At 39.2% G+C, this 137,617-nt stretch overlaps 1 protein-coding gene, 1 long non-coding RNA gene and 2 pseudogenes across 2 annotated transcripts; 2 read left to right on the top strand and 2 right to left on the bottom strand.

The window, feature by feature from the left end:
- The first annotated feature begins 12,989 nt into the window (after nucleotides 1-12,989).
- Nucleotides 12,990-13,635, top strand: LOC102390552 (annotated as a pseudogene).
- Nucleotides 13,636-20,568: 6,933 nt separating this feature from the next.
- SERTM2 (serine rich and transmembrane domain containing 2) lies at nucleotides 20,569-29,680 on the top strand. Its single transcript, XM_025277378.2, has 3 exons — nucleotides 20,569-20,855; nucleotides 21,013-21,111; nucleotides 27,543-29,680. The coding sequence occupies exon 3, from the start codon at nucleotides 28,337-28,339 to the stop codon at nucleotides 28,607-28,609; it is 273 nt and encodes a 90-aa protein (XP_025133163.1). The 5' UTR covers nucleotides 20,569-20,855; nucleotides 21,013-21,111; nucleotides 27,543-28,336; the 3' UTR covers nucleotides 28,610-29,680.
- On the bottom strand, nucleotides 23,567-86,052 carry LOC123332028. Its single transcript, XR_006548869.1, has 3 exons — nucleotides 85,875-86,052; nucleotides 85,350-85,421; nucleotides 23,567-23,766 (listed from the first exon to the last, which is right to left on the bottom strand). It is a non-coding gene; the product is annotated as an uncharacterized LOC123332028 (long non-coding RNA).
- A 24,834-nt stretch (nucleotides 86,053-110,886) lies between these two features.
- Nucleotides 110,887-111,367, bottom strand: LOC102391563 (annotated as a pseudogene).
- Nucleotides 111,368-137,617: the final 26,250 nt, after the last annotated feature.

Here is a 137,617-nt window from a genome sequence, read left to right as displayed (position 1 = left end):
TATGCCAGCTTTTCAAAATGCTATGTACGTTGGTCATAACTTTTCTTCCAAGGAGTAAGTGTCTTTTAATTTCATGGCTGCAGTCACCATCTGCAGTGATTTTGGAGACCCCCCGAAAATTATCTGACACTGTTTCCACTGTTTCCCCATCTATTTCCCATGAAGTGATGGGACCTGATGCCATGATCTTCGTTTTCTGAATGTTGAGCTTTAAGCCAACTTTTTCACTCTCCTCTTTCACTTTCATCAAGAGGCTTTTTAGTTCCTCTTCACTTTCTGCCATAAGGGTGGTGCCATCTGCATATCTGAGGTTATTGATATTTCTCCCGGCAATCTTGATTCCAGCTTGTGTTTCTTCCAGCCCAGCGTTTCTCATGATGTACTCTGCATATAAGTTAAACAGGCAAGGTGACAATATACAGCCTTGACGTACTCCTTTTCCTATTTGGAACCAGTCTGTTGTTCCATGTCCAGTTCTAACTGTTGCTTCCTGACCGGCAGATAGGTTTCTAATGAAGCAGGTCACGTGGTCTGGTATTACCATGTCTTTCAGAATTTTCCACAGTTTATTGTGATCCACACAGTCAAAAGCTTTGGCACAGTCAATAAAGCAGAAATAGATGTTTTTCTGGAACTCTCTTGCTTTTTTGATGATCCATCAGATGTTGGCAATTTGATCTCTGGTTCCTCTGCCTTTTCTAAAACCGGCTTGAACATCTGGAAGTTCACGGTTCATATATTGCTGAAGCCTGGCTTGGAGAATTTTGAGCATTACTTTACTAGCATGTGAGATGAGTGCAATTGTGTGGTAGTTTGAGCATTCTTTGGCATTGCCTTTCTTTGGGATTCAAATTAAAACTGACCTTTTCCAGTCCTGTGGCCACGGCTGAGTTTTCCAAATTTGCTGGCATATTGAGTGCAGCACTTTCACAGCATCATCTTTCAGGATTTGAAATAGCTCAACTGGAATTCCATCACCTCCACTAGCTTTGTTCATAGTTATGCTTTCTAAGGCCCACTTGACTTCACATTCAAGGATGTCTGGCTCTAGGTGAGTGATCACACCATCGCGATTATCTTGGTCGTGAAGATCTTTTTTGTACTGTTCTTCTGTGTATTCTTGCCACCTCTTCTTAATATCTTCTGCTTCTGTTAAGTCCATACCATTTCTGTCCTTTATTGAGTCCATCTTTGCATTAAATGTTCCCTTGGTATCTCTAATTTTCTTGAAGAGATTTCTAGTATTCCCCATTCTGTTGTTTTCCTCTATTTCTTTGCATTGATCACTGAGGAAGGCTTTCTTATCTCTCCTTGCTATTCTTTGGAACTCTGCATTCAGATGCTTATATCTTTACTTTTCTCCTTTGCTTTTCACTTCTCTTCTTTTCACAGCTATTTGTAAGGCCTCCTCAGACAGCCATTTTGCTTTTTTGCATTTATTTTCCATGGGGATGGTCTTGATTCCTGTCTCCTGTACAAAGGCAGGAACCTCTGTCCATAGTTCATCAGGCACTCTATCAGATCTAGTCCCTTAAATCTATTTCTCACTTCCACTGTATAATCATAAGGGATTTGATTTAGGTCATACCCTAACGGTCTAGTGGTTTTCCTCTCTTTCTTCAATTTAAGTCTGAATTTGGCAATAAGGAGTTCATGATTTGAGCTACAGTCAGCTCCCAGTCTTGTTTTTGCTGACTGTACAGAGCTTCTCCATCTTTGGCTGCAAAGAATATAATCAGTCTGATTATGGTGTCAACCATCTGGTGATGTCCATGTGTAGAGTCTTCTCTTGTGTTGTTGGAAGAGGGTGTTTGCTATGACCAGTGCATTCTCTTGGCAAAACTCTATTAGCCTTTGCCCTGCTTCATTCCATACTCCAAGACCAAATTTGCCTGTTACTCCAGGTGTTTCTTGACTTCCTACTTTTGCATTCCAGTCCCCTATAATGAAAAGGACATCTTTTTTGGGTGTTAGTTCTAAAAGGTCTTGTAGGTCTTCATAGAGCCGTTCAAATTCAGTTTCTTCAGCATTACTGGTTGGGGCATAGACTTGGATTACTGTGATACTGAATGGTTTGCCTTGGAAATGAACAGAGATCATTCGGTCGTTTTTGAGATTGCATCCAAGTACTGCATTTCAGACTCTTTTGTTGACCATGATGGCTACTCCATTTCTTCTAAGGGATTCCTGCCCACAGTAGTAGATATAATGGTCATCTGAGTTAAATTCACCCATTCCAGTCCATTTTAGCTCGCTGATTCCTAGAATGTCAATGTTCACTCTTGCCATCTCCTGTTTGACCACTTCCAATTTGCCTTGATTCATGGACCTGACATTCCAGGTTTCTATGCAATCTTGCTCTTTACAGCATTGGACCTTGCTTCTATCACCAGTCACATCCACAACTGGGTATTGTTTTTGCTTTGGCTCCATCCCTTCATTCTTTTTGGAGTTATTTCTCCACTGATCTCCAATAGCATATTGGGCATCTACCGACCCAGAGAGTTCCCCTTTCAGTATCTTATCATTTTGCCTTTTCATGCTATGCATGGGGTTCTCAAGGCAAGAATACTCAAGTGGTTTGCCATTCCCTTCTCCAGTGGACCACATTCTTTCAGACCTCTCCACCATGACCCATCCGTCTTGGGTGGCCCCACATGGCATGGCTTAGTTTCATCGAATTAGACAAGGCTGTGGTCCATGTGATCAGATTGGCTAGTTTTCCGTGATTGTGGTTTCGGTGTGTCTGTCTTCTGATGCCCTCTCGCAACACCTACCGTCTTACTTGGGTTTCTCTTAACTTGGACGTGGGTTATCTCTTCACGGCTGCTCCAGGAAAGAGCAGCCGCTGCTCCTTACCTTGGACAAGGGTTATCTCCTCACGGCCACCCCTCCTGACCTTGAATGTGGAGTAGCTCCTCTTGGCCCTCCTGTGCCCGAGCAGCCGCTGCTCCTTGGACGTGGGGTTGCTCCTCTCGGCTGCCTCCCCTGACCTTGGACGTGGGGTAGCTCCTCTCGGCCGCCACCCCTGACCTTGGACGTGGGGTAGCTCCTCTCAGCTGCTCCTGTGCTGACGCAGCCTGGCACTCTCAGTCGCTGCCCCTGACCTTGATCAAGGGGTAGCTTCTCTCGGTCATGCTTCTGCGCGGTCCGTTGCAGCCGGTTTACCCAAGGCATATTTTTTACAGTAAGCAAACAATTAAAAAAAATAACAAATGTTCATCAGTAGAGTAATAGTTGAGTAAATTAAGGGATGTCATTTTGTAGAGTATTACTTAGTTATTGAAAAGAATGAGGCAAATCTCATGTATTGAACAGAAAATATTACTGCAAAGAATCGTTAAATCCAAAATCAAAGTATACAATAAAATGTCCAGTATAATACCATTTTTGTTATAGTTTCTTTTTTAAAAAAGGCAATGAAAGTAGAAAAGTGACATGATCAGATTTGCCTATTAAATCTAATCCTAAATGTGAAAATAACTTGGCATTTAAAAATCCAGTTTTGTATTGGATAACACAGGGGTGATCCACACATTTGGAAAGATCATTAGAGCAATTATTAATAGTTATTATTCCTCAGGCCTATGAATTTTGAAAAATGTATCCTAAATTCATGAAAAAAAAATAGAGTAATCTAGAATAACTTGGGATTCCCTTGTGGATCAGTTGGTAAAGAATCTGCCTACAATGCAGGAAACCTGCATTCAGTTCCTGGGTCAGGAAGATCCCCTGGAGAAGGAAATAGCAATCCACTCCAGTATTCTTGCCTGAGAAATTCCATGGACAGAGGAAACTGGCGGGCTACAGTCCATGGGTGTCACAAGACTTGGACACGATTGAGTGACTAAACCACCACCATAATAACTTACAATTACAGTGTCATACCAGAAAAGAGGAATGTTCAAAAAAATGAATAGAAAAACAAAAGAATAATAGAATGAAAGCAAACAGGCATGATTCTCAATTTTTAAGTTAAGTGGCCTAAAAAAAAATCCAAATGCAATTGCTAGTGATGGAAGCAGAGAGAAGGAGTAAAAACTTGTAAGATAATGCTTAGCTAGGAAATAAAAATGTTTAATAAATAAAGTTTAGAGCTGTTTGAGTTTCATGATAGTGCAGATCTTTGATATGAACAGATTCACTATATGACATATATAAAAATAAATAAAACTGGTTTGAAAATTTTTTAGTAAGTAGATACAGTCACTGCAAAATTGTGTTTTGTGAGTGAAATATGTTATAGAGGTATGCAATACTTTGGGGAGTTGTCAGTGTCTCAGGACTTCTTTCTTTTACATGCCAAAGGTCATCTATATACAGAAGGAAATAAGAATAAAAATTAACTATGGTACACCAAATGGGTAATGATGATTTTTATTGATTAATATGAATACAAAATATTTTAACTTTTTCTTAATGCTCTTCTGTTTTCCAACTGTATCTACAAATGAAATGTAGTCCTTTTATAATCAGAAACAACAACAAAAAAATTAGTTATTAGCTTCTATGCATCACTGGGGGGCTTTCCTCATAGCTCAGTCAGTAAAGAATCTGTCTGCAATGCAGGAAACTGAGGTTCCATTCCTAGGTAGGGAAGATCCCCTGGAGAGGAAATGGCAACCCACTCCAGTATTCTTGCCTGGAGAATCCCATTAACAGAGGAGCCTGGCAGGTTATAGTCCATGGGGTCGCAAGAGTCAGACACGACCTAGCGACTAGATCACCATCCATCACTGGAAAAGGATTTCTACCGTGTGGAAAAGGATTGTGTCAATGCAATGTTGGTGAGAGTGTAATGTAGAGGAACAAAACTTGCCACCCTAAAATGCTCTTCAGGCTGTAGATTATTTCAAGCTGAAAACGAGCAGGGCCCAAAAGACTCAGGAAGAACCTTAGACATTCCTCGTAACTGCGTAAAGAATGTAGAGAAAGCCAATTCCAAGAAGTGAGATATTATTAATACCATAGATAATTACAGTAAAACCACATGGGTTAGACAGGGAGGAACTTAGAAAAGTCTGTTAAAATTCCTATCTGGGTCTCATTGTTTTTGTTGTTGTTGTTCAATCGACTCTTTGTGACCATTGTTTCTGTGATGGAGTAGCTATCATAGTCAACAAGAGAGTCTGAAATGCAGTACTTGGATGCAATCTCAAAAATGACAGAATGATCTCTGCTCGTTTTCAAGGCAAACCATTCAATATCACTATAATCCAAATCTATGCCCTGACCAGAAATGCTGAAGAAGTTGAAGTTGAACGGTTCTATGAAGACCTGCAAGACCTTCTAGAACTAACACCCAAAAAAGATGTCCTTTTCATTATAGGGGACTGGAATGCAAAAGTAGGAAGTCAAGAAATACCTGGAGTAACAGGCAAATTTGGCCTTGGAGTACAGAATGAAGCAGGGCGAAGGCTAATAGAGTTTTGCTAAGAGAACACGATGGTCATTGTTTCTGTAAGGCCCAGCAAACATTTGTTTACCAAACATTTTCTTTTTAATTTCCATGTCAATTGCCTTACTCCCCCTTGAAGTCTTAAACCACTACCCCCAACATCCTCTTTTGTTTTTAGCTGAAAATGGTATAAAGGTGAGGGTTTCAGCCTTTTTGGCAAGTTACTCAGTTCTCCTGGGTCTCTTCCATCTATACATGTTATTAAACTTTTGTTCAATTTTCTCCTGTTGATCTGTCTCATGTCAATTTAATTCCTAGACCAGCTAGAAGAACCTTGAAATGTAGAGGAATTTTTTTTTCCTTCTTGACAGTAAATAGGTGACCCCTTTTTAGAAGGCATTTAGCTGTATCAATAAAATGTTTTAGCTTGAAAATCTTCAATCCAGCAATTTCACTTTTCTGTGTGGATATCTGTATATATAAGGACAATTATTGTAGCGTTATAATAGCAGAACTTTGAACAAACCATATTCATCAATGGGTTATTGGTTAAATGTAAGCTATGTATCATTGGAAGGACTGATGCTGAAGCTAAAACTCTACTTTGGACACCTGATGCAGAGAGCCAACTCATTAGAAAAGACCCTGATGCTGGGAAGATTGAGGGCAAAAGAAGGCGGCGATAGAGAATGAGATAGTTGGAGTCCATCACTACTGATCACCAACTCAATGGACTTGAGTTTGAGCAAACTCTGGGAGATAGTGAAGGACAGAGAAGCCTGGTGTGCTTCAGTCCATGGGGTCACAAAGAGCCAGACACAACTTAGTGACTGAACAACACCAACAACAATATACTAAGGAATAAAGGGAAGACAATTAAAAGAACAGGTAAATAATGACATGGAAGGCTGTCCATAGTATGTGGTTGAATGAAAACGAATTGCAGAATAATGTATTTGTAACCTTATTCCTTATATGTGTACATGTACACAAACATACACAAACATATTTGCATGAGCATAGAAAAAGTCTTGCCTGGAGAATCCCAGGGACGGGGGAGTCTGGTAGGTTGCCGTTGATGGGGTTGCAGAGTCGGACACGACTGAAGTGACTTAGCAGCAGCAGCAGGAGCAGCAGCAGCAGCAGAAGAAAAAGTCTAGAGATATAGAAATGAAACTGTTCTGTTAAAACAGTGGTTACTTCTGTAAAGGTTAGGGGAAGGGTGGAGAGAGGCTTTCACTTTATATATTTATATATTGCTTAAGATTTTCTTTTTTAGTCATAAACATGTAAAATCTTGTTAAAAAAGGAGTTTTATCCTGAAAAAGAAATCATTACACATGTGCACGTGCACACACACACACACATACACACAATCAGAAAACTCTTTCACATTAAAGTGTTAGAAGTTGATTGGAACCATAAAATCTGACCTGAGGAATCAGATGCAATTTAGCTGAGGGTCTCCAGAAATGCAAAATCCTACCACCAAGGAATGAATGAATGACTGAATGGCATTTTAGATTTGGCACAGTAGAAAAAAGAGGTGAATAGTTTTGGGTGAACTGAGGGCAGAGAGTGTTCCTAGTGTTTCCACATTATATCACAACACATGAAAGACAACAAACATATTCTCTCAAAGGGTTTAGGGAATCATAGGCTATATTATATAATTTATTTTCAGGGCTAGTTCCAGGAAACCACTCTAAAGTCTTATGTACTGATTCCAGCCAGGTCTCTAAAGTACTTCCAGGATGACCAGTAAAGTCTAATAACATGGCTAAATTTTCAATTGAATTGAACCTAAATATTTGAATAGATAGCCCTATAACAACATGGTTTTCAATATGTACATTCTTCATGGAACATTATGCTGTGAGTTCCTATTAATTAAATTTAACCTAGACAACACTTATCAGCACACCACCTTCACTCTCCGCTACCAAAAAAGAGAAAAGAGAAAAGAAAAAAAGATGGCTGCAATTTGCTCAGACATCCTGGTTTTGTTGAAATGATTTTAAATCCTTTGTTTCTTAATCGATACTTTCCCCATAGTAATTAAAGTATGGCAATAAATAAGGATGAAGCCTTTTATATTACTTGACAATGACAGGGTCAGGCTCTCAGTCTCAAATTCATCAGCTTGAGATGAGAAGCAGCAGCACAACGGGGGAAACCCATCTGTCTTTATTAAGACTTGGCACCAATAGAGAAAAGCTCATTTAGTAAATGGCAGTTCCCATTCTGCAAAGCGACAGAAAATTTACTGCACTGTCAGCAGGAAAAAAATAATCCACTCAGAGAAAGTTGTTATATTCAGTTCATTCACTCAGTCGTGTCTGAGTCTTTGCGACCCCATGGACTGCAGCACTCCAGGTTTCCCTGTCCATGACCAACTCCTGGAGTTTACTCAAACTCATGTCCATTGAGTCGGTGATGCCATCCAACCATCTCATCCTCTGTCGTCCCCTTCTCCTCCCACCTTCAATCTTTCTCAGCATCAGGGTCTTTTCCAATGAGACAGTTCTTCACATCAGGTGGCCAAAGTATTGGAGTTTCAGCCTCAGCATCAGTCTTTCCGATGAATATTCAGGACTGATTTCCTTTAGGATGCACTAGTTGGATCTCCTTGCAGTCCAAGGGACTCTTAAGAGTCTTCTCCAACACCACAGTTCAAAAGCATCAATTTCTTTGGCCCTCAGCTTTCTTTATAGTCCAACTCTCACATCCATACATGACTACTAGAAAAACCATAGATTTGACTAGGCAGACCTTTGTTGGCAAAGTAATGTCTCTGCTTTTGAATATGCTGTCTAGGTTGGTCATAACGTTTCTTCCAAGGAGCAAGCAAACGTCTTTTAACTTCATGGCTGCAGTCACCATCTGCAGTGTTTTTGGAGCCCAAGAAAATAAAGTCTCTCACTGTGCTCATTGTTTCCCTATCTATTTGCCATGAAGTGATGGGACCAGATGTCTTGATCTTCGTTTTCTGAATGTTGAGTTTTAAGCCAACTTTTTCACTCCCTTTTTCACTTTCATCAAGAGGCTCTGTAGTTCTTCTTCACTTTCTGCCATAAGGGTGGCGTCATCTGCATATCTGAGGTTACTGATATTTCTCCAGGCAATCTTGATTCCAACTTGTGCTTCTTCCAGCCCAGCATTTCTCATGATGTACTCTGCATATAAGTTAAATAAGCAGGGTGACAATATACAGCCTTGACATATTCCTTTCCCAATTTGGAACCAGTCTGTTGTTATATTAGAGAGATTTAAAGAGAAAGCATTTTACTGATATTACAGAGGATAAAAATTTCTACCTAATAATACATAGCAAAGTATAAAAAATGAGTAAATAAAAAGTTAGGTCATTGTTCATAGTGCCTTTCCCTTCCCTAACACACTTACCTTCTAGACCTATTCCTATCTTTTCCATCATTTATGGCTAGAAATAAACCCCAGATCTACCCAAAGCCCTTCCTAATTTCAATCCAAACTAATTTCATCTTCCTGCCACCAGATTCTTTTAATGGGCATAATTTAGCACACTAAATTTACTATGTATTTTCATTCTCTAATTATTCAAGTACTGGTTTGCTCTGCCCAACTAGGTTTCAAGTTCCTTGTGGAATGTTTAAGACACCTTATCACTTGGCAGGGTGCTAGGCAAATAATAAGTGTTCAACAAATGCTTGATAATGAAATTTTTTCTGCTCTAAATCTCATTATCCATGATGACCATCTTCATTGGACAAGAAACCGGGAAAAAAAAAAACCCAATGGCTCAATTTCTTAAATAATTCAAAAGTATTTACCAAAGTAATACACACCCAAGGTTGAAACATAATAGAATAAAGGAGGGCTTACAGTGCAAAGCAACAGATATCTGTTCCACCACACCACATCTCATATTTATGTACACCCCCCCCAGGACAGCCCCCTCTATTTGTTTGGCTGTTTCTTCTTGTAGTTACCTCCTATAATTCTAAAAGATACATGCACCCCAGTGTTCACTGCAGCACTGTTCACAGCCAAGTCATGGAAGCAATCTAAATGTCCATTGATTTTTTTTTAATGAATAAAGAAGATGTAGTATACATTTACAATGGAATATTACTCAGCCATAAAAAGAATGAATTAATGCCTTTTTCAGGAACATGGATGGACCTAGAGATTATCATACTAAGTGAAGTAAGTGAGACAGAGAAAAACAAGTATCATATAATGTTGCTTATATGTGAAATCTAAAAAAAAAAGAAAGATACAAATGAATGTATATACAAAACAGAAATAGATGAAAACAGACTTATGGTTATCAAAAGGGAAAGGGGTGGGGACAGGATAATATTAGGAGGTTAACAATATACACACTACTATATATAAAGTAGATAACCGATAAGGACCTACTGTATAGCACAGGGAACTAAACTCAGTATTTTGTAATAATCTATATGGGAAAAGAGGCTTCCCTCATAGCTCTGTCAGTAAAGAATCTGCCTGCAATGCAGGAGACCCTGGTTCGATTCCTGGGTCAGGAAGATCCCCTGGAGAAGGAAATGGCAACCAGTATTCTTGCCTGGAGAATCCCATGGACAGAGGGGCCTGGCAGGCTACAGTCCATGGAGTCACAAGAGTTGGACACGACTTAGTGACTAAACAACCAACCATACGGGAAAAGAATCTGAAAAAGAATATATATACATAACTGAATCACTGTGCTATACACCTGAAAGTAACATGACATTGTAAATCAACTAGACTTTAATTCAAATAAAGAACACCAAGGTCAGTATCATTCTCATTTCTTTGTAGGTTACTATTTTCTCTCTGGAAGCTTTGAGGATATCTTTATACTTTTTACTCTGATATTTCATAAGAATATACTCTGAAAATGTCTTTGATAATTCTCTCTACTTTGTTCTCTCTTGAATTACTATTAGTCAAATGTTGAATCTCCCTAATTTTCCTTCTGTATATCATGTTATTTTCTATCTCATTTTCCTTCTTTTAGTCTTTCTGTGATTTCTTTTATATTTCCTCAACTCTTCCAACTTCCCTTGAATTACATCTCAATAATCATATTTTTTAATTTAATTTTTTTGTTTGACCTCTTATTATTTATTTTCAGATATCCTATTCCTGTTATATAAATGCAATGTTTCCTTGAATCTCTCTGAGTTTACTAATTAGGGTGTTTTGCCTCTCTTCTCTTTTTTGTCTCTCAAGAGCCCTTGATTTTTGTTTTCTATCTGTACATCATTCTTTCATGTTGAAAGTTTTCCTTAAATATTTGGTGATCATTGATTCTTTTGTTCACATGGAAGAATTAGACAGTAAAAAAAAGTGTTTGGGAACTTCATATACATGAATAGGGAGCTAGTCATTTTGTTGTTGGATTTTCTAAATGCAAAAAAATGTGGAGGCCTTTTCTCTTGGGCCCCTCAATCTCTTTAAAGAATAATGTCAATTTTTGGAGCTCATGGAGGATATTTCCGACTACAAGGTATTCTCTCTACCAGACTGGGTGGGGAGTGGGTAATGGAGGAATCTATAAAAATGACTTATTTAAAAAATCTATAATAATTTATCCCTTCCCCCACCCTTATGCCTTACATCTCACTCATTCTTTTTTTTCAAATGTAGCATTTATGCAGAGAAGGGTGACTTTCTCTTTCACTGTATCACCCCTATGCAAGTATTGTAAACTGTAGCTTCTTCTATACTACTTTGTCAGTTCCTACCTCCATCTGCTTTCCAGCTTTTATCCAAGTTTCATCCACTAATGGCTCCTTTTCCATTCTCTTCAACATCATGAATTTATATCTTTTGCATTCTTTTGCTATCTTGAGATGAAGAGGTAATATATGTATGTAATCAATCTGCTGTCTTTAATTTATTGAATTGCATAAATCTGTTTTTTGTTTTGTTTCTTTTTGGCCATGCCGCACAGCTTGCAGGATCTTAGGCCCCCATCCAGGGATTGAACCTGGACCCTTGGCAGTGAAAGTGCCAAGTTTTGACCACTGGACCACCAGAGATCTCCCTATAAACCTGTTTTGATTTAAGTTTGAGCTCTCGCTTTGCTATTTACTTTATTTCTTCTGGAAGTATCATATATATTGCTGTGATGACATTCAGTTGATTTAGTAATAAAAGCCCATTTTATAGGATACTGAAACACTAGAACAGTGAACTTCAATATAGTCCCTTTTTAAGCAGAATTTTATTTTTCAGCTTTGTTAAGATGTAAATAACATATACCTTTCATATATCACAGGCTTTGCATGGTGAAGGGGCTTGAGTAACTCAAAGAACCTATGCCATGCAGGGCCACCCACGATGTGCTAATGGGTCATAATGAAGACTTCTGAGGAGGCTTTACAAATAACTGATGAAAGAAGAGAAATGAAAGGCAAGGGAGAAAAGCAAAGATATACCCAACTGAAAGCAGAGTTCCAAATAATAGCAATGAGATATAAGAAGGCCTTCTTAAGTGAACAATGCAAAGACATAGAGGAAATTAATAAAATGGGAAAGACTAGAGATCTCTTCAAGAAAACTGGAGATATCAAGGGAATATTTCATGTAAGGATGGGTACAATAAAGGACAGAAATGGTAAGGACCAAACAGAAGCAGAAGAGATTAAGAAGTTTTAAGAATATACAGAAGAACTATACAAAAAAGGTCTTAATGACTTGGATAACCACAATGGTGTGGTCACTCACATAGAGCCAGATATCCTGGAAAGTGAGGTCAATGGGTCTTAGGAAGCATTACTAAGGACAAAGCTAATGGAGATGATGGAATTCCAGTTGAGCTATTTCAAATCCTAAAAGATGATGCTGTTAAAGTGCTGCACTCAATATGTCAGCAAATTTGGAAAACTCAGCAGTGGCCACAGGACTGGAAAAAGTCAGTCTTCACTCCAATTCCAAAGAAAGGCAATACCAAAGAATGCTCAAACTACTGTACAATCGTACTCATTTCACATGATAGCAAAGTAATACTCAAAATCCTTCAAGCTATTCTTCAACAGTTATGTGAACCAAGAACTTCTAGATGTACAATTTGGATTTCGAAGAGGCAGAGGAACCAGAGACCAAATTGCCAACATTTGTTGGATCTTGGAGAAAGTAAGGGAATTCCAGGAAAACATCTACTTCTGCTTCATTGACAATGCTAAAGTCTTTATGTGAATCACAACAAACTGTGGAAAATTCTTAAAGTGATGGGAGACCCCTTACCTGTCTCCTGAGAAAATTGTATGTGGGTCAAGAAATAACAGTTAGAACTGGACATGGAACCACTGGTTCAAAATTGGGAAAGGAGTATGACAAGGCTATATATTGCTACCCTGCTTATTTAACTTATATGCAGAGTACATCAGGGGAAAGGCCGGACCGGATGAATCACAAGCAGAAATCAAGATTCCTGGGAGAAATATCGACAAGCTCAGATATGCAGATGATACCACTCTCATGGCAGGAAGTGAAGAGGAACTAAAGAGCCTCTTAATGAAAATGAAAAAGGAGAGTGAAAAAGCTGGCTTAGCAGTCAGACAAGTGCAGAGACATTTCTGGAAGTAACATCGCAATGACTGGCCAAGGAGAACTTCAAGTTCAGTTCAAACTTGTTTTGGTTGGTGAAGGTGTTACTGGAAAAACTACATTTGTGAAACATCATCTGACTGGTGAATTAGAGAAGTATGTAGCTACCTTGGGTGTTGAGGTCCATCCTCTTGTGTTCCATACCAACAGAGGACCGATTAAGTTCAATGTATGGGATACAACTGGTCAGGAGAAATTTGGTGGACTGAGAGATGGCTATTACATACAAGCTCGGTGTGTCATTATAATGTTTGCTGTAACATCGAGGGTTGCTTACAAGAATGTGTCTAATTGGTATAGAGATCTGGTACGAGTGTGTGAGAACATCCTGATTGTGCTGTGTGGCAACAAAGTGTGTATTATGGACAGAAAGGTTAAGGCAAAGTCAATTGTCTTCGCCGAAAGAAGAATCTTCAGTACTATGACATTTCTGCCAAAAGTAACTACAGCTTTGAAAAGCCCTTCCTCTGGCTTGCTAGGAAACTGATCGGAGACCATTACCTGGAGTTTGTCACCATGCCTGCTCTTGCCCTGCCAAAGTGGTCATGGACCCAGCCTTGGCAGCACAGTACAAGCACGATTTACAGGTTGCTCAGACAACTGCTCTCCCGGATGAAGATGATGACCTGTGAGAAAGTGAAGCTGGGGCCCAGCATCAGAAGTCCAGTTTTATTCGCAACTGTTCTGTGATGTCAGTGGTGCAGTGTGTTTGCCACTTTATTACATAGCTAAACAGAACATGTGCTTAATCTTTGGATGCTGAAGGAGATGGATGGGCTTTGGAATGAATGTGGCAGTTTAAAAAAAAAACCTTCATTTTTTTGGACCTGGATATTTAGGTGTTTTGGAACACAGTTGTTTCCTCCTTGCGTTTCAAATATAAGACTGCTATAGTCACATGACAATATTGAGAGGTGGAATCTTGTTTGTTACTGTCATTCCCATTCTTTTTTGTTTAGAATCAGAATAAAGTTGTATTTCAAATATCTAAAAAAAAAAAAAAAAAAAAAAAAAGCTGGCGTAAAACTCAACATTCAAAAAATTAAGACCATAACATTCAGTCCCATCTCTTCATGGCAAATAGATGGGGAAAAAGTGGAAGCAGGGACAGATTTGCTTTTCTTGGGCTTTTCTTGGACTGCAAAAAGATCAAAACATTCAATCCTAAAGGAAATCAGCCCTTAATGTTCATTGGAAGGATTGATGCTGATGCTCCAGTACTTTGGCCACAATGCAAAGAGCCTACTCATTGAAAAAAATTCTGATGCTGGGAAAGATTGAGGGCAGGAGAAGGGGAGCAACAGAGGATGAGATAGATAGCAGCACCACTTGAACAAACTCCAGGGGATAATAGGGAAGCCCAGTGGGGAAGCCTGGTGTGCTACAGTCCATGAGGTTGCAAAGAGTTAGACATGATTTAGCGACTGAACAACAACAAACTGATACATAACATGTGAAGTTTAAGGTGTACAATGTGAAATACATGTGTGTGTGTGTGTGTGTTAGTCTCTCAGTTGTGTCCGACTCTTTGTGACTCCATGGACTGTAGCCTGCCAGGCTCTTCTGTCCATGGAATTCTCCAGGCAAGAATACAGGAGTGGGTAGCAATTTTCTTCTCCAGGGGATCTTCTAGGGATAGAACTCAGGTCTCTTGCATTGTAGGCAGATTCTTTACCATCTGAGCCACCAGGGAAGCCCCAATGTGTGTGTGTGTGTGTGTGTGTGTGTGTGTGTGTGTGTATAAGCACCAATATATCATTCAAAAAACAAAGATCATGACATCTGCTCCTATCACTTCATGGCAAATAGATGGGGGAAAACTGGAAACAGTCTCAGATTTTATTTTCTTGGGCTCCAAAATCAATGCAGATGGTGACTGCTGCCATGAAATTAAAAGACACTTGCTCCTTGGAAGCAAAGCTATGACAAACCTAGAGAGTGTGTTAAAGAGCAGAGATATTACTTTGCTGACAAAGGTCTGTATAGTCAAAGCTTTGGTTTTCTCAGTAGTCATGTATGGCTGTGGGAGCTGGACCCTAAAGAAGGCTGAGCACTGAAGAATTGTTTCTTTCAAACTGTGGTTTTGGAGAGGACTCTTGAGAGTCCCTTGGACTGCAAGGAGATTAAACCAGTCAATCCTAAAGGAAATCAACCCTGAATATTCACTGGAAGGACTGGTGCTGAAGCTGAAGCTCCAACACTTTGGCCATGATGCAAGGAGCCAATTCATTGGAAAAGACCCTGATGCTGGGAAAGATTGAGGGCAAGAGGAGGAGTCAACAAAGGATGAGATGGTTGGATGGCATCACTGACTCCAAGGACATGAGTTTGAGCAAAGTCAGGGAGACAGTGAGTACAGGGAAGCCTGGCGTGCTGTAGTTCATGGGGTCACAAAGAGTTGGACATGACTTAGCAACTGAAAAACAACAGCCATATAAGTTTATAAATAAATATACATATATATATATATACACACACACACACACACACACATATATATATATATATATATATATATATATGTTTAAGGTGTACCATAAGAGTATGATGTGAAATATACATGCATGGCAGACTTTAAGGTGAGCGTTTCCAAGGGGTAGCTGCTACATGGCTAACCTAGCTTTCCAAACCATGGGGAAAATAAAAATCCACCAAATAATCAATTTAAAACATTGACAGATTTAATCTGTACTTAGTAAACTCATTTGGCCAAGGTCATCAATATGAGTGATGAAACTAGGAGCAGTACTTGGACCAATCACCATATGTAATCCAAGTCAGAGAGTACTATTATCTCATTATAAATCTATAACAAGAAGGTAAGAGGCTGGTGGGCCGAGCCGGCTTTGGGCTCAGGTGGCAGGCGGATCCCTCAGCTGAAGGCGGGGTGCTGGGAGGTGGCACGTCCCTGAGCTTCCTGGTTCTGGTGACAGGCTGCACATCCGTGGGCAGAATGCCAGAGGCCGAGATCTACAAAATCACCGCCACCGACTTTTACCCTCTCCAGGAAGAGGCCAAGGAGGAGGACCGCCTCGCAGCCTTGCGGTTAAAAAAATTAAAAAAAAAAAAAAAAAAGAAGGTAAGAAATTACATTATCATAGTGCTAGAGCTTAGCTACCGAGGCTGCTGAGGCTGGGGGTGGGGGGAATCCTTCTTGTAAAAAAAGAAATAAGCAAGCTCTGAATTTTAGTAGCTTGAGCTAGGTTTTACTGGGTTAAAGGGTTATTTTTAAAAGGGAGAATTAGAATTCTAATCATGACAATCCAACATTATTGATTCACTTTCTTATTTTTAAGGTCTTGCAAGCCCTTCTAGAACTTTGACATTTTTACCCCCAGGGGAATCAGAAGTGAGCCAGAAAGAGCTGCTGATTTGCAGAAAGTAAGAAGTGGATCTTAGATAGAAACAGCTTTAGTACCAGGGCAGAAGTATGATACAGTGGTTAGGAGCATAGGTTTAGACTCAGGCACACCTGGGTTAAGATTTTAAGCTCCATCACTTACTAGTTGTGTGATATTGAACAAAGTATTTAACCTCTGTAAAATTCAGTTTTCCCTTCTGTAGTTTCTAAAGTGAACTAAGCTCTGTCAAGCTTTGGTGCCTCTGGATAGGCAACACCCTCTGCCTTGAATAACACTCACCTTCTCTAATCCTGACCAATTCTTACTCATCCTTCAGATCTTTAATCCATATTGCCACTTCCAGGAAGTCGCAATTCTCTAGAGTTAGGTAATGCTCTCCTGTATCTCCTCCCCAAGGATCCTAAATACAACTTCAAACATAAGAAATGTATGATAATTGGTGGTTTTAAAAAATTTGTTTCTTCCACACATTAGGAGCCAGCAAACAAGGGCCTGTGGGCTAAATCTGACCTGTGACCTCTTTTTAGCTCCCAAGAATGGTTCTGCATTTTTATAGAATTGATTTTTAAAAAAAGAAGAATATGCAAATAGAGATCTTAAGTGTCCCTCAAAACCTAAAATATTTACTATCTGGCCCTTTATGGAAAAAGTTCAGCATTTGCTGACCCCTGCCATAGATCATAAACAATTTGAGGGTAAGGACTATTTTTCATTTCATAGTATGTCCTGTTCTTAGCACAATGCCTCACACATAGGCATTCAGATATTCACTGAATGAAGGAATGAATTAATGTTTATAACCAGCATTTTTTAAAGCATAATTAATGATAGAATCAAAACACAACTTTATTTTGTCTCCCAATGTCCAATAAAATATACTCCTTTGGTATAAAATTTCTCTGACCTTTGATGGAAACTTGGACAAGGCCTATGACTTTTCTGTTCATTCCTTCAAGAATAAACAGTCCTAAAATCACTCGAAATCACAAAACACAGTCTTGATTCAGTAATCAGGACATATTCAGTCTAAGATATTAATCAAATTCTTCAAGTTTTACTAAGAAATAAGGTCTGCCCTCCCACCCCACACTGAGGCCTATAGGTGTTGGCCATCTGCCTTTGGTGAAGAGGGGGATGATAGCTTTTCTTCTTTCTCTCCCCACTTGCCAGCTCTGATTTGGACCCTCACCAAGGTAGAAGCAGGAAGAAGGACAAGAGGTAAAGGGATTGGTCATTTCTTCTTTGGTAGTAGAAATGGCTTCCTACTCTCTAGGTCTCTGGATCTTCTTTGGGTTCTTCAAATGTCCTCATGACTGAGAATCACTCAGCGATACTATTTGGGAGACCTGGGTTTATAATTTATATCCAGGTTGGTAGTTTACAGCTCTTCCCTCCACCCCTAGGAATCCAACAGTTATCTCCAGCCTTTTTTTTTTTTTTTTCTTTTGCTGGGTTCTCTATATCTAGGTGGTTCTAATAGATTGTGTCCAGTGTGACCCCACATTTGTTCTCCCTATCTCTAGCATGGCACCCTTTTGATTGATTCCCAGGAAATCCTCAAACATCCCTTGCCTGATAAATTCTTGGAATGCTGGCCAGTCCCAACACAGTCAACCCTATCCTCCTGCCAATGACCATGTTTGCTTTCTCAGAATATGCAGCTCCAATTCTCGGCCTGTACTGCAGAGAACATATGTCAAGCTCTCTGAGTGGTCTGGAGAAATCCCTCTCCCTACTGTTGAGGTGAAGGAGGTAATATCTCCACCATTCCAGCATTCCTGTAGAAGGTGGAGTGGAGTCTTAGCCTGCCAACAGATCTCTTCAGAGACGTGTTTTCACAAGTTTTCCCCCCACTCTCCTCCACAATGAGACTTCTTTTAATTTCTTGGACTCTGTTCTGGAACATTTCCTTTGTAAATTCTATATATCATGATCTGGCTTTGGAATTTCCCATCTATTGTAGGCCATCTATGTCTTTCTGGAAATTTAAATTTTAATATCATGTTACCTAAGCCTTTCTTTTTTTCCTAATTAGGTAGGAAACATTAGACTATCTCTAATGATCTCCAGTTATATTCAAGTAACTTCATTCTTTATTGAGCATCTACCATGTAGTTTTAGAGATGTTTTCTCTTCTAATACTCATGAAGAGAGTTTTTCCCTTCCTTTAAAATAATAAAACTAAGAAATTAATTGACTATCTCAAGGTAACCCAGAAAATATAGATTAAAGGTGAGGCTGAAACCTAGGTCTATCTGACTTCAAAATCCATCGTCATTTCATTACAACATGATCTTCAAACTTGTTCACCAAATTATTCCAAATGGCAGAACAGAATGAACGTGTATCCCTGGAGAAGTCTGGCTAGCCCAGTGAAGCCCCACTGCAAGTGCAATATTTCTCTGAAGTCTCATGCTTGGTAAAAAAAGTGTATACAACATTTGGATTTTATTCCACAATATGGTTTCATCGTTATATAAACTATCTTGAAAATTATCACTCAAATTGCCTTTGTTCTTCCTATCTGAAATTTCAAGTAAAATTGATCCTCTCGAAAAATGCCTCGTGTTTACTCTGTAGTTTCATGAATCTTGAGCATACTACTCCAGTTTTCCATATTCCAGTTTTCCTACTCCACAAGGTATTAGACTATGCTGGTGATTTCAAGGAGTCTTAACCCATTGTAAGTGCTAGAATGAGGGAAATGAAAAGATAAAAGATGCAAGACTTGTTAAAGAGAATTTGGGGAAAAGGAAAAAGCACTGCAATAATTTCTTAAAAATTGGTATTATACATTATTATGCTATTATTATTATGAAATTGAAAGTGTTAGTTGCTCAGTCTTGTCCATCTCTTTGCAACCCCATGGACTGTAACCTGCCAGACTCTTATGTCCATGGAATTTTTCAGGGAAGAATACTGGAGAGGGTAGCTATTCCCTTCACCAGGGGATCTTCCAGACCTGGGGATCAAACCTGGGTCTCCTGCATTGCAGGCAGATTCTTTACTGTCTGAGCCACCAAGGAAGTCCCCATTATTATTATATACTACTATTATTGTTAATTCCATAATAAAAATTGTTGATGACCATGAGTTTTTGGATGAACAAAGCACTAATATTGCTATAATATTAGAAAAGTGACATGAGGACATTCAGCTGTTCTTAACCTGGAGGCCATGGAGCACAGAAATTATAGGCCTATTTCTAAGAAAGTGGACAATCCATAGCTTTAATTAAGTTCTCAAAGCAGTCAAACACCCACCAAAGGTTCAGAACTACTGCTACAGAGAAAAGAGCAGAGACTTTGGGATAGCGCTCCTTGTTTTCAAATACTGGCTCCAGGCTTATTAAACTATGTGATATACTTCATCTCTAAGCCTTGGTTTTCTTATTTGTAAAAGGAGAATAATAATATCCAAACCACAGAGTTGTTGCAAGGATTAAATGAAATTCTCTACATTAAATGCTTGATATGGAGTAAGCACTCAAGAAATGTTAATCTCCTTCCTCTTGCCACAATATATAAAACATGTGCATGCGTGCTAAATGGCTTCAGTCGTGTCTTACTCTGTGCAACCCTATTGACTGTAGCCTGCTAGGCTTCTCTGTCTATGGGATTCTTGAGGCAACATTACTGGAGTGGGTTGCCATGCCCCCCTCCAAGGGAGCTTCCCAACCCAGGGATCGAACCCATATCTCTTATGTCTCCTGCATTGGCAGGCTGTTTCTTTATCACTAGTGCCACCTGGGAAGTCCCATATAAAACACAGTAATGGCACTTAAACTACAGTTGGATGAATCACTTATAATGGCACATATACCCAGGATAAATATGCCTTATTTAAAGATATTCTACTTAAAGCTTAGACCCCCCCCCATTAGAAACTCAGATCTAGATTCCAAGACTGATGTTAAATCTCCACAAAAACTTCAAAATAAAAGAATTCAGTTGGTGCCTAAAAAAAAAAAAAAAGTTTCCCAAACCTGGGGAAATATATATGCACGCATACTGTTTATAAAGATGGAATTATTTAAATATCACTACATCCTGGCATGTTTGGTTTCAATTCTACACATATATTAATTACTATAAAACCTAAGATGAAAAAAGTCTTGAATTGAGCAGGAGATTTGATTTCCTTAAATGTCCCATGAAAAGGCTTTTACAAAAACAGGGAGTCTTCGCTAATTCTACAGATTCATGAAGAAACCTCGAAGGGGTTAAAGTGGAAGGCTTAGTCAAACTTTGCTTCTGAGCTTCTCTTATCTCCTCCCTCTGAGGCTCCCAGCCGCTAAGGCAAAGCAGAGCTGATTCACTACCTTTCCCGCACTCTCCAAACTGTTGCCTGCAAAAGAGGAACTGGGGACTTAACTATTCAGGCTGCTTCCATTCAAGTGTTCCGGATGGTACATACACATCCAAAGGGACAATTCTCTTGGCTGTTCGGGGTTTACAAGGAGCAGGCATCTGAAACTGCGCTCTGAAGCTGTAAGTGGCAACCGGCGTTTTAAGTCACTAATAGAGGGTGCTTTTCTCTTTTGCGCTGGGAAGATCTGACTCTTCAGGAGGATGAAAGAGAAAGCGTGTTTTGCATGAACATAGTCCTGTTTCTCTGGCAAAACAAGGCTTTCTTTCTATTTTACAGATATTCCAGAGATGTTCCTGAACAACTTGCCCGTCGGTGTAAGCTTCAAAAGGGATCCTTAAAAGGCCAGCCCCATTCATCCCATGAGCCACGAGAGAGGTAAGAGAGACTTGGAAATATGATGATATTATTTATGGTGAAAATGCGGTTATTTATCGGCAGGTGTGACAAACCGGCACTGTCTGCCTCGGAAGATAACAGCAGCTCTCTCTTGAAACGCTTATTACTTAATGGCTTCAGCGATTGAAGAAGCGCTTGTGGCTGGAATTGTTTTTTCACAGGCTCCTGTGGAACCAGATTCTCTAACAGTTCCCACCCCCTTAGTTTTTCTCCCCGACACCAGGCAGGTAAATGCGAACAGAATGCGTTAATTCCTGAAAGCTATTGCAAGAGCCAAAACTCCCTTCTGAGTTGTTTCACTGATCATTTTCCTTAGCTATGTGGTGAGATTTCAGCTCTGAAATTCTATAAGCAGGTGTCATTTGGAAAAATATAGAATTGCCAATTATTTCAGAACTTTATCACATTAAAGAAAAGCAAAAGGAACTATGGGGAGCTCCTTGAGGACCAAAACAGGGATGAGGTTACACATCTCTATATCCCCAGCACTTCATAGGGGGCCTGGTACTTGGTTTGCACTCAAAGGTTTGCTGAATGTGTCAGTCTGAATATATACAGAACTTTGTTTCTCTTATTAGAAATAAGTTTCACCCTAGGAATTCCTCTCCATGTTGATGGATGGGCAAAGCTTCACATTCCCTTCTCGTTTTAAGGAGCAAAATTCATGGTCTGGGTATGTATGTTATTTTGCTTTTGTGAGGTTTGCTTTTGTGTGCTGATGTTGAACATAATCGGAGACTTGGCATTTCAATGTTCATACCAAAATCATGATTTTTTTTTTTTGCCAAGAATTTTATGTACCAAGTTAATGACAAAACATACAATCAGAAAATCAGAGGTACATTCACATTGCTTGTAGGTGTTTTGATTTACATTAGAAGTAAACCAGATGTCCAGGCTAATGTTGGACATTGGCCAGTTATTAAGTTAATCTCTTTCCATTTTCCCTTCCCCCAATCTCCCCTCCCACTTTCCTTCCTTCCTCTCTTTTCCAATGTTTTCCTCCTACCCTATCTTCATCTGTGCCTCTTAACCACTCATTTTCTCCCACCTCTTATCAGCACTTCCCACACCTTCTCACATTTTTCCTTCTTTCTTCCCCCCTTTCCTCCATCTCCCTTCTTTTCCTAATGCCTTTCCCATTTTCCTATTCCTCACTCTCCTTATCCCTCATCAGCTTTCCATTACTTTTACAAAGACTAGAGACTGATTTTCATTTCATTATCTTTCCATAAAAAAATGTAGGATACTATAATCTTACAAAGGTCTTTCCAAAATAACCAGGTTTTTTAGAATTAATAGAATTTTGGCTTCTTTTGAAATTGCATGGTTGTTTTTCTTTCCAAATGGTCCATACCTTTTAATAGAGTAATCACATTGTCTGTGCAACTCATCAATAGTTAGCTAAGAGAGCTATGGTGATCCTGTTTGGAAAGCTTTTATGAGAAGTTGTCACAGATATAGGAACAGATTAAGAAAGAGGATCCCCTTCACCCATATCTAACTTTTCATCTACTCATTTCAAAATCCTTCAGATTTAAGGAATTGAACTGATAGACCTCTCTGAATTGAATAGGATGTTTGGTGTTCTGCAGACACAGAGGTTTTAAGAAATATATGGTTAGTTTTCAAAACCCTCAAATGAAATGTTTAAAGAAGTTGACAAACTGTATATGAGAGTATTGTTATCTACAGATTCTTCAAGCTTCATAGAATTCTAATAAATATTTCATAAATAGTTAGATTTAAGGAAAATTCAGGGTTGATTGTCTTAAAGGCAGTATTATTAATTGTTAATGAAAAGCATCTATAGACACAACTGAACTGTCTAAAACTTCAGGCCATAAACCCACTCCATGTAGTTTTCCTCTAAAATCATGGAACTGAAATAATTCAAGAGCAAAGTTTCTAACAAAGTGGTTATTCCTTTTTTTTTTTTCTTGGTTGTGGCACACAGCTTGCAGGATCTTAGTTCCCTGTCCAGGGATTGAACCCAGCTCCACAGCAGTGAAAGTGCCAAGTCCTAACCACTAGACTGCCAGGGAACTCCCCCAAAATGATTATTCCTTAATTCTAGGTTATACTCAGAAATTTAAGTCTTCTTTGCACAGTAAGAGATAGAAGAGTTGGGGAGGGAAATAAAAAGGGAGTTTCAGGCACTTCCCCAACCTTCATTATGTATTGAAACAGATAACACCGTGCTTCTCTCCAGATTTTCAGTGTTAAGTGCATTTCTTCAGTCATATCCATGCATTTATTCAGTAATTATTGAGCAGCTATTGTAAGCATGGTTACATAAGGGACTACGTGCATGCATGTATGCTCAGTCAAGTCTGACTCTTTATGACCCCATGGACTGCAGCCTGCCAGGCTCCTCTGTTCATGGAATTTTCCAGGCAAGAATACTGGAATGGGTTGCTATTTTCTCCTCTGGGGGACCTTTCTGACCCAGGGATTGAACCTGTGTCTCCTGCATTGGCAGGCGGATTCTTTTGCCACTGAGCCACATGGGAAGTGAATGTAAGATTGAAAAAGATCATCAAGGAGTTTATAAATTACAACTTGAGAAAAAACACAGAAAATAGATACTTACAATATTAGGTGAATGTAACTTCTCTAGGAGGGATGGAGAGCCTGTGGAAATTAGGATTTGATAAGAAATCAAGGTCAGTTTCATAAGCTGAACTATGAAGAATTGTACCATTTCCCTAAGCAGATATATACAAAGATAGAAGGAACAGATCAAACAAAAACATGAAGGCAGGGAAATAGGTGTCAGTGAGCATTACAGCTTGATTAGAAAGTAGGGTAGTGGAAGGAATTAAAGTCAGCCAGGACCAGGGCATGGACAGCCTTGAATGCCAAGCTAAGGAGAATGGAATAAAGTTAAAAGGTAATATGTGGACTACCAAATATTTATTCCTTTTTCATCCTATAAGAATAGTTATAAATAAATCATATAGTGATGCAATGTAGAGTAAAAAGCACAAAACAAAGAAGACATATAGCTTGACACTTTTTTTTTATAAAGTTAAAAACAAAAATAAAAAACATAGTGTTTAGACATGGGGTGTATGTGTAAATAAAAGCAAGGTAATGATTAACAAAATTCAGAATATTGAATTTGATAGGGAGGAGCATAGGTAGGCATCATGTAAATTATTATTCTCAATCTTACAGTCAGTAGGTTCTTGTTCACAGGTGTTTGTTCATGGGTGTTACTAAGTAAACAAATAAAGAGAACTTGGAGGCACCCATGACGACAGTGTGCCTAACCAGGGAGTCTGACTTATCCAAATATGTGTACTTGGAGGTCCATGGGAGACTAAAAAGACAGTATACTACTATTGAGACTTTCCCCACTTGGACGGCACTCACAGTGAGTGTTGATTTTCCTACTACTTGTGTTCTGGAGGCCAGGTGAAAAAAGTATGCCTCCATGTGGGCTGCTGGGGACTGTCACAGTCCTGACTCTCGGGCGCTCCATTCTATTTGTAGAGTGGTGCTTCTCAGCCCTGGCTGCATATCAAAACCACATGTGGATCTTTAAGTACTACAGCTGTTTGGGCCTCCCCCCACACAAACCTTCTGCATCAGAACCTCTGAGGGAAGGCCCCAGATAGACATATTTTCAAAAAGTTTAGTAAGTGACCCTAAGGGCAGCAGGGACTGGAAACCATTCCTTGCAGAGTGTACTTAGAAACCTTGAATGGGTAGCTTGTCACAAATATAGATTTCAGGGTCCTATCCAGAGAGACTCTGATCTAGAGAGCAAGGGGAAAGGCCTAGAAATCTGCATTTGTAAGACAAATCTTCCAGGTGATTCTGATGAAGGAACCTCCTTCAGAAACACTGCCCCAAAGGTTCCAAAATCCTAGGGCCTCAGGGGGATCACTCTGTGTATTTGTTCGTTTCCTAGGGCTGCTATAAACAAAGTACTACAAACTAGGTGGCTGAAAACAGAAATTTATTCTCTTAGGTCTGAAGGCTAGAAGTCTGAAATCAAGGCATCAACAGGGCCATGCTTTCTCTGCACTCTGTAGAGTAAAATTCTCCCCTGACTCTTCTGGCTTCTGGTGTTTACTGGCAATCCTTGGCCCTCCCTGGTTTGTAGGTGCATCACTCCAGTCTCTGCCTCTGTGTTCCCCCTGTATACCTCTGCTTTCTCTTCTTATGAGGACACCAGTCATATTGGATTTAGGGCCAACCTAATGACCTCATTTGAACTTGACTACATCTATAAAGACCCCCCCCCCTTTTTTTTTTTTTTACAAATAAGGTCACATTTGCAGGTACTGGGTGTTAGGATTTCAACGTGACTTTTTTGGGGACACAATTCCTTCTGTGACACTCTTTTAAATATTTTTTAAAAGTAGGGTTCCTAAACAACCAACAGAACAGTTTAGCTTTGTTCTTTAGCTGGGATATCTAGATAGAAAAACTGATAGTTAACTCTCAAAGCTTGATATGCAAAGGATCACCTGAAAATCTTGTGCTTAGAATACGTATTCCTGGGCCTTGATCCAAAATATTAGAACTCAAAAGGCCTGGTGAAGGGCCTAGGAGTCTACATTTTAAGTAACGTAGGAGGTTCATGCATCACATTCTTGAGAAAAACTGAATTTAGGAGAATAAGAAAGGTCGAGAATCCAGTGGTCTGGGGAGAAAGAGCTCCCAAGAACAGACCTTGAAGTCTGCATTTGTAACAAGCTACTCAGATGAACCACTGGCTTTGGGGCTGGTGTTTTTAGGGAACAAAAGGATACCTATGTAATTACCTTTTCTACTTGTTAGTGAATCAGAAATCAAAATAGATGTACCTTTAAGTATTGCAAAAACTGTTTCCTAGCCTATAGCTCCAAAGACAGTAGAAAGATACCCTGTCCCTTTGCTCTTGTTTCTGTGAACCAGGTGGTTCTGCACAGGTGCTAGAGGCCATAGGTATGTAGGCTAAGAATCATGCAGATTACAGAAAGTACAGTACCATGAGCTAGTAAATATAAACTTTAAGCTGAAGTGCTCCTAGGATGAGGGAAAAATCAAGATTATAGGAAGAGTAATGTGATTGTTGGAGCTATTTCTATTAACGCTCCTTGGGCATGTTAACAAGTGACAGAACTGGGCTACCTTGTCAGCTCTCTGCCACTATTGCACATGGAAGCTTAACGGGTGATGGTAGTTTATGTTTTGTATTTTTCTTTTTAGTCACCTATATTCAAAATTCATGTTGGGAAAAACAAGCTAAATTATTTTGGAAGCCTTCAACAGCAAATAGTTGACCCTATTTACACACTGGAATGTTTTTGCCAATAAAGACAACAGTCCATCTTTACCATTAATGAAAGATGAAGTTACTTGCTCAGAACAAACACACCCTTTCAATTACTTCTGATCTACAAATACTGGGGGGCGGGGGTGTATTCTTACCCCACAGTCCTAAATGAGAGACAGAGAACACATAAACAAAATTGGAGGAAGCCTGCATTCCTAAAAATTCCATAATTTGTTAAAGTGACCCATGGCACTGGGACCTGGGGTTTGAAAAACAAATCCTTAGATTTAGATCTTCATTTCAGTGCTAGGCTTTCTTGGTTAAACTAGAGCAGTGGTTTTCAGTCCTGGCTGTAGTTTAGAGCCATTTGGGGAACTTTTTAACAATACCAGTGCTTGGACCCCACCTAAGACCAATAAAATCTGATTCTCTAGAGTGGTGAGCAGGCCCAACTGTGGAGATTATGATTCAGAAAGTCTAGATTGGGACCCAGGGTCTATATTTTAATAAGTACTTCAGACTTTTATGACCAGTTAGTTTAGAAAACACTGTCCTACTCTAGCCAAGTTATTAGCTGCTGTCCTCTGACTGTAATTTTTCTTTTTTATTTTATTTTATTTTATTTTTAAACTTTACATAATTGTATTAGTTTTGCCAAATATCAAAATGAATCCGCCACAGGTATACATGTGTTCCCCATCCTGAACCCTCCTCCCTCCTCCCTCCCCATTCGATCCCTCTGGGTCGTCCCAGTGCACCAGCCCCAAGCATCCAGTATCGTGCATCGAACCTGGACTGGCAACTCGTTTCATACATGATATTTTACATGTTTCAATGCCATTCTCCCAAATCTTCCCACCCTCTCCCTCTCCCACAGAGTCCATAAGACTGTTCTATACATCAGTGTCTCTTTTGCTGTCTCGTACACAGGGTTATTGTTACCATCTTTAACCTTGTAACAGGTATACCACTTAGAAAAAAAAGCATTCAAAATGATAAAAACTCAGGATACCATTTTAAAACAAAATTTCCCATCTAAAACCATTTTGCAATATATCAGTTAATTTTTATTTCAGAAGAAATCACCATCTCTCTTTCTTAGATACCCAAATCTTTTATTTTTGTTTTTGATTTTCAGGAAAATAAATCTGTTGAGGAGTTTGAAGAGTCACATCTTCTGAGCCTAGACCTACTGCTGTCAGCATCTCTGAGCCCTCCTCCATCTGAGAATTACCAGGTCTGACAACACTTTCCCTCCAGCCTACAGTGAGGGATGTCAACAAAACTGTAGACAAGTTACATTCTCTAGACTTCCAACCCTCAAGCTGTGGCAGTCGGGAAGACACCTTACAAGCTCCATCCTTATGGGGGATTCAGAAAGACAAGAAGGGCAAAAACTCAGATATGCTGAGCTGGAAATATACAAAAGCTTTTAGAAAATCTCCCCACAGAAGAATCCAATTAAATTCACATAATTAATGCACACATTAGATAAGCCATAGATAAAATAGAATGCTTTCTCCCTCCACCAAAAGATAGAAAAAGTCTGATTTAATACTCAGACATGCTTGTTCTCATTCCAGTATTATAAAGCAGTTTTGCCATATTTATTTTAATCAGTATAGGAGTAGGACTGTGGAAAATAAAATATTTTATTTGTATTTTAAGAAAGTGGTTAAGAAGTTCTGATAAAAAAAACTATTTGGGAGAGGGATGCTGTGCTGGAAAATAGAGATAGTGTGGCAACTGCCAAATTAGAATATCATTTTCTTGCTTATGCAATATTGACTTGGCTCTGGTTGTGATTGCTTTGATTGTGTATGAGATTGTTAGAACACCTCCAGCATATTCAGAGACAGTCTAAGTGACTGTGGAATGCCTCAAGGGCAATAGAAATCAACTAGAAATAGGTACTAACTCAAGTCTTGAGTGATGACGGAGGTGCATTTCAAGTACCATGGAAATCTCACTGGACGGGCCCATTTTCCCACCCTGGCAACAGAGGTTGACACTACTTCAGATAAGTATTCCAACCTGTATATGTATGTGGGCTTATTCCTGAGCCTCTTGGCCATTCTCCTCATCCTGCTCTTCACGATGCTCCTTCGACTCAAACATGTCATCTCACCCATCACCTCCGAGAGCACAGAAAGTGTTCCTCAATTCACAGATGTAGAGATGCAGAGTCGGATTCCTACTCCTTAAAGCCAGGATGAAAGTGAGCTTTACTGGATCTCAGTGAACCCTTGTATGTTGATGTCCAGGAAAGCTGACTTCATTACATGTAGCTTCCTGTGTAAGGAATCAACAAGTTGTTCACTTAACAAGTTGTTCCTCCTTTCCTTGTGTTATTCTTTATCTTGACTCTGCTTATGGGATATCTAAGAGGTCTGACTCCTTCCTTGCCAGGAATATAGGAAATGGCAGCTGCTTAGGAAGGTAGGTTTCCATGGTAGCCAAAGAGAGGCTGGGCCTTGAGCAACCCTCAGATCACAGAAATTCATATGCAGCTGTTGTTTAAAAAACAAACAAACACAACCCTGGAAACTCCAAGAAAAAGGAAAATTTGCCTTTGAAAGGATTGATTGTTCAAAAAGGTTACCCCAAGAAAGGAACAAGTTTTAACTTAGCAGTTAGGCCCAAAAGAATCACCTCTGGTTACATGAACTTGACTCATGTTGGAGGTTAATGGAAGGGACCACAAACCCTTTCCCAAAAGAGCAGTGATTTTATCAACTATGGCCATCAGGTTTGTCCCAAATGAAAGCAGAGTCTTTAAAGACACTGTTTCAATTTTAAAAGCAATTTTGCAAAAGTAAGTTTCTAGTGAACAAACTCATCTAGAGAGGGAAAATGTGCATTTTATATCTGTGTTATTACTATTACTGGACTTTTAAAAACTCAGATAGTGGTAGATATATTACAAAAATCTGGAACAATGAGCTTCCCTCAAACCAAGGGAAAATTAAGTCAAAATATGCTTATGATAATGAACATTATATGATATGTGCACCTTCTTTGCCCTTTTCTCCTTCCCCATCACACTCCATGATTGAGTTGCACTCAAATTTAAGCTTTGTTTAAAGATGGCCTTGGCAAAGAAGACTCAACTGTGCTTTAAAGCAGAAATGAAATAGTCTTGGTATTCTGTTGTTGAATGATTGTGGCTTTGGACAAAACACTCAAGCCTGGGGTATCAGGTTTTTCTTTCTGAAAAATGATCTGAGAGCTATTCAGTCATCACTGGACTCCTCTTAGATCTGAGTGTAAGAAAAACAGAGACAAAAGACTAAATAATACCCTCCAACAAATCTTTATTGAGATCAGTGTCCTCAAATGTCACATTTGTCTTTCCCAGAAAATGTTCCTCCTTTCCTGATCCCTGCCAAAAGATGAAGTGTTACACTTATTACCTATAAAATAAATATATTTTGAAAAATTGCATTCTCATAAACAGCCCTAGTGTGCCAGTAGTGGGAGACAATTTGATTTTTTAATAATTTACTTATTACAAATTAGAAATTAGAAGGCTGGTCATACTCTTGCCGCCAAAGAACTAAAATACGCATGTTAATTTCTACCTGCTTTCAAAAAAATCAGTTCTCGCTTACACCTAAAATATGGTCATCAAATTTCCACCAGGTGCTCACTTGGGAATTGTGACAGTGAGAGAGAAGTGGAATGGATGTTAGGTTAATGGCACCTCTACCAGACATGCTCTCGAGTTTGTTACCAATTTAGATTGGCTCCTTTACTTTGATCTAAATCTAGCATGATGGTGAAATTCCCAAGTGCTTTCTACTTTTATACACAGTCATTTGCCAATACTCCCCTCTCCAAGGGGCTACAAAGTATGAAATCCCCACATGCAGAGCTAAACTTAGCAGCAAGCCTGCCTCTGGCACACCTGTTACAATAGCGCACCATAAGAGATGGCAGCTGCATTCTGTACCATTTGGAAAAGATGAGCAGGTAGGCTAAGAATCAGATAGGGCATGCGCTTCCCCTTTTGGCATTGTCATTTCCAAATTGCAAAGTGATTCATATTATTTCATTTGGGGGTTTAAATTGTCTTTAGTCACACCCAGACCCTATGTACCCTTTAAAATGATAGTTTTTGGCAGCCATACATGGACTTCATCAAAGGATGCCAATATACCCCAGAACTTTTTAAGGACACACATCTCTCCTCATTCCAGGCTCTGCCTTTTGTGCTCACAGTATTTGAATGCACTTTACAGTTAAGAAGTCAGTGATTGGATAAATGAAGGAACTGATTACATTTTCAACAGCAGTGAATAGCAAGATACCCAATGCCTTGTTGCTGAATCTGGTGAAGAGACAAACTGCAAATCTAGTCCCTGCCCATCTGATCTCCCCAACCCAGATTTCAGGAGTTTAAAACTGCTCCTTAATCACTGACTTGGATGAAGATTCCTAATTTATGATTAGGTTACTCACCTGGAAAACAATCAACCTCTTTTATCACAACCACCCCATGGGATCCAGATCTTCAATGAGCATTAACCAAAGTACATGGCATGGATTGCACTAAAATAGCAGCATAACCCCTCACAATTTCCAGTGATAACATAAATGGAGATGTATGTATGCAGATGTGTCATTATGGTGACATACCTGGTATTTAGTCTTTGGAAAAACAAACTGAATGTTTTCATCATAGCAAACCGTCTGTAAAGAAAACAACTTTTCCATTTATATTCATTTTTATTGTATCCCCCAATGTATTAATTAACATATATTACTGCTCAAAGAGGCAGCTAGAGCAGTCAACGGGCATAATTTGAATTTATCCATCTATGCAAAGTGCCGACTAGGCAATTCCCTCCCTCACCCCCACTCTCCAAAAAATTGCATGTTAGCCTAAATGTATATAAACAGATAGGTTATTTATATATAGATGTACTTTGTTTTAAGGTAAAAGAATGAGTATTCACTTTTTATTACACTGAATCACATGAAATTGGCATTTATGTAAATAAACAATGCTGAAATATCAGCAATTTCATATAATTCAACAAAACAAAAGGACTCACTACTTGAATTATTGAAATAGTAAACTCTCCTAATAGGTTTAACATAACTCAATTTCTAAAAGTGTACTTTGCATACATTTCAGAATCATGTGTTGTATAAAACAAGGTTTATCGTAAAAGGTTTGTGTATTATGTATTATGTACTAGGCAGGAAATATTAAGGTAAATCAAGTAAAGACAGGTTCATTCAGCCTAACATTTCCATCTATGCCAAATCTGAAGCTTTGAACTCATAAATGAGTTTGACCGCTGCAGACCCCATCATGCTTACTAAGTAGGTAAAACAGGTTCATTTAATGCAATGATGTAGTTATATTTAGTAATACATCTTATTCACCTCCATTTGTATAAAAGAAGCACTTTTTAAACAAAATGAGTTGTATGGAAGAAAAATTGGATTTTTTTAGTTTAAAACCATTAATATTTGAAATAGGCTTATATTGTATATGTGAAATATAATATTTGCATGTCATTTTTATTCCCTGCAAAATAAGTTCTGTTTGGCTTACTGATAACAAACATCTATTGTCTGAACAATATAAAGAGTATTAGTCTCCCAATATAAACTGTAACAATTACAAATTTGTGGTATTTACAATTTTGAAGTGTCATTATTTTTTCTTATTCGCCAACCATCCAATTTTTATCTTCTCCCTACTTGCAACCTTATTGGTGTGTTTATTTCTTTAGTAGTGAGATGTGAAAAATAGGTAATGACTACCAGGTGCCAGTGAAAGTGACTTGAGGGGAGAGTGAAATAAGATATTTCAAGCAGCAATATCATGCAACATTCCCCACATTGTGGGATATTTTTATTGATATATCTTCCATTTCCTACTTTGTTTCTCAGAGCAATCCTGTGAGTAATGAGTGGAGGTATTATGAAGTCTGTTTTACAAAAGAGGACATGCGCACAGAGAGATTGGTGAGACATTCTTGGTTACACAGAGGCCAAGTCAAGAGTACACTGCCGAAAAAAAAAGTATACTGCTAATCTTTGGACTCCTAGTTAGTTTAATACTCAACTCAAAAAAGTGTCTTACTTTCTAGGCACTGAATAGATATTTCAAAGCTATTCATTCTATTACACTCCAAGTTCTACAGAAAATTACAGAGCTCTATAAGTGATTATGTACTCCCCGTGCCCAAATTCAGAACAAAGAAACAGAATTTTGCTATCTCATAAATCATTTTATAGCTGCAGCAACACGTATTTAACAGGCAGTAGAGAAGTTTATACAAAGTCAAACCCTGCAGTTCTACTTTACAGGGAAGAAGTAGAAATATAGATGCATTATCTACCCACAATGCAAATCTTATTCCTCTGATCATTTGACTTAATGTTCACAGTCAATGCAGGCTCTTCATATACATGACTATGATCTTTCCCTTCCTAGAAATGAGAACAACTCCTCTTAGGAAAAATAATGTTCTTATAAAATTGTATAGTGTTTAAGTGTATGCAGCTATTTCATTTGTGCTCTTTAATAAATGTGGTGGCATTAAAAGGGAGAGAATTACTGTGGAAGTTCCTCTAGCCATAAAGAATAAATTGTACTTATAGAAAAAAAAAGACCAAAATGTGGAACATATGTAGAGTGGGAAAAGAAAATGCACATAATAAATATAGGCAAGGAGGTTTTGAAAAATAATTTGAGTAGTTCCAGGAATTTCAATTTATTTTTCACATCAAATATCTATTGATTAAATCATATACACACCCGGTGGAGAATGAGAGAGACAGATTATACAACATTCTAAGCTAGGGGATCTGAAGTTTGTAATCATAAAGTTTACAATCTGACAAGGATGATAAATACCTAAATTCATTCATCCATTCAACATTTATTCAGCACCTATTGTATGTGCTAGCAGTGAAAACTAGGTAGGCCCTGGTGCAAGTTGCAGCCTACTGGGATGGACATCTTGGATCAGATAATTACAACACTGCTGTGTTATAACGGAGAAGTATAGTGTGCTTGGATACATACAAAGTGAAGGGCATGCTGCCTAGCCTGGCCTAGAGTGTCAAGGAAACTTTACTGAGATGATATCTAAGCTAAAATCTAATGGGTGAGTAATAGCAAACATTCCATAGAGAGAACAGTGTGTGCAAAGATTCTGAGGTCAAATAAACTTGGCATGCTTGAAGAAGCACAGTAAGTGAGGAGAAGTCTCCAGAAGGCTGGGAAGGTTGATAAGGACAAGAACATGCAAGGCCTTGTGAGCAATGTTGTGGATTTTTAACTTTATTTTAAGCACAGAGAAGATGAAAACTCTGATAGCAGTGTGGAAGATGGATTAAAGAGGTGCAAGAGTGGACACAGGGAGACCAGTTAAAAGGTTATGGCAGTGGTTCAGGAGAAAGATGATAATATTCTAGACTTACCACCATCCCATGGTAGTAGGAAAGAAAATAAAGGAAAGCAAATAACTTTAGATAAATATAGGCGATAAAGGGCTTCCCAGGTAATGCTAGTGGTAAAGAACCTGCTTGCCAATGTAGGAGACATAAGAAACACAAGTTCCATCCCTGGGTCAGGAAGATCCCTGGGAGGAGGGAATGGCAACCCACTCCAGTATTTTTGCCTAGAGAATCTCATGGACAGAGGAGCCTGGCTGGCTATGGTCCATAGAGCCACAGAGTCAGACACCACTGAAGCAACTTAGCTTGCAGGTAAACATAGCAGGTAAAGTTAGCATTACTGGATGACTCGGATCAGTGGAATAAGTAAGAAGGGAGAATCTAATATGATTTACTGGATTCTGGTTTGAACAAAGGTCTAGTGGCTCTATTCATGGAGACAAAGAACACTGGAGGAAAATCAGATCAAGGGGGACATGAATTTTGTTTCGGATATGTTTAGATTAATTTGCCTTTGAGCCATCCAAGTGCAGATGTTGAATAGGCAATTGAATATACAGGTCTGGGGCTCACAAGAGAGGTCAGGGTTGGAGACATAAATTTAAGAGGTGTTAATGGAAGAGATTGCCCAGGGAGGGGTTGTAGAATAGACTGAATAAAGGGACGACCCAGAGGGATGGAATGGGGAGGGAGGAGGGAGGGGGGTTCAGGATGGGGAACACATGTATACCTGTGGCGGATTCATTTTGATATTTGGCAAAACTAATACAGTTATGTAAAGTTTAAAAATAAAATAAAATTAAAAAAAAAAAAGAATGACTATAATGTATTATAGAATACACCCAAGTATTTCTCCCTGTTTGGGGAGGGTCAGTCATTTGTCAATCAGGTTAGGAAAGATTAGGTTTAATGGTCCTCAAACTGAGGCAGATTGCCTGGAAATACTTGGTAGCAGGAGAAGAGTGAGTCAGAGACAAAGTCCTCTTGGGAGAGGGAAGACTCCAACCAGAGGAGACCAAATACAAACATTAAGTAAAAAGGTTAGTAGTAGTACCATAAATAAGAGGAAATTCAGTTCAGTTCAATTCAGTCGCTCAGTTGTGTCCTACTCTTTGCGACCCCATGAATCGCAGCACGCCAGGCTTCCCTGTCCATCACCAACTCCTGGAGTTCACTGAGACTCACGTCCATCGAGTCAGTGATGCCATCCAGCCATCTCATCCTCTGTCGTCCCCTTCTCCTCCTGCCCCCAATCCCTCCCAGCATCAGAGTCTTTTCCAATGAGTCAACTCTTCGCATGAGGTGGCCAAAGTACTGGAGTTTCAGCTTTAGCATCATTCCTTCCAAAGAAATCCCAGGGCTGATCTCCTTCAGAATGGACTGGTTGGATCTCCTTGCAGTCCAAGGGACTCTCAAGCGTCTTCTCCAACGCCAAAGTTCAAAAACATCAATTCTTCAGCACTCAGTTTTCTTTACAGACCAACTCTCACATCCATACATGACCACAGGAAAAACCATAGCCTTGACTAGATGGACCTTTGTTGGCAAAGTAATGTCTCTGCTTTTCAATATGCTATCTAGGTTGGTCATAACTTTTCTTCCAAGGAGTAAGCATCTTTTAATTTTGTGGCTGCAGTCATAATCTGCAGTGATTTTGGAGCCCAAAAAAATAAAGTCTGACACTGTTTCCACTGTTTCCCCATCTATTTCCCATGAAGTGGTGGGACCAGATGCCATGATCTTTGTTTTCTGAATGTTGAGCTTTAAGCCAACTTTTTCACTCTCCTCTTTCACCTTCATCAAGAGGCTTTTTAGTTCCTCTTCACTTTCTGCCATAAGGGTGGTGTCATCTGCATATCTGAGGTTATTGATATTTCTCCCGGCAATCTTGATTCCAGCTTGTGCTTTTTTCAGCCCAGTGTTTCTCATGATGTACTCTGCATATAAATTAAATAAGCAGGGTGACAATATACAGCCTTGACGTACTCCTTTTCCTATTTGGAACCAGTCTGTTGTTCCATGTCCAGTTCTAACTGTTGCTTCCTGACCTGCATACAGATTTCTCAAGAGGCAGGTCAGGTGGTCTGGTATTCCCATCTCTTTCAGAATTTTCCACAGTTTATTGTCATCCACACAGTCAAAGGCGTTGGCATAGTCAATAAAGCAGAAATAAATGTTTTTCTGGAACTCTCTTGCTTTTTCCATGATCCAGCGGATGTTGGCAATTTAGTCTCTGTTCCTCTGCCTTTTCTAAAACCAGCTTGAACATCTGGAAGTTCACGGTTCACATATTGCTGAAGCCTGGCTTGGAGAAATTTGACCATTAGTTTACTAGTGTGTGAGATGAGTGCAATTGTGCAGTAGTTTGAGCATTCTTTGGCATTGCCTTTCTTTGGGATTGGAATGAAAACTGACTTTTTCCAGTCCTGTGCCCGCTGCTGAGTTTTCCAAATTTGCTGGCATATTGAGTACAGCACTTTCACAGCATCATCTTTCAGGATTTGGAATAGCTCAACTGGAATTCCATCACCTCCACTAGCTTTGTTCGTAGTCATGCTTTCTTTTTTTTTTTTTTAATTTAATTTTATTTTATTTTTAAACTTTACATAATTGTATTAGTTTTGCCAAATATCAAAATGAATCCACCACAGGTATACATGTGTTCCCCATCCTGAACCCTCCTCTCTCCTCCCTCCCCATTCCATCCCTCTGGGTCATCCCAGTGCACCAGCCCCAAGCATCCAGTATCATGCTTTCTAAGGCCCACTTGACTTCACATTCCAGGATGTCTGGCTCTAGGTCACTGATCACACCATTGTGATTATCTGGGTCCTGAAGCTCTTTTTTGTACAGTTCTTCTGTGTATTCTTGCCACCTCTTCTTAATATCTTCTGCTTCTGTTAGGTCCATACCATTTCTGTCCTTTATCGAGCCCATCTTTGCATGAAATGTTCCCTTGGTATCTCTAATTTTCTTGAAGAGATCTCTAGTCTTTCCCATTCTGTTGTTTTCCTCTATTTCTTTGCATTGATCACTGAGGAAGGCTTTTTTATCTCTTCTTGCTATTCTTTGGAACTCTGCATTCAGATGCGTATATCTTTCCTTTTCTCCTTTGCTTTTCGCTTCCCTTCTTTTCACAGCTATTTGTGTGGCCTCCCCAGACAGCCATTTTGCTTTTTTGCATTTCTTTTCCATGGGGATGGTCTTAATCCCTGTCTCCTGTACAATGTCAGGAACCTCCGTCCATAGTTCATCAGGCACTCTATCTATCAGATCTAGGTCCTTAAATCTATTTCTCACTTCCACTGTATAATCATAAGGGATTTGATTCAGGTCATACCTGAACAGTCTAGTGGTTTTCCTCACTTTCTTCAATTTAAGTCTGAATTTGGCAATAAACAGTTCATGATCTGAGCCACAGTCAGCTTCTGGTCTTGTTTTTTGCTGACTGTATAGAGCTTCTCCATCTTTGGCTGCAAAGAATATAATCAATCTGATTTCAGCGTTGACCGTCTGGTGGTGTCCATGTGTAGAGTCTTCTCTTGTGTTGTTGGAAGAGGGTCTTTGCTATGACCAGTGCATTTTCTTGGTAAAACTCTATTCTTTGCCCTGCTTCATTCCGTATTCCAAGGCCAAATTTGCCTGTTACTCCAGGTGTTTCTTGACTTCCTACTTTTGCATTCCAGTCCCCTATAATGAAAAGGACATCTTTTTTTGGGTGTTAGTTCTAAAAGGTCTTGTAGGTCTTCATAGAACCATTCAACTTCAGCTTCTTCAGCATTACTGGTTGGGGCATAGACTTGGATTACTGTGATATTGAATGGTTTGCCTTGGAGATTAACAGAGATCATTCTGTCATTTTTGAGACTGCATCCAAGTACTGCATTTCGAACTCTTTTGTTGACCATGATGGCTACTCCATTTCTTCTGAGGGATTCCTGTCCGCAGTAGTAGATATAATGGTCATCTAAGTTAAATTCACCCATTCCAGTCCATTTTAGTTTGCCGATTCCTAGAATGTTGATGTTCACTCTTGCCATCTCTTATTTGACCACTTCCAATTTGCCTTGATTCATGGACCTGACATTCCAGGTTCCTATGCAATATTGTTCTTTATAGCATCAGACCTTGCTTCTATCCCCAGTCACATCCACAACTGGGTATTGTTTTTGCTTTGGCTCCATCCCTTCATTCTTTATGGAGTTATTTCTCCACTGATCTCCAGTAGCATATTGGGCACCTACTGACCTGGGGAGTTTCTCTTTCAGTATCCTATCATTTTGCCTTTTCATACTGTTCATGGGGTTCTCGAGGCAAGAATACTGAAGTGGTTTGCCATTTCCTTCTCCAGTGGACCACATTCTGTCAGACCTCTCCACCATGACCAGCCCGTCTTGGGTTGCCCCACGGGCATGGCTTAGTTTCATTGAGTTAGACAAGGCTGTGGTCCTAGTGTGATTAGATTGACTAGTTTTCTCTGAGTATGTTTTCAGTGTGTCTGCCCTCTGATGCCCTCTTGCAACACCTACCGTATTACTTGGGTTTCTCTTACCTTGTATGTGGGGTATCTATTCACGGCTGCTCCAGCAAAGCACAGCTGCTGCTCCTTACCTTGGATGAGGGGTATCTCCTCACCACCGCCCCTTCTGACCTTGAATGTGGAACAGCTCCTCCTAAGCGGAAATTAGGGCTAATAATTTGAAGCCAGAAGCCAATGAAGCAGTGTTTGTACAGGACAAATAGGGTCCTAAGTGTTTGCAAGGAACAAAGTTGGATTGTCAAACATAGGTATGTGATTGTATTGATCATGCTCCTGGCAGGAAACAGATGGCATTCTCATAAAGGATGAGTAAAGAAATTCTAAAGAAGGGACCATCTACTAAGTGGTGGGTAGGATTAAGGGATTCAAAGAGACAGCAAAGCACCCATGGACTAGCAGCTGCAGGAAGCTACAACCAGTCTTAGGCTTGAACAGGTAAGTGGAGGGAACTGTTTTTAGACTCTGACATGTCCTGTAGTCATGAGAAAGAAAGTAACAATATATGACCTTAGCTAAATAAGCAAAACTGTAGGGGGATAGAGGATTAAATTCTCCAAAAACTTTCTCCTTCACCTTCATCTGCTAGTGCAGACTGAATCCACCTGGAAATGAGAGGACAAGCAAGCCAGGGGATGCAATTTGTAGAGGCCAGCTTCTAGAGCAAAGAGCAGGGTGGAGAACACATGTGAGAATGGATCTGGACAAGGCTATATAGCACAGAAGTAAGTAGGCAAGATGGCTTGGCTTAAAGATCCATCTTGAGGTTTACTGAATACTATTTTACCATAGAAAAGATAGAACATACTACAGATTTTCAAAGGAGGTATATCATTCAGAGACCAATCAGAAAAAAACAGAACCACTTTAGCTATTTCAAATAGAGGACATTTAATACAAGGACTTGATAATGCATGTGATAGAAGACAAATGGGGATAGTGAGACAACCCCAAGATCAGCAGAAGCAGAAAGCTATCACCAAACCTAGGGAAACGATGGGAGGAGGTAACGTTACCAGAAACAAGAAGTAGGACCCTCCTTTGCAGGGGCCTGCCAGCAGGATATGAGACCACAGTCAGGGTGGAATCTGGGACCTAAACAGAAAGGGTTCTTTGGCAGGAGCTACAACCATGGAGAAGAAAGATGTAGAGCATGCTGTGATTGCGTAATAATATCTTTTGTGGTGAAGAGGGTAATGGAGGCATACTTGCCACATATCTTTCATTATGGACCTAGATATATTTCCTTATATCATGACTGTGTAGCATGAAGATGTAAAGTGTTAATGTAAGATTTAGCTGGGGGCAGAATTTCTCTCAAAAAGGAAACTGTCTTTATCTGGCAAGATACTCTAAGAGTGCACCTTATTGTGGAAATATAATCCTCGGGGCATAGCTGATTCGGGCTGGAAGCAAGAAAAACATGGATAAACTGTAACATAAGAAAAGAACATATATTTGAAGGGCTGTTGGGTATGAACTACAGATGAGAGGTAAAGAATACAAAGTAGACAGAGGACCTAGCAACATGGCAGGAGGTAACAACAAGCAGAAGAGATAACCAGTCAAGATTCTTCCCTCAGAAGAACTTTGAAGAACAGCAATAGTTAATGTTCTAGACAATCCATGTAGTCTAAACATATTGATACTTTGGTAAGGGAAGAGGTTGTGATGGTATCTTGCATGGTGATATGGTACAGAAAAGGGACTATACACATAGAAGGCAAGAATATTGTTGGTTAAAACAGGAACTTGGATCTGAAGGTAAGTAGAAACATATGGCTTTCCTTCACCCCAAACTTTAAATACTGCAACTCATTAGATGCCTGGAGACTCACTAATTACATGTCTAAATGAAACCCTTCAAAATTTAACACTTCAAGCTAACACTTCAAGTATCCAGTACTTATTCATCAGTCTAATATATTTGTAGGTGATGCTGAAATCTATCTTATTCTAACACTATTTATTCTCCAGAGTTCTGACTTGTGCATATAGAATATTCTAGAGAATAAGAGATACTGATTTCTAACTTTTGAAGAATTTCCACATTGGAGGGATGGGAAAAATTTGCTTAGTTTGAAAAGACAGAACTCAGACCAACAAATAGAATTTAAAAGGAGTAAGGTTTATAGGAAAATAACTTTGGCTCACTGTGTTTGTAGTAACAGAGTCTCCAAAACAGAACAGCTTTTCTTGTAGAATATGGTTGAACCAGTTCAAGCAGAGGCTGATGACCATATCAGAGATAATGATAATATTAATAATAATAGCATATTTTGAAGACATTATGCTATGTGTTAAACTCTCTAATTTTTTAAATGCATTTTTATTTAAGCTTAAAATTCTACAAAAAAAAGTATTATTACTATCCTCACTTTGCCTACAAGAATATTAAAAGGTTAAATAACTTGCCCCAGGTCACACAGCTAATAAATGACAGAGAAATGAGATTCTAAACCACAGCCACTGACTCCAGAACCGATATGCTACCATTATGCTATGCTGCTGTGCTGTGCTCAATTGTGTCCAGCTCTACGACTCCATGGACTGTAGCCCTCCAGGCTTCTCTGTCCATGGAATTTTTCAAGCAAGAAAACTAGAATGGGTTGCCATTTCCTCCCCCTAGGGGTTCTTCCTGACCCAGGAATTAAACCCGCATCTCTTGCATCTCCTGCATTGGCAAGCAGATTTTTAACCACTGCACCACCTGGGAAGCCCCGCATTATGCTATACTGCCTACGTAATGCTACAGAAGTGTCTATATGGTGCCTAGGAAGATGACCTGAGGAACTTCTAATTTTAAGATTGTATATGTGTATGTGAATAAATATGTATATACAATATATGATCTGTGTGTATATATGCATCTTCATACATATAAAAAAAGAGAAACTCTTTAATCCATGGAAAAGATGAGTAAAAGATGGCCCTCTCAATAGAAAAAATCAACATAAATTGAAATTGATACAAACCGAGAGGTGGTTTATAAAATTTTGGTTGACAAGACATGGGAAGTGAACAAGTCCTATGAATTTGACAAGGTTGATAACTTGTTATGACTGGAATGTAGTGAAACATCAACCACCTCAATCACAATGTAACTGGACCATTTGTGATGTTAAATTAGAAAAAAAGAGACCTACCTGGCATCTAAAAAAATGCAGACAAAGAGTTGGTCTTTGTTTATGAAGCAACAGTGCTATTTTTAGGCATTATTAACTATTTTAAGCCTACAGAAAAATGCAAGGAAATGTTAGGAAAGATAAATTATTTTACCTGTGAACCTATTATCAAGCTTTGATGAATCTTAACATATTGCTTCAGATTTTTAAAGAGAAATAAAATATTACAGGCAGAGTTGAAGCCCCTGTGTACTTCTCCTTGATGCTATTCCTCTTGTTCAGTAACTAAGTCATGTCTAACACTTTGTGACTCCATGAACTGCAGCAAAACAGGCTTCCCTGTCATTCACTATCCCTCAGAGTGTGCTTAAATTCATGTCCATTGAGTCAGTGATGCCATCCAACCATCTCATCCTCTGTCGTCCCCTTCTCCTCCTGCCTTAATCTTTTCCAGCATCAGGGTCTTTTCTAAAGAGTTGGCTCTTCACCTCAGGTGGCCAAAATATCAGAGCTTCAGTTTCAACATCAGTCCTTCCAATGAATATTCAGGGTTGATTTCCTTTAGGATTGATTAGTTTAATCTCCTTGCTGTCCAAGGGACTCTCAAGAGTCTTCCCAACACCATGGTTCAAAAGTATCAATTCTTCAATGCAATGCCTTCTTTATGGCCCAACACTCACATCTGTACATGACTACTGGAAAAACCATAACTTTGACTCTGTGAAACTTTGTCTGCAAAGTAATGTCTCTGCTTTTTAATACACTGTCTAGGTTTGTCACAGCTTTTCTTCCAAGGAGCAAGCGTCTTAATTTCATGGCTGCAGTCACCATCCACATTGATTGTGGAGCCAAAGAAAAGAAAATCTGTCCCTGCTTCCACTTTTCCCCCCATCTACATGCCATGAAGAGATGGGCTGGATGTTGTGATCTTAATTTTTTGAATTTTGAGCTTTAAGCCAGCTTTTTCACTCTCCTCTTTTACCTTCATCAAGAGACTCTTTAGTTCATCTTCACTTACTGCCATTAGAGTGGTATCATGTGTATATCTGAGGTTGTTGATATTTCTCCCAGCAATCTTTATTCCAGCTTGTGATTCATCCAGCATGGCATTTCTCATGATGTGCTCTATGTATAAGTTAAATAAACAAGGTGACAATATGCAGCCTTGATATACTCCTTTCCCAATTTTGAACCAGTCCATCACTGTATGTCCGTTTCTAACTGTTGCTTCTTGATCTCCATAAAGATTTCTCAGGAGGCAGGTAAGGTGTTCTGGTATTCCCATCTCTTTAAGAATTTTCCACAGTTTGTTGTGATCCATACAGTCAAAAGCTTTGGCATAGTCAACAAAGCAGAAGTAGATGATTTTCTGGAACTCTCTTGCTTTTTCGATGATCCAACGGATGTTGGCAATTTGATCTCTGGTTCCTCTGCCTTTTCTAAATCCAGCCTGAACATCTGGAAGTTCTCCGTATATGTACTGTTGAAGCCTAGCTTGCAGTACTTAAAAGGCTGAAAATAATGAAATGTCGAGGGATCATATTTGAAATATTCAAATGTTAAAAACTATACAATACAAGCTTGAGAGTTTCCTATGCTGGTTGGCAGGCAACATTTCCTATTTTCTGATGGTGTGATTTTCTTTTATTAGTTCAGAGGCCAAAAAGCACAAGCCTCTGAAATCAGTAAGAAACCTTTTTAAAGGTACATGCAAACTTCAGACTAATTGACAGTTAACGTCTAGTAGAAGATGTAGCAACCAAGCTATAGACAGTTACTTTAAAATTTAGAGAATAATGACCTATAGATTACAATCAAGTTTTAAATTTATTATCTAATAATATCTAATATTATTCAGAATGGTTCTGCTCTGTGGTCAGAGTGGGCATTTCCTGGAAACTTACAAGAAGAAATGTAGAATCTCAGACTCCAACCCAGACCTACTCTAGCAACCTGCACTTTAACAATATCCCCAAGTGATTCACTTGCACATTCAGTTTGAAAAACATTCATATATTACAATATTCTAGAATGAAAAAGACTAAAATAATATAATGGAGAGATTAGGCCATGGTCAGATTAACTGCAACTTTGACTATCATTGGCACTGATCATCTGTCTCTAAAAGGAGAAAAAAGAGCTAAACTGAGATGTAAAATAGAATACCATCCTCTACTATCACTTGTAATCAATGATAGGATGCACCACCATTTCCTTAAGTAGACCTATACTTGTGAAACATTAACACCCCCATGGTAGGAATTCCATTGTGGTCTAGTGGTTAAGACTCTGTGTTTCTACTGCAGGGGGGTATGAGTTTGATCCCTGGTTAGGGAACTAAAATCCTGTATGACACACGATGTAGTCAAGTAATAATTACAAAATTTAAAATTAGAAAATGAAAAGCAGACTACAAAATTAAAAAAAACAAACAAACATAGTATTGACGAGCCCATGACTTGATAAAATATGTTTGGCACATTACTCTCAAGTCAGAGCTTTCTAAAGTTGTTCTTAGTGTACTGGGGGATTTGGGGGAGGAAGGAGAAATGCAGAGGGGAGAGATTAAGGCTAGACAGGGAAATGGTAGGCAACCCCATCCTTGAAGGCTGAGTGGGTTGTGGGGACCTAGTATTTCCATTCCCTGGTTCAGAATATGCATTACAAGCTCTTTTAATCAAAGACTTATAGATTTACATCATAGTTTCTTTCAGATTTGGGGAGTATCATTTATTTTAGACCCTTTCAGCTAACAGAACAAAGAAATATATGTATGTATACTCAGGTACCATCTATTTACTTGTTCAAGTATACATGTGTAACAGTATTAGGATTGTTAACCTATACCCCTATGAGAAAGAACACTATCAACTAGATTACAGTGCCTTTTTCTTTTGCTTTCAGTCTTGCAAACTCTATTCATTTCCAAAGTTACTTAAGTTGGGGATCTTAGTGAGGTGGTTTCATACATTTGTAATAAAATTAGGTTGTTTAGTCAAATTCTGCATTCCGTTCTTGATGTCAAAATGTTTTTTTTTTTTAATATGCATACATTGATTCACTTTTTGTGCTTTTGACAAATACATAGTGTCATGTATTTACCATAATATCATACACAATAACATCACTGCCCTAAATAACCCTCTATGCCTGGACAAAGAAATGGCAACCCATTCCACTATTCTTCCCTGGGAAATCCCAGGGACAGAGGAGCCTGGTAGGCTACAGTCCATGGGGTCTCAAAGAGTCAGACGTAACTTAGTGACTGAGCACAATCATTTTTTTCTAATATCTAATGAAGTTTTAAAAATTAATTTATTTATTTTAATTGGAGGATAATTTCTTTACAATATTGTGTTGGTTTTTGCCATACATCGACATGAATCACCCACAGGTGCACATGTGTCCCCCCATACTGATCCCCCTCCCACCTCCCTCCCCTGGGTTGTCCCAGAGCACAAACTTTGAGTGCCCTGCCTCACGCATCAAACTTGCACTGGACATCTGTTTTACACATGGTAATATACATATTTCAATGCTTTTCTCTCAAATCATCCCATCCTTGTCTTCTCCCACATAGTCCAAAAGTCTGCTCTTTACATCTGTGTGTCTTTTGCTGCCATGCATGTAGGATCATCATTACTGTCTTTCTGAATTCCATATATATGTGTTAATATACTGTAGTGGTGTTTCTCTTTCTGACTTACTTTACTCTGTATAATAGGCTCCAGTTTCATCCACCTCTTTAGAAATGACTCAAATATGTTCTTTTTTTTTTAATAGCTGAGCAATATTCCATGTACCACAACTCTCTTATCCATTCCTTTGAACACAGTCATTTTTAGGAACAGTGTAGGCCACACACAATACATCAGTGGCTCCTAGTTTGTAGCCTCTGGTTTAATATCTTTCTTTCCCACTTGGCTGTCTGCTCCACAGGGGCACAAGCCCACAGGTCTGCTGTGCTCACTTAGTGTCTGGATTCAACAAATGGAAAAATAAAAATTGAAGATGGACCCACCCTCCAAGCAGAGCACCAGGTTCAGAAAGAATACACTGGCAAGGAGATGGCATTCTGTCACTCCGGGACTCTTTTTTGATTGCCCGTTGTAAATGTCGCCATGTCCCTTGAAGCCCTACTCCCAGTTGACCCCTGCAGGCTTCCTTACCCTCTGCCCTGAAGTCATCGCAATGGCCACATGGTTTCTGGTGGGGGCGGGGCCCGCTGCGACATCACCAAGGGCCCAGCCTTGCCTGGTCCTCAGTCTCCAGGTGCCAGCGCAGACCAGTGCACCAGGAGCCATTTCCTCTCAGCTCACCATATGGTCCCTCAAATGGTTCCTGTGCTTTTCCATGGGTGTTACTTGTGTCTACACCTTAATGTTTACTTCTCTTGAGAGAAAGCCGAAGAACTCCAGGGGAAGGTGCTCTGAGGAGAGCACTTTCTAATTTGGCAGAATCTACCAGAGCATGCCCAAGACTGTCTTGCGATCACGTTGTTCTGGCTTTTCTTCATTGTGCTGATGTACATAACACTGAAGTTGGCAGGAGCATGTGGCGAGAGTAATGTTCAGACTCCTTCTGCCCATCCAGGAAGTTCATTAGGGTCTCCAGGAAAAAGGAAAAGGCTCCTCCAACAAAGACTGTATGTTAGATACCTTAACCCTGCTCAAGATGGACCTTGTGAAACTTGTGTCCAGTGTACAGAATCTGAAACTCGCCATGGCAACCGACGGTAACTTCAACCCTCCCAATGTTGAGGTTGAGGTTCCTGCGGATGCACACAATAACATTGCAGTATATGAGCTCTCGGGCAACAAAGACTCTGATTGAGTGGATTTCTGTGTCAAAGTAGAGGAGAAATAGTTGAGTGTTGACAAACTCTATCCAAACTAATAAAACTATTCTGAAGCAAAAGAAAAAGCCTCTGATATTTTTTATTAGCTCTAAGTTTTACCTTTTCCAAAATGTAGTATAATTGGTATCATGCAGTATATAACCTTTTCCAGACTAGCTTATTTTACTTAATAACATTGATTCAGGTTTCATCCATTTCTTTTTGTGATTTGATAGCTCATATCTTTTTATTCTTGAATAATATTGGTATGTTGATGTACCATAGTTTGTTTATCCATTCATCTATTAAAGGACACTTTGGTTGCTTCTAGTTTGTGTGTGTGTGTGGGTGTGTGTGTGAGAGAGAGAGAGAGAGAGAGAGAATGAATCAAGCTATTATAAAGTTCATGTGCATGTTTTTGTGTGTGCAGTTCAATTCAGTCACTCAGGACTTTCCTACTCTTTGCGACCCCATGAATTGCAGCACGCCAGGCCTCCCTGTCCATTACCAACTCCTGGAGTTCACTCAGACTCATGTCCATCGAGTCAGTGATGCCATCCAGCCATCTCATCCTCTGTCGTCCCCTTCTCCTCCTGCCCCCAATCCCTCCCAGCATCAGAGTCTTTTCCAATGAGTCAACTCCTCGCATGAGGTGGCCAAAGTACTGGAGTTTCAGGCTCAGCATCATTCCCTCCAAAGAAATCCCAGGGCTGATCTCCTTCAGAATGGACTGGTTGGATCTCCTTGCAGTCCAAGGGATTCTCAAGAGTCTTCTCCAACACCACAGTTCAAAAGCATCAATTCTTCGGCGCTCAGCCTTCTTCACAGTCCAACTCTCACATCCATACATGACCACTGGAAAAACAATAGCCTTGACTAGACGGACATTTGTTGGCAAAGTAATGTCTCTGCTTTTCAATATGCTATCTAGGTTGATCATAACTTTCCTTCCAAGGAGTAAGCGTCTTTTAATTTCATGGTTGCAATCACCATCTGCAGTGATTTTGGAGCCCCAAAAAATAAAGTCTGACACTGTTTCCACTGTTTCCCCATCTATTTCCCATGAAGTGATGGGACCAGATGCTATGATCTTCATTTTCTGAATGTTGAGCTTTAAGCCAACTTTTTCACTCTCCACTTTCACTTTCATCAAGAGGCTTTTTAGTTCCTCTTCACTTTCTACCATAAGGGTGGTGTCTTCTGCATAGCTCAGGTAATTGATATTTCTCCCGGCAATCTTGATTCCAGCTTGTGCTTCTTCCAGCCCAGCGTTTCTCATGATGTACTCTGCATATAAGTTAAATAAGCAGGGTGACAATATACAGCCTTGACGTACTCCTTTTCCTATTTGGAACCAGTCTGTTGTTCCATGTCCAGTTCTAACTGTTGCTTCCTGACCTGCATATAGGTTTCTCAAGAGGCAGGTCAGGTGGTCTGGTATTCCCATCTCTTTCAGAATTTCCCACAGTTTATTGTGATCCACACAGTCAAAGGCTTTGGCATAGTCAATAAAGCAGAGTTTTCCAAATTTGCTGGCATATTGAGTGCAGGCCTTTAACAGCATCATCTTTCAGGATTTGAAATAGCTCAACTGGAATTCCATCACCTCCACTAGCTTTGTTCGTAGTGATGCTTTCTAAGGCCCACTTGACTTCACATTCCAGGATATCTGGCTGTAGGTGAGTGATCACACCATCGTGATTATCTAGGTCCTGAAGCTCTTTTTTGTACAGTTCTTCTGTGTATTCTTGCCATCTCTTCTTAATATCTTCTGCTTTTGTTAGGTCCATACCTTTTCTGTCCTTTATCGAGCCCATCTTTGCATGAAATGTTCCCTTGGTATCTCTGATTTTCTTGAAGAGATCCCTAGTCTTTGCCATTCTGTTGTTTTCCTCTATTTCTTTTCATTGATCGCTGAGGAAGGCTTTCTTATCTCTTCTTGCTATTCTTTGAGGTGGCAATTAGCTATCAAATAATTTGGTTGACTATCTAGGAGCATAATTGCTAGGTCATATGGTATGACAATGTTTAGCTATGTTAAGAGATTGCTTCCAAAGTGAGTACCATTTTGCATTCCCACTAACAATGAATGAGAATTTCTATTGCTCCTCATCTTTACCAGTAATTGGTTTTGTCAGATTTTTGTATTTGACCATTCCTGTGAGTGTGTAGTGGTATCTCATTGTTTTAATTTCACAGGTCTACTCTAAAAAGTTATCTTATTTCCATATTTCCATTGTGTTTTATTACCATAAATTCTTCAGGCATTTTATCTTTAATCTGAGGTTTAAATCTTCTGCTCAGGAAAACTTCTGCTGCTGTTTATATCATCAGTTATTACATTGGTTAATTAGTCCTCTAATAATTTTTTTTGAAAGACTGATAACTTGAAATCATGTATATTGGAAAAAATTATCTTTAATTGAACAACACTGACCACATTTTCTTTTCCTGAGTATTGCTCTGTCCATAAATGTTTAGTGCCTCCACACAAAAGTTTAAGTTCAGCATGAACTTCTCCCATTTTTTTCTCGTTTGTTCTGATTTTCTTATATACTTACTAGATGTTAACCAAATCTGTATTAGTATGAGTCACAGTTGCAGCTGTACATTTACCCTGAAGTTTTATTACAAGCATATATGTATTTTATCAGAATCTTGACTTTATTATGTGTCTTCATATGGTTTTAAAAGCCTATATGCTCATTATTCAAGTCTTTAATAGTCTGTGCCTTTTCTCTATTGAGATTCAAATGAGTCTATTTATATAATGTTAGAAACAGAGAACAACATAAAATATGTTGATACAGTTATTGAGGAAAAGATATTTTAAAAAGAACAGTAACTAAACTATTTGCTGTTTTTTTTTTGCAAAATTAACTTTCTCTCAGTGTATTTTATAATTATGAAAGTCCAAATGTTCTTGCATATAGTCTATAAACAGAGAAGATAAATTAGCAAGCACCTCAATTGAATATATATTTATTGAAAATCTAATGTTCAGTTTTAACTATTTTAACTTACAGTCTTGTTATAGTTTAGTTATCAACATTCTTGTTTTTCTGTCAGTAAAGAGCATGTGCTAATGCTCTTGGGAGGAAGACTATTTTAATCAATATTTTTCCTATGGTTTTGATTTTCAAGAGAACAGAAATCTTAAACAACACACTTGTTTTTGAGTGTCTGGTACTGTGCCTAATGAATATTTTTCTAATTAATATGTTATCATTGGTAAAATGTACTTTCTGTTTACTTCCAACACTGATTTAAAATGACTTATGATAAAAGATATATTAAATTAAATATGTTTGAATTGACATGTACATACTGCTATATTTAAAATGAAGACCAACAAGGACCTACTGTATAGCACAGGGACCTCTGCTGAATACTCTGTAATAACCTAAATGGGAAAATAATTTGAAAAAGAATAGATATACGTGTAACTGAATCACTTTGCTGTACACCTGAAGCTAACACATTGTTAACCAATTATACTCCAATATAAAATAAAAAAGTTAAAAAAGAAAATAAACTTTCACAGAAGAGAAAGATAACAATATAAGCTAAACAACATTGAGAATGAGGCAAAATATTATTGTGCTTCACAGTACACTAGCTTTATCAATATAAATAGTAGTCACTGTTTGAAATGGAAGGAAATTAACTCAGCACTGCTCTTTCATATGAAGGCATATAAATACAGATACAGATACAAACATATAATGGTATTTCTATCCATCATTCATCTCCTTTTATGTCGTTCCATTATAATATAATCTGTGTTTGTTATCTCTCTATTAATATAATGGTATCATTCACTTTCATATATCAGATTTTGTTAAGCATCTGTGTCAGAGTGTTTTAGGCACTGGAGATACAATGGTAAAAAAAAAAAATCCTTGTCCTCATTGAATTTATATTTTATTCCCAAGTTAGGTAGAGATATTTAATAAGCAAAGAAGTCAAATATATCATACAATCACTAAGGACTATGGAGAAAAAACAGGCAGAGAGAGAAAGAACTCAATTAACTAAAGACACATGGAATCAGAAAGAACACACTTGTTCTCTGTTTTTCATTTTTGTCACTAATATAAGAAATCTGAGACCCTGTGGAACTGACACTGAGAAAGTTATGCCCTGAATTATATCTTGTTATTAGTCAATGCAGTGTTTAAAGTAGACATGGTGACTTTTTTAGCCACATACTCAAAATACGCAGATGACACCACCCTTATGGCGGAAAGTGAAGAGGAACTAAAAAGCCTCTTGATGAAAGTGGAAGTGGAGAGTGAAAAAGTTGGCTTAAAGCTCAACATTCAGAAAACGAAGATCATGACATCCAGTCCCATAACTTCATGGGAAATAGATGGGGAAACAGTGGAAACAGTGTCAGACTTTATTTTTCTGAGCTCCAAAATCACTACAGATGGTGATTGCAGCCATGAAATTAAAAGACGCTTACTCCTTGGAAGGAAAGTTATGACCAACCTAGATAGCATATTCAAAAGCAGAGATGTTACTTTCCCAACAAAGGTCCGTCTAGTCAAGGCTATGGTTTTTCCAATGGTTATGTATGGATGTGAGAGTTGGACTGTGAAGAAAGCTGAGTGCCAAAGAATTGATGCTTTTGAACTGTGGTGTTGGAGAAGACTCTTAAGAGTCCCTTGGACTGCAAAGAGTTCCAACCAGTCCATTCTGAAGGAGAACAGCCCTGGGATTTCTTTGGAAGGAATGATGCTAAAGCTGAAACTCCAGTACTTTGGCCACCTCATGCGGAGAGTTGACTCATTGGAAAAGACTCTGATGCTGGGAGGGATTGGGGGCAGGAGGAGAAGGGGACGACAGAGGATGAGATGGCTAGATGGCATCACTGACTCGATGGACGTGAGTCTGAGTGAACTCCAGGAGTTGGTGATGGACAGGGAGGCCTAGCATGCTGCGATTCATGGGGTCGCAAAGAGTCGGACATGACTGAGCGACTGATCTCTCCCTCCCAAAATATACATGCTTTTATTTATTTTAAGTGCAATCTTCTTTTTTAAAGTTGAAGTACAGTCCATGGGGTTGCAAAGAGTCTGACATGACTGAGCACAGCATGTAGTTGGTTTACAATGTTTCTTTTTTTTTTTTTTTTTTGCTTTTTAAACTTTTTATATGCAATCTTAGCCATGTTATTGAAGACAGATTTCTTTTGCCCTGATGGCTATCTCTTGGTAGAATCTTAATAAGTTTGAGATTAGAAACACTTTTCTGAGATGCATGTGTCTTAGTTCTTTGGGGTATTTCTTATTGGATCTTTTAAATTATAGAAAAAAAGCACAGTAATCTTTGAAAATGCCAATATATCTTATTCAGGATTAACTCTGGAACTTCACAAAAGAAGCCTATTTTCCCACTTTTAATTTTGCATGCCATAAAGCTCATATCATTAGTCATTTCTCTGCATTATATCCTTGCAATTCTTAACTGAACTGAGCCTATGAATTTGGTAATTTTCTAGTAGAAAATAATATCCTAAGGGAATAAGACACCAAGAAAATGTGGGGTTGGAGATAGTTTTGAGTATAGGTATAGGCCTAGGATTCAAGATGTTCCACAGTATTTCAAAAACATGTGGGAGATACCAGTTTTGGAAGGACAAGCCTTGTATACTTCTTAAGTTTGTCTAGTGATTGCTCATTTCTTGCTATGCAGTGAAAGTGTCAATCATTCAGTTGTGTCTGACTCTTTGTGACCCCATAGACTGTAGCTCACCAGGCTCCTCTGTCCATGGAATTCTCCAGGCAAGAATACTGGAGTGGGTTGCCATTTCCTTCTCCAGGGGATCTTTCTGACCCAGGGATTGAACATGGCTCTCCCACATTGCAGGCAGACTTTTTACTGACTGAACCGCCAGGGAAGCCTTTGCTATGTAGAAGACCCATTAAAACTTCATCCTTAAAAAAAAAAAAGATTAGAAAAAGCTCATTTCTTCAGTCTCCAGAATGTGAGACTTTAAAAACATAACCTTTAAAGATTAGCTCCATTATTCACACTGAAACGCTTATTGAAGACCAACTTTCACTCACTACAGCATTGTATGATATAAACATTTGACTTGAGAGTTAAGAGATACATAAAGTGTGCTTATCTTATCATTCCTTAATATTTTACCATTGTGTTATTTTGAAAAATTTGCAAGAACAAATTTGAAACAAAATCATATAAGAAAATAAGAATGTGGGAGCAGGGGGGAGACTTCCCTGGTGGTCCAATGGCCAAGACTCCACGCTCCCAAAGCCTGGGTTCAAACCCTGGTCCAGGAACTAGATCCCAGATGTCTCAACTTAGAGTTCGAATGTCAAAACTAAAAGATGCCACAACTAAGACCTGGCACAGCCAAATAAATATTTTAAAAAGAAAATAGAATGGGGCTTTAGGTAGTTATTTAAGTAAAATGAAGAGCTGTCACAGTCCAGTAAAGTAGTTGTTTAATTTAAAAAAAAAAGTGCACAAATGAAAGGAATGCCATAGTCAAACATCACTATGGTATCTATGTACTGGGAGATATGGCAGAAGTTGCCAAGTTTAAATCAATTCTTCTCCATTTACTAGTCTATTTATAAAAATAATTCCATTTTAAAAATAATTGTACACATTTAACCCTTCCCCCTTTTCTGTGATTTTAATCCTAGATGACATATGGAAGGAAATCTTACTATTTTTCTTGGTACCATTTTTTCTTGTTTCATTATTTGTTTTGGTAATAACTTGTCTACTTTTGTATAAGTAAAGAAATTTACTGAAAATGGTAAGTTGTATAACATTACCATGTTTAGTCTGAGGTAGTAGATTAAAAATATTTTGCGTTTAGAACTGATGGACCTACATTTTATAACTTAGCCTGTACACTGTGAGTGTACAATGATGCTGTGTAGACTATGGTGATGTCTTCAGAATGGGACAGTAATTTAAAAAATTAACCCTAAAAATCTACATTTTGGGGTGGACTTACTTTTGATGCTTTTGAACTGTGGTGTTGGAGAAGACTCTTGAGAGTCCCTTGGGCTGCAAGGAGATCCAACCAGTCCATTCTGAAGGACATCAGCCCTGGGTTTTCTTTGGAAGGAATGATGCTAAAGCTGAAACTCCAGTACTTTGGCTACCTCATGCGAAGAGTTGACTCATTGGTGGTGAGTCACTGATGCTGGGAGGGATTGGGGGCAGGAGGAGAAGGGGACGACAGGGGATGAAATGGCTGGATGGCATCACTGACTTGATGGACGTGAGTCTGAGTGAACTTGGGAGTTGGTGATGGACAGGGAGGCCTGGCGTGCTGCAATTCATGGGGTGGCAAAGAGTCGGACACGACTGAGACTGATCTGATCTGATCTACTTTTGATGAAATATAAGAATAATCCTTTTGATATGAAACACTACCTTTAAATTAGGGAAAAACATGAGAATTACAAGAGAAAAGCAGGATGGGGAAAAGGAAAGATTGACTTAAAATGGACACAGACTGATATATATTGCTAGTGTGCCACAGGCGAAACATCACAAAAATTTAAAAACTTGGTGCATAACCTCCAAGAGCTCACACTCCAATTTTGTATAGTAGAGTCTATACAAAAAACAACCCGCATTATGAGCTGATTTTAGCTGATTGCTATTTGAGTTATACACATAATGCTATAGAATTTCAGAAGATAGAGGAATCACTGTATCTTTGGTGAGCTTTAAGAAGGAAATGTGACTTAGAGAAAAAATACCATAATGCCAAGTTTTTTAAAGATAAAGAGAAAAGTGAATGTGTATGAAATGTTTTGCTTTATTTCTCTGCTGAATGCTTTTTTGTCTTTTTCACTGAGTTATTAATCTAAGTGAAAGAGTTTGTGTTATTAATGACTATTAGTAATGGAGCTGTTTCTTAATTTCAGGTTTTTCATACAAAAAACAAAGCCCTCTCTAATCAAGATTCACTCTGTTGACCCAATAAATCATAGTCTTATGGCAAAATGTTAGATATGAGTCCTATCAAACTGAATTTTTTCCTAAACGTTGAATAAATTTTATTTTGAGAACATTGTTGTCTTCAAATAGGCATTCGATTATTAAAATCCTCAACTAGTAGGAAATTTTCTGGATTTTATTAACAGATCTTTTTTTTCTTATTAAAAAACAAAGTTCAGAGACTTCCCTGGCAGTCCAATGGTTATGACTCTGCTCTTCCACTGTGGGGTTGGATCCCTGGTCAGGGAACTAAGGTCCCTCATGCTGGGCAGTGAAGTCAAAAAGAAAAACAAAATTCAACCAATTAAATCGATGATCTAATTGGCTTTATTAGGTGATTCATGAATCAGACTGCATCCCACCTAACAACTAGCAGAGGGCTCTGAGGGGTTGAACAAAATAGGTTTTTATAGAAAGAAGGATAGGACAAGGACACTATTAGCAAAAGAAAAAAAAGATTATTTTTAGGCCAAGATATCTACTTTTTTGAGGGGGGTAAGGGTGCCGGGGTCCAGCCCCGGCTGAGCCAGGGTATTCGAAGGAGAGACGGCTAGGCGAGGGTCAGGGAATAACTGCTTAATTACACTTTAATTAAGGATACAAAGAGTAATAGAATAAGGATAGCTCAGTGAGGAAATTCAGTGGAGAAAAGCGGCTGAAATAAGGATAGCTCAGTAGGAAAATTCAGTGGAGAAAAGAAGCTGAGTGGCTTGGTTTGCGCGGAAAATCAATATAACCCGTGACACCAGGTTAGCTCTGACCACGGAGGCCGCAGGCGCCCTCTCGAATAGCGGAAGGTGCCCCGCCTTAGACACCTTCTCGAGTGGGTCTTAGAAGCCCAGGCAAATAAATGGTCGCAGAGGACATCCGCGCTCCAGATGGACGCTCAGCTGGAATTTGGGAGAGAGAGTGACATGGGGAGACCAAGTTTCAGTGAACAAGGCCCGCACTTTATTTTCCAAAGTAGTTTTTATACCTAAAGTTGTGCATAGAGGATAATGGGGGAAGGGGTGGAGTCATGCAAGGACAGCAGTTCCTGGTCCTAATCGAAGCCAGGCTTTCAAACTTATCATATGCAAAAGTTCAGGTGATTGACATCATCTTCTTGCCCGGAGGCCTGTTAACATTTTAAGAAACTTATTTTTCTCTAAAGGTGATTATTTCAAAGTCAGGCGCCAGCCTTCCAAAAAGCATTGGACAAAGCTGCATTTTACATTTCTATACACCCATTATATCAATCAATACACTGCCAAAGACACAGTAGGTAAGGAGTATGGAGACTTAGCAGCAAACATTGGCCCAACAAGTGAAAAACCCTTCACCAATACAATTTTTAATCAATCTTTTAACTACTCAAAGGAATCTGTGTTTAGGCAGTTTAGAACATCTCCTGCCTCTCACAGTTGGGAGGCTCTGAACAATCACATGTGGCCGGAAAAACCCATTCAGGCAGGCTAGAGGATTTCCAAAGGAGTTTGTAGGTTGAAACACTGTCACATCCAAGAATTATTAACTGGAGCTGTAAGCTAACTCTTTTTTCAGAGAGAGGTAGTGGGAGACAGCCCCCCGTAAAGTCAGAGGTGTAGGTGAAAGCACAAAGCAGAAAGTAGGCAGACTCTGGTTTTGGGGGTAGATGCTCGAGAATTTCCAGGGGGACTCCTGAGGCTCGATCCCGCCTTTGCGTATGCCGAGCCTCCTTCCTCATGACCTTTGTCATGGGCGGAGTTCCTCACGCTGGCTCTCGGTAGTGATAGAATTCCAGTTGAGCTATTCCAGATCCTGAAAGATGATGCTGTGGAAAGTGCTGCACTCAATATTCAATATGCACTCAATATGCAATATGCCGGCTCCCGGCATAAGGGAAAGGAAGGAGTTTTATCATGCAGATTGCCTCTTCTTCCTCTGAGGGGATATAGAGGGCCCATGTGGCAGGTGACCTCATTGGTGCCGACAAAAAAATCCCAGACTGGTTGATTAAGATTACATTTCTGGTAAAGGTTCAGTTCAGTTCAGTTCAGTCACTCAGTCATGTCCAACTCTTTGCCACCCCATGAATTGCAGCACGCCAGGCCTCCCTGTCCATCACCAACACCCGGAGTTCACTCAGACTCATGTCCATCGAGTCAGTGATGCCATCCAGCCATCTCATCCTCTGTCGTCCCCTTCTCCTCCTACCCCCAATCCCTCCCAGCATCAGAGTCTTTTCCAATGAGTCAACTCTTCGCATGAGGTGGCCAAAGTCCTGGAGTTTCAGCTTTAGCATCATTCCTTCCAAAGAAATCCCAGGGCTGATCTTCAGAATGGACTGGTTGCATCTCTTTGCAGTCCAAGGGACTAACAGGAGTCTTCTCCAACATCACAGTTCAAAAGCATCAATTCTTCGGCACTCAGCCTTCTTCACAGTCCAACTCTCACATCCATACATGACCACAGGAAAAACCATAGCCTTGACAGGATGGACCTTTGTTGGCAACATAATGTCTCTGCTTTTGAATATGCTATCTAGGTTGGTCATAACTTTCCTTCCAAGGAGTAAGAGTCTTTTAATTTCATGGCTGCAGTCACCATCTGCAGTGATTCTGGAGCTCAAAAAAATAAAGTCTGACACTGTTTCCACTGTTTCCCCATCTATTTCCCATGAAGTGATGGGACTGGATGCCGTGATCTTAGTTTTCTGAATGTTGAGCTTTAAGCCAACTTTTTCACTCTCCTCTTTCACTTTCATCAAGAGGCTTTTTAGTTCCTCTTCACTTTCTGCCATAAGTGTGGTGTCATCTGCATATCTGAGGTTATTGATATTTCTCCCAGCAATCTTGATTCCAGCTTGTGCTTCTTCCAGCCCAGCGTTTCTCATGATGTACTCTGCATATAAATTCAATAAGCAGGGTGACAATATATAGCCTTGACGTACTCCTTTTCCTATTTGGAAGTAGTCTGTTGTTCCATGTCCAGTTCTAACTGTTGCTTCCTGACCTGCATACAGATTTCTCAAGAGGCAGGTCAGGTGGTCTGGTATTCCCATCTCTTTCAGAATTTTCCAGTTTATTGTGATCCACACAGTCAAAGGCTTTGGCATAGTCAATAAAGCAGAAATAGATGTTTTTCTGGAACTCTCTTCCTTTTTCCATGATCCAGCGGATGTTGGAAATTTGGTCTCTATTCCTCTGCCTTTTCTAAAACCAGCTTGAACATCAGGAAGTTCACGGTTCACATATTGCTGAAGCCTGGCTTGGAGAATTTTGAGCATTACTTTACTAGCATGTGAGATTAGTGCAATTGTGCAGTAGTTTGAGCCTTCTTTGGCATTGCCTTTCTTTGGGATTGGAAGGAAAACTGACCTTTTCCAGTCCTGTGGCCACTGCTGAGCTTTCCAAATTTGCTGGCATATTGAGTGCAGCACTTTCACAGCATCATCTTTCAGGATTTGGAATAGCTCAACTGGAATTCCATCACCTCCACTAGCTTTGTTCATAGTGATGCTTTCTAAGGCCCACTTGACTTCACATTCCAGGATGTCTGGCTCTAGGTGAGTGATCATATCATCGTGATTATCTGGGTCATGAAGATCTTTTTTGTACATTCTTCTGTGTATTCTTGCCACCTCTTCTTAATATCTTCTGCTTCTGTTAGGTCCATACCATTTCTGTCCTTTATCGAGCCCATCTTTGCATGAAATGTTCCCTTGGTATCTCTAATTTTCTTGAAGAGATCTCTAGTCTTTCCCGTTCTTTTGTTTTCCTCTATTTCTTTGCATTGATCGCTGAGGAAGGCTTTCTTATCTCTTCTTGCTATTCTTTGGAACTCTGCATTCAGATGCTTATATCTTTCCTTTTCTCCTTTGCTTTTTGCTTCTCTTCTTTTCACAGCTATTAGTAAGGCCTCCCCAGACAGCCACTTTGCTTTTTTGCATTTCTTTTCCATGGGGATGGTCTTGATCCCTGTCTCCTGTACAATGTCACGAACCTCAGTCCATAGTTCATCAGGCACTGCAATTAGGTTAGTTGTTAAATTTACATTTGGTATCATGGGCATTAGCACAAGTTGTGCCATTTTAGTCCTGTGGTTTTCTCTTTAACATTCCTCAATCCAAGATGAGAGTGCTACATACAGAAAACTCAAGGGATAGGTCAGAGTCTAATCTGTGATGTAGTCATAAAACAATGTGGTTTTGAGAGTGGCACTGAGTCATAGAGATAGTCTCAAATCTGGAAGATGAGATTCTAGTTTTTTTTTTAATTGCATCTGGGATGAAAGTATTCACCACGAATGAGGTTGTGTGGCTTTAAAAGAAGCTGTGGGGAGGATTAGTAAGAAACAAAAAGTTTTAAATACATTCATAGTCTAAATGTGTGTTTCCCATTTCATGAAATGGTGGGAAGCATGCAGTGCTTCAGTTCAGTTCAGTTCAGTTGTTCAGTCATGTCTGGCTATGACCTTATGGATTGCAACATGCCAGGCTTCCCTGTCCATCACCAACTCCCGGAGCTTGCTCAAATTCATGTCCATTGAGTCGGTGATGACATCCAACCATCTCATCCTCTGTTGTCCCCTTCTCCGCCTGCCTTCAACCTTTCCCAGAATCAGGGTCTTTTCTAATGAGTCGGCTCTTTTACATATTTTCTTTCTTTTTTTGGATAAATGTCTATTCAAGTCCTTTGCCTTAATCAGATATTGACTTGTACTTGATGACACTTTTAAACTGCTGAATCAATCAACTCTGACGCTTGCTCTGTATACTCCCAGTTATGTAATCCACTAAACTACCTGCGGTAGATAGAATATGGTCCTTAAAAGATATGCATGTTAGAATCCCTGAAATCTATGAATATGTTATCTCAGGTACTTTGCAGATGTGATTAGGTTCAGTTCAGTTCAGTCACTCAGTCATGTCTGACCCTTTGCAACCCCATGAACTGCAACACATCAGGCTTCCCTGTCCATCACCAACTCCGCTATCCAACCATCTTATCCTCTGTTGTCCCTTCTCTTCCTGCCTTCAATCTTTTCCAGCATCAGGGTCTTTTCCAATGAGTCAGTTCTTTGCATCAGGTGACCAAAGTATTGGAGCTTTAGCTTCAGCATCCAGTAAATCAGCTTCAGTCCTTCCAATGAATATTCAGGACTGATTTCGTTTAGGATTGACTAGTTTGATCTCCTTGCTGTACAAGGGACTCTCAAGAGTATTCTCCAGCACCATAGGGTTAACTGCCAGATAGACAGATATGATGCCAGGAGATGAGCACCCCAGGTTAGAAGGTGTCCAATATGCTACTGGGGAAGCCCTGTGCATGCTCAGTCATTTCCAACTCTTTGCGACCTTATGGATTGTAGGCTGCCAGGCTCCTCTGTCCATGGGATTTTCCAGGCAAGAATACTGGAGTGGGTTGCCATTTCCTTCTCCAGGGGATCTTTCTAATCCAGGGATCAAACCTGCATCTCCTGTGGCTTCTGCCTTAGCAGGCAGATTCTTTACCACTGAGCCACCTGGGAAGCCCAAGTAGCCAGGGTTAACTACTGAAAACCAAAACCATCAACCTCTACTCTCAGTTGGGACACTAAGGACAGAAATTACCTACCCTTCCCCACATATACATCGCTCTCTACATTAACAAGCGTACTATTCCAGGAGATTTTTACCCATGCAAATGGCTTAATTCTTCATTATAATAATTTCCCGAAATATTCATCAACTTTTCAATGGAAAGTATCAACAGTTTTTGTCCTAAGACTCTGAATATCTCTCCTCAAAACTCTCCCATTACTGTTTTCACCAGTACTGGACAGTTATAGAATGATCCTTATCCAGTTGTAAACAAGTGCCCACATTAGAAGACCCATTTTTAACCAAAGTTTCAATTCACAATAAATTCTGACTTTGCCCTCTCCCTGTGAAATAATACCAAAGCTTTGGGGAGGTGGTTTTCTACCTTTCCAGACTAAGTAAGCAAATAAACTCAAGTTATCATTATAATATATGTATCAATACTGCTATGTAACATCGTTTTGTAGTGCATGCTTTTAAATTTAATATGAATTTAAATATATCATAAATGTACATATCTGCTGAAAACTTGTTATGATGGTGGTATGTACTAGGTTTGTGATATTTAACATTAATTTTCACTGTTGCATTCCATTGCATAAATACACAGAAATTGTTTTATCCACTTTTCTGGATGAATGTTTTGTCTGATATTAACAGAGCTATACTAACCTTCTTTTGGTTAGTATTTACCAGATATTTATTTTTTCCATTTTTTTACTTAAAGCAATATGTTCTTATATTTTAGATATTTGTCTTATAAGTACAATATTAGTTGGGTTTCACATTTTTATTGAATTTAAAATCTGTATGTTTTAAGTGGTATGTTCAGCCCATTTATATTTATTGGAATTACCAATATATTTGGACTTATTATAATTTTATTTTGTTATTTCACTTGGTTTTTGTTTGCTGTTTTTTTCCTTTCCTATATTTCACTCAGTCGCTTAAAATTTTAATTTATTTTTATTCCCTCTACTGATGTGGAAATTAGGTATTCTACTTCTATTCTTTTAGTGATTAACCTTAAAATATTAACAAATCTTATAATCCTTAATGTAAAGAATAAAGCTCATCAGCAGGTCTAGTCTCCTCTCTCATAATACAAGGACTGAATGGTAGAATCCCTTACATGCAATTTCTTTCTCTCATTCTCTATATTACTCTTGTTGAGCATTTTATTTTCCTTTTGTTTTATTTTTAATTTAATTTTTTATTAAAATGATGCATGAACTAATCTTAAAATTCTTAAAACATCATGCTGACTGAAAAAGTCTTAGACAAAGAAAAATTATTTTGTGATGACATTTATATTAAATTCTAGAACTCACTGTCCAACATGGTAGTTAATAGCTACAAATGGCTGTTGAGCACTTAATATAAGATTAGTCCAAATTGTGATGTACTATAAGTGTAAATTGCACACTAGATTTCAAAGACATAACATGAAAAGATTTAATATATCTCACCCATAATTTTTATACTGATTAGGGTGTAGATTGACTAGAATGTCAGGAAGAAATTTCCTGTGGTGATAACTATATTTTATAACTTGATGGAAGTTAGTATTACACAGGTTACTAATTTGTCAAAATTAAAAATATTAAACTGTAATTATTCATATGCATGCTGAAGTATTTAGGGTGAACTATATTGATATTTTCAATTTATTTTGAAATGTATCAAAAATTAAGATGGTTTTATGGGTGAATAAAGGGCTGAATAAATACATAGTTGTATGATAAAGCAACTATTGTAAACTGTTAATTGTAGAATCTAGGGGGTGGATATACATACAATTGTACACGAAATAATGCTTTCATTTTTTGTATGTTTGCAAATGTCCATTATAAAATGATGAATGAAATCATCCATATAGATAATTTTAAAAGTTAAATACATGAAACAATGGTTTTAAAGGCACTGGCCATCAGGCAACGAAGGACACTAATTTGTTGATGTGAGAAATAAATAAGGTGACCCCTATGATTGCTCTACCTATTTTCCAGGTCATGACATAAGGAGGAGTTACTGAGGTAAAGACTAGTGAATTCTGTCGATGTTATGGAGATAAGAGTCTGGGGAGATCAATGCAGCTAGAGTTTATGAGAAAGAAACAGAATACTAGAGAACTAAAGAGATCTCCCTCAAGTATTCAGCAGAATAACTATTGTGCACCTATGTGAAAAATATACCTGAGGCCAGAGAAAGAACAAGAAGGGACTAGATTAGAATAAATGACACCCAACACAGAGGGCCAGAAATAGTGCCTATTCCCACCAGTCAGACTGGGAAAACTCACAATTCACAGGATGTTGGAGGGTACCCAGGAAGGTCTGGCCTCAGTTATGGGAAAAATTAGCCATAGACTGAGCTCTCTGTTCAACTTATGTAAACCATAAAAATAAGACCTGAAAGGATTAAACTATTTCCAGGTAACTTAACTGCACCTAAGAACAAAGCAAACAGAGATTTGTAGGAATACAAGTATATCCAGCACCTGACAAGTTAAAATGTATAATGTCTGGCATCTGATCAAAGGTATATAAGGAAAGAGAGGTACACAAACTTATAATGAAGAGGAAAAACATCAATCAAAATAGACCCCAAACTGACAGAGATATTAGAATTAGCAGATAAGGACATTAAAATAGTTATTTTAACTGTATTCCACATGTCAATAAGCTAAGTAGACATATGAAGAAGACCCAAATTGAACTTCTAGAGATAAAAACTACAGTTTCTGAGAGGAAAATTCACTGAGTGGAATTAAGGCAGACTAGTCACTACAGAAGATAAGTGAACTTGAATGTGTAGCAATAGGAAAACTATACAAAATGAAGCATATGGAGAAAAAAGAATGATAAAAAAATGAAAGAGCACTACTGAACTATATAACAACTATGAATGACTTCATATATGAGCAATTGGAATACTGGGGAGTGTTGGGGACAGGAAAAACATTTTAAGAAGTTGGAAGAAGTTTTCCAACATTAGTGAAAAATATAAATTCACAGGTCCAAAAACTCAATGAATCCCAAATATAAATATGAAGAAAATTATAGTGAGACACATCATAATGAAATTGCTCAAAACCAATGATAAGGAGAAAATCTTAAAAGGAAACAGATCTGTTATACATAGCAGAATGAAAATAATGACACCATTGCCAGAAACAATGCTATGGAAAAGAGCTGAGACCTTTAAAGTGTGTGTGTGCATGTGTGTTAGTCGCTCAGTCATGTCTGGATCTTTGCAGCCATAAGGCCTGTAGCCTGCTAGGCTCCTCTGTCCGTGGAATTCTCCAGGCAAGAGTACTGCAGTGGTTACCATTCCCTTCTCCAGGGGATCTTCCCATCCCAGGGATCGAACCCAGGTCTCCTGAATTGTAGGTGGATCCTTTACCATCTGAGCCACTAAGGAAGCTCCTTTAAAGTACTGAGAGGGGGGAAAAAAAACCCTTTCAAACCAAACAGAATTCTATATATGGCAATATATATTTCCAAAAAATCAAGTCATTTTCAAACATATAAACATTTAAAGACGTCATCACTAGCAGACTTGCACTACTATTTCTGGAGAATCCCATGGACAGAGGAGCCCAGTGTGCTACACTCCATAGGGTTGCAAAGAATTGGACATGACTGAAATGACTTACACACATGCACATTGGGTTTTCTACATAGACAATCATGTTGCCTGAAAATATAGTTTTATTTCTTCCTTTCCAATTGGGATGCCTTTTATGTTTTTATTTTATCTTGTCTGATTGCACTGATTAGAATGTTGCCTAGAAGTGGCAGGGTAGACATTTCTGCCTTGTTCCTGATCTTAGGAGTGAATCATTCAGTCTTTTACCATTAAATACTAGGTTAGCAGTAGATATTTTGTAGATAACCTTTATCAGTTTAAGAAAGTTCCCTTCTATTCCTAGTTTGTTGAATGCTTTTATCATAAAAAACTATTGGGTTTTGTCAAATCCTTTTTCTGTGTCTATTGAAATGATTGTATTTTTTCACTTTTTTGGTTTGTTATTATGAAACAGGGACTGGTTTTGAACGTTAATCTAACCTTGCATTCCTGTGATAAAAACCCACTTAGTCATGATGTGTTTTATTTCTCTATATTGCTAGGTTCAATTTACTAAAGTTTTGTTATGAATTTTTGCATGTATTTTCATGAGTGTTAGCCTATAGTTTTCTTCTCTTGTAATATTTTTGTGTGATTTTGGTATTAGGGCAATGATGCCCTTGTAGCATGAATTGGGAAGCATTCTCTTAAATTTTTGGAAAGATTTTATATAAAGTTATTATCATTAATTTTTTTAAAGGTGTGGTACATGTGTGCATGAGTGCTCAGTCATGTCCAACTCTTTGCTACCCCATGGACTGTAGCCTGCCAGGCTCCTCTGTCCATGGGATTCTCCAGGCAAGAATACTGGGGTGGGTTGTCATTTCTTCCTCCAGAGTTTAAAGGTGTGGTAGAATTCACCAGTGAAGCCATATGGGCCTGGGAGTTTCTTTGTAGGAAGGTTTTAAATTATACTTTCAATTTCATATATGTCTCACTCTTCAGTTTATCTGTTTCTCCTTGAGTGAACTTCAGTAATTTGTGTCTTTCAAGGATTTGTCCTTCACCTAATTCATCAAATTTGTGGGAATAGTTGCTCAAGTTATTCCTTCATTATTCATTTATATCTGTATAATCTATCATGATGTCACTTCTCTTGTTTTAGATATTTTTAATTTTGATCTTATTTCTTTTTTATTCATTAATCTGGCTAGTGATTTACTAATTTTTTTGATCCTTTCACAGAACCATATTTTTAGGTTTATTTCATTGATTTTTCTGTTATTATTCTGTTTTTTAATGTCATGGATTTCTGCTTTGACCTTTATTATTTCCTTTCTTCTGCTTACTTTAGGTTTAATTTCTTCATCTTTCTTTTTTAAGTTTCTCAAGGTGGAATAATGTGTTATTACTCTGAGATCACTTTTCTTTTCTATATAGCCATCTTGTGTTATAAATTTACCCATAAGTACAGCTTTAGTAGCATCCTACCATTTTTAATGTGTTGTGCTTAAATTTTCATTTAGTTAAAATTACTTCTAATTTTCCTTTTGATCTCTTGCTTGATACATACATATCTAAAAGTGTTGCTTCATTTGCAAATACTGTGGAAAATTCAAAAGATCATTTTGTTATTGATTCCTAAAATTTCATTGTGGTCAAAAGACAAACTTTTCTTGAATTGAATCTCAAATTTATTGAGACTTGTTTTATGTCCCAGACTATGGTCTATCTTGGTAAATACGCCCTGAGTACTTGAGAAAAAACTACACTCTGATGCTGTTGGGTGCATGCATGTATGCTAAGTTACTTCAGTCATGTCCAACTCTGCAACCCCTTGGACTGTAACCCACAAGGTTCCTCTGTCCATGGGATTCTCCAGGTGAGAATATTGGAGTGGGTTACCATTTCCTTCTCCAGGGGATCTTCCCAACCTAGGGATCAAACCCATGTCTCTTGCATCTCCTGCATTGGCAGGCAGGTTCTGAACCACTAGCGCCACCTGGGAAGCCCCATTGTTTGGTGATGTGTTCTGTAAAGGTCAATGAGGTCAAGTTGGTGGTAGTATTTGAGTCTACTAAATATATGCTAATTTTCTACCCATTTATTTTATTCATTTTTTAGAGAGGGATATAGAGGTTCCTAGATTATAGCTGTGGGTTTGTCTGTTTTTCCTTGCAGTTCTATCAAGTTTTGCCTCATAAACTTTGAAGTCCTGTTATTTGATGCATAAACAATTTAGGATTGTTATGTCTTCTTGTTTAATTGATCTCATTATCATTATTAAATAAATTACTTTATCTCTGGTAATATTTTGCTCTGAAATCAACTTTGTCTGATAGTCATTTAACCACTCCAGCTTTCTTTTGATTAGTGTTAGCATGCTATATCTTTTTCTATTCTTTTATTTTAAACCTATTTGTGCCTTTAAAGGATATTCCTCTATTGTATGGCACATGGAACTCTGCTCAATGTTATGTGCCAGTCTGGATGGGAGGGGGGTTTGGGGGAGAATGGATACATGTATATGTATGGCTGAGTCCTTCTGATGTTCACCTAAAACTATCACAACATTGTTAATCAGCTATAAAGTGAAAGTCGCTCAGTCATGTCCAACTCTTTGCGACCCCATGGACTATACAGTCCATGGAATTCTCCAGGCCAGAATACTGGAGTGGGTAGCCTTTCCCTTCTCCAGGGGATCTTCCCAACCCAGGGATCGAACCCAGGTCTCTCAAATTGCAGGCGGATTCTTTACCAGCTGAACCACCAGGGAAGCCCCAAATACAAAAAAAAAAATAATAATAATAATAATAAAATTAAAGTTTGGGGTAAAAAGTGTGCTTCCTGTAGGCAGAATATAGTTGTGTCTTAACTTTTATCCCATATGACAATCATTGCCTTTTAATTTGGATGTTTTAACCATTTGCTTTAGGTTTGAGTATATCATAAAATTATTTGTTTCTATTTGTTGCATCTTTTTTGTTCACTCTTCTCTCTTTCTGCCTTCTTTTGGATTAATGAAGTATTTTTTATGATCCCATTTTATCTCATTTGTTGACTTGTTAGCTATAACATTTTGTTTTGTTATTTTAGTGATTGCTTTAAGGTTTTTTTGTATGCACATTTAACTTGTTACAGTATAGCTTTAAGTGATATTACTCCACTTCACATACAGTAAAAGAAACTTACAATTACATATTTTCATTTCTCCCCTCACAACCTTCATGCTATTGTTGTCATATTTTTTTAGTTTTGTATATGGTCTAAATCACACAATACATTGGTTTTTTTTTGTTGTTGTTGTTGTTGTTGTTTAAACAATTTTTTAAAGAAACTGAAATAAAAAGTCTTGTATGGTTACCAATTCCAGTGTTCTTCTTGCTTTTTGTTTAAATCAATACTTCCATCTGGTATCTGCCTGAAGAATATCCTTTAGTAAAATAGGGATAATTTTAGGATAAAACTAATGCTTCCTTATAGTATAAACTCCTTGTAGCATTTTATAATCTTTTTCATTTGCTAGTAGGAATTTGGGCTTCCCACATGGCTCAGTGATAAAGAACCCACCTGCTAATGCAAGAGATGTAAGAGACACAGGTTCAATCTTTTAGTTGGGAAAATCCCCTGGAGAAGGGCATGGCAACCCACTCCATTTAGGTTTGAATGTCTCCACTTATTTTTAATCAGAATTTTTCATTTTGTTTGATCATTTATTAAACTGTATATGTGCTACTACTATCAGAGTGGGTTGGCAGGAACACCGGAATGGGTTGCCATTTCCTTATCCAGGGGATCTTCCCAATCCAGGGATCAAACCTGATATGTCTCCTGCACTGGTAGGCAGGTTCTTTACCACTAGCGCCACCTGGGAAGCCCATAGAAATAGTAGTGATGTCACAAACTCAGTATTGTGACACAATTTTGAGGTAGAAAACATGAACATGTACATAATAAAGAAAAAGTCTTGTCTCCATTCAAATACATATGATAATTAAAAAAACATATGAAATGTTTTAAAAGCAAATTTTAAATATGCTGATGACTATTTCTTTAAAACTTAATGGAAGTAAACTGTTTCTCATGACAGTTATGCTCATTCATATTGGATTTATGTATATAATCAATCAAAAACAAAGTAGTTACCCAATAATGACTAATATAATAATGATGAGATTCTGAAACAGGCAATTGGATATGCATCACTTGCTTTTCACATGTGAATTCCATTACTAACAGAGCATTACTGTTCCCTTGTATTTCTATATAACACTGTAGCTAATAGGAGTATCATGATAGAATAAGGAGAGAAAAGGTCTTTATGTTGCATTTGCAAGTTTATAAGAAGCAAAAAAAATTTAGATTTAAATCACAGCAGAAGCTCTTCCTTACCTGGGCACTTAACAAATAGTTTAGAATGAGAATGCAACTAACAGATTTGTATCTAATCTGCAATTCAGCTGTAAATTCTCTTGTGGGCATTGGTCTCCTTTTCTTCAGGAGCAAAATGTATAAAGCATTTTTTTTCAACTTTAGATTCAAATCAATGTAAATAGCTGAATTCTTTCAGACTTAAAGCATCTAGCTTTTGCCTAGAATGACTAATGCCTGAGCATTTGCCTAGAATGACTACATCTATAAACAAGTCAATTTATCTCTTGAAGAAAATGTAGACTTTCCAAGTGTTCTGCATTTCTTTTACTTACGTATCAAGAGGGTAGGGAAAGGAACAGAACAGAGACCTCTAAATTAGAAACTGCCTGCTGGCCTACCATCAGAACCACTTTTTCCCCCAATTTAGTTAGCAGAATAAATAAGAAATATTCACTTAGGTCTGTGCTGGGTATACAATCCTCTAATAAGCATAGTGGAAGGAAAACTTGATAAGGTTCCATCCTTATCCTCAAGTAACATATATATGTTATCTGGATAAGTAGACATGATTTAATGAAGGAGCATAGGGCATCCATAAAGGCTTTCTTCATCTTATTAATGGCATCACCATTTGCTCAGGAGAGACTTTGATGATACCATATTCTTGATTGCTTGTCCACTTCTACATCCAACTCATCAATGAATCCTGTTCACTCTGTCTTCCAAACATGTCCAGAATCCATTACTTCTTACCACCTCCATAGCTACTATCCTGGTTCAGACCAGTGTCATCTGTAGGGGAGGAAAAAATTGTCCTCTATCCTCTTAGAGTGTCCAGCTGGGCCTAAGAATTAAACTGACATAAAACAGATTAACAGAAGAAAAGTATACAAGTTTTAACTTTTTTTTAACATGTACTTGGGAGTCTTCATGAGAAAAATGAAGACCCAAAGAAGCAATTAGAGTTGAACACTTATTTGCTGAACTAGAGGAACTTTTCAGGTGGCGCTAGCTATAAAGAACCCGCCTGCCAATGTGGGAGATGTAAGTGACATGGGTTTGATCCCTGGATTGGGAAGATCCCTTGGAGGAGGGGATGGCAACCCACTCCAGTATTCTTGCCTAGAGAATCCCATGGAGAGAGGAGCCTGGCAGGTTACAGTCCATAGTGTTGCAAAGAGTCGGACATGACTGAAGCGACTTAGCATGCACATACTGAATTGGACAAAGGGTAGTAAATTGTGAAAATGTGACAAGGCAAAGGGGCTTGGGCCATGGTATTTAATTGGGTGGAGAAGTGACTAGGAAGATAAACATTAGTTTAACAAGGTTTGTTTATACAGATTTCTCTTAGCCTCAACTTCCAATCCTTGGAGATAGAATGTCTCTTCCTTTCTGGCATAGGGAGGACACTGTCAGGGAGGAAGAAAATTTCCTCTCTCCTTCTAGGGTTTTTCTGCCTGCTCTAAGAATTAAATTAACATGAACAGATTGGGACTTCCTGGGGTTCCAGTGGTTAGGACTCTCTACTTCCACTGCAGGGGGCCCTGGTCTCGGAACAGATACCATACCACATGAACTGTGGCACACTCTCTCCCCAATAAAACAAAGAAAAACATGAAACAGATTAACATGATAAAATCAACAAAATTTATAACATGTATACATGGGATAGACCTAGATTTTGGACACAGTGTGAATGCTGCTCACTAGGCCCTAATAAATTCTACCCACCACACCTAGCCCATACTCTTTGTAGATATCTCTGGTGACAACTCTATTCCAGGTCCTTTAAATTCTTTTAGGCAGTTAGGGAGGTGGTAACAAGAAAAACTTTCTGAGTCTTATATTTCTTAAAGATAATCAGCTAAGTTAATCCTCATACCAAAGAGACATATTTTGGGGTGGCAAAATTTGTTCCCCTACACCATTGCTTCCCTGGTAGCTCACCTGATGAAGAATCCACCTGCAATGCAGGAGACCCCTGTTTGATTCCTGGGTCGGGAAGATCCCCTGGAGAAGGGATAGGCTGCCACTCCAGTATTCTTGGACTTCCCTGGTGGCTCAGATGGTAAAGAATTCATCTGCAATGTGGGAGACCTGGTTGATCCTTGGGTTGGGAAGATCCCCTGGAGGAGGGCCTGGCAACCCATTCCAGTATTCTTGCCTGTAGAATCCTCATGGACAGACGAGCCTGTCAGGCTACAGTCCATGGGGTCACAATGAGTCGGACATGACTGAGTGACTAAGCACAGCACACATCATTGCTTACATGGAAATTTCATCTCTTTTTAAAAGAAAGGAAAAAGGTCAGTCAGAGTGTCCTTCTAACATCTGTTGTTTTTCAAGTGCCTTTAACTCAAAGTAGGTGATATGCTAGAGTGGTATATTTTTTGAGGCATGCTCTGAACTCCTTCACTTCTCTCACTTAAACTATGGCAATAGCCTCCTTGGTGGCCTCTCTGCTTCTACTCTTGTCTGTCTAATCCTTTTTACAGCCAAAGCAACCTTTTAAAACTATAAATCAGCTCACCTCACTCCCTTGTTGAGAATACTCTAAAGGGTTCCTATCACAATGGAGTCAAATCAAATTCATCACCATGGATTTCAAGGCTCTACCAGACCTATTCCCCACCAGTCTGTCTAACTTCATCTCCTAACACTTTATGCTCCTTCCCTCCACACCAACCACACTACCCTTTCTGGAGTTTTTCAAATGCCATGCTTGAGAGACTGAATATGCAAACAGATATTGGCCAGACAAAATATAAAAATAGAACTCTGACCCACAATTGGTAGAAAGCACTCAAGAAACCAACTTACTTTCTACAAGTCTGACTGGTAGGAAGTCAGACTACTATCTCTAGTAACCAGCCCAGCAAACCAAACAATTCTCCATGTTATCATCAGCCCAAAACATCCAGGACTTGATTAATAATTGACAGCTCCCCTAATTTTTGTCCCAGCTTCCAACTTAGGAGCAACCAAACAAAGCCAAATATGCATCAATCACATAGGATTCCCTGCTTCTAGTTAGCCTGCCGACAGTTTCTCCATGCCAACAGCCTCCAGTCAAGGCATACCTGAAGCTATCCTTTTTTTTTTCATGATAAAGTGTCCCTCCTCACCTTCCTAAGGAAATGAAGACCCCAAAGAAACAGTTAAACCTGAGTATTTTTATGCTAGGTTTGATGAAGAATGGAAAGTCCCAGAAAATGTGGTAGAACAAAAGGGTATGAGCTAAAGATATGTGTCTGTTTAGCTCCTCAGTCATGTCCAATTCTTTGCAACCCCATGGACTGTGGCCCACCAGGCTCCTCTGTCCATGGGATTTTTTTCAGGCAAGGATACTGGAGTGGGTTGCCATTTCCTCCTCCAGGGGATCGTTCTGACCCATGGATTGAAGCCATGTCTCCTGCATTTCCTGCACTGGCAGATGGAGTCTTTACCACTAAGCCACCTGGGGTGCCCCTATGAGCTAAAGATAGTAAACAGAAGACTTAGGAAGGCTTTGGAGAAGGCAATGGCACCCCACTCCAGTACTCTTGCCTGGAAAATCCCGTGGATGGAGGAGCCTGGAAGGCTGCAATCCATGGGGTCGCTGAGGGTCGGACACGACTGAGCGACTTCACTTTCACTTTTCACTTTCATGCATTGGAGAAGGAAATGGCAACCCACTCCAGTGTTCTTACCTGGAGAATCCCAGGGACGGGGAAGCCTGGTGGGCTGCCGTCTATGGGGTTGCACAGAGTCGGACACGACTGAAGTGACTTAGCACTAGGAAGGCTTGTTCAGTCAAGTTCCATCTATCTCCAGAGATAAGGATACTCCTTTCCTTTAGGCATAAGGTGGGCGTGAGGATCTTATGATCTGCTTCAGGGAAAGCTCAGAGAGTCCTTCCTGTACCTACCATTTCTTAAATTCCTTCAGCTCAAAATTTTCAATATGCCAGGGCACCATATTCTGGTGGTAATGTGTTCTGAAACCAGTCATTAGAAATTGTTAAGAATTTCTCCCACTACTTTATATTCAGACTAATCTCAAATGACCACTCTGTTCTCATATTTTCCCAGATAAGACCCATCTTCATCCTTCTTTATGACTCCCATATGCCTCACATAACTCCCTTGTTTACCTGCCTCTATAAAATCTCAAACTCCCTTCCTTTTCTTTGAGATATTCATCATTAATGAGCACTTGCCCTATTGGAATAGTCTGAATAAAATAATTTCTTTAATTGTCTGGTGTATTTTGTCTTTCATTGCTTACATCTGGAACTCTGGAACTCCTTTCTTATCTGTACCCTACCTACCCACCCACCACCACACACATACATACTCTAATAAGAAAGAATTCTGTTCTATAAGCCAAATAGGTCAGCTAAACCTTCCATCAGAACATTTGCTTTTGAGTGAAACTTCCATGCAAGGTGCCTATTAAAGTCCTGAAAAAGTTGGAACACTGATTTTTCCCAAGCTTATCATAACAGAGTATAAGACTTTTTTGCCCTTGGAGCTTCCCTGGTGGCTCAGGTGGTAAAGAATCTGCCTGCAATGCAGAAGACCCAGCTTCAATCCCTGGGTTAGAAAGATCCCCTGGAGAAGGAAATGGCAACCCACTCCAGTATTGTTGTCTGGAGAGTCCCATGGACGGAGGAGCCTGGCAGGCTACAGTCCATGGGGTCACAAAGAGTCAGACACAACTGAGCAACTTTCAATCACTAATAAATGTATGTACAGGGTAATTCAGTTTAAGATCTCTATTCATTGTAAAATGCCATGCAGTAGCAAAGTTGTGCATTTGAAGACCTATAGTCTTCAACTTATAGATATTCAAACCTAACACATATGAAGGCCCAAATTGGTTTAAGTCAGATTACACCAAAGATATGATAATAAATGGAATTAAATTGTTCAAAATTCACTATTAATTTAATGTACAAACATCTTTTAATTCCTTTCTTATTTTCATTTTATTGTCCTTTTTCTATGAGGCCATCTACAAAATAGCTTTCTGCCCATGTTAACATGAGTTTACTTTTCCACTACCTTTATCAGCACAATTTTACTATTCTAGGAAATTCTTTCCCAGAAAGATAAAAGTTGCAAATAAACTTATTTTAAATTCCAGGAACTTCCTGAAAGAACAATGGAGAGAGTCCTGAAGATCCATTGGTGGACTGCTGGGTCCACACATCTTAAACTATTGTATCATAATCTTTACCCAATCATATCCAAGCCCCTGGAGACATGGTCCACTGGAAATGGAATGGCAAACCACTTCAGTATTCTTTCCTTGAGGACCCCATGAACAGTATGAAAAGGCAAAAAAACAGGATACTGAAAGATGAACTCCCCAGGTTGGTAGGTGCCCAATATGCTACTGGAGAAGAGTGGAGAAATAAGCGCAAAAAGAACGAAGAGGCTGAGCTAAAGTGAAAACAACCCCCAGTTGTGGATGTGTCTGGTGATTGAAGTTAAGTCTGATGCTATAAAGAACAATATTGCATAGGAACCTGGAATGTTAGGTCCATTAAACAAGGTAAATTGGAAGTGGTCAAACAGGAGATGGCAAGAGTGAACATCAACATTTTAGCAATCAGTGAACTAAAATGAATTGGAATGGGCGAATTTAGCTCAGATGACCATTTTATCTACTACTGTGGGCAAGAATTCCTTAGAAGAAATGGAGTAGCCATCCTAGTCAACAAAAGAGTCCGAAATGCAGTACTTGGGTGCAATCTCAAAAATGATAGAATGATCTCTGTTCATTTCCAAGGCAAACCAATCACTATAACAGTAATTGAAGTCTATGCCCCAACCAGTAATTCCGAAGAAGCTGAAGTTGAATGGTTCTATGAAGACATACAAGACCTTCTAGATCTAGCACCAGAAAAAGATGTCCTTTTAATTATAGGGAACTGGAATGCAAAAGTAAGAAGTCAAGAGATACCTGGAGTAACAGGTACATTTGGCCTTGGAGTACAAAATGAACCAGGGCAAAGGCTAACAGAGTTTAGCCAAGAGGGTTCACTGGTCATAGCAAACACCCTCTTCCAACAACACAAGAGATGACACTACACATGGACATCATCAGATGGTCAATACTGAAATCAGATTGATTATATTCTTTGCAGCCAAAGATGGAGAAGCTCTATGCAGTCAGCAAAAAAAAAAAAAAAAAAAAAAAAAAAGACTAAGAGCTGACTGTGGCTCAGATCATGAACTCCTTATTGTAAAATTCACACTTAAATTGAAGAAAGTAGGGAAAGCCACTAGACCATTCAGGTATGACCTAAATCAAATCCATTATGATTATACAGTGGAAGTGACAAATAGATTCAAGGGATTAGATCTGATAGACAGACTACCTAAGGAACTATGGACAGAGGTTCATAACATCGTACAGGAGGCAGTGATCAAAATCATCCCCAAGGAGAAGAAATGCAAAAAGGCAAAATGGTTGTCTGAGGAGGCTTTACAAATAGCTGAGAAAAGAAGAGAAGCAAAAAGTAAAGGATAAAATGAATGATATATCCATCTGAATGCAGAGTTCCAAAGAATGGCAAGGAGAGGTAAAAAAGCATTCCTCAGTGATCAGTGCAAAGAAATAGAGGAAAACAAAAGAATGGGAAAGACTAGAGAGTTCTTCAAGAAAATTAGAGATACCATGGGAACATTTCATGCAAAGTTGGGCACAATAAAGAACAGAACTGGCATGGAACTAACAGAAGCAGAAGAGATTAAGAAGAAGTGGCAAGAAAACACAGAAGAACTATACAAAAAAGATCTTAATGACCCAGATAACCATGATGGTGTGATCACTCACCTAGAACCAGACATACAGGAGTGCAAAGTCAAGTGGGCCTTAGGAAGCATTACTACAAACAAAGCTAGTGGAGGTGATGGAATTCCAGCTGAGCTATTTCAAATCCTAAAAGATGATGCTGTGAAAGTGCTGCACTCAATATCCCAGCAAATTTGGAAAACTCATCAGTGTCCACAGGACGAGAAAAGGTCAGTCTTCATTTCAATCCCCAAAAAAAGGCAATGCGAAAGAATGTTCAAACTACTGCACAATGGAACTCATCTCACAGGCTAGCAAAGTAATGCTCAAAATTCTCCATGCCAGGTTTCAAAAATATGTATACCAAGAACGTCCAGATGTTCAAGCTGGATTTAGAAAAGGCAAAGGAGTCAGAGATCAAATTGTCAACATTCACTGAATCATAGAAAAGCAAGAGAATTCCAGAAAAACATCTGCTTCTGCTTCACTGACTATGCTGAAGCCTTTGACTATGGATCACAACAAACTGTGGAAAATTCTGAAAGAGATGGGAATACCAGACCACCTGACCTGCCTCTTGAGAAACCTGTATGCAGGTCAGGAAGCAACAGTTAGAACTGGACATGGAACAACAGAGTGGTTTCAAATAGGAAAAGGAATACATTAAGGCTGTATAGCTGTATATTGTCACCCTGCTTATTTAACTTATATGCAGAGTACATCATGAGAAACGTTGGGCTGGAAGAAGCACAGCTGGAATCAAGATTGCCGGGAGAAATATCAATAACCTCAGATATGCAGATGACACCACCTTTATGGCAGAAAGTGAAGAGGAACTACAAAGCCTCTTGATGAAAGTGAAAGAGGAGAGTGAAAAAGTTGGCTTAAAGCTCAACATTCAGAAAACGAAGATCATGGCATCTGGTCCCATCACTTCATGGGAAATAGATGGGGAAACAGTGGAAACAGTGTCAGACTTTATTTTTGGGGGCTCCAAAATCACTGCAGATGGTGATTGCAGCCATGAAATTAAAAGACGCTTACTCCTTGGAAGAAAACTTATGACCAACCTAGATAGCATATTGAAAAGCAGAAACATTACTTTGCCAACAAAGGTCTGTCTAGTCAAGGCTATGGTTTTTCCTGTGGTCATGTATGGATGTGAGAGTTGGACTGTGAAGAAGGCTGAGCGCCGAAGAATTGATGCTTTTGAACTGTGGTGTTGGAGAAGACTCTTGAGAGTGCCTTGGACTGCAAGGAGATCCAACCAGTCCATTCTGAAGATCAGCCCTGGGATTTCTTTGGAAGGAATGATGCTAAAGCTGAAACTCCAGGACTTTGGCCACCTCATGCGAAGAGTTGACTCATTGGAAAAGACTCTGATGCTGGGAGGGATTGGGGGTAGGAGGAGAAGGGGACAACAGAGGATGAGATGGCTGGATGGCATCACTGACTCAATGGACATGAGTTTGAGTGAACTCCGGGAGTTGGTGATGGACAGGGAGGCCTGGTGTGCTGCGATTCATGGGGTCGCAAAGAGTCAAACATGACTGAGCGACTAAATCGAACTGAACTGATAGTCTGTATTAGGTAACTAGAAATTCTCAAAACCAAAGGCTGGACACTGGACCTGATTTAGTTCTGAGTCCTGGGATTGCTAATGGTGGGCTTCCGAGTGGCTCAGTGGTAAAGAATCTGCCTGCAATGCAGGAGATATCGGTTTCATCCATAGGTCAAGAAGATCCCCTAGAGAAGGAAATGGCAACCCATTCCAGTTCTTGCCTGGGAAATCCCAGGAACAGAGGAGCCTGGTGGGCTACAGTTCATGGGGTGGCAAAGAGTTGGACATGACTTAGTGATTAACAACAACTCTTAATGGTAAAGGAAACAGCCTTCTCTAGACTTTTTTTTTTTTTTTGCCCTACTCATATAAGACTGAGGTGTGTATCCAAAATATTTTAGCCAACCACATATTCTGAACACCTTTAATGTCAACAATGAAAACTCATTTCTAAAGTTCATTATGCTAATTAACAATCCACAAATTCCACCAATAAAAACCAGTTTCCAATGTTCACAATGTGATTAAAGTACATGATATTGCTATAGATAATGTAGCTATAAATAAAGAAAACACCTGTAGTAGCCACTTTATGGATAGATGCCTCCTAATTAAAATAATGGTTGGCTCTCTGGTATGTGAACTCCTAAGTATGAAACCAAGCAGGATCCTGTGGAGCCCTCTAGGGTACAAGAGCCTTTCCATAGCCTCCATTTTTGTTTGTTGGAAAAATGCTTTCAGCATTCTAGACCTTCACTGAGTTCCAAAGGGCAGATTCAGTTACTAATAGGAGTGAGGAAATGCAGAATAAAGGAAAGACAGCCAATAAACAATAGTGCAGCAATGGATCAGGGTCCTTGTTCCTTGTCAAGGAATAGATTAATGCATAACAATCTGGTACATATCTCTGAGTCCTTCTACAGGAACTAAGGGCCCTCAGCCAAGTGGAAGACAGTAACTTCAGGCTTATAAAAACTCTTCCCCAAAAACCATCAGGGAGCTGGAGGTCTTTTGAGCACAGGTGCCCATTCTCCTTGCACAGCCCTTGCAATAAACCTTTCTCTGCTCCAAACTCTGACATTTCAGTTTGTTTGGCCTCATTGTGTATTGGTCACACAAACTTGGGTGACAAGTAGAATACTATTCAAACCTGGGTTGTAACTTCAAGTAATGCAGAAGCACAGTGTCATATTTTCTATGCTAAAATGTTTTAAATGATAAATAACCTAACACTTCTGCTCTTATTTCTGGCTGTAATTACCCAGTTGGCTCAGTGGTAAAGAATCTGCCTGCCAATGCAGGAGATTCAGTAAATGCGAGTTCCATCCCTGGGTCAGGAAGATCCCATGGAGGAGGAAATGGCAACCCACTCCAGTATTCCTGCCTGGAAATTCCATGGACAGAGAAGTCTGGTGAGCTACAGTCCATGGGGTCACAAAGAGTTGAACACGACTGAGAACTCATGCAATTAGCCTTTTAGTCTTCCCAGGTCATGTCAGAAAATATTTTCATAAAGTCTTTCTATAAAGCCCCAATGAGCTTCCATAGAACTTAGAACTACTCTTAGATACTCACCTTATACTCTTATAGTCCTTTTCCTCACACTGATTCTCAGAGGCAATAAAGTATAGCATGAGCTCTGGAGTCAAGCATCACTATGAACAAAGCTAGTGGAGGTGATGGAATTCCAGTTGAGCTATTTCAAATCCTAAAAGATGATGCTGTGAAAGTGCTGCACTCAATATGTCAGCAAATTTGGAAACTCAGCAGTGGCCACAGGACGGGAAAAGGTCAGTTTTCATTCCAAACCCAAAGAAAGGCAATGCCAAAGAATGCTCAAACGACCACACAATTGCGCTCATTTCACACACTAGTAAAGAAATGCTCAAAATTCTCCAAGCTAGGCTTCAGCAATATGTAAAACATAAGCTTCCAGATGTTCAAGCTGGTTTTAGAAAAGACAGAGGAACCAGAGATCAAATTGCCAACATGTGCTGGATCACCGAAAAAGCAAGAGAGTTCCAGAAAAATATCTATTTCTGCTTTATTGACTATGCCAAAGCCTTTGACCGTGTGGATCACAATAAACTGTGGAAAATTCTGAAAGAGATGGGAATTCCAGACCACCTGACCTGCCTCTTGAGAAACCTGTATGCAGGTCAGGAAGCAACCGTTAGAACTGGACATGGAAAAACAGACTGGTTCTAAATCGGGAAAGGAGTACGTCAAGGCTGTATATTGTCACCCAGCTTATTAAACTTATATGCAGGGTACATCATGAGAAACGCTGGGCTGGAAGAACCACAAGCTGGAATCAAGATTGCCGGGAGAAATATCAACAACCCCAGATATGCAGATGATACCACCCTTATGGCAGAAAGAGAAGAACTAAAAAGCCTCTTGATGAAGGTGAAAGAGGAGAGTGAAAAAGTTGGCTTAAAGCTCAACATTCAGAAAACTAAGATCATGGCATCTAGTCCCGTCACTTCATGGGAAATAGATGGGGAAACAGTGGAAACAGTGTCAGACTTTATTTTGGGGGCTCCAAAATCACTGCAGATAGTGATTGCAGCCATGAAATTAGAAGATGCTTACTCCTTGGAAGGAAAGTTATGACCAACCTAGACAGCATATTAAAAAGCAGAGACATTACTTTGTCAACAAAGGTCCATCTAGTCAAGGCTATGGTATTTCTAGTAGTCATGTATGGATGTGAGAGTTGGACTATAAAGAAAGCTGAGCACCAAAGAATTGATGCTTTTGAAATGTGGTGTTGGAGAAGACTCTTTTTTTTTATTATTATTATTTTATTTTATTTTTAAACTTTACATAATTGTATTAGTTTTGCCAAATATCAAAATGAATCCATCACAGGTATACATGTGTTCCCCATCCTGAACCCTCCTCCCTCCTCCCTCCCCATACCATCCCTCTGGGTCATCCCAGTGCACCAGCCCCAAGCATCCAGTCCCTATCCTAAAGATCAGTCCTGGGTGTTTATTGGAAGGATTGATGTTGAAGCTGAAAACTCCTATACTTTGGCCACCTGATGCTAAGAGTTGACTCATCTGAAAAGACCCAGATGCTGGGAAAGATTGAGGGCAGGAGGGAAAGGGGACGACTGAGGATGAGATGGTTGGATGGCATCACTGACTCAATGGACATGGGTTTGGGTGGACTCTGGGAGTTGGTAATGGACAGAGAGGCCTTGCGTGATATGGTTCATGGGGTTGCAAAGAGTCAGACACGACTGAGCGACTGAACTGAACTGGAGTCAAGGTGCCAGAATTTGAATCCTGACCCCACCTGGGACTTTGGCAAGACCTACAATTGCTTAGCACTCTTTGCAATTTCCTCATTTGCAATTTCCTCATTTGTAAAATGGCAATGTTGCAAATTAATTGTAATATACATTTGCTATACTGACTGAGAATATTCAAGTTTGCCATAGGAAACAAGAAAATAAGTGGGAGAGATACAATTCATACATTTGTTAAGCAGAGACAGATTAGTAACCCATGAGACATTTTTGACATATGTGTGCGGAACATAAATCAGAAGGGACGAAAAAAACAGGTAGGCACTAAATATTCTTGAGGCACAGGGGGCACCTAATATCCATGATACAAGAACTATACATCAGGCCCCTGAGGGGTTCACTAAATATTCATGGTACACTAAATATACGAGGTGTGCAGTATTCATGAGGACCTAAATCAGTCACGCACAAGTGTCATGTATTCTGGACCCATGTATCCTCTGGCCAGAAAATGAAAAATTAAAATCCCAATTGCTCATTGGGTTATAGAAAGCTTCAGGTTGCCTGTACAACTCTCCTATAAAGTATGTGTGTATAATTGGCTTCAGGCTTCTTTCATCCACAAAGCCCCTTTGCTCAAACTTCATCTCTAGTTCTCCTAACCACACTATCAGTGGGGAAGGCTAATGTGGACGAGAGAAACAGGACATGTGAAGATTGCATAACCCTGGTGTGGTTCAGCCTGCTGGCATCCTATCCTGAGTGTATTAATATACTGCAGTGTATTAACAGATAATTTATATTAATATAATTAATGTATCTCTCTTCTCTAGTTTCTTACAGTAAATATTGAATTGATTTACTAAATCATGTGATTTGAGTAATCTGAGACTTATCTGAGTTTCTAGGAGCTCACTCATTATTCCTCTTATGCTTTAGTATTTTTTAATAGCCTTATTTAAATATAATTCAGTATCATATAATTCAAACCTATTTAAAATGTAAAATTCAATGTTTATTGGTATATTATACTAAGCTTTTTAAAAATTATATATATAATAAAATTTGCCATTCTAATTGTACAATGTAATGTCATTAATTATTGATATGTTCACATGTTATCCAACTATCACTATTTTCAAAACTTTTTAATAACCCCAAAAAGAAAATTTATAACCATTAAGCAATAACTCCCCATTCCTCCTTTCCCCAGTCACTATAACCTTAATCTACCTTGTTTCTATGAATGCCCCTGACCCAGATATTTCATGTAAGTGGTAGCACACATTTATTCTTTTGTATTTGACTTTCACTTAGCATGTTTCTAAGGTTCATCCATGTTGTAGCATGTATCAGAACTTCTTTTCTTTTTATGATCAAATAATGCTCCATTGTATATATATACCATCTTTTGTTTACTCATCCATCTGTTGACGGACATTTGGATTGTTTAAACCTTTTGGTTATTGTAAATAATGCAGTGGTGAACACTGGAGTACAATTATCTGTTTGAGTCCCTCCTTTCAATTCCTTTGAGTATGTATCTAGGAGTGAAATTACTGGAATACATGGTAATTCTATGTGAAACTGTTAGAGGCTCCACCACCATACAATTTTCCATAGCACTTGTGCCATTTCACATTCCTACTAGTAAAGTACTAAGGTTCCAATTTCTCAACATTCTGGCCAAAACTTATTTCCATTAAAAAAATTATAGGCATCCTAGAAGATGTGTAGTTGCAACTCACTGCAGTTTTGATTTGCATTTCTCTTTGACTGTGTGGTTCACAATAAACTGTGGACAATTCTGAAAGAGATGGGAATACCAGACCACCTGACCTGCCTCTTGAGAAATCTATATGCAGGTCAGAAAGCAACAGTTAGAACTGGACATGGAACAACAGACTGGTTCCAAATAGGAAAAGGAGTACGTCAAGGTTGTATATTGTCACCCTGCTTATTTAACTTATATGCAGAGTACATCATGAGAAATGCTGGGCTGGAAGAAGCACAAGCTGGAATCAAGATTGCCAGGAGAAATATCAATTACCACAGATATGCAGATGACACCACCCTTATGGCAGAAAGTGAAGAGGAACTAAAAAGCCTCTTGATGAAAGTGAAAGAGGAGAGTGAAAAAGTTGGCTTAAAGCTCAACATTCAGAAAATGAAGATCATGGCATCTGGTCCCATCACTTCATGGGAATTAGATGGGGAAACAGTGTCAGACTTTATTTTTTGGGGCTCCAAAATCACTGCAGATGGTGATTGCAGCCATGAAATTAAAAGATGCTTACTCCTTGGAAGGAAAGATATGACCAACCTAGACAGCATATTAAAAGCAGAGACATTACTTTGCCAACAAAGGTCCATCTAGTCAAGGCTATGGTTTTTCCAGTGGTCATGTATGGATGTGAAAGTTGGACTGTGAAGAAAGCTGAGCACCGAAGAATTGATGCTTTTGAACTGTGGTGTTGGAGAAGACTCTTGAGAGTCCCTTGGACTGCAAGGAGATCCAACCTGTCCATTCTAAAGGAGATCAGTCCTGGGTGTTCTTTGGAAGGACTGATGCTAAAGCTGAAACTCCAGTACTTTGGCCACTCATGCGAAGAGTTGACTCATTGGAAAAAACCCTGATGCTTGGAGGGATTGGGGGCAGGAGGAGAAGGGGACAACAGAGGATGAGATGGCTGGATGGCATCACTGACTCGATGGACATGAGTTTGGATGAACTCCGGGAGTTGGTGATGGACTGGGAGGCCTGGTGTGCTGCAGTTCATGGGGTCACAAAGAGTCGGACACAACTGAGTGACTGATCTGAACTGAACTGAATGCCTCCCTTTAGTTTTGCCTAAACGTATTCCCTTGAACAGATTTGGAAAACACTTTCTGTAAAGGGACAGACAATAAGTATCTTAGGCTTCACAGGCTATATAGTCTGTTTTACAACAATTCAACTCTGTTGTTGTAGTATGAAAGCAGCCATAGGTAATTACAATCAAACTTTATTTATAGAAACAAGTGCTGGGCTAGATGTAACCCATGCACCATAGTTTCCAGACTCCTAATCTAGAGCTGTAGTCACTGTGGCTGAATTTGCTCCAAATGCAAAAACATGAATTTTATTGAAATATATTCAAAGACTATTTACTAAGTACCCACTATATCTGTGGCTTCCGGATATAGTCAGTACTCTGTGGTGCTAGAGGTAAAGAAACTGCCTGCCAATGCAGGAGAGGTAAGAGAAAAGGGTTCTGTCTCTCTGTTGGGAAGATCCCCTGGAGGAGGAAATGGCTACCCACTCCTGTATTCTTGCCTGGAGAATCCCAAGGACAGGGCAGCCTGGCGGGTTACAGTCCATAAGGTCGCACAGAGTCGGACACAACTGAAGCGACTTAGCACTCACATGTACGCAGGTGCTCACTATATCCAGCATGTGCTAGGTGCTGAGTATACAGTAGGGAACAAAATGCAGTTCTTGCTCTCAAGGAGCACTTTGGAAAGTTCTGAGACCTTTTGAGTGAGATGACTTTTTATTATTTTTCTGATGCAATCAAACACTTAGCTCTGCTATAGAGATATTATGGTTTCATTACAACAGGGAACAATAACAAAAGTACCCCACAATTAAAGGTCTAAATTCTCCTGGGAAAAGTCTTGACTCAATCCATTTGCTCATTTGTTTTACTTTTTTTTAAGTCATGCTAATTATTTAAGAGAAGAAGAGAGGCTCTAAGTCCATCTAATTTTCTTGACTATTTTTATACATAAATTTTAAATTTCATGTGTTAAAAATAAGTATATTTTAGGATGTGAAGCTGATAATCTTTTAGAAATTCTTCCATGTTTAATCCTTTCTGTTACCCCTCTCACACTCAATGATGTCACTGAGGTGAATAAGAACTGACTCTACAAAAGAAAATTGAAAGGGTGAAAAGGACAAAGATCAATTCAAATATGAATAGAGATAATCATGTTTTAAATCTTATAATTAATTTAACATGTACAGTCCACAAAAAGATGTGGGCAGCAATAGAATCTCCCTGGTTTAAATCAAGAGAATTGGGGGATTAGAAATGACATTTAATAGAATTATTATTATAAGCATATCTTATTATTAAGATGAATGAAATTCACATTTTATCTGAGTTTCTGAACACATACTGAGCAATTACAAGAATGTTTAAATAAATAAATCATTGAAGTCCTCTACTCAAGTTAATCCCCTTTAATTAGGCAAAAGCTTAGTAGAAAAGATTAGTCTTTACAGAGCTATCAGTATTTGAAAACTAAATTCAATTTGACAAATTAAAGAGATTAAATTCAAGGCAAAGCACAGGGTAAGGATCTAGCAATCAGAAGATCTATTTGTGCATCTAATTCCTTGAGTAAACCTGGGCAAAAGACTTTAAACCCTAAGCTCTAGATTGATGGGTGGATAGAGGAATGTGTGATAAAGCAAGTTAAATAATATGTTAATTATAGAATATAGATGCTGAGAATATGGATGTTCACTGTAAAATTCTTTCACCTTTTCTGTATGTATGAAAATTTTAGTAATAAACTATTGCAAATAAGAAAACTCCTCAATTCCTTATAATTAGTGACAACAGGGTCATAGTCTCACTTTGACCATAAAAGATGGTTGTGTGCATGTGTGTGTGTGTTTTACCTGACATGCTAACCAACTTGCAGTACCTGCACTACATTTCCCACATATTCCATTATTTTATCTCTAATTTTAGATGTTGGACTAGAAGGGACAGTGAAGATGGTATGGTATTCCTTCATTATCTTCATTTATGCCCACTCCACTGCAATTAGGAGAGCAGCCACAAGAACAATCAGAAGCTCCATGTCACGAATTTTTATGAAATGATTCCAAGTTTATAGCTGTCAGTCCATCCCACCAGAACAATAGCAGAGTTCACAAACTGTGTGGAATATGGATAAACCATATTTCTTAGGAGAGAGGGGATAATGGAGAAATAAAAGTTTCCTAAAACAAATACTCTTTAGTATTTAGTTGACAACTTTTCCAATTTTATGTTTGTATCATCAAGGGAAAATGGGGTCTTTTCTCAAAAGGGAAATTCTATTACTAATTCTTAATCACTAAAGGAATTAATATTCAGGGCCCTACTAGGAAGCAGGCTGGCTAGAAAGGTAGAAAACAATTTTAGTGTGAGTTAGGTGAAGAGGGCAAACCATGAGATATAGCTGGGTATGAGACCTTCTCTGTGAGGCAGAGACTTTTTGGCTATTTCTGCTCACTATTATTTCCCTAGGCACTAGACCAGAGCCTAGGATGCAGTTATTGTTGTTGTTTAGTCGCTCACTGGTGTCCGACTCTTTGTGACCCCTTGGACTGTAGCCCGCCAGGCTCCTCTGTCCATGAAATTTCCCAGACAAGAATACTGGAGTGAGTTGCCATTTTCTTCTTCAGGGGATCTTCCAGACTGAGGGACTGAACCTGTATCTCCTGCATTGCAGGCAGATTCTTTACCACTAGCCACTTGGAAAGCCCTAGCACACAGTAGGTACTCATTAAATACTGAATAAAGGAATTCTCCCTAGTTGACTAGATTGTAAGCCCATTTAAAGCATGTACCAGAGCTTGCCATTAATTATATTAAAAAGAACCAGGCAGTCTAGCCCGAAACTAAAACACCATAGTTTAAAATTAGAATACTAGTAGGATGCTGTGTTTCTTATCATTCTCATAGTACGACTCTTTCTCTCTCTCAGCTTGTTCATTCAGAAATTTTAACAGCTTAACACTTTGCATGAGATGAAGTATGTATTTTGAAAAAGAAGAAAGGGAACTTTTACTTTCAGATACTAAGAGGACTAATATTTCCTAGTTGCAATTTTAAGACATTTAGGCAGATATATGTATATTACAGTTAACTGTTTTCTGTAGAAGTTGCCTACCTTTATGTTGCTGTGACTTTTGGATGACTGGAAGAACTCGTATGAATCAGGAAGTATTAATGATTGCTATTCCTGAAAAACAAAAAAAAAGAACTGATAAATTTGTAAATTTTCACTGGCTGTTTGAGATAGAGCTGGTAATTAATCATCTATTCATTCAGTCATTCAACAGGTACTTAATGAGTGGCTATAATGCTTCAAAAGAATTGATGCCTTTGAACTGTGGTGTTGGAAAAGACTCCGGAGAGTCCCTTAGACTGCAAGGAGATTAAGCTAGTCCATCCTAAAGGAAATCGGTCCTGAATATTCATTGGAAGGACTGATTCTGAAGCTGAAACTCCAATACTTTGGCCACCTGATGCAAAGAACTGACTCACTGGAAAAGACCCTGATGCTGGGAAAGATTGAAGGAAGGCAGGAGGAGAAGAGGATGACAGAGGATGAGATGGTTGGATGGCATCACTGACTCAATGGACATGAGTTTGAGCAAGTTCTGGGAGTTGGTGATGGACAGGGAAGCCCGACCTGCTGCAGTCCATGGGGTCACAAAGAGTCAGACACGACTGAGCTGATAATGCTTCAGGCGCTGAGCTAGGACTTAAGGATATGAAAACAGTAAGAGTGGATCCATCTCCTACAGGAGCTCAAAGCCTAGTTGGAGAGAGAGAGATAAGGATATCAGTCAACAGAGTGCAGTGTAATACAAAAGTACTACAAAAAAGCAATAGAGAAATGGGGAACTTGATTAGTTTTCTAGTGTAATTGACTAAACAACATTGACTAATAACAGAATCATTTTAAACAATAATAGAATCATTTTTATATCAGAAGAGTTTTGAAAAAATATGAACCAACTATAGTATTTCACTTAAAAAAAGAAACTAATTTTATATTACTATTTTGTTAGTGTGTTGGTGCACATGGTCTTTAAAAACAAAACATGAAAAATGTGAAAAATGAATTATTATACAGGAGTACAAGCTTTAATAAACAGCATAATTTTTAAACAATTTTGAGATAGAATTCACATACCATAAAGTTCACCTTTTAAAGTGTATATTTCAGTGTTTTTTGATATATTCAATGAATTTATAGCCATTATCACTAGGTAATTCCAAAATAATTTTAACTACCCTGAAAGAAACCCCATTCTCATTAGCAGTCACTTCCCATTTCTCTTTAAAAACTCCTCCCAGCCCTAAGCAACTACTAATCTACTTTGCCTACTCAGGACATTTCATATCAATAAAATCATATATATGGTATTTTGTGTGTGGCTTCCTTCATTTGGCACAATGTTTTCAAGATCTATCCATGTCTAAGAATGTATCAGTAGTTTATTCATTTTCATGGCTAAATAAAATTCATATATATATACAAATACATATATATATGATGGTGAGCATCTTCAGTTCAGTCCAGTTCAGTCGCTAAGTCATGTCCGACTCTTTGCAACCCCATGAATCACAGCACACCAGGCCTCCCTGTCCATCACCAACTACCAGAGTTCACTCAAACTCATGTCCATTGAGTCAGTGATGTCATCCAGCCATCTCATCTTCTGTCGTCCCCTTCTCCTCCTGCCCCCAATCCCTCCCAGCATGAGGGTCTTTTCCAATGAGTCAACTCTTCACATGAGGTGGCCAAAGTATTGGAGTTTCAGCCTCAGCATCAGTCCTTCCATTGAACAACCAGGACTGATCTCCTTTAGAATGGACTGGTTGGATCCCCCTGCAGTCCAAGGGACTCTCAAGAGTCTTCTCCAACACCATAGTTCAAAAGCATCAATTCTTTGGCGCTCAGCTTTCTTCACAGTCCAAATCTCACATCCATACATGACCACTGGAAAAACCATAGCCTTGACTAGACGGACATTTGTTGGCAAAGTAATGTCTCTGCTTTTGAATATGCTATCTAGGTTGGTCATAACTTTCCTTCCAAGGAGTAAGCGTCTTTTAATTTCATGGCTGCAATCACCATCTGCAGTGATTTTGGAGCCCCAAAAAAGTCTGACACTGTTTCCCCATCTATTTCCCATGAAGTGATGGGACCAGATGCCATGATCTTCATTTTCTGAATGTTGAGCTTTAAGCCAACTTTTTCACTCTCCTCTTTCACTTTCATCAAGAGGCTTTTTAGTTCCTCTTCACTTTCTGCCATAAGGGTGGTGTCATCTGCATATCCGAGGTTATTGATAATTCTCCCGGCAATCTTGATTCCAGCTTTTGTTTCTTCCAGTCCAGCGTTTCTCATTATGTACTCTGCATAGAAGTTAAATAAGCAGGGTGACAATATACAGCCTTGACGTACTCCTTTTCTTATTTGGAACCAGTCTGTTGTTACATGTCCAGTTCTAACTGTTGCTTCCTGACCTGCATATAGGTTTCTCAAGAGGCAGGTCAGGTGCTCTGGTATTCCCATCTCTTTCAGATTTTTCCACCATTTATTGTGATCCACACAGTCAAAAGCTTTGGCATAGTCAATAAAGCATAAATAGATGTTTTTCTTGAACTCTCTTGCTTTTTCCATGATCCAGCAGATGTTGGCAATTTGATCTCTGGTTCCTCTGCCTTTTCTAAAACCAGTTTTAACATCTGGAAGTTCACAGTTCACGTATTGCTCAAGCCTGGCTTGGAGAATTTTAAGCATTACTTTACTAGCGTGTGAGATGAGTGCAATTGTGCAGTAGTTTGAGCATTCTTTGGCATTGCCTTTCTTTGGGATTGGAATGAAAACTAACCTTTTCCAGTGAGCATCTTAGTGGCTGTTTATTGGTCATTTGTATGTCTTCTTTAGAGAAATGTCTCTTTAGATCCTTTGCTGTTTTTTAATTGGATTATTATAGAGTTGTAAGAGTTCCTTATCTATTCTAAGTACTTTATTATATAAGAAATTTGGAAATGTTTTCTCCCATTCTGTGGGTTGTCTTTTCACTTTCTTGATGGTATCATTCGCAGCACAAAAGTTTTAAATTTTGGTATAGTCTAATTTATCTTTTCCTTTTGTTTTGTCACTTGTGTTTTGTTGGTGTCATATTTAAGAAATCACTGTTTTAATCCAAGGTAACAGCACAATTTTAAAACAATAGGTCAAATATAACTGAGTACTCAAACAAAGGTATCTTCACAACTACCTATGGTTGTAGGCTGCCTTGGTATCATTAGATCATATTTATTTAACACTTTTATCTTTTTCAAAGTACTTTTTACCTGGAGACTCAACATAGCATTTAATCCAACAAATTATCACAGGTGCTAGTATCTGGCAGTCTCATCCCCAGGATTCAAGGATGATTAAAACAGTATCTCTGAGAAAGACACTGAATACTTACCTACAGTATATTGTGTATAAATATTATGAAGAGGCAATATACATGATGCTATCAGAACACTGATGAAGTAATTCTACTTGGCGTGGTGTTGGGAGTCAGGGAAAGTTCATGAAAAGAGTTTAGCCAACTCAATAAATATTTATTGAGTATCTATTCTATGGTAGATATTGTGCTAGGTTCCAGAATGTAGCAGTGAATAATTCTGATATGGTTGTAGCTTTCAAGGAGCTGACAGTCTAGAGCAAATGTGGCCTGTGAATGACCTGTAAACTAAGAATGATTTTTACAGTTTTAAAGAGTTATAGCACAAACAAAGAAGGATATACAACAGCAAGAAACATAAAACAGATATGCCAAGATGGTCTAAAATATTTACTATCTGGTCATTTATAGAAAAACTTTCCTGTCCCTTGGTCTTGAGCAGTGGTTCTCAAATTTGGCTACATATTGGAGTCAGTTGGGAGGCTTTAAAAAAATTACACAGATGCATGAATCCCAAGCTGATATTCTTACTTAACTAGTCTGTTGAATGGTCAGAGCCATAGGAATTTTTAAAAGCTTACAAGTTGATTCTAGCACAGAGGTGATGTTGAGAAAAATTGTTCTAGAGCACTGCTGTCAACTAGAGTTTTCTCCAATGATCAAGATGTTCTATAGAGTCAGTACTCCCTATTCATGGATGCAGAAACTGTGGGTAGGGAGGACTGATAGTACTATGCCATTTTATAAAAGGGACTTGAGTATCCACAGATTTTGGTATCCATGGGGGTCCTGGACCAATCTCTTGTAAATACAAGCCACAGCTGTACTATCCTGTCCAACATTGTAGCCACTGGTGACATGGATACTAAGCACTTGAAATCTGGCTACAGTAGTTGACCTAGGAACTGATTTTTTAATTTTATTTAATATTAATCAATTTGAATCTAAAATAGCCACATGTAGCTATTGACCACTATATTGGCTACGGCAGCCCTAGAAGGAAGGCTGATATGAAACAAAGATCAAATGATACCCATAGAGAGGTTATATGTTCTGTTCTAATTGTTTTACATATGACAACTTCTTTAATCTCCAAAACAACGCCCTGGGCTAAGTATGATTATCTTCTCCATTATCAAAATGAAGAAACTAAGAAACAGAGAGGTTTAACTAAGAGTTTAAATAATTTGCTCAAGGTCTAATAGTCACTAAGTGGTAGAATTAACATTAGAACTCAAGTTATTTGGCTCTAAAATCCATGCTCTTAATAATTCACAAAACCCATCAATTAGTTAAATAACATAGGAACCTGGAGTGTTAGATCCATGAATCAAGGCACATTGAAAGTGGTCAAACAGGAGATGAAAAGAGTGAACGCCGACATTCTAGGAATCAGTGAACTAAGATGGACTGGAATGGGTGAATTTAACTCAGATGACCATTATATCTACTACTGTGGGCAGGAATCCCTTAGAAGAAATGGAGTAACCATCATAGTCAACAAAAGAGCCTGAAATGCACTACTTGGATGCAATCTCAAAAATGACAGACTGATTCATCTCTGTTCGTTTCCAAGGCACTATTTAATATCATGGTAATCCAAGTCTATGCCCCAACGAGTAATACTGAAGAAGCTGAAGTTGAACAGTTCTATGAAGACTTACAAGACCTTCTGGAACTAACACCCAAAAAAGATGTCCTTTTCATTATAGGGGACTGGAATGCAAAAGTAGGAAGTCAAGAAACACCTGGAGTAACAGACAAATTTGGCTTTGGAGTACAGAATGAAGCAGGGCAAAGGCTAATAGAGTTCTGGCAAGAGAACGCAAAGGTGATAGCAAACACCCTCCACCAACAACACAAGAGAAGACTCTACACATGGACATCACCAGATGGTCAACACCGAAATCAGACTGATTATATTCTTTGCAGCCAAAGATGGAGAAGCTCTATACAGTCAACAAAAACAAGACCAGGAGCTGACTGTGGCTCAGATCATGAACTCCTTATTGCCAAATTCAGACTGAAAATGAAGAAAGTGGAGAAAACCACTAGACCATTCAGGTATGACCTAAATCAAATTCCTTATGACTCTACAGTGGAAGTGAGAAATAGATTTAAGGGACTAGAACTGATAGACAGAGTGCCTGATGAACTACGGATGGAGGTTCGTGACACTGTACAGGAGACAGGGATCAAGACTATCCACAAGAAAAAGAAATCCAAAAAAGCAAAATGGCTGTCTGAGAAGCCCTTACAAACAGCTGTGAAAAGAAGGGAAGTGAGAAGCAAAGGAGAAAAGGAAAGATATACCCATTTGAATGCAGTGTTCCAAAGAATAGCAAGGAGAGAGGAGAAAGCATTCCTCAGTAATCAGTGCAAAGAAATAGAGGAAAACAACAGAATGGGAAAGACTACAGATCTCTTCAAGAAATTAGAGATACCAAGGGAACATTTCATGCAAAGATGGGCTCAATAAAGGACAGAAATGGTAGGGACCTAACAGAAGCAGAAGATACTAAGAAGAGGTGGCAAGAATACACAGAGGAACTGTACAAAAATGATCTTCATGACCTAGATAATCACAATGGTGTGATCACTCATCTAGAGCCAGACATCCTTGAATGTGAAGTCAAGTGGGCCTTAGAAAGCATCACTACGAACAAAGCTAGTGGAGGTGATGGAATTCCAGTTGAGCTATTTCAAATCCTGAAAGATGAGGCTGTGAAAGTGCTGCACTCAATATGCCAGCAAATTTGGAAAACTCAGCAGTAGCCACAGGACTGGAAAAGGTCAGTTTTCATTCGAATCCCAAAGAAAGGCAATGCCAACGAATGCTCAAACTACTGCACAATTGCACTCATCTCACAGCAGCACACACTAGTAAAGTAATGCTTAAAATTCTCCAAGCAGGCTTCAGCAATATGTGAACTGTTAACTTCCAGATGTTCAAGCTGGATTTAGAAAACACAGAGGAAGCAGAGATCAAATTGCCAACATCCAATGGATCATCAAAAAAGCAAGAGAGTTCCAGAAAAACATCTATTTCTGCTTTATTGACTATGCCAAAGCCTTTGACTGTGTGGATCACCATAAACTGTGGAAAATTTTGAGAGATGGGAATACCACACCACCTGACCTGCCTCTTGAGAAACCTGTATGCGGGTGAGGAAGCAACAGTTAGAACTGGACATGGAACGACAGATTTGTTCCAAATAGGAAAAGGAGTACACCAAGGCTGTATATTGTCACCCTGCTTATTGAACTTATATGCAGAGTACATCATGAGAAATTCTGGGCTGGAAGAAGCACAAGCTGGAATCAAGATTGCTGGGAGAAATATCAATAACCTCAGATATGCAGATGACACCACCCTTATGGCAGAAAGTGAAGAAGAACTAAAGAGCCTCTTAATGAAAGTGAAAGAGGAAAGTGAAAAAGTTGGTTTAAAGTTCAACATTCAGAAATCTAAGTTCATGACATCCAGTCCCATCACTTCATGGGAAATAGATGGGTAAACAGTGGAAACAGTGGCTGACTTTACTTTTCTGGGTTCCAAAATCACTGCAGATGGTGAGTGCAGCCATGAAATCAAAAGACACTTGCTCCTTGGAAAAAAAGCAGTGACAAACCTAGACAGCATATTAAGAAACAGAGACATTATTTTGCTGACAAAGGTCCCTCTAGTCAAAGCTATGGTTTTCCAGTAGTCATATATGTATGTGAGAGCTGGATCATAAAGAAATCTGAGCACCAAAGAATTGATGCTTTTGAACTGTGGTGTTGGAGAAGACTCTTGAGAGTCCCTTGGACTGCAAGGAGATCCAACCCGTCCATCTGTCTGACTCTTTGTGAGGGCATGGACTGTAGGCTACAGGATGAGATGGCTGTACATGGCCTACATGGACTGTAGGCTAGAGGATGGCTACATGGGATTCTCCAGGCAAGAGTACTGAAGTGGGTTGCCATTTCCTTCTCCAGGGGATCTTCCCAACCCAGGGATCGAACCCGGATCTCCAACATTCCAGGCAGACGCTTTAACCTCTGAGCCAGCAGGGAAGCCCAAAGGAAATCAGTCCTGAATATTCACTGGAAGGACTGATGCTGGAGCTGAAACTCCAATACTTTGGCCACCTGATGTGAAGAACTGACTCATTGGAAAAGACCCTGATGCTGGGAAAGATTGAGGGCAGGAGGAGAAGTGGACGACAGAGGATGAGATGGTTGGATTGCATCACCGACTCAATGGACATGAATTTGGGTGAACTCCGGGAGTTGGTGATGGACAGGGAGGCCTGGCATGCTGCAGTTCATGGGGTTGCAAAGAGTTGGATGCGACTGAGCGACTGAACTGATACTGATGTGCACAAAGCATAACTGTCACAGCTGGAGGTAGCATGTCTAAGACCTACAGTGGACATTGTTAAATTTATCCACTGGCTTTGACATAATGAAAGGGAAACTAAAGAGAGGTAGCTTTTCAAATTACTGTAATTTATTATGGAATTACTCAACATAATAAAAGATTTTCAAATACAAATTCTAATCTAAATCAATCTTCCAATTAAAATATACTACAATCAGGCATATATTTTAGTGGTAGAGGAAGAAGAGCATAGTATCTTAGCCTTTACGGGGTGCCTGCAATGGTCCATTAGTTGCTTTGCAGGTATGGATGTGCTCTCCTTTTCCAGTGGTTAATTAGGTCATCAGCTTGGACAGGCACTTTATAAAGGCTCTGTTTAAAGAAAGTTCAAGTGTCTGAAGACAGACTATTATGAAAAGTCAAGAAATAAATACTGGAGAGGATGTGAAGAAAAAAAAAATCAGGAAAGAAGAAATCTACCCTTCTAGATTCTTCTGGCTGATCTAGGAATTAAGTTTACATGAGACAGGGGAAAAGTTTAATAACAAGAATACATGGGAGAGACACAAGAAAACAGCAGTATTTACCAGAGGGAAAGGGGGAGGGCAAAATGAATAAAGGGTGTTAACTGTATGGTGATGGATGGAAACTAAACTTTTGGTGTTGAGCATGCTATAGTGTACATAGAAGTTGAAATATAATGTATTGAAATATAATGTAAAATGTATACCTGAAATTTATATAATGTTATCTCAAAAACAAACAAACAAAAAAGTCTGAAACTGAGCAGGACCCTGTGAGGCTCGTGGGTACGGAGCCTTTCTAGGTTCCCCGTTCCGTGTAGGGAACAGACTCCAGCTACCATGACCTTCACTGCGTCCCAAAGGGTAGACTGAGTTCAGTTCAGTTCAGTCGCTCAGTTGTATCCAACTCTTTGCAACCCCATGAATTGCAGCACACCAGGCCTCCCTGTCCATCACCAACTCCCAGAGTTCACTCAAACTCATGTCTATCGAGTCGGTGATGCCATCCAGCCATCTCATTCTCTGTCGTCCCCTTCTCCTCCTGCCCCCAATCCCTCCCAACATCAGAGTCTTTGCCAATGAGTCAAATCTTCACATGAGGTGGCCAAAGTATTGGAGTTTCAGCTTCAGCATCAGTGCTTCCAATGAACACCCAGGATTGATCTCCTTTAGGATGGACTGGTTGGATCCCCCTGCAGTCCAAGGGACTCTCAAGAGTCTTCTCCAACACCATACTTCAAAAGAATCAATTCTTCAGTGCTCAGCTTTCTTCACAGTCCAACTCTCACATCCATACATGACCACTGGAAAAACCATAGCCTTGACTAGACGGACCTTTGTTGGCAAAGTTATACCTCTGCTTTTCAATATGCTATCTAGGTTGGTCATAACTTTCCTTCCAAGGAGTAAGCGTCTTTTAATTTCATGGCTGCAGTCACCATCTGCAGTGATTTTGGAGCCCCCCAAAATAAAGTCTGACACTGTTTCCACTGTTTCCCCATCTAATTCCCATGAAGTGATGGGACCAGATGGCATGATCTTAGTTTTCTGAATGCTGAGCTTTAAGCAAACTTTTTTTACTCTCCTCTTTCACTTTCTTCAAGAAGCTTTTTAGTTCCTCTTCACTTTCTGCCATAAGGGTGGTGTCATCTGCACATCTGAGGTTACTGATATTTCTCCTGGCAATCTTGATTCCAGCTTGTGCTTCTTCCAGCCCAGCGTTTCTCATGATGTACTCTGCATACAAGTTAAATAAGCAGGGTGACAATATACAGCCTTGGCGTACTCCTTTTCCTATTTGGAACCAGTCTGTTGTTCCATGTCCAGTTCTAACTGTTGCTTCCTGACTGGCATATAGGTTTCTTCAGAGGCAGGTCAGGTGGTCTGGTATTCCCATCTCTTTAAGAATTTTCCACAGTTTATTGTGATCCACACAGTCAAAGGCTTTGGCATAGTCAATTAAGCAGAAATAGATGTTTTTCTGGAACTCTCTTGCTTTTTTGATGATCCATCGGATGTTGGCAATTTGATCTCTGGTTCCTCTGCCCTTTCTAAAACCAGCTTGAACATCTGTAAGTTCATGGTTCAAACAGCTGCTAATCAGGGAAGGGAGAAGATGCAGACAAAAGGGAGGATCAGCCAAGAAACAATATTGCAGCCTTGGGGCAGGGTCTTGGTTCCACCTCACAGGGAACACATAAAATGTTTGAGCTCTGTACAGAACTAAAACCTAACAAATGGAAGATGCCAGTATTGTCATTCCAGAGAAGAACATTTGAGGCCAGATTAAAGGAACCAGAAGAGCTCATCAAGCAATTACCCAAGACCGGATTAAAGGAGATTAAACTGAACTGAGATTAAAGGAGGGCAGGTCCTGCACAGGCCCTAATCTTATCAGTAACCCCACCCTTGAACCACTGCTATAAAGTTCAGTTCAGTTCAGTTGCTCAGTTGTGTCCAACTCTTTGCAACCCAATGGACTGCATCACGCCAGGCTTCCCTGTCCATCACCAACTCCCAGAGCTTGCTCAAACTCAAGTCCATCAAGACAGTGATGTCATCCAAGCATCTCATCCTCTGTCATCCCCTTCTCCTCCTGCCTTCAACCAGGGTCAGCATCAGGGTCTTTTCAAATGAGTAAGCTCTTTGCATCAGGTGGCCAAAGTATTGGAGTTTCAGCTTCAACATCAGTCCTTCCAATGAACACCCAGGACTGATCTCCTTTAGGATGGACTGGTTGGATCTCCTTGCAGTCCAAGGGACTCTCAAGAGTCTTCTCCAACACCACAGTTCAAAAGCATCAATTCTTCAGCGCTCAGCTTTCTTTATGGTCCAACTCTCACATCTGGACATGACGACTGGAAAAACCATAGCTTTGACTATACAGACCTTTGTTGGCAAAGTAATGTCTCTGCTTTTAATACACTGTCTAGGTTTGTATAGATTCCCATCCAAGGAGCAAGTGTCTTTTAATTTCATGGCTTCAGTCACTATGGCTGCAATTTAATTTCATGACTGCAATCACCGCAGTGATTTTGGAGCCTAAGAAAATAAAGTCTGTTACTGCCTCAACTTTTTCCCCTTCTGTTTGCCATGAAGTGATGGGACTAGATGCCATGATCTTAGTTTTTTGAGTTAAAAAAACAAAACTAGAATAAACCACAGTCCAAAATATGTGTGAGTTTTAAGCCAGCTTTTTCACCCTCATCAAGAGGCTCTTTAGTTCCTCTTCATTTCTGTCATGAAAGTTGTATTATCTGCATATCTGAGGTTGTTGATATTTCTCCCAGCAATCTTGATCCCAGCTTGTGACTTATCCAGCCCGGCATTTCGCATGATGTATTCTGCATATAAGTTAAATAAACTTCTGGCTATAGGTTTTACAAATAGGCAAATTAGGAAACCCTGATATTGATCCTGATATATAGTGATATTTCTAGGATATGGAGGCAGCTCTTAAGTGTTGATACTGATCAGATATTATGACCATTTCTGAGGCTCAGAATCATAATCATAATACTCTTCTCTCTGTCTCTGTCTCTTTCTCTCACACACACATTATAATTACCAAGGGAGTATAGGGTTGAGAGAAGTAGGTAGTTGATATATATGAAATTAAAAATGTGGTAGTTCCAGCAAGTAGGAGTTTTTAGATTGTGAATCATACCCACTATAGTTAAAAAAAAAAAAAAACAAACTAGAATAAACCACAGTCCAAAATATGTGTGAAGACCACTGTGTAAACAAGAGTGGTTTTGAGACCTTCAAGACCAGCATCAGTGATACAAAAAGCAAGAAGGAGGCTTTGGGAATTTCAACATTATTAATGAAGAGCTGTATTCAGAGCATTTTGGATAAATGTGCCTCTGGGGGTCAATGCTTACATAATGCTTTAGCGTGGGTAAAAAATTTTGCTGCTGTCTTTTGCTCAGAGCACGTGTAGTCAGCTGCCACACCTAAAAGATAAACTACTGGCACACTCCATCTAGAGCATATTATGATTCTTCCCATAATTATCAAAGGCAGGGTTTGCTTTACAAAACAACATCTATAGATGAGCTGCTAAGGGATCTCAAAAACAAAGATAAGGACACAAGCAAAAAACACTGATTAATATTTGAACAACAGTTATCATGTAAGAAAACAAAATTAATAAACAGAAAAGTTAACATGGAAGTAATAGAATAAATAATAGCAAATGAAAAATATTTTAAAATAACTATAACTAATATTCTCAAAAGAATAAGGAAAGTAATCAAACCCATAAACAAGGAAAATGCTGGCATAAAACAAAACAAATGATAAGTCCTGGAAACTACATAAATAAAAGGGAATAAAAATAAGGAACGCAATGGTTATCTGTAGTAGCATTATGCAACAGCAGAAAAGAAAAAAAAATGTGTGTTAATACATTAAACCAAAAGATTCTCACAAAAATGCAAAATGAAAAAGAAATAGAAATTTTGATAAAGCAACAATAGACATGGAGATTAGATCCAGAAGTTCAACATCCACGTAGCAGGAATCCTATAAGAACAGAAAGTATAGAGAAGAGCAAGTAAATAAATCAATAATAGAAGATAATTCCTCCCAAGTGATAAAAGATACTAGTCTTCAGATAGAGAGAGAAGTGCTAAACCAGGTAAACAAAGAAGACATGTATAAAATGCATTGGAGTAACATTTCTGAACATGAAGAATTTAAAAAAGGATTTAAAAAATATCCCAAAAGTTTACATAAAGAAGAAAATAGCAAAACAAACAAACAAAAAACCCAGTAAGTACGTTCAGTTCAGTTCAGTTGTTGCAGAAACCAGTACTCAAGAAACCAAGCACCACACTCGGAGAGTTGGAGAATTCAGGTTTATTATGCCGGAGGGCCCAGAGGAGTTAACCCTCCAAGCTCTGAGCCCTGAACAAAGGGATTACAGAGTTTTTAAAGACAGACTATAGTGGGCAACACTAGCTGTTAATAGGCTGGTTTAAACTAAGGGGTTTCTCATGCGAGGGAACAGCAGTCAAGATGTGGAAGGGGATGTCTGGCCTGGACAGGCATGATTAAGCAGGTTGGCAGGGGCTGGGCGATTGCAAAGAGCAGGACAAGGGTTAGTGAGATAAACTCCAGTTCCTAGTATTGCAAGCTCCCACTTTCTGAGACTACATGACCTACGTGACCTACGTGATCTAGACTTAGCAAGGGGGCAAGCTGAGTTAAAGAGGCAGAAGAAGAAGGAGGTTATGTAAAATTTTAACTTTTCCTCTTCATAGTTACTCAGTCGTGTCTGACTCTTTGCGAACCCGTGGACTGTAGCATGCCAGGCCTCCCTGTCCATCACCAACTCCTGGAGTTTACTCAAACACATGTCCATTGAGTCAATGATGTCATCCAACCATCTCATCCTCTGTCGTCCCCTTCTCCTCCAGCCTTCAATCTTTCCCAGCATCAGGGTCTTTTCAAATAAGTCAGCTCTTCACAACAGGTGGCCAAAGTATTGGAGTTTTCAGCTTTAGCATCATTCCTTCCAAAGAACACCCAGGACTGATTTCCTTTAGGATGGGCTGGTTGGATCTCCTTGCAGTCCAAGGGACTTTCAAGAGTCTTCAACACCACACTTCAAAAGCATCAATTCTTCAGTGCTCAGCTTTCTTTATAGTCCAACTGTCACATCCATACATGACTACTGCAAAAACCATAGCTTTGACTAGATGGACCTTTGTTGGCAAAGTAACGTCTCTGCTTTTTAATGTGCTGTCTAGGTTGGTCATAGTTCTTCTTCCAAGGAGTAAGAGTCTTTTAATTTCACGGCTGCAATCACCATCTGCAGTGATTTTGGAGCCCCCCAAAATAAAGTCTGTCACTGTTTCCACTGTTTCCCCATCTAATTCCCACGAAGTGATGGGACCAGATGGCATGATCTTCATTTTCTGAATGTTGAGCTTTAAGCCAACTTTTTCACTCTCCTCTTTCACTTTCTTCAAGAGGCTCTTTAGTTCCTCTTTGCTTTCTGCCATAAGGGTGGTGTCATCTGCATATCTGAGGTTATTGATATTTTCCCCGGCAATCTTGATTCCAGCTTATGCTTCATCCAGCGCAGTGTTTCTCATGATGTACTCCGCATGTAAGTTAAATAAGCAGGGTGACAATATGTAGCCTTGATGTACTCCTTTCCATATTTGGAACCAGTCTATATTTAGCTTTAAATATAAACCCAGTAAAGTTTACACTTAAAGCTAAATAACTGTGGATACATAAGGTCAAAATAATTTTTATGATTATTTAGAACTAAAGTTTTTGGAGATATAAAATTGAGATACAACAGGAAAGTAATTGTAAAGTTGCAAAGTTATTGTTTAAAATAAAGGAATATACAGATTCTAATGAAATTTAGACTTTGATTTTTATAAAAGGATTATAAATGTCTGTGTTGAGAACCAACCAAATCCACAGAAAGAGCATATTCACCTTTGAAAGTACAAGAAGAAAAATAAAAGTACAGATCAAATCATCAACACAGGTAAAAGGAAGCAAAGAAAAATGACAAATAGAAAACATAAAACATGATAGCAATACTAAGGAAAAAATGTACTAGTAATTATAATAAATATTAATAGTTTATTTTACTCTAATAGTAGAAGACCCTCTGAATGAAAAATTTTTAAACTTTTAATTATGAAATAATTTTAATATTACAAAATGTTTCAAAACTAGTTAAATAATTCTCTTATAGATTTACCAAATGTTAACATTTAAAACACTTTGATATTTCTGTCTCTGATTTTTCCCTGAAATGTTTCACAGTAAGTTGCAGACAGGATGCTCTTGCACAATTTTACAAAGGACCATCTTACTGGAACAAATGGTGAATATCGAATAAGGTCTGCATTGAGATAATAATATATCATTGGTTGATAATTGTACTGTGGTTACATAAAATCATCCTGTCTGCAACTTTTCCCCCATGATTTTTTGGAGAACTTCTTTACTTTCAAATACCACAAGATGTTCCAGAATCATTTTATATTTTTACCTTCCCTAGAATTGGAATCAGCATCTTCTTTAAGGAGTCCTTGTTATTTATTGTAGAATCATGTTTAGAAATCAAGATCTGGGCATTGGGTGTGCTCATTAGTACTAGACTTACATGTATTTCTATTAACTCTCAGTGGACAAAACTGAGATATATATGTATGTATTCATATACACATACATACATCCATATTTCTGTATCTATCAATCTATCTTTCAAAAACCATGAAATAACACTGATGATAACTCTAATTCAAACCCAATACTGTAGGGTTTGTCATAGGCTTCCCTCTTTCCTTTTTTTTAATTATTTATTTATTTTGATTGGAGGCTAATTACTTTATAATATTGTAGTGGGTTTTGCCATACATTGACATGAATCAGCCATGAGTGTACATGTTTTGCCTATCCTAAACACCCCCTCCCACCTCCCTCCCCATCCCATCCCTCAGGGTCATCCCAGCGCAACCAGCCCTGAGCACCTTGTCTCATGCATCGAACCTGGACTAGTGATCTGTTTCACATATAATATACACGTTTCAATGTTATTCTCTCAAATCATCCCACCCTTGCCTTCTCCCACAGAGTCCAAAAGATTGTTCTATACATCTGTGTCTCTTTTGCTGTCTCACATATAGGGTCATCATTATCATCTTTCTAAATTCCATATATATGTGTTAGTATACTGTATTGGTATTTTTCGTTCTGACTTACTTCACTCTGTATAACAGGCTCCAATTTCATCCACCTCATGAGAACTGATTCAAATGCATTCTTTTTAATGGCTGAGTAATACTCCATTGTGTATATGTACCACTGCTTTCTTATCCATTTGTCTGCTGATGGACATCTAGGTTGCTTCCATGTCCTGGCTATTATAAACAGTGCTGCGATGAACATTGGGGTACACGTGTCTCTTTCAATTCTGGTTTCCTCGGTGTGTATGCCCAGCAGTGGGATTGCTGGGTCCATATTGCAGTTCTATTTCCAGCATTTTAAGGAATCTCCTCACTGTTCTCCATAGTGACTATACTAGTTTGCATTCCCACCAACAGTGTAAGAGGGTTCCCTTTTCTCCATACCCTCTCCAGCATTGTTTGTAGACTTTTGGATAGCAGCCATTCTGACCAGTGTGAGATGGTACCTCATTGTGGTTTTGATTTGCATTTCTCTGATAATGAGTGATGTTCAGCATCTTTTCATGTGCCTGTTAGCCATCTGTATGTCTTCTTTGGAGAAATGTCTGTTTAGTTCTTTGGCATGTTTCTTGATTGGGTCATTTATTTTTCTTGAATTGAGCTGCAAGTGTTGCTTGTATATTTTTGAGGTTAATTCTTTGTCAGTTGCTTCATTTACTATTATTTCCTCCCATTCTGAAGGCTGTCTTTTCACCTTGCTTATAGTTTCCTTTATTGTGCAAAAGCTTTTAAGTTTAATTAGGTCCCACTTGTTTATTTTTTCTTTTATTTCCATTACTCTGGGAGGTGGGTCATAGAGGATCATGCTGTGATTTATGTCAGAGAGTGTTTTGCCTATGTTCTCCTCTTGGAGTTTTATAGTTTCTGGTCTTACAGTTAGATCTTTAATCCATTTTGAGTTTATTTTTGTGTATGGTGTTAGAAAGTGTTCTGGTTTCATTCTTTTACAAGTGGTTGACCAGTTTTCCCAGCACCACTTGTTTAAGAGATTGTCTTTTCTCCTTTGTATATTCTTGCCTCCTTTGTCAAAGATAAGGTGTCCATAGATGAGTGGATTTGTCTCTGGGCTTTCCACCTTCATTAATTTGATTAATATGTATCTTGGGGTGTTTTGCCTTGGGTTTATCAAGTTTGGGACTCTCTGGGTTTCTTGGACTTGGGTGGTTATTTCCTTCCCCGTTTTAGGGAAGTTTTCAACTATTATCTCCTCAATTATTTTCCCATGGCCTTTCTTTTGGAGGGGGAGAGGGCAACAAGCCAGTAATCACACTACTAAGTAAAAATGGGTACTGAAGATTGGATTCTTAAAGATACAAAATTGATAACAAATATCAAAAAGCAAAGATTAAAAATCTAGAGGTTAGACTCTCAAAAATACAATATTAAAAAAAGCAAACAAAACAAAATCACAAAGATTATAAAAAATATATATGAAGTTTGCTTTAAAAATAGTGTCTTTTTTTGCAAGGTAATAGTAGGTTATAAAAGTGAAAATTAAACGAGTAATAGAGGACTTAAAATTAAAAAAAATTAAAAATAAAATAAATTTTAAAAAATGATAATAGTAAAAATATATCTAGGAATTTCTCTGGAGCTGTTGCGGGCAGTGTGGGGTCAGTTCAGTTTCAGATAGTTCCTTGTTCCAGCTTATACTTCTCAGGATCCATAGGCCTCTTCCAATGCAGTTGGTGCTAACTACAGGGTTTTAATCTGTTGCACCTGTCACTTCCAAAGTGGTTCCCTCTGTTTATTTTGGCTTCTTCTGTTTGCAAGTCTCTTCAGTGTCTAATTTACGCCCTGACACAAGGTGGTCACTTATTTAGGCTCACTTGTTCAGTCGTGCTGTGGGGAGGGAGGAACACTGCCAACAAATATCACTGGCATGTGTGGGGAGTGCTCGCAGTGTCTGGGCCACACTGGGTTTGCCCCCGCTCACAGCATGTGTGCTTTCCCAGTCTACACTTCTCAGGCTCCGGGTTGCTCTGCAGGGGATCTGTCTAAAGTGGGCTCTGGTTGCGTGCACTTCCCAGGTCTAAGCAGCTCAGGTTTAGGTTCTTGGGTACTCCACAAAGGCACAGACTCAGTTGGGCCTGAGTTTGTGCCCTTCCCAGGTCTGAGGAGCTCAGGCGACCAGGTGCTTGGCCAGCACACTCTCCTTAGGTGGGGTGCATCTTATCACCTCCCTCATCCCAGCCGCTCAGTTTCCCAGGTGTGCCATCTCAGGTGTGCTGTGTGTCTCTTCTGGGGAGCTGATCTCTGGCTGCAACCCTCTCAGCAGATGTTATCCATTGAGGATCCCAGGAAGGCTTGGCTGGCAACTGGGAGCCTGTTCGCAGTTTGGTGGAGGATGCCATCTCTGGGGCTGAGTTTGCCCCTTTCTGGCTCTGGCTGCCGCCCTCCTGCCTCCCTGCCTACTGGCACGGGATAGGCTGGTCTGCTGCTGGCTAGCTCTCCTCTGGTATTCACTCAGTCCTTGGTTCTGTGAATGGCCCGGCAGTGCCTTAGGTTAGGGCTTTTGGCGGGAAAGTTCTCTCTCTTTCTCTCTCTTTTTTTGTTTCTCTCTCTCTGGTTATCCCACAGTTTGGGTTGCTATCTCACGTTAGCTCCCTCAGATTGCCCTCAGGACGTTCAGTCCCAGTCTTTAAGTTCAGTTCAGTTCAGTCACTCAGTCGTGTACCACTCTTTGAGATCCCATGAATCGCAGCACGCCAGACCTCCTTGTCTATCACCAACTCCCGGAGTTCACTGAGACTCACGTCCATCGAGTCAGTGATGCCATCCAGCCATCTCATCCTCTGTTGTCCCCTTCTCCTCCTGCCCCCAATCCCTCTCAGCATCAGATTCTTTTCCAATGAGTCAACTCTTCGCATGAGGTGGCCAAAGTACTGGAGTTTCAGCTTTAGCATCATTCCTTCCAAAGAAATCCCAGGGCTGATCTCCTTCAGAAAGGACTGGTTGGATCTCCTTGCAGTCCAAAGGACTCTCAAGAGTCTTCTCCAACACGACAGTTCAAAAGCATCAATTCTTCAGCACTCAGCTTTCTTCACAGTCCAACTCTCACATCCATACATGACCACTGTAAAAACCATACCCTTGACTAGATGGACCTTTGTTGGCAAAGTAATGTCTCTGCTTTTTAATATGCTATCTAGGTTGGTCATAAGTTTTCTTCCAAGGAGTAAGCGTCTTTTAATTTCATGGCTGGAGTCACCATCTGCAGTGATTTTGGAGCTCCAAAAAATAAAGTCTGAAACTGTTTCCATTGTTTCCCCATCTATTTACCATGAAGTGATGGGACCAGAGGCCATAATCTTCATTTTCTGAATGTTGAGCTTTAAGCCAACTTTTTCACTCTCCTCTTTCACTTTCTTCAAGAGGCTTTTTAGTTCCTCTTCAGTTTCTGCCATAAGTGTGGTGTCATCTGCACATCTGAGGTTATTGATATTTCTCCCAGCAATCTTGATTCCAGCTTGTGCTTCTTCCAGCCCAGCATTTCTCATGATGTACTCTGTATATAAGTTAAATAAGCAGGGTGACAATATACAGCCTTGATGTACTCCTTTTCCTATTTGAAATCAGTCTGTTGTTCCATGTCCAGTTCTAACTCTTGCTTCCTGACCTGCATACAGGTTTCTCAAGAGGCAGGTCAGGTGGTCTGGTATTCCCATCTCTTTCAGAATTTCCCACAGTTTATTGTCATCCACACAGTCAAAGGCTTTGGCATAGTCAATAAAGCAGAAATAGATGTTTTCCTTCAACTCTCTTGCTTTTTTGATGATCCATCGGATGTTGGCAATTTGATCTCTGGTTCCTCTGCCTTTTCTAAAACCAGCTTGAACATCTGGAAGTTCACAGTTCACGTATTGCTGAAGCCTGGCTTGGAGAATTTTGACCATTACTTTACTAGCATGTGAGATGAGTGCAATTGTGCAGTAGTTTGAGCATTCATTGGCATTGCCTTTCTTTGGGATTGGAAGGAAAACTGACCTTTTCCAGTCCTGTGGCTACTGCTGAATTTTCCAAATTTGCTGGCATATTGAGTGCAGCACTTTCACAGCCTCATCTTTCAGGATTTGAAATAGCTCAACTGGAATTCCATCACCTCCACTAGCTTTGTTCATAGTGATGCTTTCTAAGACCCACTTAACTTCACATTCCAGGATGTCTGGCTCTAGGTGATTGATCACACCATTGTGATTATCTTGGTCATGAAGATCTTTTTTGTATAGTTCTTCTGTGTATTCCTGCCACCTCTTCTTAATATCTTCTGCTTCTTTTAGGTCCATACTATTTCTGTCCTTTATTGAGCCCATCTTCGCATGAAATGTTCCCTTGGTATCTCTAATTTCTTGAAGAGATCTTTAGTCTTTCCCATTCTTTTGTTTTCCTCTATTTCTTTGCATTGATCTCTGAGGAAGGCTTTCTTATCTCTTTTTGCTATTCTTTGGAACTCTGCATTCAGATGCTTATATCTTTCCTTTTCTCCTTTGCTTTTCACTTCCCTTCTTTTCACAGCTGTTTGTAAGGGCTCCTCAGACAGCCATTTTGCTTTTTTGCATTTCTTTTCCATGGGGATGGTCTTGATCCCTGTCTCCTGTACAGTGTTACGAACCTCCGTCCATAGTTCATCAGGCACTCTATCAGTTCTAGTCCGTTAAATCTATTTCTCATTTCCACTGTATCATCATAAGGGATTTGATTTAGGTCATACCTGAATGGTCTAGTGGTGTTCCCTACTTTCTTCACTTAAGTGTGTATTTGGCAATAAGGAGTTCATGATCTGAGCCACAGTCAGCTCCTGGTCTTGTTTTTGTTGACTGTATAGAGCTTCTCCATCTTTGGCTGCAAAGAATATAACCAATCTGATTTCAGTGTTGGCCATCTGGTGATGTCCATGTGTAGAGTCTTCTCTTGTGTTGTTGGAAGAGGGTGTTTGCTATGACCAGTGCATGTTCTTGGCAAAACTCTATTAGTCTTTGCCCTGGCTTCATTCCGTATTCCAAGGCCAAATTTGCCTGTTACTCCAGGTGTTTCTTAACTTCCTACTTTTGAATTCCAGTCCCCTATAATGAAAAGGATATCTTTTTTGAGTGTTAGTTCTAAAAGGTCTTGTAGGTCTTCATAGAACCGTTCAACTTCAGCTTCTTCAGTGTTACTGGTTGGGGCATAGACTTGGATTACCATGATATTGAATGGTTTGCCATGGAAACGAACAGAGATCAATCAGTCTGTTGTTTTTGAGAGTGCATCCAAGTACTGCATTTCAGACTCTTTTGTTGACCATGATGGCTACTCCATTTCTTCTAAGGGATTCCTGCCCTCAGTAGTAGATATAATGGTCATCTGAGTTAAATCCACCCATTCCAGTCCATTTGAGTTTGCTGATTCCTAGAATGTTGACGTTCGTTCACTCTTGCCATCTCCTGTTTGACCACTTCCAATTTGCCTTGATTCATGGACCTGACATTCCAGGTTCCTATGCAATATTTCTCTCTACAGCATTGGACCTTGCTTCTGTCCTGGTCCTTACCCTAAGCAATGCGGCCAGTGCCTCCCTGTTCAGCCCCCGCTTGCTGGTGGTGGATGTGAGCATTTGGGCTACCTCTCCGCTGGCAGGAGAGGTAAAATCTGAGGGTTTTGTTTATTTATTTATTTATTTTTCCTCCCAGTTATGTTGCCCTCTGAGATTCCAAAACTCCCCACAGACCTGCCAGTGAGAGGGTTTCCTGGTATTTGGAAACTTCTCCTCTGTTATGACTCCCTCTCTGGAACTGATCTCCATCCCTAATTCTTTTGTCTCTCTTTTTATCTTCTATATTTTGTCCTACCTCCTTTCAAAGACAATGGGCTGCCTTTCTGGGCGCCTGGTGTCCTCTGCCAGTGTTCAGAAGTTGTTTTGTGGGATTTGCTCAGCGTTCAAATTTTCTTCGGAGAAGGCAATGGCACCCCACTCCAGTACTCTTGCCTGGAAAATCCCATGGATGAACGAGCCTGGTTGGCTGCAGTCCATGGAGTCGCTAAGACCTCGGACATGACTGAGAGACTTCCCTTTCACTTTTCACTTTCATGCATTGGAGAAGGAAATGGCAACCCACTTCAGTGTTATTGCCTGGAGAATCCCAGGGACATGGGAGCCTGGTGGGCTGCCGTCTATGGGGTCACACAGAGTTGGACACGACTGAAGTGACTTAGCAGCAGCAGTCAAATGTTCCTTCGATGAATTTGTTGGGGAGAAAGTGGTCTCCCCGTCTTATTCCTCTGCTATCTTAGGACCACCTCCCCTCTTTCCTTATTTGTAATTCCCCTCTCCAACAGTCAGAAACCCAACTCTCATTAAGGACAATATATTTACTTATATGTTCAATCTCAGAATACATATGTTAATTGCAGAATTGCTAATCCATACCACCGTGAAAATCAAACCTATCAACAAGAGTACAATATTTGTTTCCAACTCCATCTTTATTCTTAATTTATGTTATAGCAACCTAACATGTCATGGGGGAGCTCATATGTTTGGTTCAAATGTTGAAACTCATGATGATCATCTTTTTATATAAGAAAAACAAAACTGTATTATTCAAACAGGTGAGGAAATCTCAAGGCAAGGGGCAGGGAGAATGGTTTTCAGGGAGAAAGTCCAGAACTGAGAGAGACTGAATAGCAGTGTGCAGGCATTTTATAAAGAGAAAAGTCCCACTGGCACAAGATTTAAAAGAGGTTCTTGTCCAGGTAGCAAGAGGATCTTGTGAAATGGGAGGACTAGGGGTGATGGGGGCAAGCTTTACCAGAAGGCTGCAGGAGTTTACAGACAAAGGCCAGAAATAAAGTTCAGAGGTTACTGGCTCTAAGTCATACATCATTGGGAGTCCAAATTTCTTTCCTGGAGTTTTCATAAGGTATACAGTCAAAATACTGTATTTTAGTTACTTATGTTAAGTCTTCATATCTCTGTCCACACACACTTTTGTTATTCACTATGTTATATTATTTGTTTGAAATGAAATTAGTTCATTTGCTTTGGTTTGAATTACATTTTTTTTTTTTGCTTTGCCCCATCCTTGTTGATTTTATTTATTTTTAAGCATGTGAATATTAACATGGTTAATTAGCCTCTATTTAAAATAAATGAATTTAAATTAAAAAAATTCAGAACTATACAAAAATGTATATTTAGAAAAGTATGATACTCTTCCATATTCTTTCCACTCTTTTCCATATCCTTTCCTTTCTACTTTGCTCCCAACTATACTTGTAAGTAACCAATCTCATTAATATCCTAGCTTATTTTTTCATATCTTTTTTTACATACATACATACATGTATATCCATATATGTATAATGAGCACACACACACTGTATATATGTATATGTGTCCATATACATACACAGTTGTTTATATATATATATATACACACACACACACACACACACACTGATGATTTTGATTTCAGTACTGATCTAGACCACAAACAAACAAAAAATATGGTGTCAGTCTAGGAGCTTAGCCAAAAAGCCTTTTACTCAAAATAAGTTTTATCATCAAAACCACTTCCCCCACAGAGGTATGCATTCCAAAATGAAGTGAAATATCCAAACTTTTAACATTTATTTTTAATCAATTCCAGTGACATTACCATAGATCTAGGTGTAAGCAAGTTAGTTATGAAATCAGCATCATCCACAAAAACAAATTCATCAAAAATGAAGTAGGTCCATAGGACTCAAGATCCAAGTTTCTTAAGACTCCTGATTCATAGATAAAAATTCTTTGCAAAGGGATTAAGAGAATTTGGAGAATTAATATTTTCTGAGAGGTTGTGCAAAACATACAAAAATGGCACAAAAGTGAATTCAACAGTCAGTGCACACGCACACTTCATTCACATCTTCAAAAATAAAAGGTATTCTAACACTATAAAACTGAATAAGAATACTAGCTTCAACAGCAACTGTTAAGCACTAGAGTCACATAAGTTACACCAGAATGGGCAAACATGGCCCAAGTAAAATTCTATTGTTAAAGCTGAAACAGATTTAAGGTCACTCAAGTTCAAGCATGGGATACAAATCTTTTGGAGCCCAATCTATTTGCGTTTGAAATACATGACCTTTCTTCTAGCTTGTGGTCTTAAACTTCTGTTTTACAAAATTTAAAAGGAAAATACAGAGGAAACAAATAAAATAGATGTTATTTTAAATCAGCTTAGCATCCAAAGCTATAATTAGGATGAATTAAAGAAAGCCACAGAAGAACGGTACAAAAAAGATCTTCACGACCCAAATAATCACCATGGTGTGATCACTCACCTAGAGCCAGACATCCTGGAATGTGAAGTCAAGTGGGCCTTAGGAAGCATCACTACTAACAAAGCTAGTGGAGGTGATGGAATTCCAGTTGAGCTATTTCAAATCCTAAAAGATGACACTGTGAAAGTGCTGCACTCAATATGCCAGCAAATTTGGAAAACTCAGCAGTGGCCACAGGACTGGAAAAGGTCAGTTTTCATTCTGATCCCAAAGAAAAGCAATGCTAAAGAATTCTCAAACTACCTCACAATTCAACTCATCTCACATGCTATTAAAGTAATTCTTAAAATTCTCCAAGCCAGGCTTCAGCAATACGTGAACTGTGAACTTCCAGATGTTCAAGCTGGTTTTAGAAAAGGCAGAGGAACCAGAGATCAAATTGCCAACATCCGATGGATCATCAAAAAAGCAAGAGAGTTCCAGAAAATCATCTATTTCTGCTTTATTGACTATGCCAAAGCCTTTGACTGTGTGGATGACAATAAACTGTGGGAAATTCTGAAAGAGATGGGAATACCAGACCACCTGACCTGCCTCTTGAGAAACCTGTATGCAGGTCAGGAAGCAAGAGTTAGAACTGGACATGGAACAACAGACTGATTTCAAATAGGAAAAGGAGTATGTCAGGGCTGTATATTGTCACCCTGCTTATTTAACTTATATACAGAAACTTCATGAGAAATGCTGGGCTGGAAGAAGCACAAGCTGGAATCAAGATTGCCGGGAGAAATATCAGTAACCTCAGATATGCAGATGACACCACCCTTATGGCAGAAAGTGAAGAGGAACTACAAAGCCTCTTGATGAAAATGAAAGTGGAGAGTGAAAAAGTTGGCTTAAAGCTCAACATTCAGAAAACTAAGATCATGGCATCCAGCCCCATCACTTCATGACAAATAGATGGGGAAACAGTGGGAACAGTGGCTGACTTTATTTTTCTGGGCTCCAAGATTGCTCTAGATGGTGATTGCAGCCATGAAATTAAAAGACACTTACTCCTTGGAAGGAACATTATGACCAGCCTAGACAGCATATTAAAAAGCAGATACATTACTTTGCCAACAAAGGTCCATCTAGTCAAGGCTATGGTTTTTCCAGTGGTCATGCATGGATGTGAGAGTTGGACTATAAAGAAAGCTGAGCGCTGAAGAATTGATGCTTTTGAACTGTGGTCTTCGAGAAGACTCTTGAGAGTTCCTTGGACTGCAAGGAGATTCAACCAGTCCATCCTAAAGGAGATCAGCCCTGGGGTTCATTGGAAGGACTGATGTTGAGCTGAAACTTCAGTACTTTGGCCACCTGATGCGAAGAGATGACTCATTTGAAAAGACCCTGATGCTGCCAAAGATTGAGGGCAGGAGGAGAAGGGGATGACAGAGGATGAGATGGTTGGATGGCATCACCGCCTCGATGGACATGGGTTTGGGTAGACTCTGGGAGTTGGTGATGGACAGGGAGGCCTGGTGTGCTGCGGTTCATGGGGTCACAAAGAGTCGGACACAACTGAGTGACTGAACTGAACTGAAAGAAAGCCAAAACATTAAAATTTTAAAATTTGCCTGTTGCTTGTTGGAACCAGCCCTACACCAGGAGTTGGGTAATACATACAATTATTTTTAAGTAGATTACTTTACATTTCTCTAACATGTTCTTTTCATCAGTGCATTGTTAAACTAATCAGAAACTCTACACACGTATTATATTATTCCCTTAAAAAGCAGCACAATTTACCCCTACCTGCAAAGCCATCATTCAAATGACTGAGAGAGTAAAAGGAAATAAAAAGCGGAGGAATAACATATTAAGGAGGAATAATGGGAATTAGAAGATTCATGCAGTTCAGCTCTTTGAAACAGCCAGCCAGCTTACTAGCAACAAGAGATGGTTTCTATTGAGGAAGGCCCTGTGGAATGGGAATGTGGTCATCAGTGACCTCTGTCTTACCAGGGGCTGAAGTAGGAAGTTGCTGTTCTTCATTTTTGCTTTAGCCATGTTGTAATTCCCAGAATAAAAATATTTTTGCCCTTTCCACAGTTGTTCCCTTAAAAAAAATTGAACCTCCAGGCTTTTTCCCCAGATGAGGATACTTTGTTTTTAATTTTGCCTCTTCAGCTCTCCCTGGACTGGTCACTTTATCTTCCATTTCTTTTTGCTCCTTTGCGGAGGTTGCCTCAGGGCCTTCTGCAGGCATACTCCTTGGTACCCCTTACCCCACTTCTCTGGCTTTGCGATGCCCTGAGATTCTAATATGTTTGACCCAAATACCTTCCTTTGCTTGAACACATCATAAAATGATAGTCTTTTTAAAAAACTGAAGTACAGTTGATTTACAATTGTGTCAATTACTGCTGTACAGCAAAGTGATTCAGTTATACATACATACATGTATAATTATTTTTAAGGAATATTTTAAAAGAAGAGTGTATATGTCTTTTCAAGTTCTTTACACAGGAAAGATAACACTATTTTACACACTTTTTTTTTACTTGCACACTTTTTTTTTTTTACTTAACAATATATCCTGGAAATCACTCCATGTCAGTTCATAGAGTTCTTCCTTGTTCTTTTTTTGCATCTGCCTAGTGTCCCCCTATGCGATGTATTGTACTTTATTCAGGTAGTCTCCTTCATGAGCATTTAGTTTGTTTCCAGTATTTTGAAATTACACTGTAACAAATAACCTTTGCATATATATTTTTATATTATTTTAGGTCTATTTTCAGGGTAAATTCCTAGGAATAGGATTACTTTGTTAGACAATGTATATGTCTTAATTTTGTTAGATATAAATAGTTCCAAATCTCCATCCAAAAGGATTGTACTACTTTGCATTCCCACCAATAGTATATGAGAGTCACTGTGTCTTTATAGCCTTGCTAATAGAATATATTGATATACTTTCCATTTTTACTATTAGATGGAAATTTTAATCCATCTATACACTTTTATTTTGTTTACAAGAGACCTGCCAAAATAAAATAAAAATAAGTAGAAGATACAAGGAAAATGCTAAGAAAATAAAGCACATGTATCAATATTACATAGAATTCAAGGTGAATAATTAATGGGACAAAGAGAAACATTATGGTAGTTTTATCCCCAATAAGATGAAATAGTCATGAACCTTTAGGCATCTAACAAGAGAGTTTTGAAATATATAAGCAAAATGTAATAGAAATAAAAGGAAAAAGCTAAAAAATTACTATCATGATAGAAGACTTTAGCTTACTTCTCTTAACGGTCAAAAGATCAAGTAGACAAAAACAAGGAAGTATCTTAATTGGGGTTTACTGAGTGCTCACTTTGGCAGCACATATACTTAATTGGGGTTGCCTAGAAGGTAGACTTTGAAAGAAGGATTGGGTATGGGTAGCATATCCGGGATGGAGAAGGCAATGGCACCCCACTCCAGTACTCTTGCCTGGAAAATCCCATGGATGGAGGAGCCTGGTAGGCTGTAGTCCATGGGGTTGCTAAGAGTCGGACACGACTGAACGACTTCCCTTTCACTTTTCACTTTCATGCATTGGTGAAGGAAATGGCAACCCACTCCAGTGTTCTTGCCTGGAGAATCCCAGGGATGGGGGAGCCTGGTGGGCTTCCGTCTATGGGGTTGCACAGAGTCGGACACGACTGAAGTGACTTAGCAGTAGCAGCAGCAACAGCGTATCCGGGAAGTGATCTCAAGAATCACTTCCCAAAGAAACAGAGTACAACTGCTGTGGGCAACTGGAGTTCAATCCTTCTACAAACTCTGAATAGCTGTACAGAACAGGCCTTGGAATTGTCCCATCACAGAACAGAGAAGATGGAGCATTTATCTATTGTCTTTTGTCCTCATTTGGTTGAGGGGTGTCCTTCATCCCTGAGACATTAACGCCCCATACTTTCAGTTTGCATCTGTAGAGTTTAGTAGCCTCCTATAGCCTCCAAGAAAGCCAGAGCAGAGAACTGCCGTGATTTGTTCTTGGTTCAGGATATTAGCAATGATACACTGAACTCTTACCATGCTGAACTGAAATCAGATATATCCAGGGATCTGGCATGGTGCATCTTAAACATTTGCTATGGTAGAATTACTGAAGGTTTGAATGATATGAGTAATTTCCTATGGTGTGTTACAGGTTCACTGTTGGTAAGGTAGAATGAAGCTGTATCTGATGAACCTTGTATGTGTGCATACTAAGTTACTTCAGTCATGTCCAACTCTTTGTGACCTTATGGACTATAGCCCTCCAGGATTCTCTGCCCATGGGATTCTCCAGGGAAGAATACTGGAGTGGGATGCTATGCCCTCCTCCAGGGGATCTCCTGAACCCAGGGATTGAACTCACGTTTCTTGTGGCTACTGCATTGCAAGCAGATTCTTTATTCCTGAGCCATAAGGAAAGCCCTGGAGAAGGCAATGGCACCCCACTCCAGTACTCTTGCCTGGAAAATCCCATGGATGGAGGAGCCTGGTAGGCTGTAGTCCATGGGGTCGCTAAGAGTTGGACACGACTGGCGACTTCACTTTCACTTTTCACTTTCATGCATTGGAGAAGAAAATGGCAACCCACTCCAGTGTTCTTGCCTGGAGAATCCCAGGGACAGGGGAGCCTGGTGGGCTTCCATCTATGGGGTCGCACAGAGTCGGACACGACTGAAGCGACTTAGCAACAGCAGCAGCAGCAAGGGAAGCCTTCATCTTAATGAGGTACATAGAAGAAATATAACAATGTGACAGATAAGAAAACTGGTCCCTGTATGAAGTTGTGACATGCCCCAAATTACAGAGCTATTTAGTTTCAGGCTGAGGACCAGAACCTGGCTTTCCTAACATATTTCTAGTCTTGTGTTCTCTTATTCTAGCACTGCTGCTGCTAAGTCACTTCAGTCGTGTCCGACTCTGTGCGACCCCAGAGACGGCAGCCCACCAGGCTCCCCTGTCCCTGGGATTCTCCAGGCAAGAACACTGGAGTGGGTTGCCATTTCCTTCTCCAATGCATGAAAGTGAAAAGTGAAAGGGAAGTCGCTCAGTCGTATCCGACTCTTAGCAACCCCATGGACTAAGGCCTACCAGGCTCCTCCATCCATGGGATTTTTCAGGCAAGAGTACTGGAGTGGGGTGCCATTGCACTATGCCAAAACAAACAATTGACACAGGTTATGAATGGCACTAAGTGCTCTTCCATCTACCTGTAAAGAATGTTTTACTCACTGCAATACATGACTGCATCATCAAAAACCATTTAAAAAAAAGCTTATGTAAAAAAGCTTATATCTTATAGTCTGAAATCAAAAAAGGTGCTGAAATTTCTCATAAAAAATGAGTATTCTAAAGCAATGTTGAAATGGAGACTATTAAATGGGACTGTAATATAACAAAACCATTTTAACAAATCAGAATGTATATACATCTGAGTAGCCTAAGAGAAAAGTAACATTTATTCCATGGACACCACTATTGCTTGCAAACCTTTTAGTCCTTTTCAAAATTGCTTCTAAGCCAGTTTATGAGTCATATAAGGAAAATTAAAAAGGAAATTTATAGTCATATCTCATATACAACTGATGGGAAATTTTTAATCAGTATGCAGCTAGTACTTGTGGTTATAAAAGCTACAGATATGGGAACCAATTCAATGAAAAGATTAAAGTGCACAATTAATTCTGAGTGAATTAGCAAATACCTAGTCTGAGTCAATGATAAATTGTGTTACAAGAAGTTGGCACAGAACCTAGCTGAGTAATGTGCTTAAATAAAGCTTCATGGTATAATGGCAGATGGAAAGGGCAACTGAGCCATACAAAACCCCTGCATGCTGACCTTGTGAGATGAAAAATCCTGAAAGTAACCCTTAAAGCAAGTAGGCTAGGTTTGCTGAATTTTTACAGATACTACCACACAAGAGATCAAAATGAATGGGGTGTTGTACTTAATCAGCATAGATTGTGATCTTAATGTCCTCACTGTGATGCCTTTTGCCTTACCAACAATAGTGGGCAAAACATTTTTTGAGATATAAAGGCGCTGCTACACTGGACCTCTCTTGGACACAATGAAAATGAGTTGGGATTAGATGGAGGTGATGGCTGCACAACACTGAATGTACTAAATATTATTGAATTGCACAGTTTATTTTTTTTTAAATTTTGGCTGTGCTGGGTCTTTGTTGATGCACAGGCTTTTCTCTAGTTTTGATGAGTGGGGGCTACGCTCTAGTTGTGGTGTGTGGGATTCTCATTGCGGTGGCTTCTCTCGTTGTGAAGCATGGGCTCTAGGGTGTGCAGGCTTCAGCAGTTGTGGCACGTGGGCTCAATAGTTGTGGCTCACGGACTCTAGAGCACAGGCTCAGTAGTTGTGGCACAGGCCTAGTTGCTCTGTGGCATGTAGGATCTTCCTGGATCAGGAATTGAACTCATGTCTTCTGTGTTGGCAGGCAGATTCTTTACCACTGAGCCACCAAGGGAGCCTGAGTTGTACACTTCAAAATAGGTCATATTATGTGAATTTTTCCTGAAATTTAAAAATAAATTACCCTTCATGAATACTTGCTTCTGGTACTTTGCTTGGCCTTAAATACAGCATCTTGCTCTCCCAACAACCTTCTGAGATAAACATTATTATCTCCAGTTTTTGGATGAGGAATCTGAGGTTCAGTAAGGTTAAGTGTTTTGGCTAAGGGAGTTTAATAGAAGAGTTGGGGTTCAAACTAAGCCTATCTGATTCTAAGATTTGAACTCTCAGGTTTGAATATTTAGAGAAGTCCATAAAGGGGGTGATCAGTCACATTATATGTAAATCTTGGAAGTAATTTAACTAAATATGAAAAGAGGAATATGCCTGTCAAAACTTCGTTCTTTCTTCACCTACAAAAGTAGTACAATCCTGTTGAAGGGAGATTTAGAAGTATCAAACAAAGTTCAGACATTTGCATTTGTCTTTTAACAAAGTAATCCTCTTGGCTGGGAAAGAAAATACACAGCCTAAAAGTAGAGAATTATGTTTTTATTTGGTTTTTATTTGGTAGACTTACTGAGGACTTAAGCCTGGGATAAGCCTCTGAGGGACTGTTCCAAAGAGGTAAGAGAGGAGCCAGTATATATAGGAGTTTGTGCTGGGGAAAAACAAAAACAAACATACAACAAAAAATAACATGTAGTTGAACATTAAAAGATTACTGTTAATCACAGAAACAGACATCTCAGTTAATGATTATAGTGCTTTTCTATGTATCAGTTCAGTTCAGTCGTTCAGTTGTGTCTGACTCTTTGTGACCCAATGGACTGCAGCATACCAGGCTTCCCTGTCCATCACCAACTCCCAGAGCTTGCTCAAACTCATGTCCATCGAGTTGGTGATGCCATCAAACCATCTCATCCTCTGTTGTTCCCTTCTCTTCCTGCCTTCAATCTCTCCCAGCATCAGGGTCTTTTCAAATTAGTCAATTCTTCACATCAGGTGGCCAAAATATTGGAGCTTCAGCTTCAGCATCAATCCTTTCAATGAACACCCAGGACTGATTTCCTTTAGGATTGACTGGCTTGATCTCCTTGCTGTCTAAGGAACTCTCAAGAGTCTTCTCCAATACCACAGTTCAAAAGCAAATTCTTCAGTGCTCAGCTTTCTTTATAGTCCAACTCTCACATCCATACATGACTACTGCAAAAACCATAGCTTTGACTAGATGGACCTTTGTCAGTAAAGTAACGTCTCTGCTTTTTCATATGCTGTCTAGGTTGGTCATAGCTTTACTTCCAAGGATCAAGAATCTTTTAATTTCATGGCTCCAGTCACCATCTGCAGTGATTTTGGATCCCAGGAAAATAAAGTCTGTCACTGTTTCCATTGTTTCCCCATCTATTTGCCATGAAGGGATGGGACCAGATGCCATGACCTTAGCTTTTTGAATGTTGAGTTTTAAGCCAGTTTTTTCACTCTCCTCTTTCACCCCCATCAAGAGGCCCCTTAGCTCTTCTTTGCTTTCTGCCATAAGGGTGGTGTCCTCTGTATATCTGAAGTTATTGATATTTCTCCCTGCAATCTTGATTCCAGCTTGTGCTTCATGCAGCCTGGCATTTTGCATGATGTACTCTACACATAAGTTAAATAAGCAGAGTGACAATATACAGCCTTGACAATATCCCTCCTCCAGGGGATCTTCCCAACCCAGGGATCAAACCTGTGTCTCCTGTGTTGCAGGTGGATTCTTTACCATCTGAGCCACCAGGAAAGCCCAAGAATACTGGAGTGGGTATCCTATCCCTTCTCCAGGGGATCTTCCTGACCCAGGAATTGAAACAGGGTCTCCTGCACTGCAAGCAGATTCTCTACCAGCTGGCCTACCAGGAAAGCCCTTTCTATGTCTGGGAAGATGCAAGAGTCTGGGCTTACTGAAATTATTCCTTTGATATGCACCTTCACTATCTAGGGACAGTATCCTGTCTTTCTTCATCCTGAAATCCCCTCAGGGTGCACTGGTTGGGGGCTCTAGTAGCTGATGGCTGTATAGCTGCAACATCCTTGGCTTACTGAAATGGCGGGAGACATTCTTTGTTCACAATCCAGTGTTACAGAAATGAGAACTAATGTGAGGACTTCTTATGAGGAGGATTTAGTTATTGGAACTGGATTATAAAATAGAAATGTATTCCTAAGAAACTAGGTAAGAGCTCATTTATTAGATTAGACTATTAGGTCAGAAAGGGACTGGTAGGAAGGCTGACTTGCTGAGTGACTGAGCTGTGAGTCCAGGTTTCTTAATGTTTCCCCCTGCCTGATAGTCAGATGGCTCCTAGAGATGAGCAAGGCTGAGCCTGCATGTCTTCACCAAGTGGCAGAAGCTGTAGGAACTAAAATGGAACTGATCCTTATTCCTAGATGCTCACTTCGAGGAAACACTTCTTCTAAATGGCCAGTTCCTAAATTTCTCTTAGGGAATAGAATCCATAAGATGGCCTCAAATACTTCAATTTTTTTCCTGCTGTATTCCCTCTGGGTATTTGCAGTGACTGGTGGAATGGAACTATAATATCATGTGCTTCCTATACAGGTTCTGCCATCTGACATATATAATCTAACTTAAAAATAGTCAATAAAACTGTGAATTCAGGGAATTATTACTTCTCCAAGTTTCAATTCTGAATATAATATTTTCCTAAATAAATGTACAGACATAAAGAATAGGCAGAAAGTACACAAGGTTTTGGAGACAGATTTGGATTCAAAATCAGTCTCTATGTACCAGCTTGAACAAGGTATATATTCTCTTTGAGCCCTAGTTTCTTTCTTTGTAAAATGTAGATTCTGTCTGCCTCAGGGTTATATATTATTTTTAAATGATATTTTATACCACTATATATACAACAGTGCCTAAGATATGTACTCAATAAATGATAGTTTCTCTTCCACTCCCTCTAATAACAATAATGTTAGAAGCTGTCTGATTGTACTGCAAGATCTCAACAAGCAAACAGAGAAAGTGGGGTAGGAGTAGACAAAATTTCTGAGAAAGAGAAAATCAGGCTTTGACATTCAGGAGCTGGCCTGACTTTCACAACTAGATCTTGCTTTCTCCTATTGAATGTAAACACTCTTACAGATTATGAACATCAAATAAGGCCACTCTGCAAATACAATGTATCAATATCAAAAAATAAAAAGACCACTATGTAACCATGTTTGAATATACACTAAATGTAAACTTGGTCTGAGACATGAAAATAACTATTTCCCACTTTGAGCTAATATTAGTGACTGCTGCTTCTCTGCCATTTATAGATTTACCCTCAGGCTAGTCTTCCCTTCTTCTATGTAAGATTTATTGAGATATCCAATCATGAAATTACCTCTGCTTCCTGACAGCATCAATATGCAGTGGAAAGACCTCTTCCTTGAATCCTTCCCCAAATCACCTAAAATGTTAGTCGCTCAGTCATGTCTGACTCTGAGACACTATGGACTGTCAGGCTCCTCTGTCCATGGGATTCTCCAGGACAGAATACTGGAGTGGGTTGACATTCCCTTCTCCAGGGGATCTTCCCAACCCAGGGATTGAACCCAGGACTCCTGCATTGCAGGCAGATTCTTTACTCTCTGAGCCACCAGGGAAGCCCAAATCACCTAACATGAACCTATTTCCTATATACTAAGTCCTTTCTAGACTCTTTTAATGACATGCCCCATGGGTCCCCCGTGACATTCATTCTCTCTCCCTGCAAGAAGCAATAAAACCAATTTCAAGTATGTTCACAGTGACCTTTGGGTGAAGGGCATTGTCAGAACTGATTATGCAGTATCAACTCCAAGGTCTGAATAAACCAAAAAACACCTCCATTTTGGTCTTTCAATATAAGTGTCTTTCCCTTCTTCCCTCAGCCCACACCTTTAAAAATTATTTATTGCATTTAATCTAAATATTATTAAGCTATATCAGGCTATTTAATCTGTACAGAAGATATTCAAAAGCTTCCTTGTGTTTGGCTGTAGCTTCCTGATTCTTTGCTTATATAACAGATGGATGTCTGGGTTAGTGATTAAGAATGAGGGCACATGATGAGTAAGTAACTCTGTATCTTAACAATTAAGTTTAAAGCTGTAATACTGTTTTCTCATTTTCAGCAGTAGCTTCTGATTAATAATCATAAAATCAAATCAGTATGTCACAATCAACATGTCTTTTATTGTGGTAAAAAATATACAACTTAGTTATGGCTACACCAATCACCAATTTCCATCCCCACAAACAGTGTATAAGGGTTCCTTTTTCTTGGCATTTGTTATTTGTTTCTTTGATGATAGCCTTTCTGACAGGTGTGAGGAGATAGCTCATTTTGGTTTTGATTTGCATTTCCCTGATGATTAGAGATGTTGAGCATTTCCCAATTCATCCCACCCTCATTTTCCCCTTGCTATTCATAAGTTTGTCTTCTACATCTGTGTCTCTATTTCTGCTTTGCAAATAAGCTCGTGTGTACTATTTTTCTAGAATCCACATATATACATTAATGAAGTGCCAATAAGTAAACTATAGCTGTAGAACATTTAGACAGTTACAGATCAATAGAACAGACACAAAGTTCAGTCTTGTTCACTTTAAGAGACAATGCATACTGAGTTCCTTCCGTCAGTGCACAGATCCTGGTCTGCTCTTTGTCTAGGCTTTCTTTTTTCCTCCAAAGAATCTGTAATCTTGCTCTCTCTCTTTTGCTAAATTTCATCTGAACTCTATTTTAATGCAGTCTGAATCTATTTCAGACTTTAGACCATTATTTTATCAAATGTTCGTTTTGCTTTTCTCCATCATGTATTTCTTCTGACTGAATTTCCTCTTAGAAGTGTGGTTAAGAGCATATACATTGGAACCTGTCTGTCTGCCTGAGTTCATAATTCCAGCTCTACCAGTTATTAGCCATATGACTCTGGTTAAGAGTCCTAACCTCTCTGTCACTCAGTTTCTTCATCTGTAAAATAGGGATATTAATAGTTTTGAGGATTAAGCAAAATGGTGTTTGCTGTGTATAAGTATTTGTTGCTATTATTTTTAGTATTATTATTAACATGAGCCAATTCCCTATTAAGAGAGAGACAAAGGTATCTAGGTAAAAAAATGTGTATTAGAGGTTGACAGGTTATAGCTTTAAGGGTATCCAGTAAGGGAGAAAATAGGAGTCTTTCTCTAATTACATTTTGTTTCCCCTCTTGCTCCCAACTGCAGCTAGCCAAGTGGCATGTGGCTGAAGTGCAAGTACTCACTACTGACTTCTTTGTAAGCTATCTTAAACTGTAATTGAAATTACCTTATTCTTCATTTTGAAAGACTTTACCTATAAGGCACCTAAAATGGTATTGTCTATGGAATAGCCACCATTACTTGGTGTTGCAATAGCTATTTTAACATTTTAAAATCTTGTGTGTTAGTCGCTCAGTTGTGTCCAACTCATTGCAACCCTATGGACTGTAGCCAGCCAGGCTTCTCTGTCCATGGGATTCTCCAGGCAAGACTACTTGAGTGGGTTGCCATTTCCTTCTCCAGGGGATCTTGCCAATCCAGGAATCAAACCCGGGTCTCCTGCATTGCAGGCAGATTCTTTACTGCCTGAGTCACCAGGAAAGAGAGAAGCTTACAAAACATAGAAATGAAAGCCACGTGAATTTTGTGAGGGGTAGTTCAAAGCTTCTTCAGAGCTTCCCAGAGCATCTTGCATCAGAACATGAACTGTGCAGAGAATTTCAAGTGCTGTTCTACCATAACCTAACCCTAGCTCTAACTCTATAAGGTCATGGAGTTAAAAACAAAGTATAGGCAATGCATTCTGCCATGATACTCATTTTCAATAAAATACTACTGTATTTGGTTGTAGTCTGTTTCTTTAAGACTCACCCCTGTTGGTAGGAGAAGCAAAACATTCATAAAAGGGGCTTGAATCTACATTCCTATTTCTTCAAGTTGTATTCCTGAGCCACCCTATCAACCACACACCAAACTCCACTCCAGCTAGTTATGTTGTCTGATGCTCACCTTGATATTTGTAGCCTCTTACTAACTCTAGTTCCTATAATTTCTTAGGTACCTTGGTGTTACTGTTCCTTCAGCAACTGCCCACTTTGTCTCCTGGATCCCTGCTTTCCTCCTCTCTCCTGTCTCACGTTGCTCAGAATAATTACCCAGGATCTAACCTTTTTGGCTAGACCTCAGGATACGTTCTCATTAACTGACTGCCACAGTCATTCCTGGTTAAGTACAGCCAAGCACTCTTGGGAACTGACCTTTTGTATGGCTCTGGTCTCAGAGGAGTCAATACCAGATAATAATCATTTGGGGGGTGGTATAATATCACCCAGCTTCCCAAGTGGCTCAGTGGTAAAGAATCCACCAATCAATGCAGGAGACACAGATTCATTCAATCTCTAGGTCAGGAAAATCCCCTGGAGAAGAAAATGGACCCACTCCAGTATTCTTGCCTGGGTCATCCCATGAGGTCACAAAAGAGTTGGACAGGATTTAATGACTAAACAACAACAAGAACCTTTTATTTGAATAAAGAAAGAAATCATTTCACAGACATTCACTCAAACACAATGGAAAACATAAAAGTGTATGCATATGTGGGAATTTGTGTATGTATATGTTAGCTGCATGGAAGTGGGGCAGCAAAAGTTACTCTCAATGAACATTAGTACCAAGCACACATTAGGCATTCAATGAAAATCTTATTGAACTGATGCAAACAATACAATTTTCAACACATAGACTTGGATTTCTATTTCGCTAAGTAATTAGTGAACACAGATCATTCAGTTCAGTTCAGTTCAGTCGCTCAGTCGTGTCCGACTCTTTGCAACACCATGGATTGCAGCACACCAGGCCTCCCTGGCCATCACCAGCGCCTGAAGTTTACCCAAACTTGTGTCCATCGAGTTGGTGATGCCATCCAACCATCTCACCCTGTGTTGTCCCTTTCTCCCCTGCCTTCAATCTTTCCCAGCATCCGGATCTTTTCCAAGGAGTCAGCTCTTCACAGCAGGTGGCCAAAGTATTGGAGTTTCAGCTTCAGCATCAGTCCTTCCAATGGATATTCAGGACTGATTTCCTTTAGGATTGACTGGTTTGATCTCCTTGCCGTCCAGGGGACCCTCAAGAGTCTTCTCCAACACCATAGCCAAAAGCATCAATTCTTCAATGCTCAGCTTTCTTTCTGGTCCAACTCTCACATCCATACATGACTACTGGAAAAACCATAGTTTTGACTATGGACATTTGTCAGTAAAGTAATGTCTCTGCTTGTTAATATGTTGTCTAGGTTTGTCATAGCTTCTCTTCCAAGGAGCAAGCATCTTTTAATTTCATGGCTGCACTCATCACCTGCAGTGATTTTGGAGCCCAAGAAAATATAGTCTGTTACTGTTTTCATTATTTCCCCATCTATTTGCCATGAAGTGATGGGACTGGATGCCATGGTCTTAGTTTTTGAATGTTGAGTTTTAATCCAGCTTTTTAACTCTCCTCTTTCACTTTCATCAGGAGGCTGTTTAGTTTTTCTTTGCTTTCTGCCAAAAGGTGGTGTCATCTGCATATCTGAGGCTATTGATATTTCTCCCGGTAATCTTGATTCCAGCTTGTGCTTCATGCAGCCTGGCATTTCACATGATGTACTCTGCATATAAGTTAAATAAGCACAGTGACAATATACGGCCTTGACGTACTCCTTTCCCAATTTGGAACCAGTCTGTTGTCCCATGTCTGTTTCTAACTGCTGCTTCTTGACCTGCATACAGATATCTCAGGAGGCAGGTAAGGTGGTCTGGTATTCCCATCTCTTTAAGAATTTTCCACAGCTTGTTGTGATCCACAGTCAAAGGCTTTAGCATAGTCAATGAAGCAGAAGCAGATGTTTTACTGGAATTCTCTTGCTTTTTCTATGATCCAATGGATGTTCAGCAATTTGATCTCTGGTTCCTCTGCTTTTTCTAAATCCAGCTTGAACACTTGGAAGTTCTTGGTTCACGTACTGTTGGAGCCTTACTTGGAGAATTTTGAGAATTACTTTGCTAGCCTGTGAGATGAGTACAATTGTGCAGTAATTTGAACATTCTATGGCATTGCCTTTCTTTGGGATTGGAATGAAAACTGACCTTTTCCAGTCTTGTGGCCACTGCTGAGTTTTTCAAATTTGTTGGCATATTGTGTGCAACACTTTTGCAGCATCATCTTTTACAATTTGAAATAGGTCAGCTGGAATTCCATCACCTCCACTAGCTTTGTTCATAGTAATGCTTCCTAAGGCCCACTTGACTTCACACTCCAGGATATCTGGCTCTTGGTGAGTGATTACACCATCGTAGTTATCTGGGTCATGAAGATCTTTTTTGTATAGTTCTGTGTATTCTTGCCACCTCTTCGTAATCCCTCTACTTCTGTTAGGTCCATACCTCTTCTGTCCTGTATTGAGCCCATCTTTGCATGAAATATTCCCTTGGTATCTCTAACTTTCTTGAAGAGATATCTAGTCTTTCCCATTCTATTGTTTTCCTCTACAGAAAGTGGAAAATAGTGGCTCAAACAAATTGGAGGTTTATTTTTTTTTCCTCATGGAGAAGTCTAGAAGTGGGCAGTCCAGGACTGGCATGACTCACCACCATCCTTAGGGTATGGCTGTAATGTCAGCTCACCCACCACTTTAAGAAACATCCTCAGAGGTTGTAATGAACAGTTTCTCCTTATATCTTTGACCCAAAGTATGAAATATAGTCATGCGTATATGCCAGGGAGGTTGGGAAATACTGCTCAAAAGTTTGGGCTCTGTTAGTTTAAAAAAATGGATATTGGGTAAGGAACTTATATTCTGTTCTCTAGTTCACTCTAACTTCCAAACATCTGTACACATCCTTCTTCCCATTATGCAACACACTCATTCACCTCCCAAGAGAGGTAGTAATCTCATCTAACTGGGTTATGTGAAGTCCTCTCCATCATGTTTGCATATGGCAGAGGATATCAAAGCAAAAATTCCAATCAGAAAAAGAAGTGCAAAACTCTAAATCCTAACAATTATTGTCGTTCTAAACAGGAACAGAGAAGTAGAATAAATTCAGCAGTGGAATAAATTTTTTGGTTAGTCACCTGCCAGCCCTTGAAATCTTTGAAATTGTCCTGAAGGAGTTCTCTTGTCCATTGCCCTCCATTTTCCTTGACCCTGCTTCTCATAGCTCTTCCTTGTCCATTATCCTTCTGGTTACATCTGAGCTGGGCTTTGTCAAGGATGTCCTTTCTGGAAGCCACATGGCTTTGGGACCCTGTTTCTTATTGGTACAGGTTCAAGACCCTGGGGATTGTTGCGGGGTTTAACAACCACAAACTATTCCAGTCAGGTTTGGGATTTTGGGGGGCAATATATTCCTCAAAACTTAGTAGATTTCTACCATATTTATTTCTAACCAATTTATATGTGAATCACCTCAGCCAAGGATCTTTCCTAGACTAGTTATACTCAAAGTTCCAGACTGTGACAAGGTAAGATGTTTATACCAGAATGTAAATTAACACACTGCCCCATTCACTGAGGAAATCTTGTCATTAAAAAGTCAGCTGAGCCTATTATACAGAGTGAAGTAAGTCAGAAAGAGAAAAAGAAATACCATATATTAATGCATGTATATAGAATCCAGAAAGATGATACTGATGAACCTATTTTCAGGGCAGCAATACAGACACAGACATAGAGAACAAACTTGTGGACACAGCAGGGGCAGAAGAGGGTGGGATGAATGGAGAGGGTAGCATTGAAACATATACATTACCCTATATAAAATAGATAGCTGGTGGGAATTTGATGCTTGACACACAGAGCTCAAACCTGGTGCTCTGTGATAACCTAGAGGGGTGGAAGGTGGGAGGGAGGTTCAAAGAGAGAGAGGACATATGTATACTTACAGCTGATTTATGTTGATATATGACAGAAACCAACACAATATTGTATCCTCCAATTAAAAAATATTTTTTAAAAGCCAGCTGAACTAAACAGTGATCTTAGTGTCAAAGCTGATTTACATTCTGTTCAAGGTTCTTATTTCCTCTCAGACCAGTGCCAAAAATTCATTAACCGAGAGCCAGTCAGTGGACCACACTTGGGAGGAGCACTGGTCTAGACAAACTTTTTAAACCTGAGAACTTGGGGCTTTTAGCTGCTTATCTTTGCACTCTATCCATTTTCCTCTTCTCCTTTAATTTAATGGCCTCTACCTTCCAGACATATGAAACAATAAATTTTGTTGAGAATAAAACACTATTAATTTGATCAGAGAATTTGTCCAGCAGAGTATCAGTCTTATTTACCACTAATGCTGCAGCTTTGTGCTCACCACTGTCAATGGCTTCCTTTGGCGTACAGAAGCCTTCAGTTTTTTCTACCTTGCAGGGCTCCAAATTACAGGAAGCTCGGTAATGGCACCCCACTCCAGTACTCTTGCCTGGAAAATCCCATGGATGGAGGAGCCTGGTAGGGTGCAGTCCATGGGGTCACTAGGAGTCGGACACGATTGAGCGACTTCACTTTGACTTTTCACTTTCATGCATTGGAGAAGGAAATGGCAACCCACTCCAGTATTCTTGCCTGGAGAATCCCAGGGATGGGGGAGCCTGGTGGACTGCCATCTATGGGGTCGCACAGAGTCGGACATGACTGAAATGACTTAGCAGCAGCAGCAGTAAACTTCAATTGCAGGCCAGAGACTAAAAGCACCTCTCTTAGTACATTTACTTTTCTTTCCATTTTTGCACCTTGAATTCATCACTTTCTTATGGAGCTTTTCTAAAAACCACAAGAAGAAGCCAGGACATGGCAACTTCCAAGACTTCCTACCATTTTTCTTAATCCTAGAGCTTTGGTTGATATTTGGTTTATACTGAAAGGTAGAGCAAGCAAAACTTGACTACAGTCACAAGCTTTCCATATTGAAATGAGTGCATTTATTTCCCCACTGACTCAATTCAGCCAATAACACATTTTAGATACTGCAGCACCATTCTGATACCAATTACTGTATAGGTAAGGATTCTTATAAATAGATAAATGACTTCACTCTAGTTAATTTAATAACTAAACTCAGCTGAGTTTATTAAGGGCTATTAGATGATCCTCAGAATCACTGTGAGACCTGAAGGAGCAAACTGTAGACTAGATTTCTAGAAACAACTCCCTACACCTAACTATTGTTGTTGCTGTTTAGTTGCTCAGTTGTGTCCAACTCTTGCAACCCCATAGACTGTGGCCTGCCAGGCTCCTCTGTCCATGGGATTCTCCAAGCACGAATACTGGAGTGGGTTGCCATTTCCTTCTCCAGGGGATCTTCCCAACCCACGGATTGAATCCATCTCTCCTGCATTGGCAGGCGGCTTCTTTACCATTGAGCCACCAGGTAACTGGATTAGTAAGGGAGCTGCTATTAACCCAAGCCCCAGAACTATGCTGCTTCTTCCATAATTTCTAGACAGCTGCCTCCATGGCTAATCCCAGAAAAATGAAATGCATTTGCCAGTGTATTTGCCCAAAATCCAATATTCCTGCATGTGGCGACTGCCACTCATTGATCACTTCCTTCTTCCAGTTCTTATTACATGCAGAATCCTAGCTCCAAGGATGAGAAATAAAGATTTTAGTTGAGAGGGTGTTGAATGAGTCAATCTACATTATCTGTCAGAGCTGATCTTTCCCTCCTGTTTCAGAGAAAGGGATGCTTCTTCTTCTTTTCAAAGTTAGTATCTTCTTGAATTGTTCAGGACCTAACTCCATCAGCTGTTGCTCAATAAATGTTCAATCTCCTCTCCACTGTCTGCTTTCTTTCTATCCCAAATCTTTCCTCACCTATACTTTCCTATCAAGGTTCTTGCTTTCTCTTTCTCCTTAACTGCAACAACATCAAATTTATAGAAAAGACAATCTATATAGCCTCCTCAGTCCACAACAATCTGAACAGCTTTGCACAGCCAAATATTTCTCAAAATGTGAAGGAAGAGAAAGGTTTGATCTTGCCTGAGTTAGCCAGAATGCAGATAAAAATATGAATTTGCTTGATCTATTAGCATATAAACTTATTTATGTTTAAGAACAAAGTAAGATTCCCCCACAAATTTTAAGCTTAAAGCATATGAAGTGTCACTGGGGAAATATGCAAGGAATTCTTTTCTTCTGTCTTGGCCCAAGTTTTCTGGTCTTTAAGAACAAACATTTCAGTGAATATATTTGGATACAAAAAGTACATCATAATGGTAACTAGACTTACTGTGGTGATCATTTTGAAATGTATAGAAATAATGAATCACTATATTGTACGACAGGAACTAATATCTTGTTGTAGGTCAATTACACTTCAAAATCAGACAAAACAATTCACAGAAAACTAAATGAGATTTGTAGTTACTAGAAGCAGGGGGGTGAAGGTAGGGGGAATTGGATCTTCATCCCAAAGGTCAAAAAATACAAACTTTCAGATAAAAGATAAAGAAGTACTAGGGATGTAATGTACACCATGATAAAATATAATTATTAATAATACTGTTGTATGTTATACATGCATCCTAAGTCGCTTCAGTCCTGTCAGACCTGTGTGACCCTATGGACTACAGCCCACCAGGCTGTTCTGTTTATGGGATTCTCCAGGCAAGAATACTGGAGTGGGTTGCCATGTCCTCCTCCAGATAATCTTCCCAACCCAGGGATTAAACCAATGTCTTCTACGTCTCCTGCATTGGGTTCTTTACCACTAGTGCCACCTGTAAAGCCCATTGTATGTTATATATGAAATTTATTAAGAGAGTAAATTCTAGGAGTTCTCATTACAAGGAATTTTTTTTTGTTCCTTTAATTTTATATCTATATGAGATGATGAATGTTCACTAAAATTATTGTGGTAATCATTTCATGATGTATGTAAGTCAAATCATTATGCTGTATACCTTAAACTTCTACAGTGCTCTATGGCAATCATATCTCAATAACACTGAAAGGAAAAATAAGAATCAAAAAGATGAAAAATACTGATAAATTCCAAAGTATGTATTCACATCAACCATCTCCCAACCTCATATTTTCTGGCTATTAAACATTGTGTAATTCATTCAGATAACTTTTAAATATATGGGAAAACACAAATCTAAATGTAAGACAACTTATCCCAACCTTTGCAAAGTACCATATTTCAGGGCTCTCAGAGACAAACTGCTCATAAATATTCCCTGCCTAAGAAATTAAGAAGCCCTCCATTTGTAAGCTATTGAATACAAGGGCTATGTGATTGGTTGCTTCTGCAATATAACCACTACTAGCATAATCCAATAATTGAATAGGATGATCAGTCATGAACTCTGTAGCCTAAAATAATTAGACAGAAGTAGAACCATGACTAAAATGCTAAATTTTATATTCAGTTCATTTCAGTTCAGCCACGCAGTCATGTCCGACTCTTTGTGACCCCATGAATTGCAGCACGCCAGGCCTCCCTGTCCATCACCAACTCCTGGAGTTCACTCAAACTCACGTCCATCAAGTTGGTGATGCCGTCCAGCCATCTCCTCCTCTGTTGTCCCCTTTTCCTCCTGCCCCCAATCCCTCCCAGCATCAGAGTCTTTTCCAATGAGTCAACTCTTCGCATGAGGTGGCCAAAGTACTGGAGTTTCAGCTTTAGCATCATTCCTTCCAAAGAACACCCAGGGCTGATCTCCTTTAGAATGGACTGGTTGGATCTCCTTGCAGTCCAAGGGACTCTCAGGAGTCTACTCCAACACCACAGTTCAAAAGCATCAATTCTTCACCACTTAGCTTTCTTCACAGTCCAACTCTCACATCCATACATGACCACTGGAAAAACCATAGCCTTGACTAGATGGACCTTTGTTGGCAAAGTAATGTCTCTGCTTTTGAATATGCTATCTAGGTTGGTCATAACTTTTCTTCCAAGGAGCAAGCATCTTTTAATTTCATGGCTGCAATCACCATCTGCAGTGATTTTGGAGCCCCCCAAAATAAAGTCTGACACTGTTTCCATTGTTTCCCCATCTATTTCCCATGAAGTGATGGGACCAGATGCCATGATCTTTGTTTTCTAAATGTTGAGCTTTAAGCCAACTTTTTCACTCTCCTCTTTCACTTTCAAGAGGCTTTTGAGTTCCTCTTCACTTTCTGCCATAAGGGTGGTGTCATTTGCATATCTGAAGTTATTGATATTTCTCCCGGCAATCTTGATTCCAGCTTGTGCTTCTTCCAGCCCAGCGTTTCTCATGATGTACTCTGCATATAAGTTCAATAAGCAGGGTGACAATATACAGCCTTGACGTACTCCTTTTCCTATTTGGAACCAGTCTGTTGTTCCGTGTCCAGTTCTAACTGTTGCTTCCTGACCTGCATATAGGTTTCTCAAGAGGCAGGTTAAGAATATTAGAATCAAAAAGTAAAAAGATGAAAGATAAATATGCATGTTAAGTTCTATAAATTTGCTGTTCATTTATTGAATACAGCATATTTTCTTGAATTATGCATTTGTTGTCACAACTCATTTCTTTGGTAGTAGGAAACCTTGTCATGGAATAGCTTCCCTTCACCTCTGAGAAAAGGCTATAACCCTCCCACCCCATGAGGACCTATTTAAAATGACTGAATGGAAAAAGAGATTGGTATATGTCAAAATAACTTCATAAATGAGTGAGGGATTTGCATTGACATCATGTATGTGTATTCTGATAAGAACTCTAATTTTAAGCTTTCAGGATTAGGAATGTTTTGCTAGATCTAACTGCATTAACTCATCAGCAGCACATGGAATATTCCAGCTTAAAATTCCTTAAGGCCTGTGGTTCTCTATTTTTGTTGTTCAGTTGTTCAGTCATGTTTGACTCTTTGCGACCCCATGGACTGCAGCATGCCAGGCTTCCCTGTCCTTCACCATCTCCTGGAGCTTGCTCAAACTCATGTCCCTCAAGTCGGTGATGCCATCCAACCATCTCGTCCTCTGTTGTCCCCTTCTCCTGCCTTCAATCTTTCCCAGCATCAAGGTCTTTTCTAATGAGGCAGCTCTTCACATCAGGTGGCCAAATTATTGGAGATTCAGCTTCAGCATCAGTTCTTCTAAGGAATATTCAGGATTGATTTCCTTTAGGATTGACGGGTTTGATCTCCTTGCAGTTCAAGGGACTCTCAAGGTTCTTTGTTTAAAGTTTCCTAATTTATTGATTCTTCTATATGTTCAACTTCTCCAAGGAAGAAGAAAAATATTAGTTTATCTTGTGATCAATAGGTGATTTTAAAATAAGATTTTTATTATTGAAGATGCCAATAAGAATGGTGAAGGTAATGAAACTTTTTTTTCCATGAGGTTTCGGAAACAGCTTTATTGAAGAAAAATGACATAAAACAAACTGCACATCTTTAAAGCATACAATGTGTTAAATGTTGACATATGTATTATTTATGGTCTGACTAATGAATTCAATCTGGAGGAGGAAATGGCAACCCACTCCATTATTCTTGCCTGGAAATTTCCATTGACAGAGGAGCTTGGAGGACTACAGTCCCTGGGGTCACAAAGAGTTGGACATGACTAAACTATTGAATACATATGCACAGGCACTCACACATGTATACACATGTGAAACCATCCCCTCAATCAGGATGGTGAACATATCCATCATACCCCCAAATTTTCTCCTGCCCCATAGTAATCCCTCTCTCCTTCCCCTCTCTACTCTCCCCTTCTTTAAGCAGCTACTGATCTGCTTTCTGTCAATATAGATTAGTTTGTATTTTATTAAAATTTATATAAATGGAATAAGTTTGTGCTCTTTTCGGTGCTACCTTTTTTTAACTCAGCAAAATTATTGTTATATTCATCTATGCTGTATCAATAGTTCATTTCTTTTTATTAATGAGTCGTATTCCATGGTATGGACATATACCACTTTGTTCATCCATTCACCTGTTGATGAATATCTGGGTTGTTTCTACTTCTTTGGTTACTACATGTAAAGTTGCTATGAATATTCATATACAAATCTTTGTATGGACACAGGATTTTTTTTTCCTTTGGCATATACCTAGACATAGGAAAGCTGGATCATATGACATCTGTGAATATGACTTTTTAGACATGGCCAAACTCATTTCCAAAGTGGCTGGTGACATTTTACATTTCTACTCTCAGGGTTATGAGAATTCCAGTTCCTGCACATCCTTGCCAGTGCTGTGCTCAGTCCCTCAGCTGTGTCCACTCTTTTGTGACTTTTTGGACTGTAGCCCACCAGGCTCCTCTATCCATAGGATTTTTCAGGCAAGAATATTGGAGTGGGTTGCCATATCCTCCTTCAGGGATTGTCCCAACCAAGAGATTGAACCTGCATCTCCTGCATTGGCAGGCAGATCTTTATCACTGAGCTACCAGACAGCCTTCTTTTACTTAGCATGCTATGCTGTTTTCAACATTCATCCATGTTGTAACATGCATCAATACATTCTTTTTTACTGCCTGATAATACTCTATTGAAAGGACAATATGCATTTTAAGGAAAACACTTTCAACTTATACTAGATATACCAATGCTATAAAAAGAGCTAAATTTTTCAGTGGAAGGAAATCATCAGCTTACAGTAGAGACAGACGGGTTCATAAGTATACCAGGAGTCTAATCAATTAACAGGGGTGAATAAAACCTATTTTTGATGATAAATAGAGCAGAAATTATAGTAATGGTTGTACATCTCTGTGAATATAACAAACACCACTGAATTGCAAATTTACAATGGAGAATTGTATGATATATGGATTCAGTTCAGTTCGGTCACTCGGTTGTGTCCGACTCTTTGAGTCCCCATGAACCACAGCACACCAGCCCTCCCTGTCCATCTCCAATGCCCAAAGTTTACTCAAACTCATGTCCATTGAGTCGGTGATGCCATCCAACCATCTCATCCTCTGTTGTCCCCTTCTTCTCCTGCCCTCAATCTTTCCCAGCATCAGGGTCTTTTCAAATGAGTCATCTCTTTACATCCGGTGGCCAAAGTATTGGAGCTTAAGCTTCAACATTAGTCCTTCCAATGAATATTCAGGACTGATTTTCTTTAGGATGGACTGGTTGGATCTACCTGCAGTCCAAGAGACTCTCAAGAGTCTTCTCCAACACCACAGTTCAAAAGCATCAATTTGGTGCTCAGCTTTCTTTATAGTCCAACTCTGACAGCCATACATGACTACTGGAAAAACCATAGCCTTGACTAGATGGGCCTTTGTTGGCAAAGTAATGTCTCTGCCTTTCAATATGCTGTCTAGGTTGGTCATAACATTTCTTCCAAAGAGCAAGCGTCTTTTAATTTCATGGTGGCAGTCACCATCTGCAGTGATTTTGGAGCCCCCCCAAAATAAAGTCTTTTACTGTTTCCACTGTTTCCCCATCTACTTGCTATGAAGTGATTGGACCTTAGTGATTGGATGCCATGACCTTAGTTTCCTGAATGTTGAGCTTTAAGCCAATTTTATCACTCTCTTCTTTCACTTTCATCAAGAGGCCCTTTAGTTCTTCTTCTCTTTCTGCCATAAGGATGGTATCATCTGCATATCTGGGGTTATTGATATTTCTTCCAGCAATCTTGATTCCAGCTTGTGCCTCATCCAGCCCAGCGTTTCTCATGATGTACTCTGAATATAAGTTCAATAAGCAGGGTGACAATATACAGCCTTGACGTACTCCTTTTCCTATTTGGAACCAGTCTGTTGTTCCATGTCCAGTTCTAACTGTTGCTTCCTGACCTGCATACAGGTTTCTCAAGAGGCAGGTCAGGTAGTCTGGTATTCCCATCTTTTTCAGAATTTTCCACAGTTTATTGTGATCCACACAGTCAAAGGCTTTGGCATAGTCAATAAAGCAGAAATAGATGTTTTTCTGGAACTCTCTTGCTTTTTCAATGATCTAACAGATGTTGGCAATTTGATCTCTGGTTCCTCTGCCTTTTCTAAACCCAACTTGAACATCTGGAAATTCCCGGTTCACATATTGTTGAAGCCTGGCTTGGAGAATTTTGAGCATTACTTTGCTAGCCTGTGGGAGAAGGCAATGGCACCCCACTCCAGTACTCTTGCCTGGAAAATCACATGGACAGAGGAGCCTGGTAGGCTGCCGTCTATGGGGTTGCACAGAGTTGGACACGACTGAAGCAACTTAGCAGCAGCAGCAGTTGCTAACCTGTGAGATGAGTTCAATTGTGCAGTAGCTTGAGCATTTTTTGGCATTGCCTTTCCTTGGGATTGGAATGAAAACTGACCGTTTCCAGTTCTGTGCCCACTGCTGTTTTTCCAAATTTGCTGGCATATTGAGTGCAGCACTTTCACAGCATCATCTTTCAGGATTTTAAATAGCTCAATTGGAAATCCATCACCTCCACTAGCTTTGTTCGTAGTGATGCTTCCTAAAGCCCACTTGACTTCGCATTCCTGGATGTCTGGCTCTAGGTGAGTGATCACATCATTGTGATTATCTGGGTTGTGAAGATCTTTTTTGTATAGTTTTGTGTATTCTTGCCACCTCTTCTTAATATATTTTTCTTCTGTTAGGTCCATACCATTTATGTCTTTTATTGAACCCATCTTTGCATGAAATTTTCCCTTTGTATCTCTGATTTTCTTGAAGATATCTCTATTCTTTCCCATTCTATTGTTTTCCTCTATTTCTTTGCATTGAGGAAGAAATCATTGAGGAAGTCTTTCTTTAGCTCTCCTTGCTATTCTTTGGAACACTGCATTCAAATGAGTATATCTTTCCTTTTCTCCTTTGCCTTTCACTTCCCTTCTTTTCACAGCTATTTGTAAGGTCTCCTCAGACAGCCATTTTGCTATTTTGAATTTCTTTTTCTTGGGGATGTTTTTGATCCCTGTCTCCTGTACAATGTCGCACACTTCCATCCATAGTTCATCAGGCAGTCTGTCTATCAGATCTAATCCCTTAAATCTATTTCTCACTTCCACTGTATAATCATAAGGGATTTGATTTAGGTCATACCTGAATGGTCTAGTGGTTTTCCTTACTTTCTTAAATATAAGTCTGAATTTGGCAATAAGGAGTTCATGATCTGAGCCACAATCAGCTCACGGTCTTGTTTTTGCTGTCTGTATAGAGATTCTCCATCTTTACTTGCAAGGAATATAATCAATCTAATTTCGGTATTGACCATCTGGTGATGTCCATGTGTAGAGTCTTCTCTTGTGTTGTTGGAAGAGGGTGTTTGCTATAACCAGTGCGTTCTCTTGGCAAAACTCTATTAGCCTTTGCCCTGCTTCATTCTGTACTCCAAGGCCAAATCTGCCGGTTACTCCAGGTGTTTCTTGACTTCCTACTTTTGCAGTCCAGTCCCCTATAATGAAAAAGACATCTTTTTTGGGTGTTAGTTCTAGAAGGTCTTGTAGGTCTTCATAGAACCATTCAACTTCAGCTTCTTCAGCATTACTGGTTAGGGCATAGGCTAGGATTACCATGATATTGAATGGTTTGCCTTGGAAACGAACAGAAATCATTCTCTCATTTTTGAGATTGCATCCAAGTACTGCATTTCGGACTATTCTGTTGACTATGATGGCGACTCCATTTCTTCTAATGGATTCTTGCCCACAGATTATATCTCAATAAACCTGTTTTTGGTAAGATATAACAGATGAAAGTGTATTCATCAGAGAGGGAAAGGAAAGAAATAGCAATGAGCTGGAAACCAAAGCCATAAGCTTCTGTGATTTGCTCTTTGGTATTCTACTCCTGCCTGGAAAATCCCATGGAAGGAGGAGCCTGGTAGGCTGCAGTCCATGGGGTCTCGAAGAGTCAGACACGACTGAGCGACTTCACTTTCACTTTTCACTTTTGTACTTTGGAGAAGGAAATGGCAACCCACTCCAGTGTTCTTGCCTGGAGAATCCCAGGGACGGCGGAGCCTGGTGGGCTGCCGTCTGTGGGGTCGCACAGAGTCAGACACGACTGAAGTGACTTAGGAGCAGCATTCTACTCCACATAATATATTCTTTAGGAATTATATTAACCATATCCAATGTAGAGAGAGTCACAGGAGTTAAGACTATTTAATATCCTTAGGGACTTCCCTGGTGGTCCAGTGGTTAAGAATCTGCCTTGCAATGTGGGAGCCATGGGTTTGATCCCTGATCAGGGAACTAAGATCCCACATACTGTGCAGCAACTAAGCCTGCATGGCACAAGTAGAGATCTCCCATGCTGCAACTACTGAAGGCTGTGTACTCTGTAGCCCTCTTGCTGCCAACTAATGAGCCAGCACACCACAACCAGAGAGACTATGCACCACAGTGAAAGATCTGGCATGCCCCAACTAAGACCTGATGCAGCCAAAAAAACAAATAAATATTTTTGATAATATATCCTTAAATAATAACAAAAACTTGATTATCTGATCATCTTAACTTTTCTATATGCAATAAATATTATTCTACTGTCCATTATGTACCAGGCACTATTCTAGGAACCAGGGATCAATAGTGGGTAAGGATGATCATGGTATATGAATATATATATATATACATATATATACATACACACACACACACACATATATATATATATATATATATATATATATAAAGAGAGAGAGAGAGAGAGAAGCTTCTCTGGTGGCTCAGACGGTAAAGAATCTGCCTGTAATGAGGGAGACCTGGATTTGATCCCTAGGTTGGGAAGCTCCCCTGAAGAAGGGAATGGCTACCCACTGCAGTATTCTTGCCTGGAGAATTCCATGGACAGAGGAGTCTGGCAGGCTACAGCCCATGGGGTCACAGAGTCAGACACAGATTCAGTCAGACTGAATTACTTTGCTATATAGCAGAAGATTAACACAGCATTGCAAATCAACTATACTTCAATACAATACATGTTTTAAAAATAAAAGACTATGTTTGAAGACAGGATATCTTAAATCAACTTAATGAAGTTAACCATTTCTTACATATACAGATTGTATTATCAGGAAAAATTATGAAAGATCAAAATGGACAAAAACATATTAGTAGCTCACCTGTTGATTTTACCCATCAAGGTTATCTCTGCTTTTCACTCTCTTCAAATTATCTTATAATTTAAGTTATAGAAAACTGACATCACTGCAAATGATGTTTCTATGTGCAAATGAATTCTGTCCAGAAGAGAGACAGTTGATTTCCCTTTCCCTGTGGAAAAAGCCAGCTTTGAATCTATTCGTAAATGCAGTTCATAGGCTATTTCTGTCCTTGAATTTGCCTTGAACCAATAACATCTTTCTGGCTCTTTCATTAGTTAATAAAATCTTTGACATATATTCATTTTATATTTAAATGACAGTCATGATTTTTACCTTTTAAAAAATATCCTTTAACACTATCTGTTAAATTCCAAAGAATTTTTTAAAATGCTAGTTTGTGCAATGCTATTATTTAACCATAGCATAGGATTTTTGTGCATGTCATCACCCAAATTTTGCAATGTGGATTATCTGTTTAGCGGCAAGTATTTTGCTACTTCCTTGCTTGATACACTTAAATGTATCATCTTAAATCATACCTACTCCTTTTTAAATTTTTTGAATCATGGCATATATGCTTGAAGTAAAGTCACGTTTGTGCAGTAATGACAGCATTAAAACCTCTAAAGCAGGCTTTCAAGAAATCAGCGTTATTTGGTCCCCTAACTAAGATTCTGTACCCTTACTTCTAACATCAGGATAATGGCAAGAAATGTTAATTCTCCCTCACAGTTCATTATTTTAAATGTGCTTCAGTAATCAGTCTCTAAGAGAAATGTGGGGAATCTGGGTATTTAAATACAGGCACATTATTTTTTTTTTTCATGCTGAAAGCTGAATTTCCTAAAGAAATAAATCAAATGCAGCTTTTTGAAAATCGGACCTATTATGCTAAGTTGATGTATCCTCACAGAGGAAGAGAGCAAAACACTTGGAACTAATAAAATTGGCTGAACATTGGATTTTTTAAAAGCCTTGGCCCATTTCCTGGCTGACCTCTCCCATTG

This window comes from Bubalus bubalis, chromosome X, assembly GCF_019923935.1.
Source record: "Bubalus bubalis isolate 160015118507 breed Murrah chromosome X, NDDB_SH_1, whole genome shotgun sequence".
NCBI lineage: Eukaryota > Metazoa > Chordata > Mammalia > Artiodactyla > Bovidae > Bubalus > Bubalus bubalis.
This window is presented reverse-complemented; position numbering and strand designations above follow the sequence as displayed.

What these genes read in the sequence shown, in the direction of transcription:
- SERTM2 (XM_025277378.2), top strand. Translation starts at nt 28,337, where the DNA reads ATGACGGAGGTGCATTTCAAGTACCATGGAAATCTCACTGGACGGGCC.